Consider the following 144,179-nt stretch of genomic DNA (forward strand, 5'->3'; position numbering starts at 1 on the left):
TTACCTACACCGGAATCGTACAATACCGTAAAGCAAGAGCCATCTTGAGGAAGATGTTTTGATTGAATGATGAATGGAATATGTGACTTATAAGAAAAGGCTGACCATCGCAACGAAACCACAACAACAGCCGGATTGAATAGCGATCGTCTGTGGCTATTTCGATTCGTGTGCGCTTGAAACTCAACAGGAGGTGATGGGTAAAGGATATTTAGTGGAGAGCTTCAAGTGTGAGCAAAGAATAACAAATTTGCGGTACTATGGTACTCGCAATCGAATATAGTCAACAGATTTGACATCACTCTGCAATTTCTAGGGTATTAAGTTGAGCTACTTGGTGAAGAAGCATATGTTTTACTTATTTGGTCCCTTTATGGTACGCCCGGTTTATTTTTTAGTTTATTCAAATACGAAGTTCTGCAACCTTAATATAAACACCATAACATTGGGATTGTTTAGTGATTCTCCTTTTAATAATACTCACAAATTAACTAAAATGTAAATATTATTACTATAAAGCTGAAACTGTCTAGAATTTGTGGAAACTGATTAATCTGACCTATCCAAGTTCGAACAAATTAAAATAGGCATTTTTTCAATCCATCACATTGACCATTTGATCAATGCAATTCTTTATACGAAATTTAAAAAAACATGTTTAATTGTATGTTACATAAGATCATCTAATCTCATTATATTTCCGGAATATTGATGAGTTAAATTGAAATATTAGCTAAAATGAAGTGTGAAATGATATTAGTTATAATGGGTATTTATGATTGTTCGAACATCGCACTTCTCTCGAGTTTATTATTTATGATTGATGGAACATCACACTTACATTTGATTTCCAAATATGCTGATATCGAAACGTGGGTCCGCGACAGCCGAGCGGTAGCGCCGGTTAGAAAGTCGGCCGATGAGCGCCGGGGTTCACCACCTCGACGGCGTATGTTCGAATCCCAACCGAGACCGGACCCTCCCCTGTACGAGAGGAATGACTATCCACGTACAACAGGGAAACAAGTCTCGTAATCCCTTAACGGGCAGGCATGACCAAATAGGTCGTTACGCCAAGAAGAAGAAGAAGAGATCGATACGTAAATCTAAGATTGTTTCCTTCTATCTAATAGGGGATCATTGCCCATTCTATGTTGCAGAGCAGCAGCATGTGCTCCAAAAGGGAAAAAACACCACAGTAGTGACAATTTAATCTAACGTCCTCGGGCTCCCGAGCTGTAGATCTGTCGTGCGTTGCTTGTAAATTAGACGAGGATCATCAACGCGCCTCGGCCCTCTCGCATACTCTCATCCGGATGGTTCGGATTAGCGGGTTGGCTAGTGTCGCTGCTTCCACGTTCAGCCATGTGTGGCGTGCAACATTAATTAACAGTTTGTTCAACGGCGCGTCTCAACCATCAGCAGACAGCTAGGCAAACCCCGGGGTATGCAAAACACAAAAAAAACCCAACCCCTCGAGCGAGGGGGAAGAATAAGCCATGGGAAACACATTACACCGCGAACCATAAATATCATCTTCAAGTGTAATTTACGCACGTGCAAACAAACCGACGACGAAGATTTGTTTTTCCGTGACCCTGCCGTCGGCGACGCCAACGCAGTGGCCCACCTTTTAACACGCTCTCTTTCATTGCGTCCTTGCATCGCGAAACCGTCAGCCAAATGTGCCGCGACACGATGATCATTATCATCATCAGACTTCAGAGTCATCATCCTCATGCTCGGGGCGGGTTGTGGCGGCAAATGACACGGTGGGAATGTGTTATTGTTTTCGTTTCAAGCAGCTCAAAAACCACTCACATGGGGAAGTTAAGATTAAAGAAAAAGAAACCCACCAATCGAAGAAGCCACCGACGGCATCGTTCGCTATCGATGGATAAAATTATGATCGATATGTCGATTATCGGCCCTGCCCGGCTGGTGTCCAATTAGATAATTCTAGCAAACACATAGCTGTCGAACGGCCAAGGCAAAATCGCTAATCACATTTCATGCCCGACGTACCTTCCGGTGGAGGTCCTTTTCGGAAGGTTCGCACTTCACAAACACTCTAAAGGCAGTCCCCCCTTCCTTTCCAACGTTAGTGATCCCTTGGTGTTTCGTCATGGTGTTATAACCTTACTTAGGATATCAACACCGCACACCGCATCGGAATACGAAAGTTTAAAAACTGCATCAAAACAACTGCACTGAGTAGCATCGTGTGAAGCAACCGGGCAAAAAACACGTAAGAAGGTAAGAGATGGTGATGGTGGCAGAAGTGGCAAAAGGAGGGTTGGTTGCTGCAGTAAGTAGCCAAAGAGACGACAACCTTCGCCTCAATTGCAGCGCGCGTTGTCACCTGAAAGGCAGGCCGCTTAGTGAGAACTCCGCCCGAAGCGTCTCGGGCAGGGGTCGGGAGAACGTCCTGCGAGTGTCGCGGGTGGAGGGTGACACTATGACCATACATGGCGGACCGGTTGGGTTTAGGTCAGTCAGTCAGTCCTACTAGCCATCCAGCCAGCCAGCCAGCCAGCCCGATGATAGCCTGTTTGCGGTGACCGTAACCTCGAGCAGAGCGCGATTGGACCTGAGGCTCGATCTTGCGGCGACGGAGTAGAGAGATCGATTGCGATTGCGAATGCGACACCAGGTCAAGGGGCGCCCGATCGGTGGGGACCTTCCGCAGCTCCACCCCCCACCCTGGTGTGTGTGTATATCGACACGACGCAGTTTGCACGCACGATTGCACACGCAAGCGACGCTGCGGACAGTTTCAGTGTGATTTTGAGCTGCCTAGGTTTGATTTATGGTCGCGCACATTCCGAAAAGCTAACGATGGCTATTTGCGGGGACTGACATTGGTTTTGGTGGCCGATCGGCGATGGGGAAGCCGGCTGGCCGAAACTGAGGAGGAAGGGGATGGGACAACTGTTGCGCACGTTTGTGATTGATGCGTGCCTTATTTCGCGTCGAATGAGATCGCGAAAGCAAACCGCATTTATGGAGAAGATGTACTAAAACAACTCTCTAAAAATACGACTATCACATCCAGTGCTCCCACACAGGCTCGCCAAGTAACTCTGGTTTATTGTAACTTTAAAAGTAGGACATCGGATCAGATGGCAGTTTCACATTCATTCCGAAAGGCGATCATTACGGAAAATCCCTACTAAATGTTTATTTGTTTTTCATTCCCACAAACCAATTGCGATAAATTTAACAATGTTGTGGGTAAATCGAACCTTACGATACTATTTCACAGGAAATCTCACTATTATACACTATACACTATACACTAAAAATATTGGGGAAACACTCATGAACAATTAAAATTTTATGTATGTTGTTAAAAAGGCCAGAAAAAAGTAATTCAATACATTTGCCAATTATTCGATCACTTGCTGATCATCGCTAAGAATGTGTACTGAATTTATTTATTTATCTAATAACACTTTATTTACTTATGATTTGTTCAATTTATATTATTTTAACACTGACTATTATGGTGAAATACTAAAGAACCTGAGAAAATGAGCTACATATTGACTTACTGCCATTGTATATTATAAATCCACTTTAACGCTCGTTGTAAATGGTTATGTCTTGTCCATTGTGGCTCGTAGACTATATGCGAAAATGGAAAAAACCGAGAAATTCCAGTATTTTCTTTTTCTCCATTAAAAATAATTAATAGTAGATTTTCGAAAACTAGACAAATTTTATGTCATTCGATATTTTTTGACTTGTTGTAAAATGCTCTTTTTCTTTTATTATTAAATGCTATGTATGCTATCTAAGAAAAAACTCTTTGTGATAAAGGCATCATCTTCCAGTGATCTTATATTTTCATCATAAAAATAAAAAAGAGATAGAATGTAATAACACATTGGAAAATACTACTATGATAGAACGAATTTATAAGTTCTCGTAATTCCTGTTTTGTTAATTATTCGAAATCGTCAAAGTTAACAAGCAATAAGGGTTATTTTAATGCCGAAGTTGTATAATTTTGTAAAACTTTTTCACAGTCAAATGTCTAGAAGAACTTACTTTCAAAAGTCATTGTTTGTAAGTTTTCGACCATCGTACTTCTCAAAATGATTCTTCCAATCCAAACATAGAAAAGAAGCTGAAAAATTGGCAAACGTGCCCCCAAAAAATGTAGCAAAAATGGAAAAAAACACGCTGGTAATGATTTGTGTTTCGATTGTGCTACTCTTTAGGAAGTATGAACAACATTTCACAATCACCCGCTATTTAAGACGGTCCTGGACGGTTATTTACAGAAAAGCCTTGTCGGGTTCCGCTTTACCCATGTAGCGGAAAGTCGCTAATTAGTCTCCGAAGGTGATAAGCGATCTACGCCGTCTCGGGAAGATTCGACCGGCCCAATCGGTTGATTGGTAGAGATTTTTGTCCCTTTCTTGGTCTTCTGCTCCCCGGTCACAACACAGTTAGCACAATTTCGACCTTACCCAGACATTTCCTCGACCCACGCTCGTTCGAACCACAGACTTACCGTTGATTTCGTGCAAATCCAGGTCGTTCTCTGCCACTTCGAACTCGACCGATAACCGAACGATTCGGAAGCACTAATGCGTTGCACTTCCGCTTCACCCGCGGAGTCCTTCAACCTGCGACCACTGCGGGCAGAGGCTGGGAAGTGGTCGGCCCGAGGCGATGGTGGTGCTGCCGCTGCAGCAAGCCTTGAACGTGGACACTCCTTTCCAGCGGCTCTTGATCGCGAAGATCGAGTTCGGTAGCGGTTCGCCGGCGATCGACCGTGTGATCAATGCGTGAGGCATCCACAGTGGACACGTCGTCCCAGCAATGTGCAGCCAATGCGTCGCTGTCACACAAGTACTTCCGGGTGCGTTCTCCAGAGCGGGCAGCGAGCTTCAAACTGTTGACAAAGTGGCACGACAAACTAATCCGGCACCGTTTTGATATCGTGTTTTTCACTCGATCACTGGTAATGGTCACCGAACCGTTGAACCACCGCTCATAGTAAGAACAAACTTTAAATACCACTCACTTTGAACAACTCGTTGCGCACTGCTTTCACTTGCACACCGTTTCTAGCACCCTTTGAAGTAAGTTTCCTTGTGATTCCAGCTATATTCACCAAAAACAATCGACCCAACGTTACCGAAACGAAACCGTAGAAAAATAAACTTTTGGTAAATGTTTTTGCAACTTTCAAAGAATCCGGCCGCGGTCGTTACATGAAACCACTGGTGGCAAAACTTTATCCTTTTAATCGCACCATTCGGGCAACGACACGAATGTGAGGAAGGAAAATAAAGCAATAGAAAAACAATTCCTCTCCGTGGCGTGTGTCACAGTGCGGTGTAGAGAATGGTAAACGGAACGTCGCAAAACACTGCCGCTAAGGATTAGTGATGCTTAAAGTATGGAAATGAATTTTAAAACAAATATAATTAACACTATCTTCCTAACACATTGCGACGTACGTCACCACTGGACGGTAGGAAGGTGGAGAATCGAGAGCGGAGATCGAGTGGAAAGGGGAGCTGATGGACAGTGTAGGGCTGGTTTGGGATGGCCATTGGCCTACAGACAGGTTGTTTGAGTGTTCGTCCCTTGATTGTTGCATATGGACTCAAGGGAAGGCGGCGATGTGGCAAAAACATGGATCCAAGATAAGAGCACAATCGAATGCCATTCAGCCATTGCATTCGCGAACCAAAAAGAAACACGAACCCAACAAACAGAAACACACACACACTGAATGAGCATGACAGCAAATCAAGACACTAGCGGATCAAGATGGCTCAAGGGGCTTCCATTTCCGCTGGGAAAGTGTTGGGCCGGCGTTTAACCACGAGCTATCAGGTGACTCTTTTTACTCGGGAAAGAACACGATATCGCTGCGCCATCGTCGATGGTTTTAGATTCACGGCAAACAATAATTTAAAATCGAAAAATCAAAATACAAATATTTCAAATGCGGTCACTGCTTTCACTAAATCCAAATGATGATGTCGGTTGTCTTGAATTTTTTTTTCAATTTTCTTTTTTATACACGACACAACACACAACAGACATCATGGGGTAGTGCACACACACAACACGGTTTATTTTTATCCACCCCCATCGGATGCCCTTGTCACCTCCAGAAGTGGAACGATGGTTTGGTAGCCGGTGTGAGCATAAGCAGCGTGAAGAAACAGACGAATTTCTGCAGGACTGTTGTACACGCGATCGAATGATCTAACCAACCAACCAAACGGATTATTGTTGTTTTTGAATGAGAACCAACCACCACACACCTCAGCGCGAATCTTCCTCTGTTTTCGTCACCCCAAATCCTGGCACGGAACACACGAATTCCTTTCTCTTTAGCCTTCACGCACGCACGCTGAATGCACGTTTCAATGCGATACACTACGGTGGACGTCCACTCCGTTCGTATCGTTCGGCGTTCGTCGACCGAATAAAATACCACGCGCTCGAGCGCAAGCATCCAACCGACCAAATACCGACCGCACCGCCACCAAATACCGACAGATACCGACCGACCGACCGACCGACTAACCGATCGACCGACTGTAGCCGTTTGGCCGCCCTTTTGCTCCACTTCCGCCGTCCAATACCGAACGTCGAGAGTAGTAGGAGTGAGAAAGAGAACACAGATGCAGGGAGAATGGGAATGGGAGAGATGGTGTGAGCGAGATACAATCGGAAGGATAAATTTGGCAGAAGGTGAGCAAAGGTGTAGGAGGAAGATTTTTTTTTTTTGCAAAAATCCATACACATCCGTTTGATGATGGGTAGTAGCAGGAGCTGTTCTCTCCGCTACGCATGAACTGCGACGACCTTCCGGTGGGATCCAACAGGAAAATAAAACCGCAAAAACAGAGCTGGAAAGCCTGGTATCCGGCGGTTTGTTGGAGGAGGACGCTGTGGTACGCGGGAAGGACAGGGTACAGAGAAACAGACGCAGTTCGGAGCGTGCATCCGAAGTCCCCGAAGTCGGTAGAAGGGATTAACCCAGCGATGGAGACGCACGATTATTGACTCAACGTGTGTGCAGGGGATGCAGGAAGCGCACGCGTATGTGTTTGCGATTTTTTTCCATCACTCCCACCCCCTACTGCACAGTGGGCACATTGGAGTGCAATTGGCAGATATGATAGGCAGATATTTTACAATTGATTCGGATTGCAAACTGTATTTTACCACAAATTTGTGTGATATTTACGCTTAACATCGTAATTCCAGGAAATCCCACATTAAAGTATAATGTAATGTTACGGCTAGCTGCTAAGCACACAAAAATGAAGCTATTCCTACGTAATGTAATTATGTCTTACCAAATGATAGCGTACTTTATAACAAGTACAACAAAAACAAAAAAACTTTAATAAAGTTCAATCAAATAAATTTAAATTTTTTAAATTTAAACCCCGAATTCCTCATGCAATTTTTCTAGTATTGTTTACGTTTTACTGCTAGCCCATCTTTGAGGGAGTGTAATCCACCGATAATAATCGAATTTCACTAGTTTACCAAATGATGGTTCCAACTAAATCAAATAAGTAATCTTCGGTTCTTTGGAGTGACGTGTAGTTAAATAGTTAAAAAGTGAAGTGAAACGATAAAACTACAAAGCTACAAGTAGCCTTGTTTCATGATGGGGACGCCTAGTACCTAATCAAAACTCGAATAACTTTCTAATCCTCGCCTATGTAGATGTAATTTTTTCGTATCATAATAAAACACATATCCGGCTATAATATGACGCCAATGAACTCTTGCTGCTATGCTTGAATGGTTACTAGCTTCGTATCCAAAAGCTTATTTTTGTTTTGAAGTCAAACAAAATATCTTGCCAAAACAGTGTTGAATATAGAAAACCTCCCCTGAACCTGAAAATATAAATTTTCAGACATTTTTTCAGGTCCTGTAGTTTGAATAATAAAATGGTTTGTAAACGTAACTTGATTTTCTAACTACCATCCCGGCAATATGGTCATTGTGCAATGTGTGCGGTAGGGTTTGTCTTGTCCGTGGCGTGATTGTTTCTTTTTTCTTTGCAGGCGTCCGCTTGCTTGTATGTGTGGTTTTTTTCCGGTGAGTTTACGGAACCGAATACGCACCCACGGGATGGGAGTATGCCGGCGTTCGATAAGATTGATTGTTGGTGGAATTCAACGAGTGTAATCGAATACCTTCAGCAAGACGAATGCGCCGGACGCTCGAGCTTTCCGTTCACCCTTTCCGGAACGAACCACAGCAACCGCAAACCGCCCGTTGGCACAATAGAAACATATCCAGCTACCACCTTGCCTTCCCTCGTCCCACAAATAAAGAGAGAGAAAGAGAGAGAAAGAGACTCGACGGTGTTGTGCGCCATGGTGATGTTCCACTTTATTTCATTCCATCGGTGAGTCGAAAAATAATACTCGCCTCATATCACCGTTTGATATGGTTCCCGCTATCATCGCCGACATTGACTCATACTCGCGTACGTCAGCGAGCGCGTTTTGTTTTGTGTGCGCCTGGGAGCAGTCGTCGTTCAGGGTCGGCGTATCGTTTTTCCTTAATTTCGCCAACGTTTTTGAAGGGCACGCTGGCTCGCAAACTCTGGGCGAGGCGTACCTACGTCATGTAATTCGCGCATGTAGCACCGAGCAGCTTCGAACAGCGAGCATAACAGTGGCAGTACAGCATTGAACATCCACCCCCACCCGCCGGGCGGTGGCTCAAATCAATGTGCAATGGGAGGACACATGCCCGTCCTGATGGATGGTTGGATGGATGGAACCCGGCGTGGCGGAAGATACTCATGAATTATTAACAGGTGCTATAGCGTTTGCTCTTTGCCCAACCAAGGGCAGCAGCGGATCAGTTCAGGTGATGCCAGTCGAAGCATCACCGATTCCGAATCATGCTGATAGACGAATACATAATTTAACATTCGCATGAGCCGATCGCTTTCCACCACTTTGCCTCAGCGACACACGACTCCACGTGTTGCAATTAAAAGTGTGTCGAAGGTACGATTTGACTTCTTCACCGCGTTGTTCGTGTGTTTGGTAGGCATCATATTTTGAATACCTTATCTCGCACGGAGAACTCCACGGTGCAAGCGCAATGAGTGCTATCAACAAGCTGTCTATTTTGCCGAAATTCCTATCGGCTTTATTAAGCAATAAAATTGTGCACCTCCAAGCCAAAGCGAGTGAAGCGTGAATCCAAAATTTTCTCTCGACTTCTATACACACCGCGGTCGTTCACCAAAAACTTTTACGAATGAAGGTGTAATGCTGACCCCTGCTGCGTGGGAAGCCTTAGTCCCTTGACCGTTTCTCCACAAGAAATGGGACAATGGAAAATACTGGGCAGGTGAAATTTACGAACTCCTAGGGAGCTAAATTCTGACTTGTCACTCAGTGTGTTTAAATGAATTGCACAGATAAAAATGACTTTATCAACATAGTTTAATTTAAATAGTTTATTTGCTTATTATTCAATGGCAAATGTTTATCTTAGTGAAACCATATTCATAGTAAAATGTTTCATTTGCTTAGAGACGTTAAAACACAATTTTTTATCCCCCAGGAATGTGCTATTTTTCTCTGGAAGGATCCTTTCTAAAACATGCTTTGTTAATGAGTATATGGACAAATTAAATAAACCGGTTTTTATTTCGATCATTTAGTCCAAGGGATATTTAACTCTTATTGATCATTAACACAGGAGTATGTGAAACGTAAAACAGAGAAATCTTTCAAATAAGTACTCCGGGCCATACGCATCATGAGTTGTGTAGTAAATGTTTCTTTTTTGGCAATGAAGTTTAAAACGCAAAAATACATACATGAGATTTATTTTAACACTATTAAGAGGAAGGTTATGTACAAAATTAAACTTTTGTGTGCTTTTTTATTTATTAAAGACACTTATTTTCTGTCTGATTTCATGTGTGACTGTCGTACGATTTTATGTAAGTTGATCCGAAGGCATTCCAGGTGCAAAAAACCAACGATTCAATTTGTAGAAACGTTCCGCATCTGGCAGTTCTACAAGCTCGAGGGTAGTTGGACAACAACTACATGATCTCCTTCAACAGCATTATCAAGATCTAAACTGCGACACATATACTAGATTCAAGCTGCCGTCGTCTACAGTGAGAAGTCGCTGAAGCATTGCGTTGTACACGTTTCGAGTGTCCGAAGTAGCGTTGGACCGTAGTAGACGAATGTGTCGGTACGGACTTCATTACGTACGTACGGTGCAAGTGATACATATGCGAGTTTATTTTCTGCACCTTTTCGCTGCGGCTACAAGTCTTGTTTACGTTAGGAATTTACGCTAACGTGCGCGCCATAAATCGCGAAAGGGAAGGAGTTGATGGAGTAGCGCCCTCGAAAACGTAGCAGCAACGACGATGAGTAACCTTGCAGTTCCGGTGTGCCCCGGTGTGCAAGTGCATCGTTACGTGCGGCGGCTCAGGTCGGCCGTGATCCGATGCACACGATCACGATCACGATCGATGCAGATTGCGCACCTGGAGTGTGTACATCTCGCGCGGTGCAGTAGATCGGATCTCAATCGGAAGCTGGTACACAAATGTTCACGCACGTCGGCACGGATTTAGGATTTATGAGCATGAATCACGGCGTCGTGATGGTCACGTGATTCACGACCACACAACGAAACCTTGAGTAGGTTAGATAAATTTACGGGTCTTGAAATAGTATGTAGCCAAATAAAATATTTTCGGACCATATATTACTTCATGAGATGAGTAGTTTGTTGGCATTTTGAAAACCGACCGTTTTTATACATTTTTAGTTCACTTATTTTCTTTCGTCTGTTATATATTTTTTATTTGTTATTCAAAGTCAATAAATCTCATCAGTCTCCAGCCATAAGCTTAAACGCAAAAACCCCCTTAAAAACTGTTTACACTGCAAATATTTCTCGTGTGTCGCGAATAATAGTCAACACCAACCCATAAAGCGCCACGCCAGGAAGAAAGCTTCCAAAATTTGCTCGGCAGGTGTATTTCATCGATATGTAACAAACATATTTTGTCTGACCATGATGAGATCTAATATCGCTCGAGACAGTTCCACCCAAAAAGACGCACTCGGTCATCCAATTTGCTAGGAGACAGGGTGCGGAGTCCGGCACTATTGACACGTCCAATTGTCACGGTGCTGCAAAAGGTGTACAAACAGTGAGCGTATAACTTCGACGACGTTTACTTTAGCTGATGAGCCACGTCCTGAAATGGCGTGTGCTTGTTATTGCTAACGAAAGATATGGCACCAACGGATCGTCTATGAATGAAATGCATTGATATTAACAGAATATTGCATTCAAATTTCACATTCATTGCTCGTACCGCTTTCAAGGGAGGATTTCATTTTTCGAAGGCGAATCCTTTAAGCTAAAGCGCTTTTGGTGGCGTTAGCTTATTACGTAGATTATCTGTCAAGCTCCTGCAAGCCCCCCCAACCGAATACATAAATATGTTTCCTTCAACAGATTCAATCAGTTTATCACGTATTCCTTTTTTCTACGTGTGTAACAAATTGTTTCACACATAACTTATCCAGTGTGTGCGGATACGGGGTGTACAGGTGCTTGCGGGAACAGATTGGATCGATAGGCTCTCCACCTCACCAGCACTAGCTTAGGATACGATGTCCTTTTCACCATCAACCCGAAGGCAACGATCGCCCGAAGGCATCAGTGAAGCGGGATAAATTTATTTTTAACTTTGATTAAAATACGGTGAAAGGGCCGGACTGCTGCTTATGTATGGAAATCCGTGGTGGGTTGGCGCACACAGGGAACTAACATTGCAAAGGAAACAAGGAAGAAAAAACAAACCCCGCAAACTCCCACGTAACGCATCTTGACTGCCGAGTAGAGGGATAACACCATGATCCACAGCCAGCGACGGAATGGAGGGACACAAGCTGTAAGTGGACCGGAAAAGGGCCACGTCAGAAAAGCTCCTGTGACAACACGTACACCGTGGCCAGTGGGCGAAAAGTTTCACACGAACCATACACCGCACGATCCCACTGGAAGGCAAAATTTTCACTCTCGTTTATCAAAAGAAGACTTTGGAAAATATGACGCCCTTTGTGTACGCCGGGAAGCAGACACTGCTCGGAGTTAATTATCACCCAACCGTTTCCCGTAATCATTCAGGTAAGAAGTATCACCGCCAGCTTCACCCTTTCTCTACTTCCACACGTCAGCTTTGAGGCTATGAGGTTAGTGTGTGTGCGCGGGGTTCAATTAGTTGACAATTTCTTGGCACCTTCCCGTGCTATATACATTCTTTTTTTTTTAAACCTTGTTTCGAAAAACGCGGAAAAGTGCAAGTCGTGCTAAATCACGCGCGATTCTTTCACCATGTGTGCTTGAAGACCACCACTTCACATGGAAACGGCATCATTCACTTTCTTGCTCATTCGCTACATTCATTTTAAACTGGTATCGGGCAAGTAGTAGGTCGTACTTTTTACACTTACAACACCATCATTCACGTGTATGTTTTGTCCTCCGCATGCCACAAAATAATATAAAACCATTTTATTCAATGTACATAAAAGGTACCTGTTTTGTTCTGTTACGGAAAGTACAGGGTAGTAGACTGACTGTTCATACGTATCATATATTTCTCTTGTGTTACTATAAAATACCAAAATAATATTAAAACTTACAAATTGTTATCAAATCCAAGATGTTTAAGAGCACAGTTTACCAAATTTAATTTGAAATGTTTGGACACACTATTCTAAATAGTAGGCTCCACCTCACTACGTCAAAAGGTGTTTAATCAGAGCTTTTAATAGATTTCCTTAATTTTTGGGTATTTATCATGCCAAAACAAGGTAGAACATTTAAGAAAACATCCGTCACATTTGTTGAAATCTTTATCATATGATTTAATTTAAGTTATCAAAAACTTATCCTATGGGAGTTATGGATACACAATATGTACAAACTTGAATTGATTTAGTTTGGACCATAAAAAAATTATTGAGTTTGGAAACCCTGACTGGTTAGCCTCTCTGTGCCACTGCATTCTGACGCAAGTAAGCCGGTGCATTATTAGGTAAGAATGTAAGGATTATAAATCCAAATCTTTTAAATATTGGTTGAATAACAAATTAGGGTACATAATGAATGTCTGTTTGATTGCAATATCTCATTTCAACACTTATAGCTTAACGAATGATAGGGAAAATTCGCGGAAATCATCCTTTACCTGAAATAAATTCATTCAATCATATTTTAGTTGGTTTATGAGAAGAGTAATCCTTGATTCAAAATACTAAATTTACGAATACAAAGTTTTGCAGTGCTTATAACTTGAAATATTACATGGGAGTTCGCCTAATGTATGTAACAAACCGAGTTGTTCCTATCCGTACATTCCTGTGAGTGTTCTAAACACATAAGAAACCCGAAAAAAGTACTTCAATCATAATGGGCTTCCCCCAAGCTTCAGTGCGGTAAGTAAACATAAGACCACCAAATACTTCCTCCCCCCATTTCATCAAGGCCCTTCCTACAGGAAACAGTTACTCGCTGCGAGGCCAGCCTGTCCCCCGCAGGATGCTGCCTTTATGCTTTTCACTCACACACAAACACACCCACACACGGCCTCGCTAGCGTCCTTGGTGGTCGGCCCGGTGGACCCATTGTCGCCAACCAGTATCCTCTGGTATGGCACCATATATTGTATTGTCCCCGCCAGTCTACACTCCCGCGCCATCAGTGCTGTTCCGCTGTGCCTTATCGACAAAATGTACCACCACATCATCTTCTCAGCACCAGCAACCGAGTGGCTAGCATTGGCCACCGTCGTCACTGTGATGCGCTCTGTCTCTCCGTTTCTTTGGCAGATTCCAGAAAAATATTCCATTCATTTGCCTTCACCATCGCATGGAAGCGGTTGTTCCATCGGCATCATCATCAAAAACCAGCCTACATCGCCTACCAGCAAACATACCACTGGGTTGGTATACGAGAAGGATCCCGCCCACCCGGTATATCCCCAGCCAGCAGCGACCCTCCTCGGTGTCCTGAAAAAAGGAGAAAGTAAAGCTACTCCAATTTGCTTAGCATTTTAACACGACACTCTCCTTTCATCTTTGCATAACCCATCCTTCCGCACTTCATTGGAATCGTTCTATTTTTTTTTTTTTTTTTTACATCATCTTCTCTGCCGGCCCAGGCCATTGTCGGATCGTCCGTTCCTACCACGGAGTCCACGGAAGCTCCCGGTTGATACACAATCATTTGCATTCATCGATCGAATATGTTCCGCGCGCTCCATTTCAGTCGCCTCTGTCACTTGGCCATCACAAATGTAACCGTACGAGGGCCACGGTGTGAAAACGGAACGTACAGCATCCACTCTCTTCCGGCGCGATGGAGGAACAACTGCGAATGCATCGCCATTTTGCTAAACACACTTTTGGGCACGTGCCTTTCATACTTCGATATTTGTTTTCCCTTGATTCATTTACGCAAACACTGGAAGGGAGGATGTTGATGGCGAAGCACCTCTTAAAAAAGCACCTTCGTGTAAAAATATAATTCGTTTTTGATTAAAATTAGCGATCGCTGGCCGTTTCCAACTTAAATCTCTACAATACAACCTACGCTAGGGTAATAAACCGCTAATTTTGTTGACAATAAAGACGCAGAGAGCTACTAATAATAAGCTCATAGGATTTTATATGAAAATATTGCTTTTTAAATGTGTGGAAGAAACAATAGCTTTCATAGCAATGCAAATGATAAATGAAATAAGCAATTGGATAGAAGCTTAACACACCGGTAGAAATGAAGTAGCTTGATTTTTCTTGGCTTAGGGATACAAATAGAAAAGTTGAACAACGATTAAATACCCCTAAAAATGGGCAAAGCTACACCGAAATAAACATTGCTCAACTTTTACCCCACAACTCCGAGTTCCGAGAAGCTGCTTGTACATCTAGCATAAAGATATCCCTATGGCAGAATCCGGCAAAACACATTCCAGTAAAAACCTCAGGTAAAATCATACGGATCCATCAAAGGGGGATTTTTTTATTCGAGTCGGCCGAAGGCTCCATTTTCCGGGGAAGAATCTAGCGAACCCACTGAAAGAGCGAGAGATAAGTGGTTGAAAAAGAGGGAATAACCGGATGATAAGGTTGGTTTTGGCCAGATTTTCATCGATCGAACCGGTGAAGAGCATTAAATATTGACGAACAAATTTTGTTCTGTTATTTGCGACGGTTTGTTGGTGAGACTGTTCTGGAGAAAACGTGCCCCGCGCCCTTCCGCCTTACCATGGGCAATCGCGCACGAACCGGCACTGTGCTCCCCACGTGGTCAGTACAGGGCTGCTCCATCACACAGGCAACCAATAGCGCTGCCAGCTGTTGCTGTTTGTGTTTGTGGTTCGTTCAAGTGAGCGTGCTTATGACAGCTACGCAAGATGCCTGAGGATGTATTTCCCTTGAAATGTTGTTTTGTTCATCCTTAAAAACGATGGTCAGTTATTACCCAGGGAAGTGAAGTTGGGTTGAGGGGTTCTTTGGGGTGCGTCCGTTCCGCACTTACACATCAACGCAATATTTTTCGTAAGGACGTGGGATGCTGCAAAACTATTCATGCGCCGCACGAAGGTCACGTAATTGACTAGAATTTAAGTTTGTTATACTCATATTTGTAGCCCGCGTGCTACAAAACAACAATAAAACATAAGCTACAAAACAGAAACCATTCTGAGAATATGTATAACGGAGTGTGTACATAAATTACATAAATGGGCTATGGACGGAAACGCGTTACATTAACACAATTACTAGCCTGCAGGAAGAATCCCTTTAGGTCGGACGGGTAGGAAAAATCTAATGAGTTTTCCCTTCTGATGAAACGAGATCACCGTGGCCAATCGCGTAGAGATTTCACGTTTAGTTTTTCACTTTCACTCGTTACAGTATCTTTTCACTCTTTGGTCAGATAATTCTCTCTTTTTGTATTCCTCTCACTTTCTCTCTCTCTCCCGTTTTATACCAACCTTGTCTTGCTGATTACTTTCTACTGTAATCATATTTATATCCAACTCAATGTTAATCGACGAACATTTTTAATTAGAATGTACAACAACATTTTATTTCCTGCTGTTTTGTTTTCTTTTAAAGCATGCTGTTGTTACTCTACTGTTGAGTTTACAACATGCTCCAATTATTCGTATGGCAATGATTAAATAAAAATATTTAGAAAAAAACATAAATACACACACACATACATTGCCGCGAAGCTCGTTAAAAACAACATCAAAGAGAAACCGCGAAAATTCGTCAAGACCGCAAAATACGACGCTCCTCGGCCAGGATAACTTGGAGCACTGAACAGTCCTAGCAAACTTTGATTCAAGGGAACCAACGAAGGAGCGAGCAAAGGCACGAGCATCTCAATCGCGCATACAAACGAATCGCTGAAGACGCACCAACGAACGATGCCAATGTGCATTTGAGAATCCTTTTTGGCGCGCAAATTTTCTTATTTTTTTTTTTTTTTACTGATTGATTTTATGATTTGCTAAGGATATTTTAAAAGAAATACATGTCTAATTAATGGGACGTAAAAATGTCCGCGTTGACTAGTTTTGGCACGTAACAATTAATTATGAAGTGTATCATTTATCCACGATCGAGAACAATTTTCCTCCTATGACCCTTCAACACATGCGATTAGCCAGAACACGTATGTTATACGTGTACATAAAGGAAAGAAAAATATTCTTGAACTATGAATTGTAAACGCGCAATAACAACGCCGGTCGAAATTAAAATGTCACTATACAGTGCGATGTTTTGCTGCAAAAACATAAACAATGCGTGAAAGCAGCTGCATGTCGGCTGGTTGGTTGAATTAGAAATGAAACGAATAGTGTCCAATGCCATAGTGGCTCCAGCAAATACTTGTGACGTTTGCGGGTTAAGTGAGTTTACGCTGGAGGATGGATTTTACTACTGCAAGGAATGCGGAACGAAACTGCTCACGCATCGCGAAGTGGTACACGGTTTCGGCGATACGTTGGATGCCGGGCAATCGGTGCTGGAGAAGGCAGATGCGGACAAAAAACAGAGAACTGTAACTAAAATCACCAGCTGGGAGCAGATAAATCACATTTTGTACGGTCTCACAGAACGGCTGATTGAGCTCGGTGCCCCGCGTGAGCTAAAGTCAACGGTTCTACAGATCTGGTGTTCCTATCTTCGGCACACGGAAGTAGCTTTCTTCAGTAAGCGCAATCGATCGCGGCCACGTGTGGGGCTGTATAATCAGAGGAAGTAAGAAATGGTATCTCGTCATGTGTGGTCCGGAAATTTGACATGTCTTTTCATTTCAGTGACTTGAATCTTATATTCAATAAGACGGTTCCAAGGACGTCGTATAAAGCCAAGAAGCATGAGATAAACACTACTACTTCACGGGGGAAGCGTAAACTGAGCCAAAAACTCCTTGAAGAAGAGTACGACACCTTACAATTAAGCCAAAGTACTGATTTGGAGTCAACATTGAGTGAACTTTCTTCATCCCAGCAAAGCTCCAGCGCTACCAATGCCTCGCTCCCCTTCCATTTCAGTAGCCAAGCGAAAAAAAGGCTTAAAGAAGAGCTCCACATCGATGATGAACATATACAGTGGCACGAACAAGAAGCACCGATTGATGCTTCTTGTCATTCAATCACTGCTTTACACCCATCACACCGAGTGTCCAGTGGTAAATCAGATGATTGGTCCAGTATGTGCCGAAAGTCGGTTATTATTTCTATTTTAGCCCTCGCACTCAATCAAGTATGTAGCCAAATTCAGATTGGGGACGTGTTGCGTTGGATAGAGGAAGGGCACCTGCCTTTTAACAATTTGGAACAGTTGCTCCCAGACGGATTGGATGCCGCCTGCTTCTCAGAGACACTGCGGGACATATCGGTAAACCACAAAATTGAGCTGGTTAGGATAACATCCTTTTTAGCTAGAGATCTGGGCATTTTGCCAGTTCAACCAGATTTAACGGAACTTTGCAGACGATATTTGGGTGAATTAGCCCTGCCTTTGGATTTGGAACCTTACATAGTTAAACTGATTGCAATAAGCCCTAAAATCAAACAAGGCAGTACCGTAATCAGTTTCCCAGCATACGAGCAGCATGCCATGAAATACATACTTTTCGTAATGAAGCTGTTGTTTTGTTTGGACAACGTTATGGAATCAAAAATGGATGCTTTGTCTGCCGACGTCAACCGCTATCTCCACGACACACCTAAAACGCATCCTCAATTATTCGTATGGCACGAGTGGCAACGGTATGTGGCAATGCGGCGCGTCATTCTGGAGCAAGTACATTACCCAACATTTCAACAGCGCGCTAACGGAAGGAATGTCAGCAACGATGTAGCAAGTGATCTGCTTCTCGATCACTCGGAATCTTATTTTATACCAGATGAGGACAACACCACCGGATACCGGGCACCCCTCGTTGATGCGATAGGATCTCGCGACGAACGTCGATTCAGGAATGCGCATTTAATGATTACCTCTACAACGGATAGGTTCAGTAACAAGTCCTTGAAGAGAAACATTTGCTTCGATCACAACTTACAACCTCAGCGGTCGTATCTGGCAGCATTGCTGGAAATGCAACAACATAGCCATCTGGGCGTGTACATTCCTGATTATATGCGGACAGATCATTGCAAGCGAACAGCTGTTCCATTTGTTAGTCCAATGCCACTCAAAAAGTATTTGCTAGACCATCAACGGGTGAGACTGCAAACAAAAGCAATTAAACCTTCGATCTCGCAAATCCACATGGAAAAGTTTCGAGAACATATACCAAATTCTATGAGGTACCTGGAATGCAGAGAGTTTACCCGAGTGTTGGAGGTGGAAGATGGAGAATTGAGTAGCAATTCGGATGATCTTTTCTATGTATCCAACATTTTAGATTACATCGATGCTCGTGTCGAATCACAATCATCAACTCATGAAGAGCTGCTGCACAAAGTACTCAGTAGAAATTTGTTGGAAAATATTCAGCGTGATTTGAATGCATCTATGAATGATGCAGCAGAGTTAATTGGAGAGAATGTGCAGGAAAGCAGCACGTTTGACCCGTTCAAAAGCAACCCGCCGATCAAAGAGAAGCTTCCTGGGGAGGATCTTTGCAATGAAACGGTGAAAATTGGATTATCCAATTTTCACTACTGGATACGGAGCGTTCCTTATAACAGTTCTGCTCAAAAGTTCAGTGAACTTGACTATATGAATGCTTTTCCGACCAGTTTTCAGTTTTTGCTGAGTGAAGCAGCTTATGTGACGCGTTCCTCCCCATACGAACTTTACTGTAAGCTAAACGAGCTGGAGAAATATTTGTTCAAATGTTATGAGCAGATGAAATAAATTGTTTGTAATTGGATCAGTTTTCATCAACTGATTGGTAGGGGGAAATAGGAAGATACTTTGTAAACGTGACTTAATGAAATAATATTAAAAAAAAACTTTTTTGTGTATTTATTCTAACTGTCCAGCCCTGAAAAGATACATACTTTCTTAGATAGATACTTACTTTCATTAAAACAATTGGGAAAACACTTTCAAGAAGATTTTAAACAAAATAAATGCTACTTGTGAGCCTTGAAGTTGGATGCTGCAAACTTGCATACTACAAAATTGAACACTGCTGTCAATTTAGTAGTGATGGGTATTAGACCTCCGGGTATGCTCTCGATCTACTAAAAGAGATTCGCAGTCTCAGCCCAACGAAGGTGAGAATCCCTTCATAAGCTCCGTCTTCAAGCAAAACAGGTTTTTATTATTATAACATAAAGTTATAAAGTAGATGTGTGATAATCACGATACCGTACAATGTTAATGTTCTTCCGTAAATTCAGCTTCAACATTACATTTGCCTAACTTTTATTAGTTTTCAAATGACCATTGAAGAGCCTATTTTGATCTGAATCGATTAATTGATTAATATAAATAAAAGCAGTTGCATTCCAAAACGAAATGTTCTCATTTGATCACTTGTATGCTATCCTACTATTCCCATATGTAGAGCATGACTGTTCATCTCCACATAGCGAACTCTCCTCCGTCGAACTGTCGAACTCAGTTCCCGCAACAGCTGGGAAACTCGTAGGAAACTGGTAGGAAACTCTTGACAGCACTAGCAAAGCCCCTCGTTCTGACGTTTAATAACTGACGGATTAAGAAGAAGCGAAGAAGACTGAAACAAATGCGTGTCCACTTAGCGAACTCGGGAAACTCGAAACTCCATACAAGTTTGACAGGAGTTTCACCAGAGTTTCCTATGAGTTCGCTATGTGGAGATGAACAGTGAGGAGTTATTCTCCTAAGAGCCCCGCTACACGACCCGAAAACTCAAAAACTTTGCGGCGCGAAGAGGGGAACAACCGAAAAGTTTGCGTCAGAAACTTTTCAGCTCCGTGAGCTGAAAACTGCACCCGCGAAGTTTTTGGCAGCTAACCGCAAACTCAAATGCGTCAGAAGAAGAAGACGAAAAAGAAATAAATGTAAACATAACAAATCTCAAAAACAAAATAAACGAACATATGGTGATAAATTTACGTGTTTCTTTTGTAGTTACGGTAATATTTTGTCATTTTATAGCTAGAATATCAATTATAAATTCACTATAGATCATTGGTCGGCAAAGTCCGGCCCACCAACTGATTTTATCCAAAAGTTTCAAAAAGTTTAATGATAAGGATTACAATATTTTATACTACCACTTTTTATGTAACATGAGAACATCAAAATCTTCCTTCTTCATGCGAAGAAAGTTAATTATAGTTTCATTTGCTTGCTCTGCTACAGTATTGTCCAGCAAACGGTTGCAATCTTCTTGCCTCCGCACAATACGCCTGTTGCGTTGCCTGTTGCGTTGTTGCAAGTTTTGGGTATTCAACTCGATGACCCGCGATAGGGTAGTTAGCCACACTTCACTCATCAACAGATTATCCATCTTTTACTTTTTGTGTGAATTGAAATAAGATCTTGTTTGCTTTGAAGGAAGATTTTTGAGTTAACTGAAAAATCAAAAACACACACAGGCTCACAGAATTGGTACCACAAAACGCGGCTACACGAACCGCAAAGATTTTGACGTAAACTTATACGGTTTTTGAGTTCGCGGTTGGAGTTTGCGGTTCGTGTAGCGGCCCGGTAAAATTGAATCTGAGCGAAAAACTCCCTGGAAAGATCGGAATCAATCCAGTCGATCCAATTCTAACTTCGCAACACTAGTCTGCCGTGTGGCTAAACAGAAGTGAAGTTTCATCAGAGTGAAAGACACGGCACGGTTCGGTACCTTTTATTTTAGTTACAAAATTCGCCTCGTGCTCGGTTTTGGCGTAGGAATTGCAGTTCACAGTGGCCACCCTGCGGTGACCGATACGAAGCACAAATTGCACTTTCCCTACCTTCCCCGAACGAGCCAGTAATTAGGCGGTTTGGTTACCATCATTACCATCATAAGCGAAACCCCGATCCAAGTAACCCCGGACCGTACAAAGGTGTTCGTTGGTATCGCGCACACCGGCTGGCTAAAGCGAGCATTTGTGTGGGTACGTGTGTCTGTGTGTGTGTTTACGATGTGTGCATTAGCACAAAATAATAATAAAAACGCGAAACACTTGTTCCCACCAAGTATAGGGCCGTCCGGGTGATACCCGGTGTCGATGCGTCCTATCAGGTGGTTGATTTTTTTAAATGGCAAAAACAATCAAGAATGGAAGCAAAAGTCTGATTCTCTACTCTATTTCCTCTGTACGTCACAAACGTTCAGGGACGATCTTGATCTTTGGCCAAATAGCTAATACAATATATTCGATACGAACCATTCGATCATCAAGATGTTTCCTTGATTTCTTAAGTTGTGAAAATTGAAGAAATTGTCTTTCTGTCTTCTTTTAAACACTCATTGCAAAAGCTATAACTGGCGTCTCAAGAATAAACGTTTTTGTTTTTGCGACCAAAAACCGGAAGCCACACGCATTTATTCTATCATCCAACTGAATTGTCGGCTACATTTCGTAGCAACTAAGCTCTGGTAGCAATTGGACAAGGTGGCAATGAATTATTAAATGCAACCCAAATGTTCGCTACGAAACAGTGAGGCGTGCCGTGGTCGCTAACTTTGTTGCATCCCTCGCCTTCAAGCACGGCGCCGTTTTCGATGGCACGTGGTTGGTAGTTTTTGAATGAATTTTTCACTACCCTCAATCTTGTCGATAAAAAGCCTTAACACGTTGACTGCCACGCTTATTTTGGTCGTGTTTACCTGCAGACCAAAAATTTTTCTTCATACAATAACGCTGGCTATCATTTTTGATAGTCATGGCCTGCTGGGAAGTGCACAGGTGCTCGAAGCGCACACACACAGCTCGGCAATTGATATGTTTCTGGTGTTTTGCCTTTAACACCTTATTGTTTATTTCTATTGGCGTTATTATTAAATATATAGCGCCTCAAGATTTCTCCAATAAACGGCTTACGTATTAGCAGCGCGACTGCATCCGTCTCATTCACCCAATAGACACGCAATGACATTTAGCGAAAGAGACAAAGCGATTCACATGTGATTTAATAAACAAAAACCTTCCTCTAAAACAGCTTGTAACTTTTTTCATACCACAGTTATTTTAAAACCAACCACAAATTAAGCTAGACAGGAGATGAAACTACGTAACTACCAAAGAATTTGTAGGTAAGAGTTGTAATTTCAAAGATATAGTACTTCAAAAATCATGGTAGGTGGCTATCAAAAATGATAGCCATGGTCCCCCAGGAAACATCGCTGGCTATCAAAAATGATAGCCATGACAGTCAACGTGTTAAGGTGCCCACTGTGCCACCATCTCTCCAAGGGCCGGAATCCTCGCCAATTGTGTTTCGTTTCTTTTGTTACCCCTTACGTCAGCCTTACGTCCATAGAAATTTAAAATAAGAAGTTTTTTTTATTATAAGAAAGAAGTTTCCAAGAGATTTTTAAACTCTTTGTTTCGGTGACACTCGTAGATTCAGTTTGTTCGTAGCACCGATCATTCACATCGTAGTCGTTCCAGCTAAAGCAGACGATCATCATTACGGCCACCTTCCCTCCAAACATGGGAACTTAGCGGAAGGTCGCGACAAGGGAACTGAAACGGAGGGGCGCCGTTTTTGGCACACCTTTGGTTTCTACTGACTTCAGGGTCACGACATGTTACTGATTTTTTTCTCTGGTGAGAGAAAGAGACAAAAAGAAAGACAGAAGAACATGGAAAGATTCATACCGAGCGATGATGTGAACGTAAAATTTCAAAGGTCATTGAAACACGCTGCAGACGACCAGCAAGATTCTAGTGATAGCAAAATTTGCAAACATGAATCACCAATCGCAGACGGGCATAAGGATCGTGAAATCATACTCGAGGAATAAAGTTAACCAAATTAATACATCAATATTTGTTCGCCTGTGGTACATGGTACCTAAAAAATTACCCCAAAAACGGGCAATACTAAATACTGAACTTGCACATAACAATTTGTATTTGCTGTTAAATTTCGTAGTGAATCACTAAAAAATACTAGAACTACTTATTATGTAAATGTATGTGGGAAAAATGTGTTGTAGGAAATTGGGGTCGTTAAAATATTAGACCGAAAAGTTGGCAAATATCCGACTGAACTTGATATGTAATCAAAAAATCAAACATCCCATTTTTTATTTGTATCCCACTTTCTTGTACACGCCCAACCAACTCTTGAACTTCGAAATAAAATCACTAGACAAATTTGTTTATAGCCTCACCAATTGTATTCTAAACTATTTTTATTTATTCACTGAGTTCTTCTTGGCGTAACGACCTCTTGGTCATGCTTGCCCGGTTAAGGACTTACGAGACTTGTTTCCCTGTTGTACGTGGATAGTCAGTCCTCTCGTACAGGAGAGGTTCCGGTCTCGGTTGGGATTCGAACCCATGCCGTCGAGGCTGAGTTTCACTGAGTTATGAAACACAAAATCAAGTAAACAATATTATTACTGGTTTGAAGATGTGTCAGTGAGGACATTATTTGCTAAGTTAAACAACCAGTGGCTTTGTAGACCACTAAACTCGAAATGTTAGAAGTTTCATGAATCTTTGAGTAAATTATGTATGGAATTCCTCCTTTGGATGCTTTGATCCAAAAAGAAGCTTCAATACCAAGTTTCGATCAATCAAACATTTTGTTAGACTTTTTCCTGATGGGTATGGAGCTATCTCTTTAAGTACTTGCCGAACGATGTTGGGGCTTTTAATTTTGTTTTGATGAAATGGAAAGCAAAATTGCCCCCTATCGTGACCCGGCAAAATTATCCCACCCGTCTCTCGTCCTAGTGGCGCTAATAGCAATAATCGTCACCCGGTGTCATTCTACATTCCACCCCACCCCCACCACCGATTGGCACACTTTCCACCGGGGACAGTGATGGGACAAGCCATCGCCTCTGCACTGCACCTCGCGCGCCAGTTTTACCTATAATCGATCGGCGGGAACAACAAGAACAAGAATGAAAGGAAAACGGGGTGTTCCACCGTTGCTTGGCGTATGTTAAGCGATCATAGTAGGCAGTGTGTTGCAAAGTGTCGCGAGGACAATCGGCAACATATATGGTATAGCTTCGGTGCAAAGAGTGAAGAATGAACTTTTTCTACTGGACGTATGCTTGGACCGTTTGGGACAGGTCGGGTGAGGAAAGGTTGTAGGTGTTTGTTGGTTTTTTGTTCATCTACCGTACCGTTGGCAACACAGTTTTCAAACTTTCACCTCACACCAATTGCTAATCATGCCTACCGCTTTCTTTTCTCCAGGACAAATGTCGTCATGAACTACACAGAAATCGAGGGTAAGGTGCGCGAAGCGACAAACGACGAACCGTGGGGACCAACCGGGCCGTTGATGCAGGAGCTGGCGCACGCCACCTTCACCTACGATGCCGGGAAAATCGGTGCTGGAGAAGGCAGATGCGGACAAAAAACAGAGAACTGTAACTAAAATCACCAGCTGGGAGCAATTAAATCACATTTTGTACGATCTCACCGAACGGCTGATTGAGCTCGGTGCCCCGCGCGAGCTTAAGCCAACGGTTCTACAGATCTGGTGTTCCTATCTTCGGCACACGGAAGTAGCTTTCTTCAGTAAGCGCAATCGATCGCGGCCACGTGTGGGGCTGTATAATCAGAGGAAGTAAGAAATGGTATCTCGTCATGTGTGGTCCGGAAATTTGACATGTCTTTTCATTTCAGTGACTTGAATCTTATATTCAATAAGACGGTTCCAAGGACGTCGTATAAAGCCAAGAAGCATGGGATAAACACTACTACTGCACGAGGGAAGCGTAAACTGAGCCAAAAACTCCTTGAAGAAGAGTACGACACCTTGCAATTAAGCCAAAGTACTGATTTGGAGTCAACATTGAGTGAACTTTCTTCATCCCAGCAAAGCTCCAGCGCTACCAATGTCTCGCCCCCCTTCCAGTTCAGTAGCCAAGCGAAAAAAAGGCTTAAAGAAGAGCTCCACATCGATGATGAACATATACAGTGGCACGAACAAGAAGCACCGATTGATGCTTCTTGTCATTCAATCACTGCTTTACACCCATCACACCGAGTGTCCAGTGGTAAATCAGATGATTGGTCCAGTATGTGCCGAAAGTCGGTTATTATTTCTATTTTAGCCCTCGCACTCAATCAAGTATGTAGCCAAATTCAGATTGGGGACGTGTTGCGTTGGATAGAGGAAGGGCACCTGCCTTTTAACAATTTGGAACAGTTGCTCCCAGACGAATTGGATGCCGCCTGCCTCTCAGAGACACTGTGCCACATGTCGGCACCCAACAATATTGAGCTGGTTAGGATAACATCCTTTTTAGCTAGAGATCTGGGCATTTTGCCAGTGCAACCAGATTTAACGGAAATTTGCAGACGATATTTGGGTGAATTAGCCCTGCCTTTGGATTTGGAACCTTACATAGTTAAACTGATTGCAATAAGTCCTAAAATCAAACAAGGCAGTACCGTAATCAGTTTCCCAGCATACGAGCAGCATGCCATGAAATACATACTTTTCGTAATGAAGCTGTTGTTTTGTTTGGACAACGTTATGGAATCAAAAATGGATGCTTTGTCTGCCGACGTCAACCGCTATCTCCACGACACACCTAAAACGCATCCTCAATTATTCGTATGGCACGAGTGGCAACGGTATGTGGCAATGCGGCGCGTCATTCTGGAGCAAGTACATTACCCAACATTTCAACAGCGCGCTAACGGAAGGAATGTCAGCAACGATGTAGCAAGTGATCTGCTTCTCGATCACTCGGAATCTTATTTTATACCAGATGAGGACAACACCACCGGATACCGGGCACCACTCGTTGGTACGATAGGATCTCGCGACGAACGTGGATTCAGGAATGTGCATTTAATGATTACCTCTACAACGGATAAGTTCAGTAAAGAGTCCTTGAAGAGAAATATTTGTTTCGATCACAACTTACAACCTCAGCGGTCGTATCTGGCAGCATTGCTGGAAATGCAACAACATAGCCATCTGGGCGTGTACATTCCTGATTATATGCGGACAGATCATTGCAAGCGAACAGCTGTTCCATTTGTTAGTCCAATGCCACTCAAAAAGTATTTGCTAGACCATCAACGGGTGAGACTGCAAACAAAAGCAATTAAACCTTCGATCTCGCAAATCCACATGGAAAAGTTTCGAAAACATATACCAAATTCTATGAGGTACCTGGAATGGAGAGAGTTTACCCGAGTGTTGGAGGTAGAAGATGGAGAATTGAGTAGCAATTCGGATGATCTTTTCTATGTATCCAACATTTTAGATTACATCGATGCTCGTGACGAATCACAATCATCAACTCATGAAGAGCTGCTGCACAAAGTACTCGGTAGAAATTTGTTGGAAAATATTCAGCGTGATTTGAATGCATCTATGAATGATGCAGCAGAGTTAATTGGAGAGAATGAGCAGGAAAGCAGCACGTTTGACCCGTTCAAAAGCAACCCGCCGATCAAAGAGAAGCTTCCTGGGGAGGATCTTTGCAATGAAACGGTGAAAATTGGATTATCCAATTTTCACTACTGGATACGGAGCGTTCCTCATAACAGTTCTGCTCGAAAGTTCAGTGAACTTGGATATATGAATGCTTTTCCGACCAGTTTTCAGTTTTTGCTGAGTGAAGCAGCTTACGTGACGCGTTCCTCCCCATACGAACTTTACGGTAAGCTAAACGAGCTGGAGAAATATTTGTTCAAAAGTTATGAGCAGATGAAATAAATTGTTTATAATTGGATCAGTTTTCATCAACTGATTGGTAGGGGGAAATAGGAAGATACTTTGTAAACGTGACTTAATGAAATAATATTAAAAAAAAACTTTTTTGTGTATTTATTCTAACTGTCCAGCCCTGAAAAGATACATACTTTCTTAGATAGATACTTACTTTCATTAAAACAATTGGGAAAACACTTTCGAGAAGATTTTAAACAAAATAAATGCTACTTGTGAGCCTTGAAGTTGGATGCTGCAAACTTGCATACTACAAAATTGAACACTGCTGTCAATTTAGTAGTGATGGGTATTAGACCTCCGGGTATGCTCTCGATCTACTAAAAGAGATTCGCAGTCTCAGCCCAACAAAGGTAAGAATCCCTTCATAAGCTCCGTCTTCAAGCAAAACAGGTTTTATTGTTATAACATAAAGTTATAAAGTAGATGTGTGATAATCACGATACCGTACAATGTTAATGTTCTTCCGTAAATTCAGCTTCAACATTACATTTGCCTAACTTTTATTAGTTTTCAAATGACCATTGAAGAGCCTATTTTGATCTGAATCGATTAATTGATTAATATAAATAAAAGCAGTTGCATTCCGAAGCGAAATGTCCTCATTTGATCACTTGTATGCTATCCTACAATTCCCATATGTAGAGCATGAGGAGTTATTCTCCTAAAATTGAATCTGAGCGAAAAACTCCCTGGAAAGATCGGAATCAATCCAGACGATCCAATTCTAACTTCGCAACACTAGTCTGCCGTGTGGCTAAACAGAAGTGAAGTTTCATCAGAGTGAAAAGACACGGCACGGTTCGGTACCTTTTATTTTAGTTAAAAAATTCGCCTCGTGATCGGTTTTGGCGTAGGAATTGCAGTTCATAGTGGCCACCCTGCGGTGACCGATACGAAGCACAAATTGCACTTTCCCTACCTTCCCCGAACGGGCCAGTAATTAGGCGGTTTAGTTACCATCATTCGCCGTGTAGGATACCTGTACTACGTGGAATTGTGCGTTCTTCTGTGTGGCAAACGAAGTTACGTGTGTCGTGATTCGGAACGCTCCACTCCACCAGCACCTGAAGTGCGTGCGAGCATCAGCTTTTTAGCGTGCATCGCGACCTTCTCGGCAGCGACTGGTTCGACATTCCATCGGAGCGTGGCACGTACGGATTCCGTTCTAGGGCTGGTTTGGCTGCTCGCGGATGGGACCGTCGGATGTTGTTGTTTTGCAAATGTGAATTGCCATTAGTTAATTGTCGCCAAACCAACAGCATATTCGTTGCAGTTAATGTGGTGGTGGAGCGCGGCAAGGAAGTGGTGGTTGTGAAACACTTGCCGAAAGAATAGTTTACAGCTTTTCCAAACAGCTACTACACCTGCGGTGGTTGATTTAAAAAAGACGTGGAAATAGCAACATAAAAACGCCACAAGGTGAAACAGTGCATCATCACGGCCGTCAAAAGGCACTGTCCGATTCAGCATCTGTGACGGAATTTCGGCTCTGCAAAAGCAGTCCAAAAACAAACGAATCATGGATAAATTTATCAGCATGTGGAAAGTGCGAGAACTCGCCGATAAAGTGTAAGTATAATTGCTTCGGATTTCCTTTCATGACCGTGGTTAACCGCAGCGAATGTGTGTAGCAAAACGTCTCCATCACCAACGGCGGCGCCCTACGCGAAGACAATTCACAATTCGAAAACACGATAAGCGAAACCCCGATCCAAGTAACCGCGGACCGTATAAAGGTGTTCGTTGGTATCGCGCATACCGGCTGGCTAAAGGGAGCATTTCTGTGGATGCGTGTGTGTGTGTGTGTTTACGATGTGTGCATTAGCACAAAAATAATAATAAAAACGCGAAACACTTGTTCCCACCAAGTATAGGGCCGTCCGGGTGGTACCCGGGGTCGATGCGTCCTATCAGGTGGTTGATAATTGGTTCGAAGGATAAGCATTTCATTCTTGCGCTGCTGGCCGTAGCTGAATCCAAACCCAGCGGATGTTCGCCATGCAAGAGGAGGGTGGGAGGATGTGATGCGAGATATCTATCCATTAACTGACGGCAGGCGCGAATCCGTAATTCCCGATGCAGACTTAAAAAGATTGTTAATCGTCGCCAGCGACGGATGGTCCTAGAGTTTCTCCTAGTCTTGTGTTTATCTTTCTGTTTCAAAATCATACAAACACAATTTGCTCAGCTGGGAAGAGTTATAATCCTACTTGGGCTTAGTTGAAAACATTGTTAAATGCATGAAGCACATGTTTATCTGGAACGTGAACGATTGTGTCAAGATGCTTCATGATCTGTGTCGGTAGCAAAGTTGTCTGGTAGAATCATTACGTCTAGCAATGTCTAACCGTTATTTTTTTTAAATGGCAAAAACAATCAAGCATGGAAGCAAAAGTCTGATTCTCTACTCTATTTCCTCTGTACCTCACAAACGTTCAGGGATGATCTTGATCTTTGGCAAAATAGCTAATACAACATATTCGATACGAACCATTCGATCATCAAGATGTTTCCTTGATTTCTAAAGTTGTGAAAATTGAAGAATTTGTCTTTCTGTCTTCTTTTAAAAGCTATAACTGGCGTCTCAAGAATAAACATGGTTCCTTTGCCCCAAAGCAAACACTCCGTGTAGCCACCAACCATTAGATAAGAGCCACTGGAGTAGAAGTTCGTTTCGATCAAGATGATCATCGTCTTCTTTTTGGCGTAACGACCACTTGGTCATTGCCTACCCGTTAAGGGCTTACGAGACTTGTTTCCCTGTTGTACGTGGATAATCAGCCCTCTCGTACAGGGGAGGGTCCGGTCTCGGTTGGGATTCGAACCCACGCCGTCGAGGTGGTGAGCCCCAGCGCTCATGGGCCGATTTTCTAACCGGCGCTACCGCTCGGCTGTCGCGGACTCCCTCCAAGATGATCATACGTATGTTATTTTATGGGTCTCAAAGGAACATATGTGGTATCATTTTTGTTTTTACGACCAAAAACCGGAAGCCACACGCATTTATTCTATCATCCAACTGATTTGTCGGCTACATTTCGTAGCAACTAAGCTCTGGTAGCAATTGGACTTGGTGGCAATGAATTATTAAATGCAACCCAAATGTTCGGCACGAAACAGTGAGGCGTGCCGTGGTCGCTAACTTTGTTTCATCCCTCGCCTTCAAGCACGGCGCCGTTTTTGATGGCACGTGGTTGGTAGTTTTTGAATGAATTTTTCACTACCCTCAATCTTGTCGATAAAGAGCCTTAAGGTGCCCACTGCTCCACCATCTCTCCAAGGACCGGAATGCTAACCAATTGTGTTTCGTTTCTTTTGTTACCCCTTACGTCAGCCTTACGTCCATAGAAATTTAAAATAAGAAGTTTTCAACAGATTTTTAAACTCTTTGTTTCGGTGACACTCGTAGATTTAGTTTGTTCGTAGCACCGATCATTCACTTCGTAGTCGTTCCAGCTAAAGCAGACGATCATCATTACGGCCACCTTCCCACCAAACATGGGAACTTAGCGGAAGGTCGCGACAAGGGAACTGAAACGGAGGGGCGCCGTTTTTGGCACACCTTTGATTTCTACTGACTTAAGGGTCACGACATGTTACTGATTTTTTTTCTCTGGTGAGAGAAAGAGATAAAGAGAAAGACAGAAGAACATGGAAGGATCCATGCCAAGCGATGATGTGAACGTAAAATTTCAAAGGTCATTGAAACACGCTGCAGACGACCAGCAAGATTCTAGTGATAGCAAAATTTGCAAACATGAATCACCAATCGCAGACGGACGTAAGGATCGCGAAACCATACTCGAGGAATTAAGTTAATCAAATTAATACATCAATATTTGTTCGCCTGTGGTACATGGTACCTAAAAAGTTACCCCAAAAACGGGCAATACTAAATACTGAACTTGCACATAACAATTTGTATTTGCTGTTAAATTTCGTAGTGAATCACTAAAAAATAATACATGACAATTTGTATTTGCTGTTAAATTTCGTAGTGAATCACTAAAAAATACTAGAACTACTTATTATGTAAATGTATGTGGGAAAAATGTGTTGTAGGAAATTGGGGTCGTTAAAATATTAGACCGAAAAGTTGGCAAATATCCGACTGAACTTGATATGTAATCAAAAAATCAAACATCCCATTTTTTATTTGTATCCGTGTGATTTGTATCCCCACTTTCTTGTACACGCCCAACCAACTCTTGAACTTCGAAATAAAATCACTAGACAAATTTGTTTATAGCCTCACCAATTGTATTCTAAACTATTTTTATTTATTCACTGAGTTATGAAACACAAAATCATGTAAACAATATTATTATTGGTTTGAAGATGTGTCAGTGGGGAAATTATTTGCTAAGTTAAACAACAAACGGCTTTGTAGGCCACTAAACTCGAAATGTTAGAAGTATCATGAATCTTTGAGTAAAATATGTATGGAATTCCTCCTTTGGATGCTTTGATCCAAAAAGAAGCTTCAATATCTATGTTTTCATAAATGTTATAACTACACCAAGTTTCGATCAATCAAACATTTTGTTAGACTTTTTCCAAATGGGTATGGGGCTATCTCTTTAAGTACTTGCCGAACGATGTTCGGGCTTTAAATTTTGTTTTGATGAAATGGAAAGCAAAATTGCCCCCTATCGTGACCCGGCAAAATTATCCCACCCGTCCCTCGTCCTAGTGGCGCTAATAGCAATAATCGTCACCCGGTGTCATTCTACATTTCAACGAACGACGAATAATTGAATTCCATATTCCACCCCACCCCCACCACCGATTGGCACACTTTCCACCGGGGACAGTGATGGGACAAGCCATCGCCTCTGCACTGCACCTCGCTCGCCAGTTTGACCTATAATCGATCGGCGGGAACAACAAGAACAAGAAAGAAAGGAAAGCGGAGTGTTCCACCGTTGCTTGGCGTATGTTAAGCGATCATAGTAGGCAGTGTGTTGCAAAGTGTCGCGAGGACAATCGGCAACATATATGGTATAGCTTCGGTGCAAAGAGTGAAGAATGAACTTTTTCTACTGGACGTATGCATGGACCGTTTGGGACAGGTCGGGTGAGGAAAGGTTGTAGGTGTTTGTTTTTTTCATCTACCGTACCGTTGGCCACACAGTTTTCAAACTTTTACCTCACACCAAATGCTAATCATGCCTACCGCTTTCGTTTCTCCAGGACAAATGTCGTCATGAACTACACAGAAATCGAGGGTAAGGTGCGCGAAGCGACAAACGACGAACCGTGGGGACCAACCGGGCCGTTGATGCAGGAGCTGGCGCACGCCACCTTCACCTACGAGCACTTTCCAGAGGTGATGTCGATGTTGTGGAAGCGGATGTTGCAGGACAACAAAACGAACTGGCGCCGGACATACAAAAGCCTGCTACTGCTCAACTATCTCGTACGCAATGGCTCGGAACGGGTGGTCACGTCGTCCCGGGAGCACATCTACGATCTGCGGTCGTTAGAAAACTACACCTTTGTGGACGAGAACGGCAAGGATCAGGGCATTAACGTGCGACACAAGGTGCGCGAGCTTATCGACTTCATCCAGGACGACGATCGATTACGTGAGGAGCGCAAGAAGGCGAAGAAAAACAAGGACAAGTACATCGGCATGAGCTCGGAGGCGATGGGCATGCGGTACGGTGGTAGCAGCGGTGGTGGTGGTGGTGGTGGCGGTATGGACTATGGCGGCTACCGGGATAGCTACGATCGCAGGAGTGAAGATCGATGTAAGTCTAGAGTTTTTCGTTCGGTACGAGGAAAGCTTTATTTACTCACATTTAACTTTCCCTTGTAGATAATGAATCGTCCAGAGACCACCACGAGTACGACTACCAGTACGAAGGGGAACGGGAGGACTCGGACAACGAATCGAACGGTCCGTACGATCGCTCGAACCGCTACCAGGACCGGGAACCTTCGAAGAGTCCCGCCACCCGGCAAACGTCCACCACTCTGTCCACCGGTTCAACGACCGCTTTCGGGGGCGGTAGTGGCGGTACCGGGGGCAGCGAGCGAAAGATTAACCTCAACATCAAGCCAACCGGCTCGACCGCCGCATCCACCTTCCCGGCGCCGCGTGCCGCCGCTACGACCGGCACGGCGAAAGTGACGAAAAAAATCGATCTCGGTGCGGCCAGCGGTTTTGCCAAGACGGCCGCCTTAAGTGCAGCTTCCGGGGCACCCTCGGATCAACTCGGAATCAACTCGCCGACGCACCGCAACACTCACGCGGAAGAGATCGTTGGCAGTGGGAGCGGCAGCGGGAAGCAGCAGGAAATCTTGGAAGATCTCTTTAAAACGTGCCCCACGAAGCCGTCCGCTTCGCTCGTCGACGAGGATGATTTTAATCCGCGTGCCACGGAGGAGTTTGGTGATTTCGAGTCCGCATTCGGTGGCGCCCCGACGGTGGCGGGCAAGGTACCTTCAGTTGCCGCCACCCCAGCCAGTGCTGCCCCGGTGAAAGGGGATGATTTTGCCGACTTCGCCGCATTCGGTGCGGGACCGCAGCAGACGACGCAACAGCCCGCTACAAGTGCGGATCTTTTGTTCGGTCTGAGCGTTGGTACGGGAACTGGAATGGCAGGGCCGCAGGCTGGTGCACCGGTTGACATTCTATCGGATTTAAGTGGCCTTTCGCTGGGCACTGGTGGAGCAACGAATGGTACGTATACATTTTATTTCATCAAATTGCTCAAAAATGGGCGATTCTTTCTTTCGGTGTACATTAGTTTGCCTTGCTTGCCACGCTCACCTGTCCCCTGTGACATTCTCTCGGTCTTTCGTTGAATGCGAAGTATTTGATTGGATTTACAACATCGGGTGCCCACCCGATCCTCGGTCACAGCATGGACTGATAGTTCATTTCGGTTTAGTTTTATTGTTTCGAGCGTTCCGCTGCTTAATGGGGACGATTTGGGGCAATGAAACTTACACGACCTCTGCAGGGAAGGGAACCCTTTACTCCCAAACTGTAGTGGGATTTTGGTGCCGTTTTTGTTCCCGTTTCCGAGCGTCAAGAGTTTCCGTTCCTCGCGTACGTTCGCTTGTTTGTGCCTCCTTTGCGTAGTTTTGGCCCGGTTTCCACGCCGTCCCGGTCAGTGGCTCGGGAAGTGTGGTGTGCAGATGTTGTGTGCAACTATTTTGCCTTCTCCCCTTTCAGCATCCCGCAGCATCGAGCCTGGCAAACGGCCGTCACCGTTTTCGCTGCTCCGACATCGCTACAACGAGCTGATCGAGTGTGTGCAAAACGTCAACCCGCAACAGCCGGCCATTACCCGGGAATCGGAACGGCAAGAATTGAACGAAAAACTCACCCACCTGTTGGAGTGCTTACCGGGGCCGGTGCAACCATCGGAAGTCCTCTACGGTACAGATGCGCGAGTCCGCTGGGATCAATTTGCGATGGAGGCATATTCGGGACTCCTTGAGACTTTGGTGCCACTAAAGGCGCACCTGGACGATCGCCTCCTGCATCGTATCGTGCGCCTGGATGCGAGCGCCCACTTTCCGTTGGAAGCAATCAATATACTCACCCAAACTGCCACCCTCGACGGAAGCGCCGGATCGTCGGAGGTGGCCATCAATTTGCTGACCACCCTCCTAGAGGATAACACCGTACTACCAGCAGCATTCCTTCACCTTTCGGCCACCGAGCGAGACGATTCGAAACACAGCACCGATCATTCGCGACAGTTCATTCAGTTGATCACGTCCATCCCGAACCGGGTGGCAAATGTGCTACGGAAGCGAACTCCGTCTCGCTTTCTACCGACGCCATATAGTCGACTCCTGTGCCGGCAGCTACTCCGGGCACTCACAACCCTTGGCGAGTTGATACATTTTTACGGTCCACCAGAAGTACTGGAGCGCATTGAAGGAACATTTCTATCGTCATTTTTGAGTAAAATTATTACCGATTTCCACCAGGACCGGCAGTCACCGGTGATACGGTCAATATTGATCGTCCTGCTGCACGGTATCAGCTCTCAAAGCGAACCCCTGGGGACGTTCATTCGTAAGGTGCTTCACGGGCTCACTCCAAATGCGTTGGAAACTGTGGTTTATATTGCGCTCAACAATCGTATCAATCTATTACCCCTGTTCCGGGAACCATTGGCGGCAAACTGGTCATACGTGTTGCTCCAGAAGGTTCCCCTGTACAACTACTACTCGGACGCTGCTGGAGAGGTAATCGGTCAGGAACTGATCACGCTTCTCGCCGGTCTCGATGAAAATCTCGCCGGAAATGGGGAACGGAGACAAACCGTCGAGACTACTAGTCTTCTGGGTCGACTTGCCGAGCAGCTGCTTGTGGTTTGGTCGAGCCGTACGGCCATTCAGCGGACCAGCTTCGAGCAGCATCTGTACGTGACGAAGCTTTTGCTGCGTGCCATGAAAAAGCGGTGTGACATTTCGCGACGGGGCAATATGGCGGAAACGCAAGAAAACATCCGCCGTCTACTGTTCGATGGGCTGCGGGCCCACCTGGAGTCACCGATCAAGGAGATGCGCTGCACGGGAATGATCACGGCGGAGCTGATTATGGGCTGGGTTGATGCTGAGCGGGCGAACGATGATGAAGGGAACCGGTTGCGGTTCGACTACGCCGGGTTCGATGAAGGCACTTTAGCTTTGATCGACAGTTTGAAGAACATTGATTCAGCTGGAAAACATGATAATGATGGCCAGCAGAAGGAAACCATCAACAAGGCGGTTGAAGAACTGTTAGAGGAAAATTCCTCTGTAGAAGCTTTGGTTGTGAAAGTAATGGAATCTAATACCGTAGTGAGACAAGCAAAGCGAACAGATAAGCTGGAACAGCAGGACAGTGACGACGATGATACTGAGCGACCGGAGCCACAATCTCCCCTCGATTCCGATGACGATGACCTCCCAGTGTACGACATGTCGAACGATACCGATCTCGATGTCGAACGCTACCGGCCTAAATATTTGCTCGACCTACGAGACGCACTGATCGAAACGGACTTCAAGCAGGACCCCAAGTGCTTCGAGCTAGCCGTAGATACCGCGCCGGATTTGATCGCACAGCAACTGCCGAACAACGACCCCAAGCTGGCGCTGGACCTGCTGGATATTTTTCTTTCACTCGAAGCAAAGACACACATGCCGACATTTAATGAGCGAAAATTTGCCGCACTGGTGGAAATTTGTGTAACGTTTCCTCGGGAATCCGGCGTCTGGCTTTGCGGCCAGTTTCACGCCGAAGTGAGCCGCCATTCGGTGAACCGGCGCATCCTTATGCTGGACGTGATGACCGAGGCGGCCAAGGTGCTATCGAACAATCGAAAGGCGACAGATGCTCCGGGATCAACCCCGGCGCTAGTGATGCCCTCTGGAGATAAAAACCGACTGCTCGGTATGTTCCGAGATGAGGCGGAACGGCGTGCTCGTCGGGAGGAAGCCGAGCGTATCGTACGCGAACGGATCGAGCGCAAAACGCGGCGCTTCCGATCGGCAAATACCAGACAACAAGAGAACCCATCAGCACCCGCCATCGCCAACCGGTACGCCGATGCTGCCGGATGGTTCTTCTTTCCGCTGCTGCGTGGATTTGGTGGTGGCCGGTTTCTTTTCACCGCCGGACTTCGCTTCCCTTACGATGCAGAGAATCTGCTGCTCGTCAGCTTTATGCAGGCCCTCTCGGTCCTGATGGTGTGCGCCGAAAACTGTCCCATCGGAGTCCGGATGGCAAGCCAGTTGTTTGCCCTGGGGAAGCTGCTGCGCTTCAACGAGGAACCGAAGGTGCGCCTCTCGGTATTGCAGCTGGTGGCGGCCGTATTCCTGGCGGTACGAGCGGAAACGCTGAGAGTTCAGTTCTACCAGGAGCTGCTGGAGCTTCGGGAGTGGCTCGAGGAGTGTACGCAGCAGGATGTAGTTAAACGCGGTGAAACGAATGAGGAGTGCCGCCAGCTGGCTCGGAACGTGCTGGCCATGTGCTACGGGGTGCTAATCGAGGAGCAGGACCAACTCGACCGCAGAGAACGACTTTAGATTACAACGCCAGTAGTGGAAGTGTAAACAATAACGAAAGTGCGCAAATTTTCGTAAATATGATACAAACAATACATCCCACAGAGAGACCGCTCGTGTTCTGATATGGAAACCGAAAACCAAAACCAATGTGTGGTTGTTGACCCAATCAGCGCTATATTGCATGTTATGGCTTACCATAATGACATCCCTTGGAAGGGTTAAGTCTTCTTCTTTTTTCCTTATCCTCTTGTGCTGCGTCATTAAATCTAGCCAACTAGATTGGCGAACATATGTGCATATGCTCGCATTGAGAACGTTGTGTACCCGATAGAGTTAGCATGGTACAATCTGTCGAAGCTGATAGATCTAGTATGCCAATTATTATGTAATTGTTATTCCCATTCATTGTCAATTTCGTTTTCGCTGTTTTGGTTTTGCTGCAGAAAATTATGTAAATGGCATAACGTTTTCATTGCTTTATTATCATCGTTATTATTACTAGTTAGATGTTGTCTATCAGTACCTTAGACGTCAGACAACATCTTCCCCCCGTTCCTTCCAATTGTTGTGAGCCAATGTCTGGATGGTGTTTCTTTCTTCGGGGGATGATTGACTCCACCCTAGTCTTCAAACAGGGTGCGATCTGAAGGGCTTTTTTGCGAGTGCGTGTGAGTGTGCTATTGGTGTATGATCTTCTTACCGGTAGTCGTTAGGAAACTACGTGATGGGGCGGGTCGCACGTTAACGAACCATCTCACCACACTTGAAGCACTTGCAGTCCACTGGTTCTTTCAGCCGGATCTCCATCGTGGCCGACTCGTGGTCGGTCATACGCACGCCGTCCGGGTCATAGCAATGCGTGAGTTGGAGCTGCCGTTCGCGGAGGAACGACTCCCGGCAGCAATAGCACTCCTTCAGGAAACCGGTCGCCGTGATGACCGACGGTTGCACCTGACTGTTGCACTTGCCCTCGCATTTGTTCACCGTGACATCGCCGTTACAGGTCCGGTACAGCCGCCCCAGCTCGTCGTATTCCTCTGCGTACGGCGGAAGGCAAAGCTTTGGTTACCAACGGAAGCAGCAAGCCCGCGACGGGGCCACTCACATACACTCACCTTTGATGAGATGTATCTCCGACGGTAGCGTTTCACACGTCTCGTCAGCCTGGTTGTGCTGGGCGGACACAAAGCTGGCCGAAAGAAGTGCCACGGGCAGCACAAGCAATACCCCACACAGCACACTGGCGCTGTTCGCCGTCGTAAGCGTTGCAAGGGAACGGTGGCTCATCGTTTACTGCGATCGGGAACAACTAATCCACCGGCACGATATAAAGTCTATCCTGAACTGAACACGATCAGCCGCAATCGCACCGCTACCCGATACCGAATTGCATCGACAGCATGGAGACGCGAGCGTTTTTATACACTTCGCCCACCCACCCATTTCATCCTTCTTACGTGGCGGAAGGAAGCAAAATCCTTTTGCATGTTCCGTCTTGTGTCACCCGCTGCGCTGAGAGCGTGTACAGTCTCGCCTTGGGAAGCCAAGGCCCACAACATAGGTCAGGTTTTGCGCATAAAAGCCCGAAGCACCAGGTGGTGTGTGTGTATGTATGGTGGTCACCACATGGCAATCCCATCGAGCTCCTGTGACCTTTGCCGAGGACGAATGAAACGAAAGACAAACCCCAGAGTACAGGAAGGAAAATGTGTCCTGTTGGAATGTCGCCGTTTTACATATCATGCTTCTTGGTTCGTCACTTCACAGGAACGGTCAAGGTTCGCCTAACGTTGCAAAGATTCGAAAAAATGGCAATGCATTAATTGGGCTTGGTTTAATTCTTCAATACACCATTTGCTTACGATCACATATAGTTCTAACGCATTCAACTTGGAATTGATTTGAATATTCTTGACCATCCCGAAGAAGATAGACTGCCTAGCATTCTTACTTTTCTCGTTTTAGTCCGTTTTTCATTTAAAAATGTTTACCATTGGAACAATTCAAATAATATTCATTAACACCAGTTTCGCTGCAATTATTTAATAATTACCGGGTTGGCTTAAAAAAAAGTTTGAACTGTGGATTTCTTTATTGGTACAAATATTATATTACATTACATAAGGTCTAGGGTTGTTAAACAATAAAAAACTTGATTACACAATTAAGTATTTTTCATATTGATTTTGTTCATATTTTAATCGTTTAAGAATGCTTGAATAAAACTGAATCCAATAACAAATCCCGAATAAATGTTGCTTGCACAAATTTGTTTTTCCTCCCACTTGATGCTCAATCAAACACCTTTAAGGGTTAATACCGATTACATCATGAATGTTGTGCGACTCCATTTTCACCCCCTATTAATTGCGTTGTTAGTAAACCAATCTAACCGTTTTCCCTTTTTTCAGCGGCACTGTTCTCTCCGATGGACAACGGTGGTTTGCTGCAGCCAACACCCCTTATGGCGGCCAACGCAAACGCTAGCAACAACAATCAATCCCTGTTGCCGGGCCAGCAGCAGCAACAGCAGGCGGCTGCAAACGTCGGAACGACTTGGAAAAATGCCGGCAATATCAACATCGACCTGGACAATCTGCTCGGCAACGGTCCAAAAGGTGGCCGCCCAGGAACCGGCCCTGGCGGAGCGTCTAACGCGCCCTCGATGAACCAACTGAAGAGCATTAACTCGAGCCCGGTCCATGGGCAGCAGCCGTCGATGGGCCCGATGTCACCGCTGAGCCCGGCCACATCGCCCTTCGGTGCCGGACTGGGCCCGGGTATGGGCGCCCCCGGTTTCATGATGAGCCCGGTCGCGCAGCCACAACCGGCGGCCGGAGGTTTGCTGATGGGTGCGGGGTCCGGTGCCTTCCTGAACGGGAACAGTACCACCACCGGCCCTTCGTCCAACGGTGGCAACGCATTCGGAGCGTTCGGAGCGTTCCAATGATCGTACGCCGGCCCGGGAAGGGCTTCGGTCGCTTCCTGTTACTAACACCGAGCGCACCTCCGAGGAAACACCCACCAATATTGGGTGCGAAAGTAGAAAACTAACACAATCCATATTTCCACCAGCATCGACCAACCCCACAGCTATCCCACCTTTTCCTTCGGTGGCGAGGAGGTTCGGCGAGAGCGATGGATCGATTTCCAATTTTCCCCGATCCGGCAAACTGAACTGCATCTCCTTCACGGGTACCGTGTTTTGCCAAAACCGCCAAAATTTCCCACCAAGAAACAACCATCCCTACAACTATCCACCCACTCTCCCTCATCCAAAACCACCAATGCGGCCTACATGTTTAGTAAGAAAGATAAAGAAGAAGAAAGATATTATTGTTCGTAAAACTTTCAACAGGAGGCAAACGAAACAAGAAAAACACGGAGAAAAATATTAGTCATTTAGATAGCAAAAGGTAGAATGAATAATGGAACTGAAAACCAGCAAAACATTTACCGAGCAAACACAGAAACTATCAGTATTTTAAACTCTTTTCTGCCACACAAACAACACACCAACTACACACTCAAAAACAAACGTTACTGTGAGTGAATTTTCACCAATGGACGGGAAAAGGGGCATCATAAATAATCAGTTTCCTCATGAACTCGATCGACTGGCCCATGTGCCCCACGTCCTGTTCCTTTGAAATTGTCAACTCTCCCCGGAAACGGTGTAGTTCCTTGGCCACGGTTTGGTTTGTCATTTTTTAATCATTCCACCATTTTTCTATTTTCCTTTTCTACATCTATTTTTATACACGTGGGCCTAACCAGTTTACGCGGCGTTCTGGCGAATTTCGGTGACCGCGTAAGACAAATACAATCTTTTATACACCCTATAATTCATGCAACAAACAAACGATATAAACAGGGTATAACAAACTAAATAAAAAAAAAATGGAAATTAAGTGTTGTGTTCCTCATGCCGCTGTGAGGAATTTTTTGCAAACGCAAACGGGATATCTTGCATACCCTTTCTATGTGTGTGAAGTGATTTTGTGTGGTTGGTTTGTGCATGTGCGTGTTATTACGTAAGTGTATCTGGTTGAAGTTTTGCACAAAACATACTAAACACGAGCAAGCGAGAAAGTATACGGTCCATGTAGGCTATGGCCCGCAATTAAATGGTGGAGAAAATGAAGACAAAAAAAAAACAACGCGAATATAAAGTAAGGACATCCGGGAATGAGAAGCTGCTGTGACAGAGGGAAAAGTAAAGTAGAACAGAAAAACAATCCTTACGGAAGGATCACAGGTGCATAAAGACTTTTTACAAGCTTTGACGAAGGAAAAAGATCGAAGAGATCGCTCCAAGACCGATCCACATACGTACACACAAACCCCCCGTGTAAATACTATATAGACAGATTAGTACGGATGGTAGTAGGCAGCGCACTTTGCGGGATGAATGCAGATGAAATTGCAACCCATGGTTATTGTTTTTGATTCTCCCTCAAAATAAGAGCCAACCAACGTTGGGGAAGAAAATGCAAATACGCAAGTATGACACAAGTAACATTGAAAACATAAGAAAGTCTCACGGACGCACGGTATGGACGCGATATGAGTGCGTTTTTTTCTACTGTTCGCCTGTTATTTGTTCCATTTCCAGCTGGCAAACTTTTAGCAATACAATAGTGGGATATTATCGGTGGCGGGGACCCCCTTAGGGCTCAGTTAAACAAGTTATTAAACTATTTCTTTATCTAGTTTAACATTGTGCACTGTTGTTTCTACTCTCTTCCAGCTTGTGTAGCGTTTACACGTTTGGCGCAATAAGAGACAACATCATGAGCTGTCCAACATGTATTGCACGATCGTTACAATGATTATTATTATTTCTTTTCGTTTTTCGGTTTAACGTTTTCGGTGTTTTTATTTGTTAAATCAATTTATGGATGTTTTAATTTGCTTTAATTCTACCAATGCTTGTTTATTTTTTCTTTATACCATTTTTGTTTACCATGTTTCCCATATAAACACATTCTATCTAGAATATCGCGCGAGTTTATTAAATTGATTGTAAAGTATATTATAACAAACAAACAAAAATGCACACATACACACACACACCATACTGCTTCCAGAAGGGTGAGGTGAGACGAAACACGTGTTACACGATGTGACAAACCCTGTTAGAGATGTTTTTTGTTTTTTTTTTGTTTCACCTCTGTTAACCTCTGCACGTTAGTTAGTTACGTTTTTTGTGCGCCCAAAAGTGCTAGTTTAAGTAAGCAATACGTATGAAAGCGGTGCTATTCCCGCACGAGAAAGGGAGAGACAACCCTTCCACCCCCGTTGTGCACTCGGATTTTTTAAACGTTCGAAACCTATTTACATAGAGATCAATTACGGAAAAATGTTACGAAAAAGAAAAACAAACTCAGTTTAATTTGTCTGAACAAACGTTGGAAAAGATATCGGTCGAACAGCAAACGAACGCGCAACGACAATAAGATAAAAGAACAGAGGGGGTGCGTATGCGTAAAATAATGCACAGGATATGAAAATGCGAGAAAAATGCGGTAAGATAATAAGGGAGTACAAGAGTGTGATAGTGTCGGGGGACAAAGCCAGAAAAAATGAATGCAGCGGAACACTGAAAAGTAAAACAAGGTAAAACATTTTGCACGATAAAACTTACATATCCCGAGGCGAGTAGTAAACTAAAGTGGACAAACAAAAAGGAAAGCACGAGATCGAGAGTGTCAAAGTTGTGTAAACTGTAAGCAGCAGCGGTTGCATTGAGATGTTGTTTTAAAGATTTGTGAAAAAGTGACGACTACAGGAAAAGATAAAAGAAATCATTCTAGAAGGCTCTTCACAATCTACCAGAAAGAGGTAAAACGTGTAAAAATATACATTCTTTACAATTGTATTTAGTGATGTAGCAAGTTTAAATCAAATTGGAGTAGTTAAAGCAAAACGAACGGGACGCAGAAGAGACTTACTGATATTGGGTCAATCAACGGTTGCAATACTATATATAAATAAAAATATATGTAATAGGCAAAAGAAGGACAAGTTTGGACACATTGCCCCTTTTTTTCTTTGGTATGGTTCTGTGTCGCCTGCGTCTAGTTTTGAGTCAGTCCTGTTGGTATTGTTAGTCGTAGCTGTGTTAAAACTTTTCACCATTGCACGCATTTCGGTCGCGTAATAATAGGCTTATCTATTTCTTACCGGTTGTCAAAGGATTCTGCCTGTTACGAAGAAATTCTGATAGAAACCAGCGACCGTCGTTTCTCCGGAGTGTCGTTATATTGAATTTGCGTATGGAAAGGCGTCGTTTTTTCAGAATTTCCTCAATTTACGTATAACAAAACAAAAAAGAATATTTTTTTTCCTTTTTTCCACTAAACTAGTTCCGCGTTTGGAAACAGGATCCCCGTTGCAAACGTGAACGAAACCGAAAAACAATATTAAAACATACGTTGTTGCAGCGATAGGGATTTGGAAGAACGTGAACACAGGCCAGCATGGAATCGAAAATCAAAACATACCGAAAGCAAACTAAAACGAACTAAACTTAGTGAACGAAAAATCATACGAAACACACAAAACAGGAAAAAGTGGAACCGTTGCAGTGAGAGTAATAAACGAAAAATATAATTAACAGCAGATGTATTTTTGTTGAAATAAAAGTAACAGTGTAAAAAACGCAATATGTTTATTTTATTTACTGCTCTTAGTGCTTAGCTCATTTAGCACAAAAATATGTTTTTAAATATTTCATGCTTCTTGTGGAAGCTGACTCCGAAGAAAAATGGAAAGCAAAGAGTAACTAGTAAAATAATGTTTAACAAATTCCTGTTTTCTCACGGAGAGAAATTTGGAAAACATAATGCTTAAGTTGATCAACCATCCTAATTTTTATAATTTTTTTCATTAATTAATTCCATAAAGTCCCATTTTAAAATGAGTAAGCTTTACAGATTAAATACTAACCTTGAGTACATAAAGGATGTTAGATGACTATTAGGTTTTGTTAAAGCAATATACTTTTATAAACCTAGTTTCATCAAAATTGATGACAAATTATTCAAATTAAAAAAAAAACACTGTGTGTTCAGGATAAATATAATACAAACTAAAATAAGTGTGCACGCATTTTTTTTAATGTGGTTTTCTTTCGATGTTCGACGAAAACAAAACCCACGACTTTAATTCTGTTTTTTATCTTTATTTATTTATTTATGGTATATCTTCTACTTGCATTCCCATGCAATAGTCTGGGTCCTCAGAGCGACACACAAGCGACACAAGCACACCGGACAAAACCTTCTTCGAAATACCGCCCAGTACATCATTGCCTTTTGGGGCACATACAAGCACACACACACACGTTCAAACATACAAACTAAAAGATCTGATCGTTTTCCAGCAATTCGCATCCAGAGTGAGATTCGCTTTCCTGCGTTTTCCATTTCCTTTGCTAACGACCGTCGTTATCTCATGCCGTGTGTTTGCGCGTTTATCTTACTCCACTGACTAGTTTGTTTCAGTATTTTGTTTTTAATATTTTATTTCATTTGTCAAAATTTGGAATATGGAAATAGGAACGAGTCGAATAGAGATAATTAATACCGAGGGGTAAACGGGGGTTTTGTGATTGCCGTTTTTGTTTTTTTTTTCATTTCTTTTCTTGTTTTTTTTTAATACAAATCTTTTCCACAGAACGTTCCACTTCCAGTTGAATAATCTCGCTCTGCATTGCCCCCTTCCCTTCCTGCGATCCAAAGTGCGGAATATGCTTGTATTTTCCAATCGTTGAAATCCGTTAGCTTACGCCGAAGCCACCTTCGCTTCCCGTTGCTTAGATACGAGATACATTATTTATCGTAAAGTTTTTATGCTAGAGTATATTCGTTTTCATATGACTGTTTTATCTGTTTGTGTTATTATTATTATTATGTTGCTTTTTTTAATATTCGTTTGGCTTCTCTTCACCTAGTTCACCCTTGTTCTCGAGTGGTGACACCTTTTGGGGACACTTGGACTCCTGCTTCATTTGTAGTTAAAATATTTGGCAAAAAAGTTTCACTCGTATGCTAAACACACACTAAAAATTAGACGCGCTTTCCGCACACACGCGCTCTTCTAGCGTTTCGTCAATTGTGTTTATCGCTATCAGAAAAAAAAAGAGTACGCATGCATAGAGGTATATTTTGTATGGAATTTGTTACGGTAGCGAAATCGGTATGCGCTTTAGGTAATGTATATAACCGCGTACGTCTTGAGTGTATATTTTTATTTGTAAATGTAAATAGAGCAAATATGTATGCTTGTGTAATATAGTATAACTGTTTCTTAGTCTTCTATTCGGCCCTTTCCCCGCTGCTTCATGCTATTCTTCTCCTCATGCTTCGTAAAACACTTTCCTGAATGTAATTATCGTTGGTATGTGTAATGTTGTAGTGTGGTTTTTTTTCACGTTCGCTCTTTTCCCATTCCCCACTTTGGCGGGGGCTTGGTCACCTTAACCAGGACCACAGGGGAAAAGAGTTTAGTAGAATATTTCATCCTCATCGTCACGCCGCAGCGAAATGATGGTCGTCGTGGTGGTGGTCGTCGTAATGGAACCCATTTCCAGCACCTCACCGGACGCACCACCACCGTTCATCAGGAACCCCACACCACCACCGGCAGCAGCAGCGGCCGAGGAAGGTCCACTACGTCCGGGACTTTGATCCCTGAGCTTCGGTATCTGAGGTGGTGCCACCAATGCTACCACCGGATTGTCACCGTCGTCGCTGAACGAATCGCTAAAGTTGTCGTTGAACATCGGTGGCGGGGCCGGGCTGATGTCGTTCAGGCTCAGCTGCTCCCCATCGGACGAACTGTTGGTGCTTAGGTTTAGGGACTGATTGCGCTGGTGATGATGGTGGTGGTGCGGGGGTTGGTGCTGGTGGTGGTGCGGCGGGGGTTGGTGCTGGTAGAAATGAACGGAAGCGTTGTTATTGATGTTGTTGTTGCTGCTGCTGCTGCTGTTATTGTGATGAATCATGGCCGGAAGGGAGTGCTGGTGATGGAGTGTGGCCGATTTCGGCGGAATCGGAGGTGGTGGAGGTTTAGCCGTGGGTGACCTAGTTTGCGCCATTGGCGTAATGCATTGGTACGCCTCGGGATTGGAGTTGGTCTTCTGATGTCCCCGCAGGATCGGTGACTCCCGGGTTAGCGATGCCTGCAGCGTGTTCCCATTAGCGCTGATGTTGTAGTCGTCGTGGGGCGTCGATGTTGCCGTGGTGCTGTTGGTTTCCGGGGGTGGGGGCACGGCGACTGGGTGATGATAGTGGGCCGCAGCTTCTCCGACGTTCAGGTTGTTCAACTCCTGCGTGCTGGTGGAAATGCCCGAATCTCTGTTAAACCCCTGCCGGAACTCGGTTAGCGGTCTCGGGCTGCCGTAGTTGCCGCTATCGTTGAGTGAAATTTCATACAGCGAGTACTTTTTCTGCCGACCCTTCCCCGGTAGTGTTTGTCCCTGTTGCGGCTGCTGCTGTTGATGTTGGTTTTGTTGCTGTTGCTCGACGTACTCGGTGAATGGCATCGGATTGGAGCTACGCTTGTCGGGTGTATGGCCACGCGGTGGTAATGGAGGGGCGGTTGGTGAACATACCGCCGGCAGGCCACCGGTACTGTCACGCGGAGGAATCTGCGGAACCATGGCTGATGCATTGAGGGTACCTATCGGCACGATGCCCGACAACGAGAGGCCTTTCTTGGTCACCGACATGTACGTTCCGTCGTAGTCCTCCGGAAAGTAGACCATTTCCTGTCCACCGTTCGATGGCAGTCGTCCATTGGACGGCCCAACCGACTGATAGTGCGACGAACCGGTCGACGTGCCGGTCGATTGCTGCCCGATCGGCAGCGGGGGTAGGGGTTTCGTTGGAATGTTTATGTTTGTCTTCCACTCGGCCGTGCTCTTTTCGAGCTCGTGGAATGCCTCCGAGAGGCGATTGTGCAGCGGGAGCACCTGCTCCGAGGCGAGACTTCGATGGAGCTCGAGCGCCTGACGGAGGATCTGCATCTGCTCGTAGATCAAGCGCTTGAGACGCTGCACGTGGACGCTCTGGTCGCGCCCTTCGGTCGACTTGGCGAAACGCTCCGAAAAGAATGCGTCCTGATACTTGCTGAAGCCTCCGTTGACGTTCGCATCGACCGAACCCTGGATGCGCATGGTGAACGGGTTCAGATTGCGCTTCGGATCGAGCCGATACTGAACGATCAAATCGGACAGTTCCTTGTTCACGTTGGCGATCGTTTCGCAGGCAAACTCAACCGGTGTTAACTCGTGCTCGGAGCTGCAAGTTAGTGTGAGACAAAAAAAAACTCATTAAAATCTTATAACGACCCTTCCCAGCATATCACACTTACGTTTTGCTCACTTCCAACCACCGCAAAATACCCGGCAACGGTTGCGCCGTCTCGTAAATCGTCCGAACGATCCATAGCGACTTGAACTCGTTATCCTTATCCACCGTACCCTTGTGCACCGGACGATCGTACTGGAAGCGAGTTACGTCGTTTACTTCGTAGTACTTGGAAATCTTCTCCGGCACGGTCACCTTGGCGCTCTTCAGATGGTACGGGTCGGGAATCGGGCGCACGTTGACCGCGTGGAAGCGCTGCTCGGGCGAGTTCAAGATCGAACTGTCCGGTGGGTACTGCTTCTTGTCCAGTATCTGGGCGGTGGGAAACTCGGTCTGCAGGCGCTGTATGAACGCGCCAATGCGTTCGTACTCTAGGCCACGGTAAATGAATTGCTTGTTCTGCGGAAGATGAGTTGAATTGTACATCTTTAGACATGCAGACAACAGTTTCGTGCAGGTTGTTAAAAACAAAATTTAGTTCTACTGTTAAAGAAATTCTTCTTCTCCCTGTTTAAATTTGGATGTTTTAACGATATTACACAGTTATACAGTTTTAGCTATTAGATTTCGTTTTTCTCAGCATTTTGTGTTTTTGTTTGGTTTGAAACAATTTTTCAAATTAACTATTTCATTTTTTCAAGCATATTTTTTTTAGCTTAAGCAATTTTATCATGGGTACAAAATTTATATTTATCGAAAAAAATTTAAACACAACTTAGCTTTATCTCGAATAACAAACCCATACAAAGTCTGGAGATCAAATTTTGTTGAAATGTTTGTGTAATTGTTTTCTCTATTATTGAGCGTACTTTTCAACTGTGAAAATGTTCTTTGTTTAAAGGTGATCGATACAATTTGATTATAAATTAAAGCATTTGTGATTGGATGTATTTTAAGTAACCTAGTTTTCCTAATGAGTACATTGCAGCTAATTGATAATCATGCTTCTGCAAAAAATGATTCTTTTCTTGACACAGAATGAATTAAACTATTAGAATTGTTCCTAGCATGTCCTTCTACCTACCCGGACGAACGAAGGAAAACCGGTGCCATAGTATCCGACACGGAAATATTCCGGTTCCGGGCGCAGCTGTGTCAGAATGTTTTGGAAAAATCTGGCCTCCTCCATCAGCATTTCGCTGAGCCGATTGTAGTCGAAGCGTTTGCGTTCGTAAAACATTGCCAACTCCTTGCACAGTGGGATGCCTTTCTCCCAGCATTTTCCCTTATCGAAGTAGCATATGATCTGGAAAAAAGATGTTTCGTAGTTGAAGAAGGAAGAACCGTGGTTAAAGGTGCTTGAGGCATAATTGTGTTTTCGTTTTGGTTACATACATTTTTGTAGCTCTTCTCCTTCTGCTCCCACTCTCGCGGGCCATTGGATTCATCGGAAATGTGTTCGCTGTCCCAGGACAGCATATCGGCGTACAGCTTCAACGTTAGCCCTGCCTCGACGTAGTTCTCAGCGCCCAGGTGCAGATCGAGCAGCTTGTAGATGTACCGGACGTACATTTCCTTGCGATTAATCTCGTCGTTGTAGAAGTTGAGCAGATTGACCGTGCAGGTCATACGTTTGTCCCGGTTCTCGTCGCCCTGCATCACACTGCGGTAGTCAAGCAGCCGCTCCAGCAGCCTCGTGACGGAGGAAATGAACGCGATACCAGACTCGCGCCACGAGGGGTTCTCGGTTTGCACGCGTTCCAACAGGCTTTACGTTTTTCACGCCGCCACAGAGAATCAATGCAAGATAGGAAGGACAAGAGAGCAATAACCAATTAGCCTTTTTTCGTGGTTGCATCGACGGACAGCGAAAGCAGTACAGTATGCATCGGGAAACGTTTTAGAGCCACTAATGAAAACTTACGCTAAACACAGTTGCTCCCTACGGTTTTTTGGTGGACGAGAGTGTTCATGTGTAGTTATTATCAGTATGGACATGCACAAGACAGGAGAAGAAACACGATAGGGACGCATTTGTAGAACAATGGAGCAGCAAACGACGGCGATGATTCACAATGATGTGGATGAGCATGATGACCGGTTTATTTTTTTAAATTGTTAATGTTGCATTAAACAAAAAGAAAGCGTTATAGCGTTAGTCACAATAGATAATTTTGTAGTAAAGTTGAAGGGTATGAAAGAAACCTTTAATGAAATCATAATTGCATACGGTAAACAAATTAACTGACAGAACATAAAATTCCTACTTAACGGATGGTGATGATATGGTTAGTAAATGCATTTTTATTAACGGCCCCAGAAGACTGACATGACTTACATTGTGCTAAAAAGTTCCCGATATTCATCATCGCCTTTATTTTCGCTTATAAGCAGATCCAATTTGTCGATCAGTTCACTCTCCACCAGACGGAATGATCCTCGCGAAACCTGTAAGAATTTAGAAATATACAAATGGAAATAGTTACGAAATAATAATTTTTTTGTACTTAAAAAAAACTACACTTAAATCACATCATTCATTATTGCAGAACAGTAAACATAGCTATCATCATGTAAATTGTGCAAGGCTTTTGGGAATGAAATTATCCAGAACCAAAGCGAGCTGATGTTCCCGTATCTTTTATTGATTTTATTGCCATGATGATAAGAAGACATGTCTATGGTATGAGTCATAACATTGGCTCTTTCATCGCTCTATTTTTGGGTAAAAATGCATCATCAGCTTCGCATCACCACGCGCAAGTGTTTGGCAAACCGTCCAAAATCGATAGTTTACGAAAAGATACCGTTATCGTTTGTGGTAACCCTTTATCTACAATGAACGGTCCATTTATATGAAAGTACTGACATTCTGATTGACTCGAATGGTATTTTGTTTACTATAAACCAATAAATACATAAACATGCGTTCTAACTAATTTTAGTTTTGGTAACCACAGTTAGCAAACGAACCATGTGATTGAATCACAATTGCACATGCTGGTGTGATAAAAGATAACGAAAAACTTGAAACGCCCATTTTCACGCATGCGGGCGAAATCAACTTTTCGCCCAACATTCGCAGCAGAACAAATTCGCCTACGTTTTGAAATGCTGATCAAATCTGATTCCTATCCGTCGAATGGGATCCGATTGGATAGAGCCCGGCAAGGGATCGAGTTTTCCAATATGCGCATGCGGCAAATTTGTCATCTGTAAAATTCGTTTCAGGTTTCTGTTTCGCACGCCTGCATTCGTTAGCTCTTTTCCTCGCAGTAGGGGTTATCATGAAATCGTCGTTTCGTTTTAGCGGTCGCTAAAGGCGCTCATTCGTCGCTAAGGGTGCTCATTTGTTCATTATAATGAACTTTTAGCGACTGAAATGAACAAATGAGCACCTTTAGCGACCGCTAAAACGAAACGACGATTTCATGATAACCCCTAGTGATTTCAATTCAGAGCTGGGTGCACCGTTCCAGCGGAACCGCAACGAACCCACTAGGTGCAGAACGCTATCCTCAACACTACTGCTTGATATGGCAGCTGCTTGAGCACAGGTTGCTACCAGCAGTCGCCGTCGAAGTGAGGAGAAACAAAAAAACGACGAAGGCACAAACATGAATGACTACGAAAACGACGAGTGAAGGAGGTACGGATCAAGCCTCTGGAATCGACAAACAAATCGACGGAAGGCGCCACCCAGAACCAGCAACAAGGCAGCAGGCAGGCGGAAGGGGTAAAAGTAAAACGACCATCCCGCAAACCGCAAGTACTGTGTTTGCTGTGAAATGCTAAATGCAAACAAGTAATGGTAGCAGCAGAGGCGACGGAAATCCTGCCTGCTAGATTGGATGTGAAGTGTGTAATAAGTGTTTGTTTCCTTGCAAGTGCAAAAGGCTGCTGCGTAAAGAGTGCGTAAGGTTGCCTTCATTACCGCCGCTGCCGCCGCCGTCGCGACCTTCATGAACTTGTACGGCGAAGAAAAAAAAGAAACTATGCGTTTTTCTTTTGTATACGGAAGGTTACGCCAACACGTAGATACCGCAATCGGCATTTGGTAGTTGCAGGCGGCGGGACAGATGACAATCGAATGTCCCAGAAGGCAAATTTTTTGGTAGGCAAAAAAGAAGAGCGACAAACGAAAACAATACTGTGCCGCCCCTTTAATGCATCTGTGTCAATCGATGCATCTGAAAAGGTCCTGAGAAATGGTGCAAAAAAGTGCGTACCTCCATTCGTTATCTCAGTTATGCAGCCAGTGTCTAATTGATTTTTAACGTTAGAGGGAAGGAAGTGGTCGAAGAAGGAAGGAACATCCGCCCTAGAAGAGGGCAAAACTTCACCGTTCAGTGAATTCCCGAACAGGCTGGTTCTGATCGGTTGTAAAAGTTTATAGGCATAATGGAATTCTTTAGTGTACTACAACAACATTGAAAACATAGGCACGGTACGCCAATCCTCGCCTCTTTAATTTGCCTCGTACAGTCACACTCGACCAAGGCATCATTCTGTATGCAATCGAATTAATGGACTGGAAGGAAGGGCATCATAATAAAGGAGGAAAGTGGGGATAGTGGAAGCAAAGCGCAGGGCGTAACAATGATTCATCAGCAGCGCGATAATCAAAGCAATCGTTGCATCGATTGACAACAAGACGGAAAGGGGCGACAGTAGGAAAAAAAAATCGGAGACAAGGCATTTATATGGTCAGGAGGGCGGAAGGTCTCCTTTGCTAGAGCAGGTAAAACGGCCGCCTATTCCCCGGGGAAAGGAGCATAATGTTGTAAAAAGCCCTAAGGAACGCAGGCTAGCAGGCATAGAAATCGGCAAAATTTTCCCGTCTCGATGTGGTGTGGGAAGCAGACGTCGCGCCGACACAGACGGGGAAAGGGCAATATTGGGCGCTGGCACCAGGCGTCGTACCCGTAATAGTGTGTGTACATTGTTGAGCGTGTGTGTCGTGAACGAACAATTATCGACAAAGTGGAAGCGACGGCTGAACGCATCGAATGGATTTACATGATACGGCACAAGCAGCAGCAGCAGCAGCAGCAGGGGCATCATCATCATCAACGGAGTCCAGTTTGTTGACGGCGGCAAGGGCCCGCGAAGGCAGTAATCAAGGTTCTGGTTTTCCGACCGAAGGCGGTACCTTCGATTGTGGCGACAGCAGTAGTGCTAATCGCAGTAGGCTGGAGCAGCAGCAGCATTACGAATCGAACGAGTCCCACTATCGGCGGATTCGCAGTCCGGCACGTCATCCACAAAGGCAGCAACGGCTCGGCAGCAACGACAGCAGTGGTGGTGGGGGTGGTGGAGGTTCCGGTGGAAGCAGACGAGATAAGCACAGCAGAGAGAGGGCACGCGAGGGCAGTATAACGACGGGGTCCGGGGGACCGCTGGAAATGACTACAGCGACGATGGAAATGACGCTTACGACGGCAACAACAACAGCACCTGCGACGGGCAACACTTCCTCCTCTACTGCCAGTACGACGGTGGCCGGTGGCGGTGGTGGAAGTGGAGTTGGCTTTAGTGTAGGTAGTCTCGAGGAAATGATGCGGGGCACAATGGCGGTGGACTACGGCAATCTATCCGGTGTTGGACCATTGTTGGAGGAGGTGGACGGTAATTTGACGACTATTTCGCAGCACAGCAATGATTCGATCGAGCGCACGATGGTCCCGGGAGCGGTGGGCCAAACGTCCTCGCAAGCGCCCCATCACAAAGGACACTCGCGGGGGAGCAGTGCACCGTTGGCGTACGATCGAATCACAACCAAAATTGCATGCACCAAGGAGATGATTCGCAAGGAGCAGGAAGCGCGCGATTCGAACGTCAACGAGTATCTTAAGATGGCGGCGAACGCGGACAAGCAGCAATTGCAGCGAATGAAAGCGGTGTTCGAGAAGAAAAACCAGAAGAGCGCCAACAACATCTCACAGCTGCAGAAAAAGCTCGAGTCTTACAACAAACGGTATAAAGACATGCAGCAGACGCAGCAAAAACAGCAAGCCCAGCAGGCGCAGCAGGCACAGCAACAGCAGCAATCGCAGTTGCAGCAGGCTGCGGCTGCCGCTGGTCTATTGCTACAGCAACAGCAACAGCAACAACAGCAGCACCAGGCCGCACTATCGCAGCCCGGTGGTGGTAGCCAAACGCTGCCATCAAACATTCAGCACCTGGTAGCTGCAACCGGGCAGCAGCAGAGTTTTCTTCAGCCACGAGAGATGCTGCGCGACGTCGGCCAGGGTTTGCGGAACGTTGGGGGCAACATACGGCATGGCGTGACCGGCCTGTCGGCAACTGTGATATCGAAACCGCGCAAATTCGCCCACCTCATACGGAACAAGTTTGGCAGTGCAGACAACATTAACCAGCTCACGTCCACCTGGTACACTGGCAGTGCGGCCGAGGGAGACATTTCCGGTATAGATGTTTCCGCCAGCACCGAGATGGGCCAGCAGACAACGCCCAACTCTAGCGCTGCCGGTGGACATCACAGTCATCATCCACACAACGCCAGCACCAGCGACAGCGAAGGTCGCCGAGGGATGGCGCAAGGGCAGCAGCACCAGCACCATCACCAGCAGCTGCACGGGGTGGCATCGGGTGGACACAGGCACCATGCCCCAGGTCCCGGCGGGAAGTATAGCGAGCATGACAGTGAGTGCAGCAGTGTCACGAGCGATAGCATACCGCTCGGCTCGGACAAACACCGGCTCAGCTGCAGTCAGCGTTGCGTCAATTACAAAGCCCTCGCCGAGCTGCGCGAGGAGTACCAGAAGCAGAAGGAACGGCTCGATCGTGCCGAGCTGATCCAGAAGGACGTGACGGAGCTGTCCATGGCACTCGAGAATGAACGGTACCGTGCGGATCGACTGGAGGAGCAAATAAACGATCTATCCGAGCTTCACCAGAACGAGCGGGAAAACCTGAAGCAAGCCATCGCCGACCTGGAGGAGAAGGTGCAGTACCAGAGCGACGAGCGGTTGCGAGACGTGAACGAAATCCTGGAGAACTGCCAGACACGCATCTCCAAGATGGAGCAGCTCTCGCAGCAGCAGTACGTGACGGTGGAGGGGATCTACAACTCGAACGCTCGGGCCGTGGTCGTGAAGCTGATCAACGTCGTGCTGACCGTGTTGCAGGTGGTCCTGCTCCTGGTGGCGACGGTGGCCGGGATTATTGTGCCATTTCTCAAGACGCGCCTGCGTGTCCTCACGACCCTACTCTGCACGCTCGCATTGATCGCCATCGTACGCCAGTGGCCGGACGTGCGGGATACCGGCGTTCATCTGATTCGAATATTGCGCAGCCAGGTTATCAACGATGCGGTTTAAGGATGCCCGACCGATCCCCGACCGTCGTTAGTGTTGTAGGCAAGTGAAAAAAAACCAAGGTGGCGAGGGTGCTCAGGAGGTGCTGGATGCTCATCAGTAGTAGTGTACGATCGGTCACGGACCAGTAGGACACAATAAAGCGTATTTTGCTCAAAATTAAATAGACGAAAGCCACCAACCATAGAGCCGCGAATTAGTTGATACCCATATTGGCATTTGTTAGTTGAACGAGAATCCATCCACCATGTAAGAGTCATACACAAACGTTGTACCGAAGATAACGGGTGCAAGATACCAACCGGTATCAAATTGGTTGAGTAATCACCACAAACAAAACAACAACTAAAAAAAAATATTGGCCATTGAGCGATGCTTTAGGTAGCGCCGCGTATTCGTTGTATATGTAGTAACTGCCGAAACTTGCATATTGTTAGACCGGACACTTTTCGTAGAAAGTTAAAGTGAGGGAAAATAAGGACTAGAATCCGTTCCAACCCGACGTCTGTCCCACGTCTGTTTCAACTCTGGTTATTAAATGGCAGCTTTTATTCTCACAACAGCGTAACACGTAAGGGGAAAAGGTTAGGTAAATAGGTATTTGGTAATAGGAACCATTTCCCATCCCCAACCTTTCGGTGAGTCTAAGCAATTCACCCTATTTAATCAGAAGGTAAAAAAGAAGAAACGAAACGTAATCACGAACGCTATCTTTTCGATAAGGATCGATTGATCAGTCAGCAGCACTGTCAGAAGACCGTTTTTTTTTTGGCAATGGTGCAATAATTTATATCTTCCCCTCCCTCTTTCTCTCTCTTTCTCTCTTTGTCGTTCTGCTTTACCCTTGCAGATTAATGAAACCCTACTTCTAGTGACGAATTCGATGTGATTTGTGAGAATTTGTGCAGGGAGACATCAGAAGCAATCGTTCATTAGAAACCTCTAGTTGACGTTTTAGAGTAGTGTGCTCCGGGTGCAAGCTAATTGGAATGTTAACAAGCGCAATCACGGCAGCGATAACGCGAGAAAAAAACCAAACACAACATAAGGGCACACCGATATCTAACGTCCTCTCCTCTCCGTACCCCTAGGCCACTAGGTAGGTGTGCCTGTTTTTGCCGATTGCACAGCAGATGCTTTTTAAGCTAGATTTTGCGTAAGCCACAACAGTAGCAAAATGCGTCAACTATAAACCATTACACACTGCACCGCGTTAATCATTAGTAGGGCGAAACAATGTTGAAAACCGAGAAAAACACCGCTTATCGGTCGTTGTTATACGATAAATATTATACATAGATATATATGTTCGTCTACTATATTAGGCTTCATCTTTGATTTCTTCTATCGATGGAAGCAATACTAAGTTATTATACGAGCGAGCGCAATAAGAAATTTATAAACGTAACGAAAACAGCAACAATGTGTGAAACATAATGTGGTAAAAAGCTATGGGACAAATGGACTTGGGGAGGGTTATATAACTGTAGGCATACATAATAGCGTGATCGGGAGGGTTTTGAGGAGCAGGGAAACATTATGGGCTGATTTAAAAAAAGGTACGGTGAAAAGGTTAAGAAAACTAAAATTAGTAGGGAAATGCTGAGATCGGGTGGGCGCGCAACAGTAGCGTAGCAGCTCTAGGCATTGTTGTAGCAAAGTTAAAATCCCTGTAAAATCCAGCCTATTACACACACACTACCCGATAAAACCACAATCCTAGGACGATGGAAATCGAAAAACAAACGAATGTTTAAAACACCTATCCGAGACGAAACCGATTTACAAAAAGAAAAAGAACAGAAAACAAGCCAAGACAAAAGGATGCTGCTGGCAAACGAAACGATGGGTAAAAAGGATCGATACACAATTCTGCAGTCGAAGCAAATTTGCGAAATATAAAATAATATTTCAATTTCAATGTTCAATCTACAAGCAACCGTGTGTTAGTAATCAATCAATATGGGTGATATTTCCGATTTAAGAGAAGAAAAAAAAAACTTTGCCCGAAGTGAGGGGGCATAGGTCGGTTGATAGGACATTCGACATAAATTAGACACAACACCAGCATTACCAAATGCCTCTCTCATTCTCTCTCTATAAATATATAGATTTCTCGCTCTAGAGATTCGAGCAAATAAAGAAACGGGCGATAAAAAACGGAAACCAAAATTGTGTTTGCGTGCAATGGGACCTGCAAATGGGAACACATATCACATATTTTGTAAAGGGTTCACAATTCGAGACATCATTAGCCAAGCGTGGGCAAAACTTTCCCTGTCTGCTTCACGAAGGAGAAATTAAGTTCGAGCCCCATCAGGTGGTTACTTGTACTCGGAGCTACAATGCGATGGAGACACGCACATTTAGTGACACGAAATGTGACTTCCCACCGTTGCTTCGGGTGAAATGATGACGTCGATGGTGATTATGATAATAATAGAGAATTTGAAATTCACCGTCCACCCTGGCCCTGTCCTCGGTCCGTGTGGTCTACTACAAGATCGTTATCCCCACAAGTGGAGTTCGCCTTATCGCAGCACGCCTTCAATGAAACCATCCGAAACCGAATAAGGTGGATCCGGTTGCCCCCGGTTGCCCCTGTCAGCGATTTCTTTCCCATTCTAGCGTACTCGCCGCAATCCTGCCTCTTCAATACCATTCGACGACGATGATGATGATGATGATGAAACGAACCTAAAACCTTCCTAATCTTTCCCAATCGATGCTTTGAAGTAGCATGAGGCTGATATGACGAGGCAGGTACAATCGGCGTTTTTATAATGTGTCTAGCTTGGTCCTTCCGCTGGGGCTCAACGTGACTTAACGATCTGTAGTTCATCAAAGGCCAACTGAAAATAAACTCCAGTTTAGGAATTGACTGCGCGATGGTGGGGTCCCTCACGAAGCCAACATTGATCGGCTGCGCAAGGTCATCGGCCTAGAAACATGGGCATATGGCGAAGATTGTGTACTTAGCTTATATGGGTCAAAGGTTTATTGTGACTTCAGTAAGACCATGATAGTGAGCTATCGTTGTTCACACGTATTAAAAGCACGTGGAACAGAAACAATATGAGATTCTCATTGTGTTGAGTAAGTAAGAACGGAACACAGAACAAATGCAATCTAACTTGGATAATGCTCATCATAAAGCAGCTCTACGCATAAACGTGTTTATCCTACAAATTTGTAAGTAGGTTTGCAATGAAACACGCTTAATGCTCCGCTGGTGGTAGGAAAATTAAAAATTGGTTGGTATACTTAAAAGTTTTTGAAACATATTTCCTTTAATTTGTTTATGCCAAGCTTTACATAAACATTTCTGAAGTACTTCTTCTTGGCGTAACGACTGTGCTGGTCATGTCTGATCGGTAAGGGATTGGTAGATTTTCTTCCCTTTGTGTAACGTGGATAGCCAGTCCTCTCGTACATTTCCTTGAATTTGTGCCCGCCAAGCATACACAGCTGGGGTGAAACACGTGTAAGGTGCACGAAGTAATATTTTCGAAAAAATTCATAGTCCAACATTTAGTCCTGTGGCCTTCTATCTATTCTTTAAAAACTATAAAAAAGGATAATAATATTGGCAACTTTAAAGCAACAACACGTAGCTTCGTTTTTAACTCAATTTTGTGTACCCAATTAAAAAAATTGTGTACAATTAAAAAAGACAATAAATATAAAATATTTTTTTTTCATAGGTTTTAAAGGTAGCAGATTAGGTTACCTTTAAAAACTGTTATTATTTTTAAACTGGTCGTTTTCTATAAAATACAGAAGAGTATATTGCCCTGATTTCCCCTAACTGTTCCAGCCTCAGGACTTGCGGCAAAACCTGGGTTCAACTCGATTTCCCTCTCCAGGCACCACAGTAGAGCTCGTACGATGTTAGAAAATATTTTTTACAAAACACAAGAAGATCGCTATGGGCGTTCTAAGACAGCATTTCGGTTAAATACCAAATTACACTAGTTTGCAATTGGTTATTCCAAAAACAAATTGCCCGCCATTTTCTGAAACCACACCGTTCAAAACTCCCATGATTCGAACCTATGGGTGCGGTTCCGAATATTCATCACTAGTGTGACGGGCTAGCTAGCTGTCATATCACAAACGTAAACGAAAGCAATGCTTGCGATAGTTTTGTAGAAAATCGTGAAGTAAATTATAGAAGCACTTTCTTTACAACGCTTTAGGGCAGAATTAGTAATAGTGTTTGGAACTATTAATAGTGTTACAAAAGAATTAAGTGAAAAATCTTGTGAACCAGTCACATATACGGCTTCAACATGGCTATGTCCAAAACAACCAACACCTACAATCGGCAAAATTGGGAAGATTCAGTAAGCTTCAAAAACTTGAAAGAGACCATTCTATTCAAACGATACCAAACTATTCTTTCTACCTGGTTGTGTTTCTGATATTTCAGGAGTTTCCCATTCTCTGCCAAACGTGTCTCGGTGACAATCCTTACGTGCGTATGGTAAGTAACTCATTCTCCGTCCACACACTTCAGAGCATACAAAGTAAGACCTCTTTTTCTTTGATTTTTATAGATTAAAGAACGCTACGGAAAAGAATGCAAGATTTGTACACGCCCTTTCACGATCTTCCGATGGTGCCCCGGTGCTCGGATGCGCTTCAAGAAAACGGAAATTTGTCAAACTTGCAGCAAGCTGAAAAACGTATGCCAAACTTGTCTGCTTGACCTAGAGTACGGACTTCCGACACAAGTGCGCGATGCAGCACTGAAGATTCAGGACAAAATCCCCGAAAGTGACGTCAACAAGGAGTTCTACATCCAGAACATTGAATCGCAGCTCAAAGCGGGCGGTGATAACACGGTTGCAGCGGGCGCAGTTGGCAAATCATTGGCGGCTAGCGATATGCTTGCGAAGCTGGCACGTACCGCACCGTATTACAAACGCAACCTGCCCCACATTTGTTCGTTCTGGGTGAAGGGAGAGTGTAAGCGCGGCGAAGAATGTCCCTACCGGCACGACAAACCAGTCGAGCCCGACGATCCCCTCTCGGAGCAGAACATTCGTGACCGATACTACGGTCGCAACGATCCCGTGGCCGATAAGTTGATGAAGCGGGCCGCTTCCATTCCGACGCTTGAACCACCGGAGGACAAGACCATCACCACGTTGTACGTGGGCAACCTCGGCGAGCACATTACCGAAGTAGATATAAGGGATAATTTCTATCATTACGGAGAAATACGTTCCGTATCGTTGGTTCCCCGCCAGCAGTGCGCCTTTGTGCAGTACACCAAGCGAGCGGCGGCCGAATTGGCTGCGGAAAAAACCTTCAACAAGCTCGTGTTGGGGGGTAAGAAGCTCACGATCAAATGGGCACATTCACAAGCCAAATCGACCGCTTACGCACAAAACTCCACGCCCCGCGGACCTGGTGGTGGCGGTAACCGAATCTTTGACCCCGTACCTGGTCTTCCGGGTCAGCTACCGATGCCACCGAATCCGACGGACTATTTCAACCTACAGGCGTCTGAAATGGCCGTGCTGCCACCGGGAATGAAAATACATCAGCTTCCGCCGGGGTTGATACCGAACGCACCGAGCTACGCGTCCATGTATCCACAACAGCAGCAAGGAGGCCCGTCTGGTATGCCGCCACCGGGGGCTGGCGGACCAAGTGGCGGAGGTGGTGGCAGTGGAGGCTCTCAGGGCATGATTCCACCGGCTATGCAACAGCAGCAGCAGTTGCACTATCCTAGTCAGGATCCCGCTCGGTTAGGAGCGCTGAAGAAGTAACAAATGCCACAACATGCTGAAAATGTATTTGGTGTAAAATGTGTTTGTACTCAAAACATTTCATTTAATAAACAAAACCATAACTAGGTAACAAAGAAATAAATTTGTACAATTTTACACCCAGCTCTCATCACTCCAACAAGCATAGCATATATGATATTAAATACCACCAATTAAGACCACTGCAAAATTCTGAAAATGTAAAATAATTCACGAATAGAATCCCAACCGTACCCCCTGTACTAAATAGCCACGTACACAAAGGGAAAATGTCTAGTAAGCCCTTAACGGGCAGGTATGACCAATACGGTTGTTGCAAAAAGAAAAAGAAAAAAAGAAATTCATAGAATATTTTAGAGAAAGTGTACCTTGTTCGGCATATACCAAACCGATTGTATTTTTTTTTTACTTCCTTTCATATATATTTTTGGGAATCTGAACGATGCTATGTGTTTTAGAGATTCATGAATCCCAAAAATTCATCAACTGATGAAAAGTGATGAGCAAACAATGGGTCCCCCTTTCTTTTTAATCGCATGATCGAGGGCAATGAAAGAATCATGGAGATTCGTGAAACATCCATGAAAGATGAAGATTCATTAGGGTTTCGAAAGATTCATAAACGTTTGAAGATTCGAATCCCAAAAGATTCATGAATCCATCGGAATGAATCTTAGGTAAATGATGCATATGAATGAATCTTGCCAAAGCTGGTACACTTTCCCTGAATTGTTGTCCCTTATGAAAGGGGTTATATAAGGAATCAATATCACATAAGGACAAATATTTTGGCAGCAATGTTTGCAATCTGGAATCTGGTGGTGTTGGGAATTGTTTTTATAAATTTGATCGGAATATATCTTATCGGATTTTTAGTAAGCATGTGACAAACATGACACACAACCTGTCCAGTGTATAATATTTTCCACCTACCTGTTCACACTGCATCATGTCGTAGAACACCGTAAAAGTGGCCTTCCGCAGGGCTGGTTCGGGCACTAGTGTAACCTCCAAGAATGGGCCCACCATGGACGGGATAAAGTGAAGCTTGTGTTCACCCAGTTGCGCCCACATGCTCAGTATCTGGAAGCCCATCATAACCCGCATATCACCGTGGATACTGAGTATCTTGCGTCGCTTCGTCTCGTGATACTGTTCGATCTGCAGCGATGGTTGCGTGAGGAAAATTACGGCCACACTGAAGTACGACCACCAGAGCTGCGAGTCGAAAGACTGCGGGCCCAGAAAGCGGTACACCAGCGGTTTGGCCAGCTCTTCGAGCGTGCGGCGCAGAACATCGTTGGCAGCCATCTTCATCACCAGCCAGTCCTTGGAGAAGATCATCCAATCCTGCTCGAGCATATCCTTGAAGATGGCTAAGCACTGGTGAATGAAGTCGCGCAAATCCTTTCCAGTACCGAGCGATCCACCGGCCGCCGACGGACTGCTACCACTCTGCTGACGGTCCCACATGCGCTGGTAGTGCATTTCATCGAGCAGCTGAAGCAGCCCAAGTTTCACCGCAAACAGTGGGCAGATAAGATTTTCGTTACCACCGTTGCTCAGCACGGTGATCGTTTGTAGCAGTATCGGGAAGATATTCACAAACAGCGTGTCCAGATCGTGGTGGATAGCATTGGACGGTTTCTCGCCCGTCTTTGCCTTCGCCTCGTACAGCTTGATCAGCACTTCGGCGAGAATTTCCGAGCAGAGCAGCAGTTCGTCCCGACGTGCGAGGTGAACGCGTAGATGCTTACAGGCGATGTTGAGTATCATCGAACGTAACTCGTCATCCTGGAACAGCTGACCGGAGACCAAATCCTTGATCGTCTTCAGTTTAGCTTTTATCAACGGTGATTGTGCGTCTTTGGGAACAGCATCCAGCATCGATTTGACTAGCGCTTCCAGCTCCGGCGGAGTGATGATCGTACGCAGTTGCTCGAAAACCACCCCGGCGTTGCTGAGCAGTTTCTCCTGGGTGGCAAGGATCTGCGTCGTGCTCGGAACCGAAAGCATCCCGTTCAGTGAGGTAAACACCGAGAAGAGATCGTTCTTAAACTTATCCTCATACTGGCCGCCCGATGCGTGGGCAAACAGTTTGCGCGACTGTATGATAAGCTTGAAGATGAACTCCAGCGAACTGAAACACTGCACGATCGGTTCCAGATTGTCCGTGGTCGTTAGCCAATCGGCCAGATGCTGCACCGATGACAGCAATCCTTGGTAGACGAGCGGGGCCGCGAAATGATCGCGAATGTACGCATCCATGACCGGTTTGAAGTGCTGAAACTTGTTGCTTTGCATGAGGCTGAAAATGTTGACTAGCACGTGGAAAACAAGCCCCGAGTGAGGTGTACTGTTGCCATCGTCGGTGGAAAACAGTGCAAACAGGGCGTCCAGTACGTCCTGCAGAAACTTGATCAGCTCCTCGTTGTGCAACCGCAGGACACGCTGCAGCGAGTCTTGTATGCCCTCCGGCCGGTTGCGCCACTGCAGCAGCGACAGCAGATCCCCGTTCTGGGTTAACTTCGTCGAGCAGAGAATCGTGCGCACGTAGAAGGCTTCCTTCAAGCTACGATGGTACGGTGACGGTGAATCCCCTACCGCCTGCCGGTCTCCGGCCGAACAAGGAAGCCGTAGATAGACGCTGGCCTGCACCTTCAGAAAGTCTTCGCACTTGTACACGTACAGCTCGTGCGCACCATCGGCGATCGTTGCGCCACCCGGTTCCATCAGCCGCGCGAAACTAAATCCGAACAGTTTGGGATCGGACTTGTCCCGCGTGGAGCAGCTTCGGAACTCGAAACGCACGTGCGCCTTGCTGAACTTGTCGATCGGTACGAACATCCGGATCGTTTCATTCCATGCCGGCGAATTGTTGTGGTATAGCACCATGGATTTGTAGGATGCTTGCAGCGAACCCCCGGACGCGATCGCTATACATTCCTGGACGATTCGACCGTGCTCGTCCAATACCAGCGCCGTTATCTCGATGTTCTTCGCCGTGCTGATACCAACCCGCTCAAACTCACCCCGTTCGAGCGTGAGGAAGAGATCGTTTCGCACGTCACCCGGCATGATCACATCGGGGAAGCCTATTTTCTTCGTGATCGCCGTTCCCTGGAACAGAACCGGTTGTTCTTGCTTCACCTGGCTGATCTCGCCGTGCAGCAGCTTCATCGACACCACTAGCCCATAGTGTCCCTGGGTGCTGGCATTGATTGGCTGGAACTTTCCGCTAGCCTTCTTGATGATCAGCTCGTGCAGCTGATGGTACTCTTTTTCCTCACACTGGAAAATTTTAAAACTAAACTCCTTCTCCTCCGATTCCACGCTCGTATCAAATTGCGCGATTTCGTTCAGTGGCAGCACGCCGACCCCATACGGTCGCCGATAGGCGTGCGTTGTAGCGGTCAGCTTGTCGCCCTTCTTCACCGACTCCGAGTGGAGCATCTTGCCCACACGCATCACGTTCGCGATGAGATACAGGTCTTGATTCAGATCCGACGTGCCAAGGTCCGTGAAGATGGTGCAGTTGTGGGACATGTCCACGTACGTGGAAAACCCGTCCCGAGCGATGCGCACCAGAAACCGTTCGGAAAGTGCGCGCATACGATTCGTATTTCCATCGTACAGGTAGAAGAAGATTTCGGCATCGTCCCCGATCCGGTGACCAAAATCACGCATGCAGAAGTAGAGATGGTGCGAGTTGATGTTTTTGTCAGCCTTCTTACGTTGCGTTGCGCGGTTCTGGAAAAATGTAACAGGGAAACCATACAGTGGGAAGGCATTTAAAGAGAGATGCATTGCACGTTTGCTACTTACCGCTGCGGCTTTGGCATTTTCTGCACTGCTTACATGCACCTGGTGCAGCGATACTATACCGATTTTTTGAGGATCAACGGCCAGCGTTCCTAAGCGTGGTACGAGATCTAGGCCAAGCTTTCTGTGAATACATAAAATTGATAAGAAAACAATCAGTGCCAATTATTAAATTACTCTGAATCCCGGATAACATGAAAAGTTTGAGAAACATAGATTTCAATTTTAAATTTTTATTTTTACCTTATTTTTCTAGTATTTTCGAATCAATCATCATTTCTGAATCAAATTTCATTGATTGAGTTTCCTCCTATAGAATACCTTTCCTCAAAGTGTTAAAATGAAATTAACACCTTTGAAAGGCATTATAGGATCCATAAAGTAAAATTTACATTTGTGTTTAGCACATACGTTATGGCTAATTGAAAAACTTAGAAGTTAATCTTCGTCTTCTCTGGCCTGGTCGAAAGATAATATTTATGGTATTAGTTTTGTTAGTAAAATCCTTTATCAAATTTTTATTTAAAAAAAATAACTTGAAGAGGGTCATGATCTTTTTAGAAAATTCGTTAAAAATTTAGATGTGGAAAATAATTCGAGGACAGTTTGCCAAAAAAAATAATATCTTAAGAAAAAAAAAGGTATTCGATCACCACGATCCTAATTCTTCCGTTCAGCATACACACATTAGTAAAAAAACAGGTAGGACCTAAAAATAAAATGATTTAGAAAACGTAATCGCCCTAACATCTTGTGTCCATTGATCCGTCTAGCGTCTTCTTGCACTTGAATTTATCTCTGAGACGATGGGATTCCGTCGCCAATTGTGCGGTATGGTGTCGCTGTCGTTGCAACGGGCTTTCTTTGGGATGTACCTTTCAACATTCGCCGGAACATACTTTATGCTCTCAAAGATCGCCCGATCGAGAAGCTCAATCTCTCTCAGAAGCTCTCCTACCCTCTCCCAGACTCTCTTTTTATGTGGTATTCTCTCCTCAAGGCGTAAGCATAACGAGTGCGCAAAAGCATAAGTTCCTATGCTTACACGGTCGGGTCGGCAGCGACCGGCGCAAAGACACCCGCCGACTTGGCAACGTTGCCCGTAGGAGGCTCCAGATATTTAGCCTACAAATAAAAAGCCCACAAAGCAAAGAAAACACCTCACGGTAGGCGCATCGGGTGGACGGGCGACGGGTTGAAAACCTTCCAGCAACAAAGCCAAGTTAGGGCAGGGGCTACTTGGTGGTCCATCCGGCGAACGCACGATCATCAACTGTTCACAAGTATGAGTGGTATGTTGCACGGACGGAAGATGGCGATGGCTCTTTCGGGATTTTACAATCGTGGCCAGAAAAAGAGCAAATCGAATTGAAGTATTTTGATAAAGGTCAAATCTAGAAGATTTTGAAAACAGAAAAAATTATTAACGGAACATTGAATTGAAGTAAAGAAAAAATATAACGTTTTTGTCTGTTTATGTTTAACAAACAAATTGTTTAAAAAAATTAAAAGCCACCATTACAGTATACACTTTCGTATTCACTAACAAGTTCAACAAATGTACTTTAAGAAGCTTTCTTCAAGTTTTGAAGCAATTTGTACGCGCTTTTACTGAAGCTCCTCAATTTATTCAACGCATACATTACGCATCGTAAAGCGCTCAAAACTGATACTCAAAGGCTATCGCACTATTGCTTGCCGGAATCACAATAAACTAGCGGCTATCGTCATATATGGGGTGACGATCGCAACATAGCTTTTAATGAATCCATTTTGAAATGGACACGCTGTACTTAAAGCTGTTGCTGTTGCAGCTATGCAAGTATTCAGGAAAAGGTCGCCCATTACACCAAAAGATGCATTTGATTTTGTATTGCAAATTTGCGTTACAACTTATATAACTGTCTTTTCAGTTTAAATTTTTTTGTCTTAAATAGAACATATCAAGTTCATAATACCAAACAATAAGAGATAAGCAAAATCCATAAATTGGATGTTAAAAAATATTGTTACAAAATTATATTTGCACAAATATTCTGGTTCCAAAAATTTACATGTATTTAGTTTTCTTTCCCAAAAACTGTACTTTAGTTGTAGATTCAAATGATGGCCACTTCTATGTGTAAGCCGCATTATATGCTACTTTTGGGAGCATCATTGTAGCTATTCTGCTCTCGGTACAAAGCGTAACCTTAGGAAGCTTCCATGGAGGACATTTAAAAAGTGGAATTAACCTGTTTCAATACAGCGGCGAGCCTTCCACTCTGGGTACACCGGCCAAACGATGGCAGCTTGGCCAGCTTCCCCGGGTAGCACAGGAGCCTGGCTCACAGTCACGCACACCTTCGTCCCGTTGGAATGTGCACATACATAACCGCGAAGTCGGCTCGCATCTTCGATCGATCGCGCGAGGATCAACGTGCAGACCATGCTCCGAGGACGCAGGCGACAAGGAGAGTTTGGTTTTGGAAGTGACAGATCACCGAACGCAGCTTTCCAGTGAGAGCCATCGTCGCGGAAGATGATGAGATTGGTTCCACGGTGCCAGTAAACTCGTTTTGTGTTTATATAAAGTTTAACTCCTCGACGACGGCTCTCTGCTTAACCGCTTTCTCGTACAGGGTGCTGTGGCCTCCTCTCTGTCGTTCGTCGGTTCCTCACTTTCGAACCACGCCGGTTGCCTTTTAGAGCAAGGCATTCCCGAGCCCACGAATTTGTACCATTTTCTTCGCCTTATGTTCTCGTCTTCCCGCAGGCATCGCCCCTGCTATCGGTGGGAACATAACAGACAAATATTTATCCACATGCATCATAGCTACGCACACACAGGTAAGGTAAGTAATCGGGGCCATGAAAATACCGAGTGTGTGCAGCTCGCAGGGCACGACGTTGCTCTGGCTCGTCTTTCTTCCTTTCTTCCCTTTCGGCCACGGTTCACGAGACTCCTGGGAACAGCCGAGAAGTAAGACCTGTAATAATACCACCAGGGCAACTCCAAGAGCCCAACAAAATCAAGCCCAAAGAGCAAACGATGCAGGCGAAACCCGAACGTACCCCGGAAGGTGACGGTGGAGAGGAAGATCACACCGGTGAAGCGAAAGAAACAATGAATGAAGACGACCAAGAACGGCCGGCGAAGATCCACAACCCCTTCTGGGTGGATGATCTGTCCCGAACGCAAAAACCGGGAGGCAGGAAGAAGCAGTAAAACGAAAGAATTGCGCCGAGCATCGCGGGAAACATTTGGCTTCGAGCTCGTTAGAAACCAATTTGGTGGTTGTTCTGGCGTTTGCTTCTGATGCTTGCGGGGCTCACTGGGGACCCCAGGAAACCGTACATGTGAAACGAAACGAAAGCGAAAGAGGGCGGCGAACTCAAAACCAGAAGGCGAAACTGAGCGATCTTCCAGCGAACGAACGATTTCAACCCATCCCATCCCATCCCATCCCATCCCTACTCATCTCATCCATCCATCCGGAGAGTCGATCCGGTGTGGAGCATAAATGATGGGGAACGAAATTAAAACTTTAATCTTTAACACCGCACCGTCTGCTACTTCATTCCGGACCCGGCACACCTTGCGCCGCGGGATCATTTCCCTACGGCTTTCGGGGCATGGGCACGGCCACTCTTGTGCCATTGTGTGTTGGATGGCTACGAAGCATGTCTTGGCGTGGCGCAGACTGATGTCAAATCAGCACTGCATATCCACCAGTCCGCACCAGCGTCGGGACTGTTTTACGTTCGGATCACGGTTGGATTTGTGCCTCTCGTCGCATCACACCGTCAATGTCAACCCAAAGCAGACGGACGAAAATGTACGCCGGGAAAAAGCGACGATTGTTAGAATCGCCGAATGGGAGAGATAAACTCAAAAGTATCTCCACGTCGTCAGGCAGCATATTCTGAGGAATCTGGTAGTGCGTAAAGACAGTAGTCTCCGTCGGTGATGATCGTCTTTAGAGCATCGCTCCGAAACCGGGGATTCACGGTTGAAAGAGAGACAAAAATAAATCCCGCAGCAGAGCGCGTTGTATGTTCGTGATTCTCGGGCATTTCAGTACGATCACAGATTTGTGTGGGTTTCGACTGCAAAATGTGACTCATAATAAGCGGAATTCGCATAAAAACGAAATGAAGCCTCCTGGGGAATTCCTATAATTTTGTAAATTTGAGCCACAGCCTTCAAACAAAAGATTAAACACCTCCTTATTCAGAAATTGCGATCAAGCTGGTTATGCTCTGTGGTTAAGTTTGTGATTGTTAAAGATCATTTTCAAGATCAAAGTCTTCATCAACTAGTATTAACTCATTTCAGAGTATACTTATGAGGGATTTTGCTTTTCTTTTTGCCTCATTCGAAGTTGGGTGTGGAGTTACGAACTGAACGGAAGAGCCAACTGGAATCTCTTCCCATGAACACGACGCCCAACCGTGGGGGGATTGAATCGGACAGAAAAGGGTAAATGCACCGCCGGCGGATCGTGGAAGACGGAATGATTTACATACAATACACGCCATACGGCATCACACACATTGGCAGCCGCCGGTACACACAATCCCTTCGGTAGATAGACATAATTGCCTTCTTTGTGTTTTCAAGAGCTTGTATCGTTTGTTTCTTTGCCTCTCGGTGAAGACGATGCTGTGCTGTCTTTTACATTTATTGCCTAAATAGCATGCCATGTCTTCTTTCGCTCAGTTTTGCCAAGAGAACCCACTTACGTAGAGCTTGAACTTGTTTAGCTCCGTTGGTACATCGTTTTCCCTCGGTTTAAGCTGTCTTATTTCATTTGCTTTCAGATCTCTTCGTTTCGTCTAGTGTGCAAAACAACTTTACCCATGCGATCTCTTTGATGTACTTCGTTTACATGGTTCTCATCTATTGTTTTAACTGCTTTAAAGGAATCACATTTGAATAGGGGAAGAAAAGCTGGTGTCATCGTTTTCAATATAACTAAATAGAAAATAGGTAAAGGATGCTCAAAGAATGGGATAAGCGAGAACAGTTGCAAATTTCCAAATAATTTGAAGGTTTGCAAATATATTTGTTTAAATTAGTGGATGATTTTTGTTATATAATTAAAAGAAAAATATTCACATTTGTTGAAATATTACCGATGGTTTTCCACTCGCATTAATATGTGAAAAAAAACCAATGTTCTATTGACACGAATGCTTCGATACCCTCATAAAAGCAGGTAGATTATACTGAATATATACTATTGTAAATGAGACAACATAAAATCTTATTACTTCACTGTAAACAAACTCCACTTCCCCAGTGCTCGAGTAACTAAACAACGTGTGTTTGTCCTTTCCCTCACATTCATATTGTACACCTCAAACCGGCACATTTTCATTGCTTGTTTTGATAACAGACCGTTTGACAAATCATGTGCGGCTTGACTAAGTGACTCACGTTGTGTATTATTATGTTATCAGTTGTGGGAGGGGGAGGGGGAGATATCAGGGAGAAATACCTCCTCCAAATAGGCGTTATTACGTGGCAGCCAGCATTTAAAACAACGACCTACCTGGCGCTAGCGTTGTTGATACCGGAGCCGTCCCGTACGTCAGCCCTTCGGTGCAGGGGCACATAAAACGTCATGCTGATGAGCAGCAGCTAATTTGGTTGAAGTACGGCGGACACACCGGCTGGCACGTGGTAGTAGCACACAGGGACTCTTGCACTTGCAACTGGTGCATACATTCTTTACTCGCGGCAGGGCGTCGCCTCGTTTGGAGCAGCACCCCTCGGGTTGACAGGTCATTTAACAGCCAAACAGAACCACACGAAACGCTCGATAACAGAGCATACCCTTCGTACGATTCGGTGCATCGATGTCCCACTGCAACCGATGCAATCACTCAACGCCCTCGGCTTGTTTCGTAGCGAAAAATCAGGAGCACCCGGAAACCAAACAAAACATCACTTCCGATCGACAGCAGACAAGTCAGCAGGTGTCTGCTTAATATCAACCGAATTTCCCAGCGCAACCGAGCTACGGCGCAAAAATACGAACACTGGGAGGTTCACCTTTTTTCCTGCGGTCCTATCGAGTGGAAAGTGATAACTGATGTTGCACACACATTGACTGTGGCACGCGACCATACGCCATCCATGCGTACACTACCCTCAACCTAGTACTGACACACTCTCCAGCAGACGCAACACCGTCGATGACAATATCCCCCCGCCCCGTTTGGCCCCGGTTACCATCGTTTCGCACCCCCGGAAGCTAGCTTTTCCAGCTCAGGTCAGGCGCAGACCACTTTTCCCAGTAGTCTCAACGGCGGCGGTAAAAGAAAACCCCCGCCACACACACACACACGCACACCGGCAACACCGACAGGTGAAGGTGGTAATGAAAATTGGATTGGAAAATCCATGAAACGCGAACGTAGTAACGCGGACCTGAATGCGACTTCAAGAGAGTGTTATTTACTTATCTGTACCTTTTGTGCCCTGGAGAACACTCGTGCGAAAGTCTCTGTATGGTTTGTTTCTATCTGTTTTGTTTGCCTGTGACGTTTAGGATGCAAGATAAGAACAAGCTCTTGCTGATAAATGTGATTAACTTTGGTTTTAAACCTTAGGAAGCACTGAGTTGTCTCCTTTAGTAAAAAATTGTAAACACATATTTGGGTTGTAAATTTTCAATTTACATTTGTAGAATAAATACTATACAGATAGCTTACTTTATTCATCTATTTATTTTGTACAGGTATTGTTTCATTTACTTTTTCTGTAAAACGCTGCAAATCAACCTTTTTTATAAAAAAAAAAATAAATAACTTTACATTCGAGCAATAAAATTGAACTTTCCCGTCCGTATTGTCCATTTGAATTGCACGTACAACAGTTTACGAGGGAGTGTTGTAGTATGAGTTTGTGATGTGAAATCTCGTTACTCTCTTTCTTCGTTTCAAAACAACCGACGATATGAAATCGGACGGCCACCTTTCTCCGATTGCAATACAAACATTACGGCAACATTGGCGTCACAAGTTTGGTACACAGTGTATCAGCAAAAACCAGGGCTCTACTACGGATTAGCGTCTGGATAAAACTTTGATCAAACAAATTATAACGCTAAGATGACATTAATAGAGTTGCTGCAATGAAAACTTCTTGAATGCAGATACTACTTAACGGATTAACTTTTAATTGGCTTGATTAGATTTTGTTGAACATAAAGAAAATTTAATGTCTATTTGAATGCTCAAACTTACTCCAAATCAATTAAACGTGTTCGTTTAATGTGTTTGGAGATAAAATACCAGATGCAGCACCATATTTCATTGCGCAGCCGAGTTCAACGTCGAACTTCGTATGTATTTACTTAGCGATTCGCAGAGTCATTGCCGTGCTAGCCACGAATCGTGAGCAATGGCTCAAACCACCGAGAAGGAGGGTTCGTTGCTCATGCTAATATTGAAGTCTTTTGTTTGGCTACCGAGATTCGGGGTATCGACTTCTACTGAATTTGGTTTGCACGATCTGGGTTTACTGATTTTTCGTGCGCAATACTAACGTACCCTGAATCATGACGAATGATGGTAGATGATGGCGATGGAAATGCTAAAAATAGCGTCCAAATTTCCATTAGTTCCGAGGGAGCATAATTGTTGACGTTTCTGGCAAAACGCCGTCACGGTCACCCGATCTCTCTTTTTTGGAATCTAATGGGAAACTGCCACCACTTTATTTTACCGACGATCGATTTAGTCATTTGGAGACTAAGCTTGTGTCCAAATTGAGGTTTGGTTAGGTTTGACTGTTTTGGTTAGTATCTCAGATTGATTGATTGCTCTTTCGGATGAATGAGACACAGTTCGTGCCATTTAGAAGACAGTAGACAATTTATGGATAAATTCTCGTTAAAGATAACATAAAATTGAAAAAGCAACATAAAATCATGAATGTCGCCATGTCGTAAACATTCCCTTACTTCTACGCAACGCCGATCATCATTCGCCACATTTACTGCGTTCGCATGCAACTGATAAGTGACGTTAATTGCATAATGAATGCACCGGCATAATTATTTAGCACCACACCTATACCAACATCACATCCGGCAGTGCTTCAGCTTGTTACGGAAAAATATGGATCACGCGCCTTAACCAGCCCGCTCTGTCCGATACCAAGCGCACACATAAATGGACAACTGGCCAATTAGCGATCAACCGACGACAGATTACTAACGACGTGATTTTCTGCGCCACTTGTTGGAGGAGGAGGCAATTGAAAAATGGACTCTTGAAAATCTACAATATATATATCGAGTCGAGCGGGTCGAGTGCCTGGGAGGAGGGCACAGTTGCACTGCTAGACAAAAGTGGGCGGACAAATTAGCACCATCAACGTCGGGTTTGACTGACTGGCCAATAAAAGAAACAAGGGCACGGGCATGCACACGGCAATGAAGCATACTGAAGTCCCGACTGGCTGGACACGGTAGTTGAAAGAGGCAAGAGACGAAACATTCAGTAGCTGAAGCAGTTACGGCCAGGCTTGCAGTGGCGTGCAGGCAGCTGATAATCTTCACCAGTTGGAAATGGAAGAAATACACCCATAGGACTCCCAAAGCACACGGCCTCAAGCCACGAAAGTGTCGGAGTTGGTCAGCCCGCAAGATGAATCCCATCATAACGCGAATTACCAATGCAGACAATGATATCGGGGGAAACGGCCTTAACTGGCTTGAGAGAGACAGAGCGACTTTAAATCCTTAGCTGTAGGACTAACCCATAATCGTGAAACCGCAGCTCCTACAGATTCCGCTCGAACGGCGGCAAACTGCTGCTAAAATGCCCGAAAGCAATTATTATACCGAGATGGCCTACGTGACGTGTTGATTTATGGCAGTTAAATTAATATTTCACCAGGTCCAAAGTCCAGGACCGTGCAGCAGCGAGACACAGTAGCCCACCGTCCGACGGGCCAAACCCAGGACCACATGAAAGAAAACAGGAGGGAACAGGTCGACGAATCGAGTGTCGTAGCGCAGTAGCGTATAGGCTCCGGTCATTATGGACCACCGTTCGAGGCTGGAGAAAAAGTGACCGAAGCCTGGGACGATGTGCACGGCTTCGTGCTTCCCTTTTACAAGCTGCATTACCAACCTTCGATAGGGCCTGAAAGCAGCAGAATATCAAGGTACGCCAGCGCTCGTTCAGGCGCAACGGAAGACGCGGCGAGAGGCGGCGAGAAGAGTTTCAGCAACGGATCAGCACATGAAAACTGGTTTCCTGACGCGCCCAAGGAGGGATGAATTTCAAAGCTGCCTCAAGGAAGACGCTCAAGAGTACTGGGCCTACGTACGAGTGGTTGGCAGACGGGCTCGAAACAACCCATCTTCAGTTACTGAAGCAGATGGAAATTAGGCAGAATCAAGTTCAAGTTCTTCTTCACGATCACCGTCGTCTTCGTCGATATCGTTCGATCAAGCGTTCTAACCTCCCACCGGTTCCCTTCCCTTGCTTCCCCGATGGAGAAGAAAATCCGATCGAATCTCCCTTCACAAGTCTTAAGGCGGTGGTGGTGATCGGCGCGCTGCAATCAGCACCAGAACGTTGCTCTACCCACGCTCCTAAGACGCGTCTGTTGGATTGCAGATAAAATGCTTCCCACCTTCCTTACTGGTTTCCCGGGCGATCGGACTATCGTGCCAGGGGTGCACACCACCGACAAGAACTACCAAATACTCATACCACAAGGGGCACCCGGACCGTTCGTGCAAGTCTCTCGAGAGCTTCGGTGCCACGGATACCTTCCCAGAGTGCCGCACACATCGTCAACCCGCAAACAACTTAATCAAAGTCAATAAACCTGGCCACGTCGTAACGTGGCCCGCGCCGTCTATCGGCGACTTCGAGGAGTTCGCGTCGACACTGTTTCGCTCTTGCCGCTACGGTCTCGCTACCCACTTCACACCGCACTCTTTCGTCTTCAGGCCGCCGAAAAAAGCTCCAGCGTTTATGGCTTTCTCTATTCTCTGGCTCGTTTGTAAGAAAATAAAACCGTGCGCCATAAAACTGATCCATCGACAAGCAAACAACAACAGGAAAGTTAAATAGATGGACGAAATGGGCCCGTGTTCTGAAACGGGATGGAACATGTTTCCACTTGAACATGAGATGCCAGTGCTCTGTTGTTGAAGGTAAGTTTGCTTTAAATCGTAGTTGATCGAGAAAAAGCATTTAAAAAAAGGAATGAAACTACTTTTCTAGCCACAGATGTTGTCCCACGCCGAGAACCGAGCGGTCTTACGTTTACCTATACATTTAGCGTTCTGCAATTCAAATCAGAAATTCAAACAATACGCAAAAGATTGCATAGCGGTTATGTAAAACCGGTATGCCGAGAAAATAAATTATTTTCGCAAACAAATACAGGATAAGACCCACTTTTTTGCTGCATTCACCCATTTCATTAGACAGTATTGGTACTATATTACTGAAAGAGTCAATAAATCATGCGGTCAGATTGATGGAGAAGTAGAATAAATTTGCATACACGATACACGATCCGGACTGTTTACCCAGTATTTGTAGTGTAGTTCCAGCGCCAGCTCGTAAAATCATATATGAATGGCCGCCTCGGAAATGATGAACGAAGGACAACATTTCATATAACGTTTGCATTAAAAAAAAAAGAAATAGAGAAATTTTACCAATTTTTCATGCAAAAACGGAAAACGCTAGCAACTTTCTGTTGAACAGAAAGTAAAGAATAGCATTTCTTTTAAATTCAGAACAAGTTTGAAAAATGTATCATTAAAATTGAATCCGCCGTTGCCAACACATTAAACCATCTACGTTTGATTGTGTGTTAAAACATCCAGCTGTATCGCGGATCACGTGACTAAAGATTATTTAAAGCCAGACGGTGACAAGTGGTAAACAACTCTCATACTTTATGTTGCTTTTGAAGCTTGTTGTAAATTGTTTTAGGGTCCCTTAACTCCCATAGAACATCATATCGTGACTAAAAACCAGCGATAAGGAACTACACAAAGTCGCTTTTCAACCTGTCAAGACTTCCGGCGTATGGAGAAGTGTAGAGTGTACAGTGCCTTCCGGAATCAAGCAGATTTATCAGAAAACATCATAAAGAGTACGATTCAGTGGTTTTGACATACCTGGCCACAGTAAATCATGCGCAAAGAGCATCGGAAGAGTTGAACGGGTCAAATATAATCGATATACCCCACACTGCTAACTCTTCTTATGCCTTTCAACTACAACCAAACGAAAAAACAATTACAACACTTAAAGGTAAGACCTATTCCAACATTTTAAAGTCCAAACGGTGTAGCATTTGGTCATGAATGCTACACAACAACTGAAAAATATCGTTACACGATTGGTCAAGGACCGTAAGGCCGATTTACTGGCCGTTGGGATATTTTTTGAAAGTATTTAAAAGATGTAACTTTACAATAAAGTTTACTTCATTCAATTAGCTAGCATAACTTTTTTCTCATCACCAATGAAAATTTGTCTATTTTTTTTAATGCAAACGTTATTTGCTACGGAATCTTATGATTTCCCGGTATTTGTAGTGCAGTTCCAGCTCCGGCTCGTATAATTATATGTGAATGGCCGCCTTGGCAAAAGAGTGATGCAACATCTGATATATTTGCTACGGAATCTTATGATTTCCCAGTATTTGTAGTGTAGTTTCAGCTCCAGCTCGTATCTGTGAACTGTTGATGTGTTTTACGAAATAAATTACTCTTTCGATATCCATTAGAATAATTCAGGAATTAAAATTAAACAACTCTTTTTTGTTTTCAAGTATTAAAATCTGTGAAATTATAATATTATACCATCCTACCTTGAAATCTATTTAAATTCAACAATAGAATACGACTTTCAACATAATTCCACATGCATTTTGCAAAATTGTTACAACTCTATTCTTATTCAACTGAACGTCGATCGATGGTCGACGTGCAAAAGATCAGATGGCCAGCCCGGACGCCACACAACTACATCGGCAAAGACGGTCTCGAGTGGTAATACATCATGTGGCGGTCAAGTTTTTGCATAAACATTGTTCTCTCCGCGTTGGCGCCCTTTGCGATGCCCACCGTCGTCGAGCCTGTGGTATGCTGCGTCGATCCGATGCGAGGGACCAGCAGACGTGAGAAAATTAAGTCACGGACAACCACAATCGCCACCGAGTCGGGCCAACTGCTCCTGCCCTCCGATCCGGCTGACTCACAGCAACCCCACTTTCGGTCTCCGGTCACCGAGGTAACGATTTTTGTTTCCAACCGGAAATAGGCGGCTGCGTTTTCAACCGATGACGAACCCGATCGTAAACAAAAGCACCGGGGGTTTTCCAGAAATATGGCTGTGCTTAGAAACTTAAATTAGTACAAGCGGTTTACGTTTGTTGTAACACTAATACCCTTTTTGCCTGCACCGTGTAAAGAGGCCACGTACGGTGAAGAAACGAACCACCTTTTGCACGTAACATCATTAAATCAGGTATGAAACGATCGCCGTCCACGTGATCGACAGCGAAGTGAAGGGCGCGTCAATTAAAGGACACATCTTGCAGTGTCGCTGTATGTGCTCCATCAGCCGAGGCCGGCAGCCTCGCACGGAGACCCGATCACGAGATGCAACTCATGCCGTGCTGAAAAAGGCTTGGCTGTGCTGAAAAGGCTTGCCGGAACGGGCTTGATTTATTTGTGCGGCGCATAAAATGTTGCACCGCACCATCATTTGACCAGCCGTGGTTTGCCGCCCATTCAGGCAGCATGACAAACGATCCTCGCTGAACGGTGAAGCTAAAACGAAGCCATCAATATAAATAGTAACTATGGTGTGGTTAAAGTGAAATCGTCCCTCCAACGGAAAGTAGGTTCGCGAATATTGAAAAGCGCGAAGGAAAACCTAGTTGGAACAAATATTTTTATTTTCGCGAACCAAAATCGAACCGCCAGCTCTCGCCATTTCACGATTTGTTTGATCTTCTTCGGCGCTCGGCGAGGGGTATTTCAGTTTGCCAGCAGCATATGAAAAACAGCCTCCGCACAACTACCGTATTTAGCCCAGCGCCTCAACATACAACGCCGCGTCCGGTGCGTTTACTTTAAAAGGCTTCCACATGCCCTTCGTCGATGCTGCTCTGTGGTCTTGGCTTCTGCTTCTCGTCGTTGTTGCCTTTGCCTGTGCTGCCACGCGGTTGCTATGCAGGAGAAGCATAACAGCATTACGACGCTGCCTCCCTCCAATGCCTTACACAGCGCACCGTCGTGCTCCTCCGGGCCAAAGCCGTGCAAATAGTCGCCCCAAAAGAAGGCAAACGACAGAAAAAAAAGTGAACAACTGAGAAGGGAAGCTAAGGTGGAGAGGAGGCTGGGGAGGGGATCTATGCGTCGGCCAGCCTCTGTTCGTGAACCTCCGAATTCCGCGATCGCCATCTTCCCGGCGACTGCCATACGGTCATCCTTTGCCGAAAGACTTGACTTGTTGGTTGGCTGTTTAAATATGGTTGTATAGTTTAAATCGAAAACTCTGCCAATTCCTTCCCATCCTTTGCAGAACGCATTTGGCGCAACCGATTTCGAACGAACGATCGACAGCGATCGTCGCCAGCAAAACACAGCAGTGAGAAAAGCGAGTCAAAAGATTCGCAAACTGCGAAAGAAGAAAAAAAAACAAACGTGAAATGCATGTTCCCCACACCACGGCCGGGAAGAAACTCTTGAAAAGGATGTGCTGCATGCTGAAGGCGGTAAAGGGGGGAAACTTGTTCGCGAACTGGCTCCAACACCCTCGGAGCCTGCCCTCCCTCTCCCGGTGATTCCGTGTGTGCCTGTTTTTTCCTTATGCTTCATTCCCGTTTCATCTCGCGCTTCGTTAAGTATGCGACCATGTACAGCACACATACACGTGCACAAATACACACACACAGGAGTAGACAGCTTCGCATGCATATCAACTGAAACTTGCTCCTTTCGGTCGCTGGAACCAACGTTCGCTTGACCTCTGCTGTGCTCTGTGCAGAACACGTTATCTCGCTGGACTTTTGCACGGGGAATTCGAAATGCGAATTCACTCCCGCCCGTCCGCCCCCTGCTCCTTGGGCCACTCCATACATGGCGGGATGGGGTCGTTGAGGGGAATGCCAAACCATCAAACCACTTAACACAGCCCTACCCTCATGCACCTAAAGCGAGGGCATATTTCGAGCCCGACGGACGGATTGATCATGCCGATTTGAGCTACGCCGGTTTCTCCCGGTGTTCGCGCAGCATGGACTCTCCCCGCCGATCTTTGCAGCATTTTGCAAACAAGAGGCAGCGGCGTCGCTGCCACGGATGATTGGACGAATTTTGGCCCAAGGTGCACACACGCACACGCACACACAGCGCCATACTTTCCGTGCACTTTTGACGTGACCACAATCACTTCGAGCAGTAGTCAATCTCAGCCCCCCTCCCCCATACCCAGATGACGTTAAAGCAGACAGCTCTTGTTAAACCACGCAATACACAACTGTGCCGGTACCGTGCCGAGAGGTTAAAAGAGGTAATTAAATTTAATACCCGCAAAGTCACCCCCAAGCGGACATGAATAGCTTCCCCCCCCATGCAGTACGAGGATCATTGATCGGTGGTGGATTGAAACTGCCACGCGGATTCAGCCGAAGGGGATTCCAGGGAGAGGGGGAAGACTCGAGACGAGACGAATGCAAAAAGAGACACACATTTATGTCGCATGCTGACCAACTTACGGCCCCCATGCCCCGAGGGGGGCATGCGTGCTGTAGGTGAACATTTCTGAGAAACCGCAAAAAGTTCATGCAAATGAAGTCGCGGCGTTTTTGGAGGACGTTGAAAGTTTGTGGTTGGAGCAGACTTGCGATAAGCAAACACTGAAGGTGTTACTCTTTTTACCTTTTCAATCAGTATAAGCTCAAGGTGACAGCATTTAACTTTCAGTGATATCGTATTCAAGATTGGATTTCGAAGCATTGTAATAAGAAGACTTGCTCAAAGCTGATAAACCGATCTTGAACAATTATATGACTCAATTCACCATGCTGTATGTTGCTTACTCGTCTAAAGTCACTAACATTTGGCTCAAACCCTAATCCAAAATTCAGGCATCGAGTAATGCTGACCAGCGTAAAACTAACAAACCAAAGTATAAAAAAAAGCAACCGTATGCGACCCAACCAACAGCGTTCGAGCGGTCCCCGCATGCGCATAAAAACATAAACGGCAACGTCATCAAAATTAAATCGTTCGCTTCGGTCAATTTTGCAAACGGTACAGGGCAAAGTGTGTATTAGGAGCAGAAGGCCGCTTTTCGGAGCCGGACGGGTTACAGGCAGCATGAAAAATAGGCGATCCTCGCATAACGGTGGGAAATAATTGCTACATCGGGCTCTGGTGTGCTTCTCGTTTCATTTTGCTTCATTTTTGTTTAACTCTCATCGTGTTTTTTTCGTTCGCTGTCATGATCATAACGCTTACTTCATAACGTCTAAACGTACGTCGGAATGTTGCTGTTGTTGTGAAGTCGAAAACGCCGAAACAGTCAACTCTTCCCGGGGAGATTCCGCACGATTGCGGTTCAATCCGGCCACAGCCTTTTGACCGCGCACAAAAGACCAAGAGGTCTGATAATAACGAAAAGGATAATAATAGGGGGGGTCGCATTTTCTGCTATTCGTCGCTCGACATAACACTAATCGACGATCGTGGCTAGACTTCGGGGAGACGTCAACGATCCCGCGCGATACGATCGATGACGTGTCGCTTCTTAGAAGGGCAGCTCTTCAGCAGCGATCGCTCAAGCACCCGAAATGGGACGGTATAAGAAACATGTCGGAAGAATGCAGAACTATGTTTGGTTCGGGCGCCACTAACGATGGTGACTAATCGGAAAGGATTCACATAAATCCTAAGAACGATAACTTGGTGCGCTGTTTTGATTTACTGAGAATCATTAGTTCCCCGACGGAACTCCGGAATGACAAATTGAGGCAGTTGATATAATAATGATGTAATGGGAGCCCCATCCTAAAGGCCGTCTTGAACGATGTTCCAAATTCCCCGGGGAAAGTACTGACTAAGTACAGACTCCAAGTAGCGAAAAACTGCTGCAGCAAACGTTAAATAAACGTACCTTTCAAAAATCATAACTGCAGTACAAAATCCTATGAGTGCCGATTTTGTGGCTGATTGAGAATCAAAGACCCTAACGGGAATGGCTTTCTACCATTTTCTCCAAGCGCTCGGCACGCTTTCCCAAATTTGTCACCTTTACGACTCATTTGCATACCCGGTAGGAAATTTTCATCGTCATCGTGTAGGACACGAACTTCGTGAACCCTGCCAGCCATCACCGGCGGGATGATGAAATGTGTCGAAAATGTGTCTCGCGCGAACACCACCTTCCACGTTGTTCCGTCACGAGCAATGGGCACGCTTCGCTGCCCATGCCACGCATTTGCCTTTCCATAAAGCCAAACAACCCGTGCGTCCACAAAGACAACCGTGTCTCAAGCCTGCGTTCGCCTCACGCTGGATGTCTTGTTGTCTCTAATCAACTAATCCAAAATGATGAGAACTAAATTCTTCGGACTGCAGCTCGTTTAACGAGCGGCCCCTTCTGTAAACCGGTGGGTCACCATGCGTCGTCCCCCCATCGCAGGCAAAAACTACGCTGACGAAAAGGAAAAAAATCATGCTCGAAACGAAATTCGATTCATGCTACCGGTGTTGCGGATAACCCGCAACCCGAACAGGCCACCGAAAGGAACGCATGATAGCGCCGCCGCAATCGCCTTTATTCACGACGGCATTCTCCGCCCCATTCAAGCAGCCACCAACCCTAATTCCTAGTCTCCACCCCATGGGCAGACGATGCGCAGGCGTGAAAGGCGGAAGGACACCGAAGGGAAAGGGGGGTCGTCCTATTACCCACCTCTCGAAAACCTCCTCTCGTAAGCAACACACAGTCTAGCCGAGGAGCCCCAGTCGGCCTACTTTGCCTCCGAAACTCACAACGGGAACGAAGGGTGGAAGCTCCCCAATCGATCTACGCATCTACGCACGATCCGATGTGTCAGTCAGGATTTTCGTTCTTTCCTACGCACCGAAAACGGCGCGACACAGAAGCTTTTTTCGTCGATGGAAACCGACCCTCAAAGGGGTCGCCAGCACGGTGCTTCGCGTAGCAGTGTTGCCAGCGCGCGCGCACACACTGCCCCGAAACCGGTCCCAGAGCGGGTGGTTCGATCCTCGCGATCTCCGATCTCTCTCTGCACACCATCCGAGTGATCCGTGCTTTTGGCGGTGCGTGGGAAACGACGCTCCACGCCACGCAGACACACCGAAATCGAAATGGGAGGGACGGCAGGGGAGGAGGTTGGTCAAAACCGAAACGAACGACACACCGGAGAGTGAGAAGAAAGAGATCGAGTAGAGGGTATAAACTCATAAAAAGCTAAGGAATTTCACGAACAAACTCTCGCGTCAATCCGCGCTCGGTCGCCATGGACAACGGCGTACAGCGTCGTTCGGTGCGAGTGTGTTAGTGTATGTTAAGGGCAACCCGGCGAGTGTGTGCGTGTGCCCTTCCCCCTGCACACAACGCGCGCATCATTCCTGCCACATTCCCCCTACCTCTTCAACCAGCAATAGCAACAGCAACAGCAACAGCAGCAGCAGCAGCGACTCCGGGAGTGCTGCATTCTCTCGATGCTGTTCAGTCTTAGCGAGTCCACCGTTCGGTGCGGAGTGGATGTCCAATCTGCACTGCGCGTCGACTATGATCAAGTAGAGCCGCGACAACAACATCTCTGCAAGCAAACCCTCGCGATCGAGTGCATGTGTGTGTGTATGTGTGCGTGCATGTGTGTATGAGCGTTTGGATGCCTGCCGGGGTCCGTTAATCTATCATCTTCACAAGCAAACGCCAAGACAAGCCAGCGGAACCAACCGTGTTTGTGTCTCCAGGAGCTTCGGTTAGCGAACACCGTGTCATAAAGAGAGGCGGTCGCACGCTACTCCACAGCGCCGCAGCTTCAGTGTAGTGTCTATCGTTTCTACACCGTTCAAATCATCTCGTGTGCGTGCATCTTCTTTTCTCGATCCCGGTACGTTTTTGTTTCAAACAGTAGGTACAAAGGTTCCATTTTCCGATTCCGTCAACATACACCCGTTGTTGCTGCCGCTGCCGCCATCATCGTCGTTGTGTGTGGTGGTCTAGTACCCATTCATCACCGCCTGCTGTGGTGTCTAGAGCTCAGTTTGTTTGGCTCGCTGGAAATGGGAAAAATGTTGTGCGTTACGGGGGTCGGGTCTAAGCGTGCGACACGAAGGATGTCCTCGGAGGCTGGAGACGCAACACAGCCGAACAGAACAGCAGATAAATGTGGCCATCAGATGCGCATCTTCTGTCGTTTCCTCGAAGGGCGAAGATAGACGTCGGGAAGCATGAAAACATCCAACTGTCTAATGTGTGCCACCGTTTGCTTGCGTTGCCAGGGGCAAAGAAGATGTGGAAAAACAAGAGGCATCAAAACTGCTTCCAGTGGTGTCGAATCTGTGTGATCGGAAATCGTTGTCGAAAGTACACATGTTCCTCTTACGAAGTGTTTGCAACACCTTTGGTGAAGTCTTTCAAGTCGAATGAAATTTGTAGCGTCGTTTCGTCCTAATTATCGGCCACCGCCGCCATCCATAAGCACCCCACACGAAGATGCTACCTCTTCGGGGGAACTTCGTTTGTTTGTTGTGTTTGTGACAAAATGCCGCAACCAGTATCCTGCGAAAGGTTCTACAAACCAAAGAAGCTATCCTTTCAGGCCAGCAACGAATTGTACCTCACACCGACATGATGCGTACCATGCAGTGCGTTTTCCTTTCCAGTTTCTGTCCCGAATATTGTTTGTGAGCGTTTGATTTGATGCGCCAATGTGTATGTGTGCGTGTGAATGGTGGTGTGTTACATTCCATCTTTTACCTTCCATTGCCAATTCGTCGGACAGCTGTTGGCAAAGACACCATGGAAGACTGATCCCGACACCAGGCATGAATGAAGGAAGTGTCTACCTGATGGCAACAAAATGGCATGTGAAAAATTAAAAGGAACTCTCCAATGAAGCTCACTGAGAAAGGACTGTATGATTTCGAACTTTCTCTCCTACAAAAAAAAACCTCCAACATGGCTGATGTAATGAAAACCAAGTGGAAGTGGTATCTTAAAAAAATCCCAGTACGGAAAACCCTCTGGAAAGCAGCACGGCACATGTATTCGCCCTGGTACCTGGACCCTTGCGGGGTGAACACTCCAGTGACAAGGACATCCCAGGCCGCACACAAACACATGGACGCAATTATGAACTGTGTGCACACGGGGGTACCCCGACGACCAAAACGTCACTGAAATTTCGACCCTCTTCGTAAAGCGGTGGACGAACCCAGGACATACTGCGGAAGGACGAACACCCGTCCGGCCACCCCAAAAGGACTCGAACGAAGGGGAAAGCGATGAAATCGATGCGTCGGTTTTTCTTTTCTGTTCCCTCGCCCCAAACGGCAGCCAAATATGGCGTTGTTAGGGGCTTTTGATTTAGGGCTTCAAAGCAAGAAAACAGGTTTGGACGGTGCATTGACTCGGAAAGGGCGGAAGCAGAATTATCAAATAATTTTTGTTTGAACAATTCTACAAGAATGATGAAATATTGGACCGACGTTACGATGCCTTGTGAAATCTGAACCCAAACATTGTATGAGTCACAATGACAAACGTTTGATGCGATAGTTGTTTAGGTCTATTCGCCAGCAATTCATCAAATATGCGGGTATAAAAGAAACTTAACTCGGTTAGCAGAATACTCAATACTTCTAATCGCGGCGCATGGAAACATCTATGCAGGCCATTTATAAACTAGAGGTAATGCAACTCGACTCGGGCCCCCCCTGCCGACCGATTCAACATCGGCACAGATGCACATCTGGTAGATGCACTTACTGCTGGTACATTGATGGACATAAAAAAAGAAGATAACAAACACAGCTTCTCATGGACAGTTTACATGTACTTTACACCGTCGTTAGAGAGTCAGCCTTGCGCTCGTGTCACGTACCAGCGTCTTGTTTCTAGCCACTCGAGGTATTTAACTCCCGCGCTCTCACACCCTACAGACGACCCACATAATTCGCGTGATTTATCATCGGTTTTCATCGTGAGGAGACAAACAGTTTTCAATACTCACTTGTGGAAGATTTATCATTCCTTCACTTGCGGGTCGGGCTCCACTAATGACGGACCTTCCGACGTCCAATACCTGGACCTATACGGGGCTCATTTGCAAACCGACAGACACACGAGAAAGTTGTTTTATCGTGGCAAATTATACACCTTCCGTACACTCTATCGTAAAACCCGTCGCTTCGTTATGAACGATTTATGAATGTTGCTCCACAAGAAAGTCACTTGCGCGGGCAGAAATGAACCAGAAAAAATATGCAAATGCAATCAACATAACAACGTGTCCATCCTGTGACACTTACACGCGCCGGACGGTCGTTGACAAGGGAAAGTAGTCTCGCGTTACGTTGCAAAAAGTAAAAAGGTAAAAATTAAAAAAATCCCCAACCATTGCACAGTTTCCCCGGGGCATAAGTTGCCAGCGCAGCTGGATTGCATGTGCAGGATGACTACGGTCCGGGGGCTTTGTTTCGGTCTCCGGGTCTTTGTTATGCTTGTTGTGTTTTGCTTTCCAAAGTGCATACAACTGCGGTCGGCTGATAAACATTTGCATCCGATCCGCACTTCCTTCTTTTCAAGTAAAAACAAACCAGAGTAAGACAATCGCAAAAGGATTCTTAGGAAGACGGGGTCTTGATGATAAAAAGAGGGGCAGGGGGGAAATCGGCCACTTTCAGCGTGGTTGTTTATGGCTCGAACTGGAAAAGCTGCGCCAAATTCAACACAACAGTCTGAAGGAGTTTGAGAGATCTCGCTAGTTCTTTTTTCCCCTCGATGAGATCGTGGAGCCACGATCACACATGGTAATGTTTATTTGGCTTTGTTTGTTGAATAATGTAGCATCAAAATAGTCACCCTCTACCCTCGCTCGACTTCCCGTCTGGCTCCGTTTTTCACTCCGGATCAATCTGTGATTCTTGTACGAGTCACCGGAGACAACGACCGCTGTTCAGCCGTTGTCTGCTGGTCTTGTTCGCGTGTGCAACGCAACCGGAGAGCGTCTCGGCGTGAGGGAGGTTGAAAATACGCATAATAGCATAATGTCTCAACTGACACTAACGGTGTGTGTCATCCATTTGCATTACGGCGGATGGCGTTGCGTGCTCGATGCCATCGGCAAAACACACTGAAGCAAAAAAAAAAAAAATGCTCCAATTGCGATCGTCGACTAATGATCGTCACCGGAACTCATCTGTTATATTTACTGATCTGAAACATGCAAATTTTTGGTCACAATGGCAAAGCACTGTCATTATCTTTCGATAGAAGGGTTGTACTGGAGAGCTCTGCTATCTTGAAACATGATACTCTCATTCATAGAATAGTGATAAGAAAATAAAAGACCCTTTCACTCGATACTGCGCGTTCTGGGTTCATGAGTCTTTTTCCGGTTCATGCTTAACGATCGGATGAAGCATGCGCAGGAACGGGGCGCACGACGATCAGGTTTAGCAGCATATATATATATACATAAAGGAAAAAGGGACCCTCCGCCGCCCCATTGTACCCTTTTCCTCAATCCCTCTTGCTTTTTCTTCGCCCGAGCCGCGCTGGAGCGAACGGGAAAAAGTCCAGCGCCATAAAAGGAATGTGTGAGTATGGAAAAGCTGAACAGAAAGCATAAATGATTTATCGTGCTGCAGCAACCGACCGTACCCTCGAGTGCGCCCCAAGCTGCCGGGTTTGGAGGCTTCACGATCCCGGTTCGATATTGCGGCCACGGAACACGGAAAACACCACCAATGCATTGGAAATGGAAGAACGATCGATAAACGATATGCCCAAAGAGGAACCGGGTGGTGAACCCGATGGATGCGAAGATGTTGGTGAGGGAGAGGGAGGGTGGAGGGGGGTGAGTGAGAGAAGGGAAAGAAACATAAAGCATACATGCGGAGAAAAATGTGTTCGGCTCACGGCTCGGCGGGAACGAAGAAAACGGGCCTTGGATCGACGGTCGCCATATTGCATTGTTGAACGATTTCCATGTTGTTCTTGCCCGGGGTAGAGAGCTCAAAGAATAAGCGCACATCGTTCGCAATTATACTGCTTTTACGGCCGAGGTTAACATCTCGCGATTTGTAAGAGATGCTGCGTGTTGGAAATCAAAACAACCATAACGTTTGTGACACCTAACCCCATTCGAGAAGCGATGAACATGTTGGCACTCTGTTGATAACCTTTTCAATCAAACTTCTGAAAGGTGATTTGTTTCTTAACTCTTTGTATGCTCATTAGTCGGGCTCCGCTTTTGGCCACCGTTCGTCCAGTCAAAGTGTCCAAATGGTTACGACGAACTGTTTAACACATTCTCTCAAGTCTTTCCAGTTGCTCTCGACACCAAAAACCTGTTGACAAAACCGCCCCGGCACACTTTAAGTGCAACGCCACTCAACGTGGGCTCAAACTCATAAATATTTCATAAGTCAGACGCTTATCAGTGCGTCTAGCAGATGCTCGGGTGCCGCTTCCGGGGATGTCCGAGCGTTGTTGTGGTAAGTCTGACAAAGTTCGTCTCCCCACACGGTCACGCCCCACGGCCTCAGCCCGGCCCGAAATGTGCTTATCACCCACCAACCGATCCTCATCTGCTTTGCCTTTTGCCAAGCCGGAAATTTCCTCGTCGTGGAGCACTCGTAGACCATGTACCATCACGTTTTGAAGGAACTTACATGTGGAACGCAACTCAATAGGAGGGAAGTTAGTTTTTCAATTAACTGAAACTGAATCTTTCCCCCGGCGGGAGGAATGAGATGAACTGAAACAAATACCGTCTGTCCTTGGGCGAAAACAATTGCCAATTTTCGCTCGCTTACATGCATCAATGTTGCTCTCCTCCTCCTCTCTTCCACACAATGCACCCGCCGGTGCATCGTTCCAAACTAATTAACGATGACACCGTTGGGAAAAGCCGTTAAGCGCCATCATTACCAGGGGGTGGGGTCATTTTCCTTTTTTTTTTTTACTTTCCTCAATGCTTAATGCAAATGATAAAACTAGCGCAAATTTATTACTTCCCTCATGCCGTGGAACAAGAGCACGTGCTTCCGGCCCAGATGACACCACGAGTGTGTTTGTTCGGGAAGGTTCTATCACAAGCCCATCGAGTCGCATCTCTTTATTTCTTTTATTTTTTGCGCAGCCAATTGCTGCCATATGGCATATCAGAGGCCGGGTAACAAAGTCGATCGCGCATATTAAAAACTTCGCTAACCCGAGCGCGCGCTGGTCTGCTTCACAACTATGCAAAACAATCGTGAGTGGGTCATTATCAAAAAAAATTAAAGTTAAACACTGCGACAGGTGGAGGCAACGAGGAGAAGAAAATCCTAGGCTGGTACTAAGGTTCAAGCCAGAAAAAAATTGGAAGCTTCGTGAGGATTGTTCGTTCATCAGCACGTACCCTCTAATGGGTAGCAGAGCATTGAGCATCGAGAATCGTGACCAGCGAGGGGGGGAGTTGCGTCTCCGGGGAGCAGCATCGGAAATATGGATCATGCGCCGCCGGATTTTGGAGCACTCCGTCCGGCCAAAAAGCCTTTGGATGTTGGCCGTTTGTTATGCTATTGTTGCGCAACGTTGCGCTGTGCTGTTCAAATTTGAATGGGACTGCCACAGTAAACACAATCGGTGGCAAATATTTGTGGGTACATAGTTGGTTTATGGTGTTTTTTTTTTTTTTTGAAATGGTAACTACGTGTAGCGTTTGTGCGGAAAATGGAACCCAGAGACGTGAATAAATATTCACACATTATTGGCAATTTTGTATGCTTCGCTTTTTTACGCCCCTCGCAAGCTTTTAAGAAGACACAGGAAACGAAACAGAAGAATCGATATGGTAGATGAAAATCAACCAAGTTCAACCAAAAACGCTACATGAGATCAGCTGAATGAAGAGTGCCTGGAAACAGACTCCATTTCATCTGCGCTTTCCATTATGCCACGAATGTTCCAAGGAAGAAAGAAGGAGGAAAACATACACACATAATGGGGAACGATCATTCTGATGAACCTTCGCTCTCTGGTACGATCATCGTCCGATCCTCCGCTGCCTACCGGAAACGGATGCGAATCCTCATGTCCGTCCCTCCTCTTCCTGCATTCCAGCTGACTCGCTTCCGATTAATATTTGGATGCGTTCAACGCCGCGCGTCCACAGCTGCCGGATGGTTGTTGCCAGCTACTGGATTATTTCTTTTGGAAGCCATATGACGCGACAAACAAACCGGCTTGGTTTGGGGTTCGATCGTTCGGCATCTTAAAAGAAGAAAAAAAAAACAACGAGTCTAACCCCATCCCAGAACTAAAACAAAGACTAGTCGGTAAAACTGAAATGCACCCTTTTTTGCTGTTTCTGTTGGTTTGTTGCTCAACGCTAACCACACGCCAAGGGCCTGAGCGAGCAACGTGCGCATTTCCCTGCATTTCAACCCCAACGACGAGGGGCGAATATCAAATGAAGTTGATTATTTGCAACCCGTGCGGTTTTATTTTTGTTTTCTTTTTTAGTGTTTCAAAACAATTTTTCATCAGTTAAATTAACCTGTTGCCACCAGGCGACAGTAGTTAAAAACAATACACACACACACACTTCGTCGGTGAATTCAAGTTCAAACACTATTACCACTACTGCGCCGCCCTGCTGCGTTATCATAATCCATTCGCAATGGACCCGGGAAGATGGGGAACACGAAACAAAGTGTCACGGTGACATTTTGCAAGCAGAACTGGCGAGGTGCGAGCCCTCCTGTCAAACGTGATTACCCCCGATTCAAGCGACAACGCGGCATTGGGGGGAGGTTGGATTGATCTTGTAAAACAATGGATTTGACATTGAAGGTGCTACGCTTCGCGATGCCACAAGTGATCGAATCTCGGCGGGAACCGACCGGTGCATGATCGCACCGGAGAGCACCAAGCGCTGACTGGAGGGTAACACACCGAATGCAATGTTTAATCAACCAGACGGCGTCCTCCGGGTGGCCAATTCATCCGTCATGATGGATTACGGCAGAAGCGTAGCGACATGCGACGAGGGTGGCCCGCACGTGCAATGAGGGGGAGGGGCTGCGAAATCGGATCGGAACACTGGAGCTACTGTGCTACCACATTCTACAACGCGCCTTGTCATTGTCGATCAAATGGATGACAGCCGGTTCTAATTAGATCCGATTGTTTTTAACTTCTACTCTTGCAGGTGGTGGTGCTGGTTAGCGGTTACGTTTCAGCTTTTTGCCGCCAACGATTCAACGCGGTAAACGCCAATGGCTGTGTTTGGGCTCGTGTCGGCCGTGGCCGGGTTCGTGAAGGTGCGCTACCTGCACGATAAGGCGATCATCGATAACATCGTGTTCCGGTGCCACTATCGCATCACCAGTGCGATCCTGTTCGCCTGCTGCATCATCGTCACGGCCAACAATCTGATCGGCGATCCGATCTCCTGCATCAACGACGGTGCGGTCCCGGTTCATGTGATCAACACGTACTGCTGGATCACGTACACCTTTACGCTGCCGGGGCAGCACGGTCGCCGGCTGGGCACGGAGGTGGCCCACTCCGGGCTGGGCAACGACAATCAGGAGCGCACGTACCACAGCTACTACCAGTGGGTGCCGTTCATGCTGTTCTTCCAGGGCCTACTGTTCTACATCCCGCACTGGATCTGGAAGAACTGGGAGGAGGGACGCATGCGCATGATCACCGAGGGTATGCGTGGCGTGTCGGCGGCAAGTCCCGCGGAGCGTAAGGTACGCCACGAGCGTCTGGCCCAGTATCTGTGCGACAGTGTCAACACGCACAATACCTACTCGTTCGGGTACTTCATCTGCGAGGCACTGAATTTTGTCAACGTGGTACGTAGAACCATCGCCATATATCAACACATTATCCTGAAATCCTTGTATGATCATGTTTTTCTTTCGTTACCGAATGCAGGTTGGAAATATCTTCTTCGTGGATAAGTTCCTCGGAGGCTCTTTCCTAACGTACGGATCGGATGTGCTCAAGTTTTCCAACATGAACCAGGAGAACCGTTCCGATCCAATGATTGAAGTACGTATAGAGCAAATAAGAGTCCCGTAAAAGTCTTTGACACGCCTATTTTTACATTGTCCAATTACAGATCTTCCCTCGGGTAACCAAGTGTACATTCCACAAGTACGGTGCCTCGGGTAGCATCCAAAAGCACGACGCGCTCTGTGTGCTGGCTTTAAATATCCTAAACGAAAAGATCTACATCTTCCTTTGGTGAGTAGAAAGTGACCTCCGGGCATTTTGGGACAGCAATGTACAACATTTATCATTCCCACAGGTTCTGGTTCATCGCTCTGGCGGTTGCGTCCGGTTTGGCGATCATCTACTCTGCCGCGATCGTCATGATGCCAACGACCCGGGAGGCGGTACTGAAGCGCCGCTTCCGTAAGGCCAACCCGACCGACATCTGCAATCTGGTGCGCCGCGTGCAGATCGGCGACTTCCTTATGCTGCACCTGCTCGGGCAGAATCTGAACGTCACCTCGTACGGCGAGATGCTCCATACGTTCATTAACATGCTGGATGAAGGGCGCACGATGTCCGGCGATACACCGTCCGCACCGTCCACGCTAGAGATGGCTCCGATGTATCCGGCGATCGAGAAATACGGTAAAGAAACTAAAACCTAAACCTCCTCCACACACACACACACCCACAGCCCATGTTCAGGCTGATTGACTTCTTCAGCAGCGGCGGCTTCCCCCTGGCACTGTTAGGAAACAGCATCTTTCCCTAAAACACTATCGTATTTGTGTTGAATATTATTTTTGGTAGCTAGATTTTGCGAAATAAGTTGAGTTCAGATTTCCACAGCCGATGACATAGGACCGATAAATAAATAACTTTAGTTTGATGCATGAGTAGATGATAGATCAAGTTCGTAGGCTGCAATTCTGGTTCTATGTCGTGGTCCGTAACTTAAGTTCACACAAGTCAATCCCCTTTAGAGATCCCTCCCGAGCATGTTTCGTTTCAAAATTGTTCCATACGCTAATCATACACCTACATTTATTTTCGATTTTTGGACCTCTACAAACGCGCGCGATCACCGCCGGGAACCCACATCTAACCGATACCGATTGTCAACGACAATAACAGACAAGGAAAAGGAGGTAATGCATCAGGACTACGAAGCATAAGAATGCCAGATACAGATTCAGGGTCCGGTGATGCCCGTTGCATTCTTGCATTCATTATGCAAGTCGCAACTGCGGCCAATTGCGCAGTGGAAGTGGAGTGTATTTCGACAAGTTAACATTAGTGAAAATCTCAGCCACGAAAGGATTTATAGGATAAGTAGAGATGATAGGTAAGAAACAAACGAACTACTTCTCAGATTTTAAAATGGTAACACAATTAGCGGACAATGACTAAGCGTACGTAAAACATTCCTAAAGCTCTTCGGGCCACCAGTGGCGGGTGTGTGGTCGAGGGTGTCAGGGAACATCAAATCATTTTAAGAAATTGTATCAAAAACGGCGAAAGTCGAACGCGACGTTACGGGGCCGTATTTTAACGGTTTTGAACACAATGGTGCCAGAACCTTTTTTTCCGTTAGCGCTAGCGAAGTAGAACAAGCAACAGAAGACTGTCCAGTTTTGTACTAATTTTTAAATTTGTTCACTTCCAAGAAAATAAAATTCTACTGTATCTTTCTTGTGCGAGGACACGGTCGTAACGAGACCTAACCTCACGACACTGACAATCGCATGAAAAAATGCTAAAATTAGAAGAAAAACGAAACGAATGCAACTGCAAACAAAAATGAACCTTTTACGAAGCGGCGGAACAAATGTCCCTCCAACGTATACCCTACTGCTATCTTTTATAGATTTTAGGCAACCTTCATCTCATTTACAAACGAATACTTTTAAAACAAACTGCCTTAGGGGAAAAATTATGTAACAAATTTAGGTTGTAAACACGCCGGCAAATGGCAAGATTTTTTTTTTCTCTCACGAAACAACGAAAATCATGCACGCGAAAGATGGAAACGAGACTCCTCGCGGAAAGGATGCGTCCACCAGATTTTTGTATGTTTTTTTGAACATGTTTCAGAAGTCCGATCAGGATACTCAACAAAAAATAAATGTACAAGGGTCCCTTCGTAAACTATCTTAAATAAGTTAGGTAGAACGATTGTCAAAACACTCAAACTTGAAACAGGAGCAATAATAATACATGTGGAAGTGAGGTATATCATATTTCGAAAGGTAACAAAGTAGTGCGCCGTGGTGTAGACAAAAACGTGCTGTCGTTGTCATAAGTATTGCATTTTGAAACCCTTGCCCCTTGGCAGTCTTGGTCAAAGCCACCTCCTTGGCTTATGTTATGATAAACACATCAAATCCTGTGAAGAGAACTGGTGCGAGGAGGTGGTGGATAGAAGGAGCAAGTCGCGAAAATCGACGAGCAACAATGAGTGGAAGAATGATTGCCAACTCTAATTGTGATTACATTGATAAGATTAAGAGAAAGCTAATAAAGATGATCTAGATTTTGAATAGTGATTATTTTATTCTTCAGCGAGCAATTATTGCAATAGACTGTGCCAGGTAATATCCATATATTCTTCGGGAAGGATTAGAGAAATTCCGATTCAGATTCATGAATTCAAATGATACTTTGCATCGTCTTAGAGATTCATGAATCTTTTAGTGAGAAATTCACGAATCCCAAAGATTCATTAAATGCGAAAAGAATAGAAAAGCAAAGACCGAAAAATTTGGTAAATAGAGAGACCCCTGTGTTTGTTTGGTCGCATGATCCACGCAAATGAAAGAATCGTGAAGATTCGTGACAGATCCATGAAAGATTCAGTAAGGTTTCGTTAGATTTATCTAAGTTTGAAGATTCGAATCCTAAAAAAACCCGAATCAACCGGAATGAATCTTGCTTAAAGATTCATAAGGAACAATACTAAGAAGGATACATTGGCCGCGAAGTTTTCCTCTCCTTTTGCTAATGTATTTTACCAAAAATTTGTTTTAATTGGTACGCAGGTGTATTATTTGTTGAACCTTTAAAATGTTGCCCCAAAAATTGCCATCCCCGGAAACAACACATAAGGATTGCTCTGGGGGGAAAAAATACAATAAGGCACCCCATTTAACAAAACAAGCCGAAATAAAACATGTTGACTAGCTCTTGCTAGTTTATCGAAATGCAGAATATTTAGTTGATTATCAATAAACCAGTAAAAAACCCGTCAAATTTTTAAATGGGAAACGTTTTTTTACTTCCATGAATTGCATACTTTGAGGCGCAGACATATCTAATACCATAAACTTGATCTTTGCAAAACGCCATAAACGGTTCATGCCATTGGTAATAGCTACATTTTGAAAAATGAGTAAAAATACTCAATTTGGACCATTCCTAACCAAGTTATGTTTCGGGTTATTTAATTTTGCTATTTTAATTAATTTACTGAACTAACTAAGCAATATGCTCACGCTGTAGTGAACACAAAAGATACTTCTGTGTTTTTTTATAATTGAAAAGCAACAAAACTGGTCGACTCACCTGTTTCCCCAGTCGATTTTAGATATCACTTTCATTTGCAGATCATACGTCTGATCCTGTGTCAGGGTAGAGCTGAGCAGTTCTCGTCGGCTCTCGAGCAACGCCAGCATTACTTTGCGAAGGGACGTAAATTTGTATTCCTCCCGTTCCTGTGGTGCCGATGCATCATAAGTGAAGAAATAATAATCGATCGATAGCCCGATAGCAAAAATGGGAAGGCGTCATCCGGAGGATATTTGCGAATTTACATACAATCGACTATGTCAATACTCACCACAAACAGCCGTTTCCAGATTTCGGACCACTCGCGCAGCACCAGCGTACATTCGGCCACCACTGGGTCCACCTTCGACAGGTCCTTCAGGTGGATGTACGACTTGGGGAAGAGGCCCACTTTGCGCGGCTTTCTTGGGCAGGTGCCCCGAAACCAGTAGGTTGTTTCTTCCAGTATTTCCACGCAGTCTCCCACGTCTAACGCGAGCCCGTGCGTCACATCACCGTGCCAGTTGTGGATTGCTGAGGGACAGAAATGATCAATTAGTTTATCGTAGAATGGAGAAAAACTTGGGAAGAATAATATCAAACAACGGTAATCGAAAGATTTGAAAATAAAAAAAAATGATGAAAAACCTGTAGCCACAAGAGGCATATGGCTCGCAAACCTTTGAACAAGTGACGAAGGCAAGAACCAATGGCATAACATTTTGTGTCAGTAACAACCACATAGCACCAGAGCCAGTGGTAGTCACCCTTTTGTCGAAAATACTAAGATATAATAACAAGCATTGTTGGTACGAGTGCCATTACCATAAACAAGGAGTCGACCGCAGATAGAAAACTTACCAAACAAAAACAAAAATGCATTTTAAATGGAGACGTTGTGGCCGACGGGATCCGTATGTGCTCAACGAGTTGGAATGTAAACAACGCAAAACACATTAAGAAATACATTCCCACGCATTTTTATTCCGTTTGCCGCGTAATGAACTTCTGACGTATGGTATTCGACGCCCAACGACAATACAATGCATAATGCACAACAAATTTATCTTAAATTTAGTTTTGTAAAACCTTGTCGAGAAATTGTCAAAAAAAAATTAATTTGTAGGATAGCATAATCGTATCATTACAAGACAAAATCCGGTATAAGCTATAACCGTAATTTAACGGATCCAGTGTCGTCGAACAGGTTCAATGTGTTGTTCCTATAAGAAGGACGGAAAGTTGGGAGAAGTTCTTATCCCTAGCTCAAAGATACATATTCAACATCCAAAGGCGGTATGGGAATGAGTCAGCGGGGCAATTGCCATGCACTAGTTTATTGATGATAACGACGCGTCACAACGTCGCCTAAACGACTGGACGTGCCTTTTCTCGCCATTCGTCACAAGTTGGTGCATTTACACTCCCCACAATCCCACAGATGTAGGATTCAGATAACCATATCGCACATAGAGATTAAGACCATGATGTAATGTATTTGTGATAACAAACAATTTCGAAAAGCTATATTAAATAGAGCCATTGTGGAATAATATGTGCAGTCGTAGGGTTAGGGGGCAAAAATTTTAACTTTTGTAATTTCTGTGAACTACTTAACACATTTTTAGGCGATTTAATTCATGGTTTTCCCACTATGCAACCAATTATGTTAGCTTGACACCCTGACCTCAAGTCAAGTATCTACAAAACGGACCGAAGCTAGATCGTTTATTCATTGGTTAGTTTACTGCATTTCCCCTCTATGATTTTCACGTTGGTCATTCGTTAGCTTTCTGAGCCCCACACGTTTGTTGTTAGCCCTGTTAACTTTCGTTTTTCATTAAAAAAAAAACAGGTGTTAACAGCTTTAACTGACACGAGCACAATTGGTTCGCCACCAAACTGTCCACAATTATAGTCCCCAAACACCCATTCATTGCGTGCCATTGTAGAGCGTACACAAATACGTACGCCTTGGTAGGAAATGTTGCACATACGCACACCAAAGCATAAGTTTGATGATGTCACGCACGAAATAAAACTATGATAATTAGATCGTATCCCGCCAATTAACAAAAAGCTTTCACGCGCAAGAGCAACACAAGAATATGCAAAATGTACGCGCAAGATACCACCATGTTGGAGCTATAACGAAAGGAACACGTAACTAAGAAGTATTATTCGTCAAAAATTATATTATATAATATTTAATAAAGAATGAGAGGCACTATCGGAGCTATTCTCGCCATTTAAATTAGTTTTACTTTTATAAGGATCTCTATAGAGGGCAAACCTTCCATTTAAATTGGTGGATCTAATACCTATCCAAGTAACCGAGGGACAGCGGAACAAACATTTTATCATCAACATACTATCCATAGAGAAAAGGGGGACGAAGCACAAATTTGATCCCGGTAACCATGATTTATTGGTAATAATAATTGGCAAAAAGAGTTGCATAGGCCTGCATGAAATTACTTTAGACCTTATGAAATTTATTTTGGTTGAAACTATGGAATATGGATATGAACCAATGTTAATAAGTTTTCTTTCCAACTTTGAATTAAAAAAGAGAAACAAATGCACATGCACTTGCTCTTTCTTAAAGTGGCCGGTGGATTATTCGTATTAAATTGACCCTCCATACACATCAAGCCAATCCATCCCTGCAACATAATCCAGACGTCACGAGAATTGAGCACAAAAATAAAAACAAAGCAAAAACTTACATCGCACAACGTATAGCATCACTTAACATCTGCCACCGAAGAGCGTGAGGCAGCCAGCGCACCAAACCGGAAACGAAAGCACCATAATTCACATGGCGAACGATTCGTTCTCCCATCGGACCATCGAATCTAAGACAGTCTCGGGGCAGGAGGTGCACGAGTCTGTGTGACTTGTATGTATCAACATATGCACCAAAACGCAGGAGAAGATCGGAGAAATACGTACATCCGACCATAGTTTTTGCTTTATTATATTGTCTCAGAAGACATCGGTAGGCCCGGTAGGCCAACCCCTAATCGAGCTCCCCCCGGTGAGCCAATTGTGTCGGGTTGATGTGCTCGCCGAGCTCTCCGGCAGAGTGTAGACGGGAGGAAGAAAAACAAATGGTTCTTAAAAAAGAACCAGAGGACGCGAGAGGAAAAGGGAAGTGACTTGAGGATGGCGGTATCAAAGTGACACAACGAAAAGCGAGAATAATGATGAATCCAGCAATGATGTATTACTGCCAGACATGGATCCGCTTGCACTTCCGCTCTATGCCGTTGGCTTCAGACCTCGACCTTCCATCGTCGGCCAAGCACATGCACACTCATCGCGGCTACGAACTTGTCTGGTTGTGCATGTATACCGGGGCCAGATCACGCGGTGATCGGTTCGTCGAACACTGTTTTCACAGGATTGCTCGATTAAGTGCGATGCATATGCTCTCTGTGATGTGAGCCTAGCGAGGACATTACATCGCGATTTTCGCGTTTGCATTTGACGTACAAAACGTGCACTAGCACCATCAGCAACGGCAACAACATAAGGTTAAAAAAATGTGCTCACATGTAGGGAAAAACCTTCCTTACGAATGCATTCTCCTTTACCGCTTTCATTGCACATGTGCATTTCTGGAGTCGGCAGCCATCCCGTGAGCAGACTGCAAAGTCTTCGCCAAAATAAACAAACCAAAACACGAACGGAAACATGCGAAGAAAACATAGTTTTGCTTTTCAACGGAAAGATGTGGTGCGTGGTTTGATTTCATGATTTGTTGTTGAAATGGAATTATAATATTCCCAGGTGAATATTTCTGTCTGTCGCATTCTTGCTTTGAATGAAGCGGCTCTCAAACGTGAACTCCACTGCACTGAAGAATAGAAATATAGAGGTTCTTCTGTTGGAACATAATTCACAGCAAATACTGACATAGCAATCATTTCGTAGGGTGCTAAAATATAATCAAAGGATTTTTTGGTATAAACAAATAATATAAGAACGATACAAATGATCACTTTAATAAGAACGATACAAATGATCGTTTTAAACGTATAAAAAAATACATATAATAACTTGATCAGCACTCGGTACGAATGAAACAATACGTGTAAATTTTACAACTATGCTTTGCTTGCTGCTCAAAATTAATTTTAATTATTATGACCGTACTGCCATAACAATATTTGAAAGAATGAAACCAATTGGGTTTCCCTATTTCAAGCATAAAATGTATATTATAAAAAAAAACTAATTTCATTGCATTTGAAGTTCAGCTGCATTGATGATTCAAATATACAACACAACAATAAAAAATGCATTAGCTTGAAGGCTAATATCAATTATTCACATTTGGACTGCTGTTGCATTTTTACAACGCAAAAACGTTTACGAGATTTCGCAATTGTTGATCCATCATCAGTGTGGCATTCCCATTGCGCCAGATATTGGGGAAAAGAATAACATATTCTCGCATCACAAAATAATAGTGTTTTGTAGAAGTATTCGAAACAATTCAAAAAGCATAATTCATTTTTGATCGATGACCATTACTCTACCGACATTAAAACAATATGGTTGATGGTATTGATAACTTCAACAACCTGCTCCGAGTTGCAAAGACAGTGAAAAATGGTCAAAATAGACGCAATCCTTGAAACGTTCCAATCTGGATTACTCTCAGATACTGTCGGTTTACTCTCCGATTCGAGCAAATGTATGAATGGAAAAGATTTACGTTCTACGGAGGTACGGAGCGGAACTCCATGACGTGAGGGAGATGCATGCTTATTTTTAGCATACAGCGGTTCCTAAAAAAACCATCGGCGCAAGTGCAAAGAGTTATGGAGGAGCCGTTTGGCCGGAGCATGAATGCCTTATAGACATACTGCAGTTGGTGGAAAAGCGATGTGGCAGAGATCCAGTATCTCGATGGTAGGGATTGAAAAGGAAGTATCGGTACCAGTTACCTTGAGCAACCGCTTCTTTTCATTCCACATGCCCCCTTGCGACTCCCCTGAAACGAGTTCGAGCTAAGATTATGCCTATCATTGGAGCTGCGGCTGCCTGATCGTTACGTGCAGGTTGTTGATCTACGCATATTAAATTACATACTTCCGATAACACAAGCAAGAGCAATAAGCCATTATTACTCATTCATAAAATCGACAATGTAAATTTCGACTGCATAGTCTCCGTACATTGACGTTCCAGTAGTGAATGGTAAGAGGAAAAATTGTACATTGATAAATTGTCACCCTTGGTTAAAAAATCTTTTCCATCGTTTTCTACATGGCCTGAGGGGTCCATATATTTTTTATGTACATGAGGCTGCAGTCAAGAACGGAAGCCACCTCTTCAAGAATTAATTTTCAATCAACGGTACACGAGATATGGCCAATGTACACATGTCCAAGACGGTTCGAAGGAAAACCAAATTATCGACAATAATCCATCGCTGTCGGTCGGCTGGTTTGGTCATGGTCCAAACTGTCGCATCTCTGGTACAACAGGTTTAGGCGAGCGATGGTGAGAAGAGGTGGATGTGGAAACCACGGACCGAGCACCGATCCGCGATGCCGGAAAAGGTTGAATGACATAGAATTTCATCATGCGCTCCCCCCTCCCAGCCCAAAGGCCAGGTCGTGCTGACCTTGGTACGAATTTTTCACCAAACCGCTGCCAAGGCGGCGAAAGCGAAAGCTATTTAAAAAGAAATGAATGATGGGTCGCCGGCAGCAGCACCCAGCTGGGCTGGGAAAATTTATTCCGGTGCACCGGTTGTTAACATGCAGCGATGGAAATAGAATTTTCAGCTGATTTTCCCCCCACGTGGAGGTGGTTTCTGGGATCCGCGAAGCAAGACACGAATTATTTAAGAAAGGTTAAAGACCAAACTGCTGACTACGGTGATGCAATGATGGTTATCTTGAAAAAGGTGTAGGGGAAGGTGGGGCAAGACGCGCCGGTGGGGCAAGATGCCCCGGCCTGTTTTTCGCTGAATTAAGCCATTTAAAAATAATTTAAGTAATAGAATATGTTCATCAACGTATCTACTACAGACTATGTAAATTTCACTGCACGAAATAACCATTTCAAAAAGAAAACGAGAAAAAACCAAATTGACTCTAAATGATCTAATATTTTGTCACTTCTATGTAAGGTATGGCATGCTTTGATATAATATTTTTTAAACACCGAGGCCTTCTTTTACTACCTGATAATGGTATTTAACGAATACCGAAGAGAAACTGTTTTAAAATTCTCAAAATTTTGAACAAATTACATAAAACGGACGATCCTCAGATTGGGGCAAGATGCGCCGGCCTTGGTGGGGCAAGACGCCATAGCATTCCAAATGTAAACAATGGGGCAGGACGCACCATTAAAACAAGAGCAAGTCGCACGGTGCCTCCATTATCAACGCATTGTTGATTTAAATAAGTCTAATATTAAACATGCCATGTGAGTTTCATAAGAAACGAATAGTTTTTAGTTCTTCATATGAAATTTGTGTTAATTTTTTATGATATTCAACTGTGTTTTCAAACCACAGATCATCTGGATTACAAAACGTCAAATTTTGACTCTGTCAGAAGTGCTACCTGCAAGGTTGATGTAATTGTAAAGGTTGTACTAAGGCGGTTGTATAAAAGGCCAAAAACAGATCCGTGAAAATATTCAATAATTGTTCGGAATTCAGCAACGAATTTATACCCAAACTGTCTTTTGAATGGTACACCACAAAATTCAATCCAATGTGGGTTACAGGGGCTCGGATCGGACTGTTTACTAGTGCCTCTGCATAGACTAACCTTTCAACAAGCAACCTTGGTCCATCTCCTGTCTGTTTTAGGCCATCTTGCCCCATGTTTACGTAGTGGCGCGTCCTGCCCCACCGGCTGGGCCATCTTGCCCCACTACACTGCGTCCCAAAATGATAGCCTCACCCAGTTTTTTCACTCATATGCTATTTTAAATGATCGCAAGGTAAAATAAACGACAGAAACATATTTCTCAATCTAAAAGAAATGTGTTTCACTTCTAATTTATCAGAAAAAAGAATTTAATTATAACATTTTGGTCAAAAAATTAAAAAATGGAGTGTCCCATAATGATAGCCTCACTTCAAAAATCATTCAAATTAACAAAGCAACCCAGTTCCTAGCCACGTTATCAGTTGCCAAAAGTAATTTTTAAGTTCTCTTACTTTAATTTGTAATTTAATTTGAACATTGGAAGCAAAAAACAACTCCAGGAACGAGAAAAAAGTCAAATTGATGCTTATCGCTTTAATGGCAAGTCAAATCATGAGATTGGTGTGCTAATAAATAGATTTAAGGGGGGCTAGTTATATGGGCAGTTGATATGGGCTTTAGAAGTCTCCTGGTCGTCTTCAAAATCTTTCCTCGCGTGATAATCGGAAGATTTTTTAAGTTGCTTTCAATGCAACCAAAGGTTGCCGTAGGACAACAAACGAATTCTGGTTGAATGTGTACAAAAATGCTGTGTTGCGAGCTTTGAATTCATGTTCTGATATTGTAAGAGAGTCCATGAAGAAAGTTTCTGCCCTCAAACTTCACCAAAAAGTCGCTAGATTGGAGTTTGCTACAGAACATATGACATGGAAGAATGAGTGGAGAAACGTAAGTTGTCCGTTTGCAGTCTTGTTCAGATTTTAAATTATTAATTTATGTTAGGTGGATTATATTGATTGAAAAAAGTTAAATATTGATGGATCGGATAGTTACATCCATTACTGGCGAGATTTGAGACGATAGCACGATTTTTCTATCGTATCAATTTTGAAGGTGTTTCGGTCATGATTTGGGCTGCGTTCAGCGGTCATAGTAGAAGTGAATTGGCTCTTGTACCAACACGTATGAACAGCGATATGTTTATCGACATCCTGGCGAATCATTTGAAGCCTTATCTGAAAAATCACAACACCCAACAGCTCATTTTTAAGCAATAAAATGCTGCCGGGCACGCCCGCAAGACAACAAGAACTCACCTTGTACGGTCGGATATCAAAACAATGTCTTAGCCAGCCGTTTCCCCAGACCTTAATCCAATGGAAAATATTTGTGGAAGGCTAGTTCAAGAGATTTATGAAGATGGGAGACATTACGAGACCATATAGGAGCTTAAACTTGCTATCCGAACTGCTTGGCGTTCCTTATCAGTAAATACGTTAGAAAAATTATCGGAGAGCATACCATCAAGCATTTTCCGAGCAATAAATCGTAATGGAGAACCAACTGATAACTAAATCATGACTTTTTAATCTATTTATGCTATTTTTGTTGATAATTCGATCAAAATCCTAAGTGAGGCTATCATTTTGGGACACCACAGATTTTAGTTTTTTGTACCGAAAGGGATTGTTCATTCGTTTTTTTCAACAATATTTATGCAAAGTAGTCAGTGTATACTTACAAATATTTGTGTATTTTTTGAAAAAAAATATATGCTCGGTATTCGCCCTGCACAGAAAAAACTAGGTGAGGCTATCATTTTGGGACGCAGTGTATTGTCAGCGGAGCAAAAACTGAAAGGCCCTTCGAAAATCTTATTTAATATGAAATTGATCAGTTTGATATAGTGTTTGATATTTTTCATACATAAAAAAGATGTTTATTTATCTAACTTTAAAAATTGGAGACTTTTTAATGAAAGGAATAGAAGAAAATAATGTTTTTCGCTTAAGGGGCGCGTCCTGCCCCACCTTACCTTATGTATATTCAATACTTCCAGTATAGGAAATTGATACAATAAATTATAGACTTCTTTCTTATTCTTATACTACTTCTGATTTTCACAACCTAATTAATACATCATGGATTCTTGAGGTATTATTAAATGATACATAAGCAAAAAAAATTATTACCATGCTTAGGGCCCTATTTTTCCTCGATCGAGAGTTGCCAGAAACCTGGGCCTTTCTTTTGCATACTAAACAGATCATGACGGATATTTTTAATGCAAGGTACTCTAAAGTCCTCCATCCATTGCGGTTTACCAAAAGTAGTAAGGACCCTAACTGAGTGTATTGTGCAGAAGAGGTTATCTGCAGTTTAATTATAATATTATTCGTGCCTTGGTCCACTCGTATATCCTCCACTTCAGACCTTCTTCAACTGTCGAAATCCCTATTTTATCAGCTGCTTTAACAGCTCTGACGTACATACGCCATGAGCAACCGGAACTTACGGACACTTTATTTTACACAGTATTGCAGATGTACAAATATTTTCTTATTTAGGCACCCAAACCAATTTAGGTCAACATTTCATTGACCAACCACAATCTACAAGAAGTGCCAACGTTTTAAAAACGATATTCTAATTAATACAAAACCTAACCTACACTTAATTTTCACCGGTTATTTCCTGATGTTCAAAATCTAATTTTTAATTGATTGCCTAATTTTATTCCAGCATTGAAGGTTAAACGGGGAGCAAGAAGTTAACACTAGAAACCAAACAAAGGTCATTTTGACCGCAATTTGACCAATTTTCGATTTTAATATCTCGAAAACGGCTGAATATTTTTACAAAACAAAAATAATAAAAACTTCCCTTAAAATCAAAATCTACATTTAAAACAAAAAAAATCAGTTTTTTCCGTACGACCAGTTCCGAACCCCAACGTGACTATTCCTAGAATGCTTTAAAGCGATGCGATTTTGAGCGCTCTTCTTAAAACGCAATAACTTTGCAATTTTTGAAGTTTTCTAAAATCCCGAAACGGCTGCTGTAAGTATATTTGTTGACTATCTTTTGACGTTTTTGTCGGAACAAAGCACAGGACAAAAACAACCTATGGAAAATTCTCAAATATACATCTTCAAGATCAATTTGTGACGTCATTTGTTACCTTATAAATATGAATTTATTTCTTAAATGTGGCCTAATATAGAAGCATTCTACCGCACACGTTTTTTTCTAAATTTATATGACATTTTGAAAAAATTAAAAATGAAAATAATCAAAATTCAATTCAATACGATGCTTTTTGCTTTACACCAAACTAGCGGAATGATGAATTGGTACATCAATAACTTAAAAACGCCAAAAGATAGTCAACAAATATACTAAAAAGTAACGGATTCCGGATATGAAAAATCTTCAAAAATGATGAAGTTATAGCGAGTTAAAAAAGTGGTTAAAATGATCGCTAAAAAGCTTTCGGGAAAGATTCCAAGCTATGTATTATAGTGTAAAAGTTGTGCTTCGAATTGTGTTCTACAAGTACGGCTGATGGAATGAAGTAATCAATAAAAGTGATTTTTTTTTCAAACGGCATATTCTCTTACAATAACGCATGTGCGTTGTGCTTCACTCGACTGATAAGGAACCAACGTGCACGGTTCGCCGAAAAAGGCAACGAAGATTATGGAGTCAGAGCAACAGACGGTTGGTTCAAATGAGTACTGACCGGCCATCGATAAATCCTCCTTTCCAAAGAACAGTATTTCTCCAACCGGCGGGTCGACCGGAAGTCACGCTTCCGCCAAACGGTTTCCGTTGTCAACGGAAGCCGTGCATTGCCACCGGCACACCAATATATGACGCCAACCGGCACCTTCTTTCGTACGGAAGACGTAAATTGATAGCCTTTTGGCCAGAGGCACCAGAATTACTGGCTACTAACAATTTCAATTATGCAAAGCAATACATTCAAAGGTTCCCCGTGTCGCTGGTTCAAATTGTTTTGATTTTTCTTCTCCCTTTATTTAATAACAATTATTCGTTGCTTTTCCATTGATTCCTAAGCCTTGGCATTTGGCAGCATGGCAATGCTTTGGGTGCAACTCAAAGCATCTGCCAAAATGAAAAGGCCAAGATATACAGCATTTCGTTTACCTTTTCAGAAGGTCATGCCTTATAAAACCTGTTCTACCTAACAACATCACTCTCGAACAAAAATTGTGAACCATTTCTTACATCCTTCTACTACGGGCCATGGACAGGATGTATCAACAATGCCAACTTCTACCAAATAACTATGCTCTCGATTATTCCATACGTTATCATTCACGCATCCTTCATAACTGAGGATCTTATTCTGTGCCCTTCAACTTGTAGCTGACATTCTTCACGGTTGCACCTCCACAGCTGCGTTCATGCCATTACTACAGCCGGGGAGTATTTGAAGGCAAATTATTCAATTTCTTTCCCGGCAAACTGCACTCCACCATCAAGCTGAGAACAAGGGGAGATAAAATAACGCTACGTTTTCACCACAATCAAAAACCCCATCCATTGGCCTACGAAACATGTTCATACAGTAATGTAGAGTGGTTTTAAAAATAGTTTTTTTAAGCAATTGCGTTTTGCTTTTTAAGCAACATAGTAACAAACCACGAAAGCACATTTCGACGTTATCATTATGCGATTTTTTGCATTTAAAATATTGTCAGAAAGAACATACGCTTATTCATAGCCTGGTTGAAATTTTCAGTCAATCCAGTTGGACACACCGATTGTCTTGGAAAAGCAATTGTTGCTTATATATTGGATTAATTCATAAATGCTTGGATCCATTTTCGGACCTAGCTTACAAAAAATCACACATGGTGCACATAACCATTGTTTACAAAAAAAAACACACACACACACATACATGCTTACTCCGATAAAATATATAAACGAACTTACCAACTCCATATTTGTTGCTAGTTGGTGTCCAGATCATGTTGATGAGTTTGTATTTCCGCTTGCTGGTGTAAAATGTTTTCCTGGTTACTATTTCGGAACGGTCCACTATCTTTTCAATTTCCTATTTTCTTAATTCCGGTCTTTTCTAGAGATTTTCGGATGAGATTCATAGATAACTAGACCGCATCGGTGAACCAATGGTGAGATTCAAAACACAGATCATTTATCACTTAATGAACCATACGATAACTCGCTGTTGAACGCGGACATAATAAAAGAAAAGACAAAACATTACTATATCTTCGGCACTACCATTCATTGTACTACACACAGATAAGATGCGCTTGCGACACTGGAAACACAAATTATGCATACGGGGACCACAGTTTCCCGTTGTAGCCAAACACTTCCGGTATTCGCTCACTTTCTCCACTCTGCGTCTTGGACGCAAATTGCGAACAGCTTAACGAAAACCTTGTATATGATAAAATAGGTGCTTTCGCAGTAGTTGATACCATTTTGCTAAGCTAGGCAACAACTGATAAGAATTGGCATCTTTCGCGAAGGAAAATTCCTGCTCTTCCGGATGCTTTGCCAGTAAAGGAAGAAAAATCGATAAATCACTTGCACCGGAACACACCTACGAAATGGCACAAAACACTGGACACTGACAGCGGAATTACTAGCGTTGAATTCTTATTTACTGCATTGAATTTATTTCGTTTGCAAATGCATATCTCCTGCCCTCGGGATACCCCAGCCTCACACGTCATGCTATGGGGATTTGTTTTGGAAAAACACTTTCACGCCCACACGCCGAGCCATTTTCTGGCGTTCCCTCTTATCTGAAAAACAATGCCACCAAAAACCGTAACGTAGAGCACTTCCACGAACCTGAACTGTTTGTTTTGCTACTACTTTTCGAATGCGGCCGAAAGTGGAAGGAATATTCTTATCGGTGCAGCCGCAGGAGCAACATCCCTCGACCAACCTCGAACAGCAACTGACTAGTGTTGGCAGAATCGGGACTCGGAAGATTTAAAGATTCGATCCCTAGAGGGATTCCAAAGATTTGAATCCCATTTGACGGATTCTAAAGATTCGAATTCCATCTGACAGATTCTAAAGATTTGGATCCCATTTGACGGATTCTAAAGATTTGATTCGATTAGGATTCGAATCAGATTTGATTGGTTTGGGACTCGATTTGATTCGATTCTGACTTGATCCTAAACTGTTTGAATCGACTCACAATGATTTGAGTCGAATTAGTGACATAACGAGTCGATCTAGAGACAATATAATTGATTTAAGTTTACTCAAATCGAACGCTGGGTAGAATATCCAATGGGCATAGATTGAGTTTTTTGCGCGATTTGCAAGTTTTGCTTTAGAAAAATTCCTGGAACATATTTTTTACAAAGAAATACAGTAGAATGTCCATTATCCGAGTTGTTCTACCCAACCAAACCCATTTCATCAGGACCAGACCATTTTTACCGAATTCTGAATCGGATTCTGGGGATTCAGATTAGGATAAACAATTTCCAGACCGACATTGATTTGTTTACATGATGATGATGATGCTGATGATGATGATGACGTCCCACCGCTTTCCCCTACATAGGTTTGAGAGGGGCGAAAGTATTTTACGATATTAAATATAAATCACCAAACGAGAGGGGGCATTGGGGCATTACTCTCCAGAACAATCGTATCCAACTCTGCTCCATTCATACAACGGTCGTCATCTATTGCACATGGAGGTACATCTTAGATTTCCCAACTAGCAAAAGGAGACCACTTTCCGGAGTAGGGCAGGTATTTTCGCACAGATTTGGTTAACACCGCCAGCTATCAATGGTTGATAGTGTGGTGAAACCCACCAGTACTACTTAAGGGACCTGATCTTGTTCCTTGCATACAACGGTCCCGAACAATCACCTCGAAAGGTAAATCGCCGAGTCCCCCAAGGTTAACGAGGCACCACCTTCCGGAGTGTAAAAGGGTATTTCTGCTCTGTTTGAAGTTCACACCTCCAATTACCATTGGTTGATAATGTGGTGCCACTATCAAGAACAGAAAGGGACCCAACTACAGCAAGATGTGTAGATACTACTAGTTCTTTTCGTACAGCCATGTCCACCAATTGTCCTCATTTACGCGCGCGTGTCTCAAAACTATGTAGACTCATTCATTCTATTAAGTTAAGTTAAATAATAAAAACAAAAGTCCCTGTTCATTGTTTTTACTATCATCACCATAGTCAAAGACTACAACATTTACAAGCACAGCGTCAGACTACCTGCTTCACATATACGGCGCATAGGCGTTTGAACTCCCTAAGATTTCACGCTTGTTTAATCTCTCTTGGCATCCTGTTGTACCACGCTTTCCAGACTGCACCGTCGCGTAACGCGACGTCGTCTGACAGGCGCTGAACTCCATGCAAAAAAAACCTAGCGCGATTCGCGCGACATCGCGCAAGGTTTTTTTATATGGAGTTCAGCTCCTGTCAGGCGACGTCGCGCTGTAGTGTGGACCCCGGGTACCATTATCCTCCTAAAAACAACGAATTTCGGGCGTTTCCATACAGATAGCCGGGAAGTCTTGGCTCACCTCCATTACGATTTACGCTCACCTAATTACTATCCTTTCCCCCAAATACGTTGGTACCAGGCCTTTCAAAATTTTGTTCACAAAGACCACAGTTACAAAGGAACACTATCCACTGCTTGGACTGTTCCGACTGTTTCTTGGATTGGGATTCGGATTTGGAGATCCGGATCTCAGAATGGATTTGAATCGAAAGATTCGAATCCCTGTAGGGATTCAGTTTTCCCATCACTACAACTGACATTTTCATCGCATTCTTAGAATGACAGCGGCGCAAATATTTACCTTTCGACCGAGGTTACTTAAGCAATGCTTCAAACAACGAAAGAAATGCAGCTAAATAGCGATTTATTTACAACTTTTTCGTTTATTTATCGGTTGGAACAATTGATCCCTCAAATGGGAGGTTTTTTAAAAACTAATAGCTTTGGCGAAAGTAAAATTAGACACATTCTAACACTTTAACTAACCAAGGGAGCGGTATTTTTTAAAAAAAACCTAGTTATTTTTGCTAGGTACGCGATTTATAAATGTTATTTCATTTGGTAAACTATTACGATTGTCCAGTTAAAATAAAATATCAATAATTGAGAAAAAAATAGTGAAGTTTTTGCAATGTAAGTGAAATATGAGACCCATATTAGCTGCTAATAACAATTTGTTTTCGCACATTGAACGGCACACACTTTTAATGTACAGAAGAAAGAATCATATCCGACTGATGATGCTGTGATATGGCAATGAAGTCTTTTAGCACATTATATAAATTGTACGCCTTAGCTTTATATTTAACCTTTTTAAAACGATGCAAATGAAGGTACACAGAGGAAGCAGAGCCGTAGTGTTTAAACAGCAATATTTCTTGTCCCAGTTACGGTAGCACTTAATTGGCTGCTACTGGCGGAAGTGCTGTTCAGCAATGTTTTCGCTTTATCTTCACTATTCTTTTTGTACAATGTACCGAGCACGATGCCAAGAAAAAGAATAAGTCCCACCTGATGGTTCGAAATGAATTTTGAAGCACAATCGGTTGGATTGTGGATATTTAGAGAGTGAATCTGTAAGAAAGTAGAGACGGAAAATTGACTATAATTATGAGAAGGCTTGTTTTTGCGTCGAATCATCGTACCTGGTGGGCTAGGTGGGCTGCTATCAGCCCAATCGAGGTATAGTATGGCCACGTTTGATCACACACCAATCCAGCAGTTACCAGGCTTCCTAGCATCGTTGTCGTAAATCCGGTGAGCCACAGTTTGGTGTTGTCTCCGAATCTCAGGGCGGTTGATTTAATTCCAATCAGCATATCGTCCACCTTGTCTTGATGGGCGTATATCGTATCGTAAACAATCGTCCAGCATACACCGGCAGCGTACAGAGGTAAACAGGCGGCCCACTCGACGTGGCCTTGCGTTGCACCCCAACCCAGCAGTGCACCCCAGTTGAAGGTGGCACCGAGCATTAGTTGCGGCCAATAGGTGATTCGTTTCATTAGTGGGTAAACGATGACTAGACCCAACGAGCTGGCCCCCAGCAATATCGAGTACCAGTTCAATTGCAGCAAAACTAAGAGTCCAAGTCCCAGCTGACCGCCAAGGAACACGAGTGCGTCGAAGGGGGCGATTTCCCCGGACACGAGAGGTCGATTTCGCGTGCGTTCCACTTTGGCATCTATGTCGCGATCCCATAGATCGTTGATAGTACAACCAGCTCCCCGCATGACGAACGCTCCAACGCCGAATAACCCCAACATCAGCGGATCCGGCCAGCAACCCGCGGGTGCACTGAGTGCGATACTCCATCCGCACGGCCAAAACAGAAGCCATGAACCGATGGGCCGATCGATACGCATTAGCCTTGCGTACGGCGAAATCCGATGCAACCAGTTGCCGGTTGTTTCGCGCTCCGATCGAACATTTTTCTTATCGCTATTATCACTTGCAACACCCCGGCCAGGGAGTATGCCAATAGTTTTTGGTATCGTTTGCAATTTGTCGGCATGGAAGAGTGGTTTCCTTCCGTTATCGTTTCCTCTGCCGGAGGTATGCCTTCGCGATGTTGCAAGTGTTGGCAATGCCGGTGTTAGCACCGGCGGAACTACCTTCGTCGTCCGGCCCACTGGTACATGTATGGTTCGCTTTGGGTGATACACTGTTAACGTTATGCTTGCTGGCTGTATCCATGTCCATCCTTGGCGAGGGACGACGATGGTGACCCCTTTGGAAACTATCCTTCGTATCATCGCTGTGTGGCGGATCGGTGGTACGTCGAATTGTTGTCTGCTGCAAACGATGGGATGCAAGTATGGCGATTTTTGCTATGGTGCCTCACATCGTTCGGAACATTGCGCTCGACGTACATTCAGAACAATTGGTTTTCTGTAAATACGATAAAAATTACTATCTTCACTGCACCACGAGAACCGCGCAATGGTTATTCAACATATAATTGCGATATAAACCGCAATGTGCACTGTTGACAGTTCTGACGGAAAGGCAGGGCTGTGACAAACGAACTGCCAGCATTGAGAAATAAAAAAAACTTAAATCAAACATCTTGTGAATTCACAGCTGTGAATCTAACTAGTCTCCTAAGCAGGTAGAGATTTCATAAAGTAGAAAATATCAGAAACTGTGAATAACACATATTAAATTAGTAAAATAATTTTTAAGCTTGCTGTCAGCTTTGATCTGGTGTGGAACATAGTTTATCTAAACTGTGGTTATTCCATCCAATACATTTTGACAAATAGTGATATTTTTGACAGTTCAGTTTCTATTGTTTACTTTGTAAACGACCGTTGTGTTGTTGTGTTGTAATTGATTGTAACATAGATAAACAGCTGTTCGGCTGACATAAGATGTAATCAAATCTAGTTTACTTGCTGGATAATGGATTGGAAATTCAAAGATTCTAAAAAAAGATAAAATAAATCAGCATAGTTGTGAAGCCTACCCTTGCGAGCGCATCCCTTTGGTTAATCTGGCTCTAGATAATCATGGTTATATCGTATGATAAAAACAATTATGATTATGTTTATCTGCACAATCTAATTATTTATAACGATTTTAAATACATTGAACAGGCAGGATAATACCAACCCTGCATATGTGCCTCTGATGTTCGAATGTTTTCCGTACTTTAGTAAAATGGAACTTCTTCTTCTTCTTGGCGCAACGACCTTGTTGGTCATGCCTGCCCGGAAGGGCTTACGAGACTTGTTTCCCTTTTGTACGTGGATAGTCAGTCCTCTCGTACAGGGGGAGGTCCTCGTCTCGGTTGGGATTCGAACCCACGCCATCGAGGTGGTGAGCCCCGGCGCTCATGGGAAAAACAAGTAAAATGGAACATATGCTGTATTTGATGTAGATTCGATTCTCAGACGGGACTCGCTCCGAAAGATTCAAACCTTCATAGAGATACCCATCACTAATTATTAAAGCGCCGTATTTTGGCTGCCCAAGGTTTGGCAATTAAAAGTCAGAGACAAGGTTACTTGAGCAAAGATGAACGTAGTTCAAAAAGGGATATTTTTTACCGTTGACCAAGTATCATAATATCCTTATTGATTTTTCTATTAATCCCATACTGAAGTTAATTATGCACTTTTATTATATAAAGAAAGAGAGATATTTACTGAAAACTTTGTTGCACAAAATTGAAAAGTTATCGACCGTAGAAGTTAGTGAAGTATGAAAAATAGTTTCGTGATAAACATTAGAGCGAGGAAAAAAGAAAAAATATGATATGATCGGGGCGACAAAAAGCAATCAATTAAAATTCCAAATTTATCCTATTCCTAGATTGATTATATTTGACTAATATTTCAAAATCATTGTGATTCCCATGCAATTTTTTTCATGGCACCGTAATTCCATTTCAAACTGAAACTTTCTATTGGTTTTAAAATAAAATGTTGACAAATAAGTTTCAGTCATATATCCACTTGAGAGAGTCATATATTCACTTGAGAGAGTCTCCTACGGGATAAAAGTTTAATTTGAAAATAAGTTTTATTGGTGCTGCTGCTGACATCAATGATGAATGTGTTTGAGCAACAGCTTCAAGGATTGGTGGACACGGCAAAACTGATCCAATAATTCACAAACTAGACCACTGTAAATGTAAACTGATTAACGGAATTTTTTTGCGTCTGTTGCATTTGTTGTAGATAATCATTCATAACTATGTTATGTACAAAGCTGAAATATCATTTCCGCAAGCAATTAAAAATACATTATTTTACCATTGTTTGTGTGCCTAACATTGAAGTACATAAACGTTAATGAGAAAAAAAATTCTTAATCCTATATACAGATTAAACAGCTTCTTTGCTACGATACGATGTATGTATGTTACGATTAACTAGGGTCATTGTCCTCTGATGGCCAGCATGCCTACAGCAGCAAGGGAACATTGTTCGATTGAATGACATCGTAATTTGCTGCTACCATTCATAGCACTTGACTGAAGTCTTCCTACTCCACTTTGCATTCGCTGTGTGAATAAATTAGTGGCAAACTTCGTGGAATATCGACCAGTAACATAGACAGTCCAAAGGATCAAAGGCATGAAAATCAAACCTTGTTTGAGGCTCAGAGTCACAAGTACCTTATCTCGTTCCACTTTCGCTAGGCAGGTCAAGTGTTTAGGAGAGCTTGTTTTTCGGAAACACAATAAGACGTTGATGACGAGTACCGTAGAAATGTCGAATGATTTAAAATGACCCAGCATTCTTTGGACCACAAAAGGCAAGCCAGTAGACGCTAACTTGTTGAAATACGACTAATTCTTCATCCCGATCTTTCATCGAGTCGTTGTAACCTGTCACGTTTGTTACATTCTCATCTGATGGGCGACGATGCATACGTACAAAATCTGCTCGATTCATTAGTGATTCGGAGGCGTTGGTGAATGGTCCCCCGAGAAGGGCTGGGCAACAAATGTAGTTGTACCATGATAAACGAGCGACTTAAGACGTGCATCGGGAAATCGAACTGATGTTTGCCCTCGAGTAATTGCTATTTAATTGATACTAATCCTGAGAGCGTCTGGCGAGCAGGCTGTTTGGAAGGGAGAAGGGGAACGAACGAAAATGTAGTCCAATAACTTCCTTGCCGACATCCGGCCTGTGCCAATTGTTACGCAACAACGACGCCCTGCATCTTGAGGATTTTCGGACGGATTTAGAAATGAGCGAACCACAACTCCCAGCGCTCGAGGTGTCCTCCTGATGTGTTCTCCACACATACAAAAGCCACCAGATGTAATTAATTATGTTCATCACACGCTTGTCAACCCGTCTTGGGTGGGTCTGGTTGAAGTGGTTAGTTTGGGTGGTAGCGGAAAATCAGCACGCTTTGACATGCTCGGTTGCATGGTGAAAGTGACTTGACATTCACTCTCGCAGGGTTTGGGGATGACTTCGGGGAGTATGGGTACCAGGTGGAATCGGAAGTTAGGTAAGAAATGAGTCGTCATCGGCCATCGCTTCTTCCCGATGCCAACACACATCCACACACGATCTCATATACTTCAACAGGCACGTTTTCCTCATATGCCACAGAAGACAACAAACCTTCATTTATGAAATGGAAAAGGGATGATGTGGGCGAACACTGCGAAGAGGGTTGCAAAAACATCTCCAAGGACTTTTGACAACACCTGTTGCTTGTGATGTTTGTGTTTCATTAAATGACGAGCGCTCAAGCAAACGTTCCCTAGTGATGCTATGAATAGCAGTGCGATCTCTTCCCTTATTGTGCTTTTTGTTGTGGGTGGGATTTTTGCTTTTTTCTCTCCCCGGAAATGTGTTGACAGGCATATCATACGTTATTTTAATCAGCGAAAATTCTTCTTTCATTTTCCGCATTCCATACCCTCGGTTATAATGAGTGCTTGGCGAAGGGGATTTAGCTTGCCACGTGCCACTTAATTTTCATAAGATGATCCGACGCAAATTTGTTGGAATGCGAGCTCGACACCCTCTGAGGCTGATGTCCCACGGCATGCTTTTTTTTAAGTTCATTCAAAAAATCATTATGTAGCCCGATTTCCTCCCGGCATATTTTGAGATACGCAATCCGGTCAACATTGTCAATCGTTTTCAATTAAACTCAATTATCCACCTCAGTAGACAGAGATTGGGCCGTATCGCCATCGCGCAAAACCTCTAGATTGATCCAGGCCATACCGCTCCTAGCCTCTGCCTGTGCCATAGGAGGCATCCGTAAGCTTCACGGAAATAATTTCGGCGTCCAATTTTCCATCTGAGCTTCATTCACCGTAATCGTTCCGTGGCAAATTGGGTAACCTCATCGTTAAAGCTTGCGATCGTAAAAACATGAATGAGATGAATAAATGGTATTGCTCGCTAGACAGTATTGTGTCTCCATGCAACGAAACCTATTGGGATTTTCAGTAATTTCTTATTTGTATAGGAAAAGTCAATCGTATTTAGTTTTGAAATTGCAGTGACCTTTTTCTAGTTATTGTCAACATAGCCTCGATTCGTCAACATCCCATGAAACGCGTGAGTATTTTTATTGATTTTGTAGATTTCATACAATTCACCAGACGTTTACCGGGGAAATACGCTTAACTATCCTGAAATTTGTCTTTTAAAAGTAAATAACGACACAACTCGATTGCTCCCTTCTGGTATGTGAATTGTATTTCGTCCCTACTTAAGCCTCTTAGTCTAATGCATTCACGGCCCGTCGTGCAGAGAGGCGCGTCGAATAATAATTTCCCATATTTATCGTCTAAAGGTCTCCCCGATTACGTATTCCGTGCGTGAGATGATGGAGTCAATTAACTGCACAGCCATTTGCTACGCTTCGCGAATATGTTGTCCCGAACGCCATCCAGTGTCAAACGAAACCACCAGCATACATGCGTTGCCACCTGTGGAGGAAGAGGTGGAGACAAAAACATGGATGGAAAATCAATTCACCCACACAACGTTGTGTGGGGTGAACGCCATATGGATGTGTGGTTTTGGGGGAAAATGTTTGTCATTCATTGAGTAGATTTCGTACTTATACGGACACGGTTGAATATGAGCTTTAAATTTTGGAGAGTTTTTTAAATTGATGTTATATAAAAATGTACTTTAAACATAACACTTCCACAATCAAGTCATTGGATTAAATTTAAAAAAGTCTTTAGCATTCCTAAGTTGTTTCATTAGAGTTTGGATTAAATAGTTGACCTCCATGAAATCGAACACCATCATATAGTAATACAACTTTTTGTTTTCTTGAAATCCGACGAGAAAATGAAGTTCTTTATTACAAACAATTCTATTAGACAATTTTGTACCCGCAGCTTGTACGTAGCCCATTACAAATGTTGAGCCTGTTTATGGTAACACAATGTTTTTCAATATAAGCTTTTTTTATTCTTCTTTTTTGAGATGGTAAAATAAGAATCTTCATCTTAATTGATTTGCGAAAATACGTACCAGGTTTTGTAGAGACCGACGATTCGATGTTGGTGGATGAATCATTTTCTTTAGCAGAAATGACATTAATTGTTGAGTATACAATTACAATTACTTGAATGTTCTGCATATTTTGTCAAAATATGTTTGCGTCCAAACAATAGTCTAAGCATTTCGAAAAAATGTGCGCAGGTATCGGAATACATCACTTTTAGAACAAGGACCATCCCAAGGCAACTCACTTTCGGTGCTGATTGCAATTTCAACCTCGACACAAAATGTCAACAAACCACTCCAGTAACAACGTTTCGACAATTTGTCCTGCTGTCGTCTAAAGGCTTGCGATGGATATCACTCTCCTCTGAAGCCATACCTGAAGCTTTAGTTCGTATGTCCGGATGTAACCGAAACTCGCTTGATGTTGTATATCATCTCTTTGTTAGCTGAAACAAGATTTGCCTTCGATCTGGGCTCATTGAGTCCAAATGGAAACGGACCGGTTCGAACTTCGTTCAGACAGACTTGTGCAACATGTCGTTGATATTGCATGCTGCCAGCAAAATGGCCTCCACAAACCAGGTACCAACGCACCGGTACCGATGGTCTGGGTGAAGCCTTTTCGGTGTTTGGTGTATGATTTGAGCAGTACCATCGCGTTCTGGAGGCCGTTTTTCCCAAAAGAACATCCTAATTTGTCGAGCGAAGCCCATGTTGTCTTGTCCATGGTCTATGTTTTACTGTCCAGCTTCCTATGAAAGGTAATCCTGCAAACGGTATACCAATTGGGTAATTAGTACCAGGTGACTTCCTTGCAAACGTTGTGCCTTTGGAGGAATGCAATCAGTTGAACACGACTGGATTTCAGAAAGGATATTGAAGTTTGCTAATCGAGGGTGTTGAAACACCTGCTGTTTAGTTTCAGCTAAACCTTGAAAGCTTCTATTACAGTTCACTTTTCAATGTACAACTCGACATAAAGTAAATTAATTTACTCATGTACGCAAAAGAATACCAATTTAATTTACTGCTCACCATGTTTGCCTTCTCGCTGAACCAAATTCCGATTGAATCACATATAATTCCTGTCAACGCTGAAAAGTTTGTAATGAGCTACATATGTGAACACGCTGTCAAAAATCAAACGACGCTTTCAAGTTGTCGTGAATCGACTTTTGATGTTTAAGCGATTGATCGTATGAAATTGGAATCCTTTCGTTACACATTTGTGTGTTTTTGAGTGTGTGCATGCGTTTCTGTGTCGGATGTCGGTTATCGGCCCCCTGGTGAAACGCAATATCGTCCGATATCGTTTCACATTACTATCGTCGCTAGAGCCGGGCAACGATCGGAAAACTTTCCTCCACTGGGACGAACCAAACTTTTCCCGTCCCCGAGTCAAAAAGTGATGCGGAGTAAAGTTAGCTGAAATCCAGTTTATACCAAAAACAGGATAGAATGAGGGGCAAAAATTGGCTACTGATGTATTTTATTTCCTTTCATCTTTGTGTCCCACAGAGATATCGAATGACTCCGTCGAATAAACCACCATCGACGTGTCATCAATACGATTGATGTGGTGTTTTTGTGCAAGTCGTAAGCAGTTCGCAACACGTAACAAATCACAGATGGTGGATTGAGTCGCTATAGAAAATTTATGTGACCAAAATTGCGGTAACTTTTGATTGAATGTTAGAGATTTTACGTTTAATTTTGCCTACGTTTTTACTAGCCGGAGGTAAGAAGATCCTTCAAACTATCACCAATGTTGCCTGCTTTAAAAAATAAGGAGATTGTTGAAAAATGTGTGTCCCGTGTAGAATAAAACCTTTTTTATTGTCGGATACAAACCACCACAAAAAGGAATGTCTCCGCAATCCGGGAAGCTGGATTCTTCCTCCTTTGAGTAACGATCGTCTCATTTAATCTGAATTGCAAATGCTCAGCACAACAAGCGAGACAACGTTTCCTCAATCGCAAACGGAAGATATTTGCCTGGATGAGAATACGCCGTGATACTTCTTTGAAAGGTAATTAAAAAGGGATTAATCAGGCTACCGGGATTGACAACGGCCGGCTGCAAAAACGGGTTTGCCATGCGAAGCAAGAAAAACCCGGTCCCAAAACCCGTAACAACCAATGACTTCCAGATTAGCCGCATTAAGGCAAATGTTTCTGCTAATGTGCCGAGGAATCGTGTACCGGCCCAGGCTTTCTAAGGGCAACTCTTTCTTTTCTGCGAGTTTAGCTTCGTTCTTTTTCGTGAGCAAATTTAAAAAGATAATCGGGAAGAATCATTGTGCTACCTTGGTTATTTTCACGAGGCGATGCGGTATAAATTAGGAGAAACGGTTGATTGCGTTTTATTTAGGGTTGATAATAGATTTTTTACCTTTATTCATTTAGTGTCTTTTTTGGTTCATCAATTTGTTCTCGTCAATTGGGATTTGAGAAACTTAAGTGCAAATATAATAATGGCATGGATAATGGCAAAAAATTGTCACTGAAATGGTGAATGAAATTATTTAAAATTAAATGAAATTAAATTAAATCCTGCTTTTGTGTCTAAAGTTTTGGTTTTAAAAAGAACACTAAAAATTGATTTATTAACTGTGCGTTGTTTGTTTCTTTATTTCAACTGCAGGATTCTGAACGAAAAAATGAGGCAGTTTTGCTGGATTGTGAATGAAAAAAAAAAAAAAATTAACGTGGGTTGCAAATTTCTTTCAGAGCATAGACGTATGTAGAAGTTCCACAAATTAATTAACTGGTGAACTTTTTTTTATATGCTATTGACCCTCGGTTCAACAGAAATGAAAAGTTTTTGAGCGCCAGTGAAACACTTTCTGTATGAAATTATATTTATCTATTCCTCTTCTTTACAGAACATCTATTTAACGACGTAATTATTACATACATCATAACTCAAAGATGCCCTTTGCTATCAAATTTTATCAAACAATGGGGAAATCCTCCAAGCAAACTCCTCTCTCATATTCCTCTCTATGTCCCTTTTCATAACCTTCGGAAAAGGCCACCGTTCCTTCTTCCTACCCTTCGCACGTCTTTTCTTCAAAATGATCCACTTATCCGCGCTATGTCTTCCTTCAACACCTCGAGCCACCTGTTTGACTACAACATCTTCATCCTTTCCTTTAGTTCACGTCTAACCAAGACCCACATGTACTCGATCTCACTGTCCCTCACATTGCCTGTTAATTTTGTTTTAACATTAAACTCAAGGAACTTTGTACAGCCCACGTGACGAACATAGTAAAATATATATGAAATGAAATAAAATAAAATTAATAAACAACGACCATGTTCAAAAGAAGAACATAGCCGAAGGTACAGTCGTCCTGAAAAATGAATCGATTACTTGAAAGCTTACGAATGGAAGAAAAATTATGCCCATAATCCCTGTCAAGTCGTGAGAAAACCCTCACACCTGGCTCGAAGTATAAGCTTTTCCCACTGAAGTAAAGGAGAGAAACTAGCATCGTCCAATCACTGCCTTTTACTGAGCGCAAGGTGATGGAAAGTGCTGCAAAAGAATTGCATCTCGACCACCGGTGGTGGTCCAGCTGATCGATCTCCGGATCCGATTCCGATCGAAAGAAGATTGCTGTTAGCGGCTCTTTGCTGATAAGTTGCAGTCGATTTCGGTGCTGTAAAGCGGATTAGAATACGGTAATCGGGCAAGTCAATCGAACTGGTAGATGCATCGGATCATACCGACGCCCTCTAGCAGAAGCAAACCTTCCAGGAAAGGGAATTTTCCAGCAGGCTGGGAAAATACCCTTTTCCGGGAAGGGATGATTTGAAGCAGCGCACCGGAAGCGATGTGAATGCCAGAGTCAAATTGCTTTTTAAAACCGCACACGTTTTCGTCCAACCGAGCTTCCGAAAGGTGGTCGAGCGAGGCAAATAAATAAATAAATTAAATTTGACCACCTACTGAGTGGTGGTTGTGGAGCGGTAGGTGTTGGAGAATGATGAGGGAGTGGGTGGGGAGAGAGCCATTTCATTGTACAGAAGTGAATGAACTGGTGCGATGGCTATAAGGTGCACAACAAGTCGAGGTGAAATTGAATGCAAATCTGCAATCTGCGGTTGAGTTGGATTTATATTGTATGATACTACAACATCCTGGACGTTCAGGCATTAGAGTTTACAGTTTTCTCATAAATAAAAACACACAGACACACATGCACACAGATTTACTCAAAGAAGTGAACATCTTTTCGGTCTTTTTAAGTAGAAAACTTGAAATGGAATTCAACTGAGGGGAAATCACCAAGCTTTCACGTTTGTAGACAAATTTGGCTAATAGAAATTTCCTGAAACTCATGTGAGGAGAAGAAAACCATGTTCTTCTTGGTTGGCACTCATCGCTCAGTATCGAACTGATTGGCAGCCAGTTCCAGGAATGCTGATGAATACATCATCCTCGGTTGGCAATTTTCCACCTTGACAAGTGCGAGTGCCATCGACAAAACCCTAACGAATTCGAAACTAGACGTAATCCGCTGCTGGATGGGATGGGTTTGTTGTATCTGAAACGGACGAAACGACTGTTACGTGACAACTTTCCCGCAAACGCAAAATATTTCCCTCCCACCGAGGACGGAGGATAAGTGAAGCACGCGGTTTGTCACGTACGATGCGCTAGTTTTCGGTTTGGGACGGAATGTGGTTTTGGGTCGGTTCAAAAGAACAAAAATGATTCTTAAATAAAATAAACCAGTGATTTCTGCGGAACAAGAAGAAGTTGCACAAGAAAATGCCACCTCCAACAACCAGTCAGAATAGAGAAGACGTGTATATGTGTGAGAGTATGTTTTCGTCCTGCGTCGTCGTTTGGATGTAATGGATTGAAAAATGTGCTAAACCTGTTTTCCGAGCACCTCGTTCTCGGTGAACGAGGACATTATAAATAAATGGAATTTTCTTTTTCGGCATGTTTCCAATTGCAGCTGCATTTGCTGTGGGAAGGAAAACCTCAACTGTCTGATGTTTCGATTTCTTCGTGCTTGCTTTTTGGCAGAAGCAATTTGTTATAACCATCGTACACCTCGGTTTCTATTACATAAGATAGGAAAACTTATCTGTGTATAACTTTCACAAACATTGTTCCAGCATGTTTAGAGCATAAAGCTCTGACTCATGCTTTGTTTTCCTGACAAAGCTTTTCACTTCACCTGCATTACAAGCAACAGATTACCAATCCGAATCAAAACATGAAAGAAAAAGGTTTGTCGAAACCTTCCGATACAGACGTGATTGAAGGGTATGTGTAAACTTTTCCACATAATAATCATCATCGCCAGACCGGTTTGAGCCATCAAACGGTTCCAGCGATTCTTCTCTTCTTCCTTCTTCCGAATGTGTCAACCCATGGCGTACACCTTTTCACATTCGAGCCTCAAGGAAAACGACAGCTCCAGATTGCAAAAGGCTACCGTCTCCGGAAGTGGGTGACATTTTTGGGACACATTGCGGTTGGTGCAGTAGGAGTGACAAAAAAAGGAAATAAACTCCAGACCCAGGACGGCCATTCTTTTCGATTTGAAACCGGGGAGCGAACGTTCAACTTCCCCCAAAACCCATGTCATGAAAGTTTACCATGGTTTGCTAGGTAGAGTAAGCTTGCTGCAGTTGCTGTTGCTGATTGACTCACGGAAAGTTTGGCCTACCGCCACTAACCACCACAACTACCCCGCAATATTAACTCCCAAGCGGGTCCTCCGATCAGGTCCCGGCGGGAGGCTTTCAACCTTAGCTCAACCAACAGTTCTGGGAGCTCTAATTGGCAGAGTGGTCGAGGAAATTTCGACAGTCTCGCCCGGGGAAGGTGTTGGAGCTGGCGACACTGAAAAGTAATTACATAAACTCCGGTATCGCTCTGCCGGAAGATTGCCATGTGCAACGGCCACAAAGGTTGCTCGTCGGCCCGAGTAATGCCGCACAACTAATTAGATGGCTGTAAAGTGCGCATGTGTTTGTAGGTGGATGTTGGTGTGAAGGCTTGCAAGGCCGCAGCTTGGGAAGACTCGGAGTCGCTGGAGGAATTTACGTACGATGGGCGCACTGGGAGACTGTGAAAAGTGTGTGAAAATTCACATCGTGCGGAAATGGCTCATTGTTTTTGACAACCCATTGGGTTTCCTAGCAGCAATCAACACATTCATTCATAGAAGGATCTTCAAGCAGGCAGGACCGACAGTGTTGGGCAACATTTTCGCACCAAGAGTATTTTAAGGGACTCTAACTATTTTAAATTATGTTTTCATCGATGTAGTTTTGCACAGTTTTTGAAATGTTCATGGATAAGCCAAAAACATTCTTGAATGAAAAAAGGGATTTTATTAAAACAGGTATTTTAGTACTAGCTAATGCTTGTTGTTGAGATGATGGTAAATTTTTAGTCATTACGATTTGTTTAGCAAATAAGCCCTTGAATGTTAAACGAATATTGAAACATGGATATTGGAGGAGGTATTGAGGACAGAATATTATCATTTTTAAATTTATTTTTCAAACAAAGCCATATGCGTTAGCCATACAATTATAGTACAGTTCAGTGTTCCATCTCCTGGGCACAATATTGTCAACGATGCAAACCGTTTGTTGCATGCTGTAAACTTCGCGTGGTGACTTTTCCACAAGCATTGTCGTAATGTCAGCCGTGTTTTACAGGGTTTGACAGGCCAACATACAACTGGGGCAACGTTCCTTCTAAATCGCACCTTCTTTCAAAACAATAACAAAATTGAAGTTCTAACGTCAACTGGGTTATCGATCAGCATCACGCTGTAACTTGACACGGAGGGCGTAACCGATCAGTGTCAAAAAGGAACTTGTCAATGAAATGAGCGTTCTAGACACGGCAGAAAATCATCACGCTTCTGATGTTTCATATTGTTGTACTTTTTTCATTGGAGTTTACCGCTATATATATTTTAAAAATCGCGCGCTTTTTTGTACGTCTGGTTTCACATACCTGGTGAATTACAAAGTGTAGCAAAAGTGTCTTGTGAAGATTCAAGTGAGAAATTACATTGTGTATTGAACAATGGAGGGTGAGAACGAATTCAACGAGTTCCTTGAGATATAAAATTCACCAGGTATGTGAAACCAGACGTACAAAAAAGCGCGCGATTTTTAAAATATTTACAGCGGTAAACTCCAATGAAAAAAGTAAAACAATATGAAACATCAGAAGCGTGATGATTTTCTGCCGTGTCTAGAACGCTCATTTCATTGACAAGTTCCTTTTTGACACTGATCGGTTACGCCCTCCGTGTCAAGTTACAGCGTGATGCTGATCGATAACCCAGTTGACGTTAGAACTTCAATTTTGTTATTGTTTTGAAAGAAGGTGCGATTTAGAAGGAATGTTGCCCCAGTTGTATGTTGGCCTGTCAAACCCTGTATTGCACCTTAACATAAAATAATCCTTTCACACCTCGTGCAGTTTTATGGCATTAGCTTAAGCGTGCTGATATGTTTGTGTGCGAGCATGCAAATGAAAATAGTAGTTTGTTTTAACAGCCTACTTTCCCTCTCGCACTCTCACCCTGTTGGTGGGGTGGAAAATCAAACAATGTTATTGTTTTAGCTCGGCGGTAAATGAGCCACCCAGCGTTCGATCCGCACTAAACCAGAGCTAATCTTCATCTCCCTCCGATTCTACTGTGCCGTCCGGTTCCGGTTCGTGGCAAAGGTTTTATGTGTTGGTCAATATCTCCACGTTGGTTAGCGGTTGATTAATGTTAGCTCAACGGGCGCACTTTTCCCTCCTGGTACGCAAAACGCAATCGGTCGAGCGTGCAACCGGTTTGTAATTGGAGAAATTTCAATTAATATTTCTCCACAACAGCATCAAGGGTGTACACATACACACAGACCGATGTATCGCACACGTATGTCCGTGGGTTGAAATCGTGCCGGGGAAAGCATATCGCTAGCTTCGCGCTAGGACTAGTGTGTTGATAGGAAGGGACGCAAATAGCGTTGCCGTCTAATACGGCTTGTCGCTCTGAATTAAAAGATAACAAACGAGGTATATTAATTTATGAAATGCCTACACGGAATAAATCATATGCGGGTGCAGCGTTTCCTTCCACCAATAAGAGGTGGTTCTTTTTCCAGTGCTATTTTCACCGGATGTGGTTGACACAGGCAGGAACGGATGAGCTTGCTGCCATTGGAGTGTTCACGAAAGTCTGTGTGTGTATGCGTTTTGTATGGCTCGGTGGATGTCAATGAGCTTGGCACGAGCTGTGATAAATGAACGACGGAAATCCTGAATATAACAATGTTTGCAAACGTCACAGTAATTCGTTTCGTCTATTCTGGAGCAACATCATGTGGGAGTGATTGTGGTCATTGTTTGTTGTTTCAGTGAAATTCTTTTTACATCATTTAAAAAAGCAATTTAATGAGAAGGCATCAAACATTTGAATGGTTAACTGAATTCCTTATTCAAGCATTTAATTTTATTATTATATCTTACAAACACTTAAACAATTTAATAACTCAATATTGAGTAAGGCATAAAACAAAGATCGAGCCTTAGATATAATTTTTGTCTCGTCTTTATCGTCACAACAATTGATAAATATGTTGCACATAGTTTAAAATCAAAATTAAAAAAAAAACTTCGAAATCATCGCTATTTTATACATTCTTTACACCATGCAACAGGCGACGATCGTCAGTTTTGTACTAGTGCCACATACGATTAAAAAATTTCTCCAATATGCCGAAAAACATTTGTTTTTAATTTAGCGCCTACATAAAATCGAGAGAAAAATTAATTTACTTAGCACAATGTTTATCAAGAAAACCTATGTAAACTATATAAATAAAAAAATAATTTCGTGTCGAATTTTCAGTAAATTTGTGTCATCAGTCTTAGGCATTTATTTTTATCTCACTCATCTACAAAATTGTTTAAAAAAACTAATCAAATGTAAAATTTACATTCGTTCATATTTTGTTTTGGAATACCAATTCCAAACCATTTTTGTAAGTAAAACATTAATATCGTCGCGCTACTTTCAAGCTACATGTTGCTCTTTGTGAAGGAAATGTATGGTAACTAAAGAGATTTCCTCGTTTATTAAGTGTTAGTAAGGGGTTTCAGTATCTAAAATGAATGTCAATTTTTACTATTGGGACTTAATTTTTCCATTGCTAGAGGATGTCTATGACATAAATCAAATGTATTAAACGAAGTGAAATATATGAACTTTCACTTCGGGCTTGATCGCCGCATGAAATAGAACCAGGCTGTAAAAAATTGAACTGGACGCCAGAGCTTATGCTTTTCACAAATAAAACATGAAGCTGCACTCGTAACGTATTAACTAGAGATTCATAAATTACATTCCATCCCCTCATCAGATAACCCCCAGGCCGAGCCCAACTCTGGACCGTTTTTAAACAATTCATTTTCCAAATCACAACTACTCAGTGATCAGGCCCACGTTGACTCTCTTCAAACTGCACACGCAACCTGGCCCCCGTTGGTTGCTTGACCGGGAAAATCAGTCACTCGAGTTGATGGTGTACATGCCATTTTTCGTGCGTTATAATTTTCATGCAGTGTTTCCTTCTTCCGCTGTTCGGTGCTGCCCTTTTTTCGAGACAGCAAGGAAAAAAGGTCCATCAGGGGCTCCCGGTTGAAACGCAGTTACTCCACAATCGGTTGGATATTGTTTTCCGAGAAAACATGCATCGTGCCATGTCCATTCCCGTCGCCTTTTACTTGGTACCCGTTCTCGTGCTGCTGTATGTGTCGATGTGAAAATTCTGCTCGCTGCCAGCTTCAACGGGTTCGGTCCTCTTCAACCTCCGGTTCTGCCTCTTGCATTCTACATCCAGACCGGAATGTTTTGATACATCGTGATGCAACTAAATCATTCGGAAAAGAGTAACTGCACGCTTTCGTTTCGAGACTCGGCTCGTTAAAACCCAACGGTCAGTCACAAGGTCGTGTGCCATGTTGGGAGTCGTCGACTGTCGGCTGCGTTCCAGTGGTTCCGAACCTCTCTGCTCCGTTACCCATTCCCTCCCAACCTCATCCTTCCAAAGGGGCTGAAGACAGAATCAAACAAAAATTTCACAGCTTTCGGGCCGCAAACGAGACGTGGATGGCGGTTATATTTTGCCAAATGTTCAGTGTACATTCCACCTTCCCCAGTGTCCCCACGATCGTCCGACTCCATGAGTGAGTGTTAGTTCGGTGTTGGTGATGCCGTATGAGCAGTCGAATGTGTTACCCGGTTGTTCATATGCATTTCGGAGCGTACTGCCTCTTTTATGTTATGGTTTCGAGCGCACCATCCAGCACCCAATGTTGCGTCCCAAACGCCCTTCCTCACTCTTCCCTTTGTCTCCCAACGGTCGTTACATACATTGGCACACATCACAGCTGCCAAAGTCGCATCGTCCACGAGCAAAGCAAAAAGGAACGGGAATCGGACCTGATCCCGTGCTATCATCATCCCGGGGTTATCTCTCCTCCCTCTTTTCACATGACGTTCATTTTTAGTATACCTCAAACAGCACGACCACTGGAGCGCATATAAACATGCATACACAATTTTGTCGGCCACCAACTTATGCCGAGCAACTGGGCTGGGAAAAGTCAACTGCACCGGGAGAAGGAAGAAAACGGGTAAAACAGGACCGAGAGAGTGCACTGTCCATACCGTGTGGAAAATTGGGCCATGTGGAAAAGGCTGGCCCACTCCAGATGGCGCACGGGCCGTTCGAGACCTTCCTCGAGTTCCCACATCGTACCTAATCAAACGACCAATCTGGCTTCTGAGGCCAATGGACTGTAATTAATGGTGGATAAAGCACTCCACTCTGCCACCGCTCGCGAGCTCGCACACAACTCGGCCTTCTACGAACGAAGCGAATTCGTTAGTTTTCCCGAGCTGCTAGAGTTGAAATGGCAGTAATGAGAAGATTCAACAAAGAATTCACAAAACCCGACGACCCGGTTCCGGACCGTTACGCTGGTCGTCCTCATTTGCATAAAATTGTATGTCAGGGCGAGCTTCCGAGGGAGGATGGTATGTTTTAGTATGTTGTGCAATGTTTGGTGACTCCGATGGGTTAAATAAGTAATCCTGGATTCAAAACCAATTTTCGATTTAAGTTGCACATGGAACTAGTTGAACGAGCGGGGTCTAAATTTATATTTGAGATTATTCATTCAAATTTAGCATGGGATCGTGGAAACCAGGAACAAAAATGCAAACAATCGGGTATTACAGAAAAAAAAGTCTCAGTAATGACTAAAGTTGGTAAAAGATGTGTTACGCAATCTTTGAAATCCAACAAGCATTTATCGGAATTGCTTTTATGCGCAAATTAAAAGCAATCCGCATCTATTAAATTTTCTTTCCACGTTTTACAGGCAGGAGCAAAAGTTAATGAACTAGCGTTTGTTAGTTTCACAAGCGCAGCAAATAAAAGAAGATGGTTTTAAATTTTTGTCTTTTGTTTTTGATATCTTTTATTGATCTTTTTTCAAGCGTTCCTTTTTTTTAGCTTTGGTTTTGCCAAGCAATTTCCATTCCAAGTGTTTTCCGTAAGACAACGTTTCGCAAAGTAAGTGGCTTCATGATGCCGGAATCATGGCTGCGGTCCGTCTGATCTGCAGGGCTACCGTGTTCTTGGCTGGGCACAATACTTCAGGAAACTCGGGATGACGGTAAGGTTCAACGGGTTTTCAGTTTGCACGATACTAGGAAATTGAGAAAAAATCCCTAATGAATAACAGTTAGCGCTCGCTGGCTTCAGAATCAAGGATGAAAGGAAACTTCCCGGTGAAGTTAAACTGTGTGATTTTCGCGAGATAGATTGCACCAAACAGTTCACAGTCCAGCTAGTGTGCCGTTTCATTTCAGCACGAGCCACCTTTGAAACTTCGTAATCTTGTTAGAATGAACGATATGGAAAACAAGAAATTATGGCTCGGTGCATTTGGTGTTTCGAGCCATTGTAGGCCTCGCGGCGAAACCAATCGAACATAGCGGGCTAGTCATCGAAACGATTGACTCTATCCAACTTTGCACATGAGCTGCAACCTGAATTCTACGTAGATTAAAAATAGGTAATCCTAGAGTATGACACTGAAGAGAAAACTAGTAGAACATTGACTGGGTTCAATATGTTATTTCCGGCATAAAAACAACTCTTCCATCAGGATTGAAGCTGGAAAATACCTAAAGGATATTACAGATTGTTCTACGAACAGCGATGGTTCGCACAAGATTGGCACATCATGTTCTGCAAAAACATCAAATAAACCTATCTTGATAAGGCGAAATGTGGGTTCATGCTCGTAATGGTGTGTTGATATCTGTTAACATCTCACATGGAAGCTACAGTTGAGTGAATCGTGGTTTTCGTGATGGTTTTATAATCCCCAAATTCACACGGACTGCACGCTGAGTGGCTCCGGTCCGAGTTTGGTGAAAAGGAATTAAAAAGGATGATCTCAGATTGCAAATTGGGTCTATCTGAGTGCAGCAAAGGGTGAAAAGGAGGGAGTAAAAACAGGACCGAGCAAGGTTATTCGGATGAAAACATCTCTGTAAATATACAAACAACAAATAGAAAAATATATTAAGGTTTGCCTATGAATAATGGCTGGGTGAAGGAAAGAAAAAAAATAGTAACGAAGATTAACCCCTTTCATTTTTCGAAGCATTGCGTGTAGAATATATGTATACTGAAGGTGCTATTAGAAGGATCCAATACGCCCGGGATGATGATTTAAAACATTCTGAATAGTTCACGCGTGAACAAAACCGCTTTTGGACAACTTAAGAAAAGGGACGAAAAGCGAAAACTTCTCTACCACGATGGACAGATCACGTCAAGATTTAAAAAAATCCGAAGCCTTATTTTTATCATTCACCGTATTTTTCGTCTTCCAAATCTCGGACGAATCTTTGTCAGTGGATTCCTTTATCATGTTCTGTAAGCTTCTTTTTTTCTGTCAGCGAGTTTCTTGTTCGCTTCGCCACGATGACGACGCATATAATGGGAATGTACATTTTCTTCTCACTCCGCACCGTATCTTAAACCTCCTTCAACTGTTTTTTTCTGTAGGGCGTTAGCTAGGACGTGTTGGTAATCTGTCCACCAGAAAACTCATCTATGGGAGCAGATTTGAAATGTTTTGAAAGGCAACCAGGCGCGTACGCTTCGTCGCCGTCCAGATTCGGACGAAAAACAACACAAAAAGGGACCAGTCGTCCCTTGAGCCTCGGGGATAACACATCGACCAGGCGAATCCCTTCGTTTATCGGAAGCATAAATCTAAACAACGATTCTAGCTTGGCGCTGTTTTCATACCACGCTGGATTCGAAGGGGGTTTGCAAAAACTGTTCTCACGAAACCCAAAAAAAAGAGATATAAGTCGTGCATGCACACACACCCACACCCGCATGCACACACAAAAGGTCATAAAAGTAGAAAGAGGAAGGAAAGAAACAAGCAACGAGAAGTAAATTCAGCGGAATGTTAGTCTGCAAGCCATTGGGTAAAATCAAGCTGAATGCAAATGATTGCAAATAATGCCATCAAAAAGGCGTAAACCAAGGTTGAGTCGCGATAAAATGGAGCTTTACCGCACAAACTAATCCCTTCATCTCGGCACTTTATCGGGAACGGGTTTGTTAGAGTGCATTCGGTTTGACAGATTGTTGGCATTTGCCTTATTGTTGTTTCACAATGTGTCAGATAAGTATGATCTGCTTTGTTAGTGGATAAAACCACGGAAGCACATGCATGGAATTTCGCACTAGACTGAGAAGTATGTTGCCAGAGTGAATATCAATCGGAGCACAAAATAATCCGCTTTTGAAGTGTGCAACGACAAATCAGCAAACAGTAGTAGTACCAGTAGTTTCAGAGCGGCTTTTATTGCCATCGTAGGCTCAGCCAAGCAGTGCCGTTGTTTGTACTCATCAATTAAACATCAAAGTGCTAGTCAGTCGTTTGTTAAATAAAACGTTCAGTTCTGTAATTATTATTGTTCAGCGGAGTATCATTGAGGTGGTAATTAAATCGAATGAAATTAATTATTGAAGCCTATGTTGTATCTAACACTGAAATAGTGCGTAGTTAAAGATCAAATGGAATCATCTTCCTCGTCTTATGCAATAACTCCTCGGCGAAGCATATCAATGTTCCTACGAGCACTACTAGGAAATCCCATGTTTGGGATAGTGCTGTCGAAAGTTTTAATGGAATCATGTTAACCGAGAAGAAGGTTTCGTACCGCTCGCAGGCAACCATGGCGAAAGTTTCGTTCCCTTTTACGGATGACGGATGATATTATCATCCTTATTAGCCGCCGTTGGTGGCGCAACGGATGCGAAAATGGTGCAAAACTTTTCCTCCTATAATATAATGTTGATAAAGGTGTGTCACAATTGTAGAAACATTGTACGACGCTGCACGCATGTTAACTCTTCTGACGTGGGATTGGAAAAAGGGGTTTCTTCCAGCTACGGAAGGCAAAGAGTTCCCGGGCAGAAGATTTGATACAAAATGGGAGGGATGGGTAAGTAATTTGAAAGTTCGAAGATTCCCAGAACTTAACATTGAGCTGTTCAATTTGCATTTGCCTGCTTTGGATATGTGACTGCATCTTTATGCATTCGAATGGAGGCAATTGTCAATGGAGGCGCCTGGTGTTTTACTTTATGGCGTGCCGTTAAACTAGAAACTCCACCTTGGGTGACCTCGGGTGTAACACTTCCATCAGCAAATTATCACCATGGCAGTCAATGATAATTGCCTGTTCATATAACCAACACAAAACAATGCAACGCCCTTTGCGAATAAAGGAACAATTAAATAATATCAACGGTGGAAACCGGTTCGTCACGAAATGTCCGTTTAAAGCGGAAGCGGTTATGATTTGATAGAATAATCAGTTGATTTCCATTTCGAAAATTATTCCCTGCTTAGTGTGGCGGCTGGCGTTCGTGTGTGGACGTAAAATGTAATTTGATTTGATTATTACCGCTCGTCAAACGGGCACTTTGTTTGTGCGCTTGAACCCAGTTGCCGGCCGTTACCTGGACTTCATTTCCGAGACCCCTTCTCTACCCTGGAGAACTACTACCGGCTTTTTGCATTCGTATGCCGCCCATGCACCGATGCCAAGCGAATTGACGAGAGTTGAAACGCAGAACTTACCGAACGATACGCCCATTCAGCTTAATGCAGTATTCATGAGCATGAAATGCATTTAGTAGTAGCAGCAATTGACGCAAATTACTTCATCGAAAACAATAGTATTCGGAGGTGTCACTCTTGGTTGGTGGGGTGGGGTTACTCGCTGGAGTTGGCCGGCATCCGGTTTCCGGGGAGACGCGCGGTCGTTTTGTGATTGTTCTGCTGGAACCGAGTCAGCCGGAAGTCAGCAGTCGCCGGTCGGGAGTGTCGGAAACGGTTGCAAATCATTCATTTTCGCATAGATCTATGTTTGCGAGTATGTGTGTATGTGGGAGCCCTACACGGCTTGGATGTAAATTTAACGTAGCCTTAAAATTTTAATTTAATTTATAACGTGTGCCCTTTTGCAAATTGTCCTTAATTCTATAAAGCACCATTTATCTTTGCAAGGTTTCAGCTATCTCGGATAAGGCACAAGAATATATGAATTATATTTGACAGGATCAAATTTCACATACATATTACATCTATATACTATACTAGTTCAAAACAAAAGTTAACGACATTTCAGATGATACTACTGAGGTGAGATACGAATAACAATTCGGACAATTTGACGCTATTAATTATGAATGAAATAATTAAAGTATATTTGATTGTTGTAATTTACAAAAAATGCAATAACATCGCATTATTGATTACAATCTAATTGTTTAACATATTTCTACATTCCACCAAAGCCTTCACTAAAAATCCTTGAAAGAAATGTACAAAGATATGTGAATCTAATTAGTATCCTTCATACATTTTTATTCATTGTTTTACTCATAATCAAGTACTTCGGCGAAGGGTTGATCGAAAGCTGGATGAAAACAGAAGAGTACTGTCCTCTTAATTACTCAGAAATAAAGGCGTAAACATTTAATTAGATTAAAGGTTCCGCTGTTTCAATGTGAAAGTATGTGCCTCGTGCACGAATAGGGTAGGGATGGTACTAACACAAGGGTCAGGTGCTCCATGCACGGAACCGATTCCACCTGAGCGCTGTGGCTACACTTTTACTTCCGGTTCAGTGAAGAACGGAAAAGAGTTCAAGCAAGTGCTCGGTACTTAGGAGATTAATGAGGACAAATTACTTTGAAGTGCACCGATACGTGCAGGGTTAGAAAAGGGATCGGTATCGGTTCACGGATGAACGCAGTTTGCGGACGTAATACCAACGAACTCGACATGCGCAGAGTCTCTTGTGAATAATCGAGTTTGTGGTGAAATATGAAAATAAAAACCGAAAGTCCTCATACCGGAAGCCTAAAACACATAATGAGCTGCAAGCGATAAGCACATAAACGCAGACAACACATCCTAACGGAAATGTATAAAAATAATGTTACCAGAAAGTGACAGCATCGTCATCGTCATCGGGTAGATTCGGTTTCACATGAGCCTATTTTAATTTTTTGATTGTCATTTAATAAAATTACAAACTTATCACCAGACATAATTATTCGGAGGGATGCGTGACTTTTCAGCCAATTTTAGCGCTGTTTGCGAATATTGAAGGCCGTATCCTTATCCCCATACTGCGTGTTTGGCTGTCTCTTGCTCGGAAGTCCTATTCCTGGTGCCATGCAGCCATAATCGAAGGCGGAAAGGAAAGTGATTATCAGGACCAATTAACGAAGCGTGGAAGTCACAGTAATTAAAAACTTTGCTCAGCACAACTTTTTAAAGTATGGATTTTTCTCACCATTGTTTTTTGTGCTGCCAAATTGGTGGCGCACACGGTGTGAAGTGAAACAAAGTTGTCAACATCTGGGTAGCGAGTGAGTTGTTTGAAGGATATTTAAACACCGACGTTGTGTTTGTGTAAACCATAATTTACGGTTATATTGTATCATTTTGTATTAAACATCCCAAAGCGAAGGTTCACCGGCGGATTTGTAAGCTATGAACATAATTGTATCATAAGTTCAACTTACTTACCTTCTTCATAACGAAAATTAAATAATATATTTGAAAAGAATATTGTTCACACATATGAAATATTTTCTTAAATTGATCAACTGCTCGTTAAAGTGACAAACTCAACAGTCACAGTCCCGTTTACTTTATTTTGGTTCAATCAACACAATTGAAATGAGAAAAGGAGCGCGAAAGATGGCAAAAACCCACATAGAAAAAGGCATAGCCTAGCCAATCTTTCAAATACAACGGACACTTTCACCCAAGCTGTCACTGTGCAGGGCTCGAATAAATAGAAAACAGAATAGAAGAAAAAAAGTCAAACTATTCCATTCCTAGCATTCCCCGGTGCTGGAACGAGACAAACCACGGCCGTTATTCGAACCACATCAATGTTAGTGAAAGATGCCTCGTTCGACGGTACATGGCCGTTCCAATGAATGCCTTACACATCAGACGGCAGCATTTCCATCCATTTGCGTTTCGTTATAGCCTAAGGACAGTTCGGTACACATGTTTCGTCTGTGATGTACCCTGGAGTTCGCTATTAGTTAGAGGAACATAAAAAAAATCTACCATAACATGAGTTGTTTGCTTTGAAGTGTTGACCGTGTTGATCAGTCAAAAAGAACAAATGCATATGATTGAAACATAAGTCGACCAACAACATTGACAAAAATTTACAACCACTGTCGATGGATTCATTGATTCGTCCAACTAAAATCTTTTCCGTGTCGGAAAGCAAATGCATTGCAAAAACCTTTGACCTCCGAGCATTCGAGACATTTCATAGTCATTCCGGGGCAAAGTCATGTCGCGTGAAGCCGGAAAACTGCAATGTCGAAAGCACTTATCTGCAATAAACGGCTGAATTGTGCCAGGCAATGGCAAAGTGTTGCTTGTTGCTCGAATTGCGAGCAAAGCGAAGCTTTCTTGCATCTTTTGAAGTGGTCGTTTGTTTGGCTCCACTTTGTTATCCTGTGTACGGGTTCGGGCATTCTACATTCATTCATTTCTTTGAACGTGGCAAGTTTTCTGGTTTTTCTTTGGTTATCCGTCTCTTCCGGTTCCTTTCTTCTGTGTTTTGTGTTGCTTCTTTTGTGTCGGTGTGGGCTTCGCTTTGCGGGAATCGTTCGTGCGCAAAATGGCTTCAGACAATGGTAGAACCTCTCCTTAGCCTAACGCTCTCCGATGTGTGCAATTGTTGTGTAAATCATATTGTAGCACATTGGGCCTGTCGTTTTGTGTGTTTGTGCGTATATATATGTATGATATATCATGGGACGGATGTTTTACTGCAGAATGTTCCGGTAATTGAATACTGATAATTTAATGACTCGTATACGTGCTAAGAACTTTTCAGGGATTTTTTTTAACGAATTAGCATCCAGGAAAATATTTACAAAAATATCTACGTTAACAAAAAGAAAATTACAAGAACTTGATTTCACTGCATGTTTGCACGACCACATGCAGGTATGCAGACATTCTGGATCGTACACATTTTAATTTATTCTCAAAGTATTATGGTTTTCTGAGAAATTTGACTGAGGAATGTTTTATGAGGAATTGATACACCTATGCAGCGTATTTCACAGTTCCTACCAAATGGATTTATTTAAATTTCAATCGCTGATAAACGAATTGTTAGCTGTATTCATGTAAAAGGCAAAGATGAAGGTATTTTTAAATTTTTTAAGGTCAGTTTTGGTTTCTACAAGAACAATAGCAATAGCAATGATTATCGTTAGCTTTTGTATGGATGTGCATTGTTGTTCGTTACACCTTTTGCAGCACTGAACAACAATTTCTCTTTAATATAAGATTATTGGAATAGGACGAAATTATGGAGAAAAGAAATGCTCTTGACAGAAATGTTACACCAAAATATGGCATTTCACTTTGTAAGCTTCTCACTACAAGTACTTGCGCGATGCTCTCACAAGAAATGTCTGTGTTTAGGGATACATAGATAGCTGGTTTCCTGGCTTTTTGTTGGTTAGGTTAACGTCCATTGTGGTATTATTTGCTACATCTGGTACTTTGTCACCTTTTTTAACCTCGATTCCACCCCATGTTCAGTACGTGGTCAGTAAGGTTTAATTGTAGCTCTACACCTCGACCACACAATAAAAATGACAGTACAACAACCTCCAGCAACTACAAGGGCTTTTTGTTGACAGATCAAAGGCGGACCTGGGCACATATTGTGTCAAAGATTGCCACAAAACTCTGACAACGAAGGAAGGGGGAGTGCGAACGGTAATCGATAATATCGCTGCTGGAAGTAATCATACGAGAAACATAAGTCTACTGACCAATCTTTCGGAAGAACCTTTTGGTGTCCGAGGTTGAACTAAAGGTTCCGTTAGTGACCTTTCGGTTTCATGGGTAGACAAATATATTGGTTTTGTTTGGCCAACAAGTTGAACAGTGGCGTATCGATTTTCCGTATACCGACATATTGTGATAGCAAGAAAAAAGTTCATTTAATTCAGTATTTCAACTATGAATATTATCGTATGTCTTCATGGCAGATTGTTTGAGTTGATTCGAAATGATTTTTTGGTCTTAAAAATGAAACAACGAAATAACGAATTATTTCGTATAGTTTCTGGTTACACAGATGAAACACGACCCGACATATATATTCATATCAGTTAAATATTATTTTACACAGTTAAAAGTACATCATGAAAGAGTAAATGAACAAGAAAATCAAGAACAAGAAATCCCACTCAAAAAGTCTATTGTTTAATGAATACGGAAAGCACTTAGAACAAGCACTATTCTAAACAAACAATTTTGAACACTCTTGGGAAAATATTTTGTTTTGCGTCTCGCTGGGACGGACTTCCGAAATTCATTTCCTGCACATACTCCTAAGAAATTGCCCTGCATTCCGTAAATAGTGCCCTGGTGGAGCTTAATTATGAACAGCGCGAGCATTTTCGGTCGAGAGCAACTTCGTGGGCGCAATGTTCAGAAGTAATAGCACCACGAATAATACGAATTGCATTTTCAGTTCGTGCAATCCGTGTTCTGCTCCCCGCCAGTGGAACAGGCAGCAGCGGGAAACAGTAGTAGCTATTAAGCGGTGTTGCTGGTGGTGATGACTACGAAGCTGTTTCGCGGCGAAATTCCACTCGTAAGTGAAATTCCTTGCTGGTCGGATTTTATTCGTCTTCCGAGGAGTTGAAATATGGAACGCCAGTTCAGCAACTTTCGTTGAGTTTCAGCGTAGTCGGAATATTCATACAGCTATTCGGCCTTATTTGACGTGTCGCACGGTAATAGTAATCCTGTTTGACAGGAGCCGAGTAACGTCGTCCACGGCTGGCCGGATGCAGACGTTTGATAGAAAACCCGTCAAGCAAAGGGACATGCCGTCCGTGGATAAGAGAAACAAATGTTGTTCGGTTTGGTGAATCTCATTTGGGACAAGTATTATTCGCCAACGAAGAAAAAATCCGATCACACGTCACCAGCATTATCACTTTGGGCTTTCCAGGTCCACCGTGACCGTCGATGCTGTTGCTTTCGTTCCTTCTGGTGCGTCTGTTCTACGCGACAGATAAAGGACATCTTTTCACTTCTTTATGGCTGTACACATGCACGGTTCGCATCGTGTAACGGATCGGTGTTTATGCTAATGGTGGGAAATACTTCGGATCACGCTGTCTATGCACAATGTTTGCCGCACTTTTCGGGTAAGATGACACCGAATCCAATAAGGAACTGTCAAGATTTGAGATATTTATATCCCTGGCATTGCAGAGAGTTCCGAGCCGGTGCAACTGTTGCTGGTGAAAAGAGTGGATCTGGATTTAACCTGCTCAATGTGTTGGAGAAGAATAAACAAGGGTTTTTTTACCTCCGCATTCATTTTCAAACAGAATCTTTTGTCGAACGTTGTTGATTTTTTTAATTTGGACAAAATTAATAATTTTCAAAACTGATAATAAATCAAAAAATCTTGTGAAAGAAATGTGTGGCTATTTATTTGAATAAAAAGTAAAGGGGTACTGTTTAGTTAATTATTAAATCAATTTTTATTTCTAATTTACGATGCTCGTCTGATACAAAATTGAATCAATGTCACTTGTTAGCTAGAAGAAGCGTTTTCACACAAAGAACGACAAAGCTGCTTGGTTGCATAGGAACATGCATGAACTTATATGTGCGTCTACATACATTCCTTTCGAGTGAAATTATGCATGCCACACACGTCGTTCGTCTGATGTGAAACGTTGATATCGTGCCAAGAACGAGGACTCGCTTTCCGGCTTCATAGGCTCATTGTTGGCAACAATTAAACAACAAAAGCTTTTATTTACTCCCGTGTACGTGCCAGGGTTTGGAAGGAATTTTCCATGGGGAGCACTGGAGACCCCAGATCGACAGATATTTCCGTCGGTGCCTAGCAAAGCAATAGTGTTTGTGTAAAGGGTTCAACAAAAAGACAGCACCATCCGTTTGGCCGGTTGTTCGGTGTACCAAGCAGGTAACTTGAAGTTGTTTCACAATACCGATAACCTAGGCGAAAGAAGTGAAACCACTGGCTAGTAGAAGGCAATTCCAGTATGCATGCTATGGAAATCGTTCACTCCCTGGTGAAACAGTTGCTACCAGAACTCCCTCGGAACAAATATCGAACGTTACCGGAACATTGGGAAGCTTATTTAAATTATTCATGCACTTGCGCTCCTTAAAGTGGTACTGAAAAGATTTGGCCAATGAAAATAAATTGCTTTCTGTGTTGAATGGCGCAATCGTACTGTAGGAAAATTTGCTGCACTATGGATCACCGTTTGCTGAGTACCGTTTTGCCCATGCAGAAGTACTTGTTGCTGTTTATCGTTCCTCCAGGGAGTAGCTGGAGTTCATTTCAGGCCAGTTAAAGATATTGAACATTACAATTTTCTCTTGCCTTTTGACTTAGTTAAAATATAAATACAAAAAATGCTAAACGCTTGTAAAGCTTCAATGAAAACTTCAATTTAACTTAAGATTAAGATTGCTGCATTGACTTAAAAAACAAACTTTAATACGAGATGTAGTATGGGATCGTTATAAAGGGCAGTATAAAAATTCCTTGAATTCGTAAGAATCGGCCACAATGGAAAGCTGTTGGTCAGCTACAAATAGGGTGCATTATATTATTTCACTTAATATCATAAATGAATAAATCAGGTTTTACACAGACGGTTCTCTCATGAAGGCACGAGTTTTGGAGTGTTTAACCACATCTCCGAGATCTATCATAAACTGCGCCAGCCATGCTCTGTTGACATAGCAGAACTGGTAGCAATCTATCAGGCACTGATAACCATCAGGCGGAGATCACCTGTCACGTATTACATCTTCACAGACAGTCTGAGTACTGTGGAAGCGCTTAGCTCAAGTAAATTTCTTAAGAGCAAAGACCATATTATACATAACATTCACGACGTCTTGTGCTCAATCTTTTTATATATCTAAATATGGGTTTCAGTTCACAGCGGCATTGAGGGCAACGAAATGGCCGATATTCTGGCCTCGAGGCCTGGTTCAAAGGTTTTGGAGTGGGTCGTGCCCCACCACTAGACCCAAAAGAACAACAGCACAACTCGCCAATCCCACAGTCACACATCGCCAACAAAAGCCAAGCTATCTCGCGATGAGGTTACAGCAATGCAATGGTTAGCTTGGAGGAAATGCCACGCTGTTATTAGTTTTTAAGCATTAGGTTAAGGAAAACGTTTTTTATTGGCACATCAAGTATACTACAATGGCCGTTCAAACGTATAAAAAATGTTGGATAGTCGATAAAACCATGTGTTTTAAACCACCGGTGTTTCACTTTCAGCCAGTGAATTCTGATTTTTAAATTTTAACTTTCACTGCTTTAAATCATCCCTCATACTCGTTTCTTCGCGCCCCCTAAGTATAATGTTTGTTCTTGTGATAAATACTGAAACATTTCCCCAGAAGCTTCCCCGGTGGGGAGGTTGTTGTGTGAATTTTATTTCTCCCATAAAAGGTACACATTCAAGCGTGAAAATGATTCAGAAAAGTTCCTCGTTGGTACCGAAAAAATAATCATACGTATGCCCAACTTAAGAAGATGATAAATTTGAACGGTTATAACGGTTGACATAACAACAAATGGTTATTAAATCCGCTTGCAGCGGTTTTATTAGGAAGCAACATTTTCTCCCATGAACCAAAAAGACTTCAGTTGTTGGGTTTTAGAAAAAAAGCGGGGCGTTCTCTTGGAAATTTTGAGGGTGATAATAATAATTCATTCTGTAACGTCTTATTAGAATGTGTACCGCTGAAGTGTCATGGAGAAATCCTTTTAAGTATTACAATGTTTACGAACCTGTGAGCGATCCGTTAGAACGTTTAGGATTATTTTATATATCATGCAAATTAAGCATCAACCGCATGCCAAAGAAAGAAAGAAAATCGAAATCTAATTAAATTTCTTGTGGCAGATTTACTTCATTCCTCAAAGAAATTTAATCGACCAGAATCTACTTACGAGCATGTGCCACAGTCTGGCTTTTTCTTGTGCATCTGCTTTGGTTCGCTTGCAAATATGTAGAAAACATGTGCAAAAAGATGATTGTCGAAAGTTTTCGTGTTCTTAAAAATGAGAAGGGTTGCCAATTCTTTTCCAGCGTATGGCATGTGCCATATGCCTTAACAGATATTTTAAATAGCAAAAAGAAATTTAAAGACTGCAGCTGCAGTTTGGGTATTTATTTCCATAAATACCCAATATTTGTTATGCATGTGCGAATAAAGAAACTAATTTAAGAAACTATTGCATAAGATATATGTAAAAGCCTAGAATTGCTTTCACTTTTGAATAAGAAGTTATGATGAATGATGTAGCGAAGGTTTTGCAGATAGCATGAAGAGTCGGTGAAGTAATCAAATAAAATTTATAAAACTTCTACTAACGAAGCCTTTCAACGTTCACAAATATTTACCGAGTTCGTACTTTAACCGGGTTTCTCATGCTTGACCAGCTATCCACCTCACCTTCAACAGCAACATGAGCAAAAATGATCTTAACGGTTACACAGTCCATTACATGCTATGCATATTTTAATGGTATCAGTTGGCAATCATGGCAAGGGATTATCCGTAACGTCGCTCACCATTTTAAGGCTCCGGAAGGGATCTACCGGATTCCACAGAAAGGAACAACAGAAACTGTACACACCGTGAAGAAGCATTGGTTGTGAGTTCAAGCAGTGCCAGTTTTTGTTTCTGTTAAACTGTTTTGTTTGACCTCATATGAGTTGGCTTGTACAGTTGTTATAAAAGTGTTGAAAGTGATCGTTTGTTCGCTATACGGTTTTCATATTGCAACTTTAATGTGAATTACAAACAGTGTAAGCATAAAAATGGACCAAACATTTATCATCATTCAACATGTGCATCACAGCCGGGGCCGAATGTATGGTTAATTCTTTGTGCAATTCACACGGCCTTACAGTTAATTTAGTGGCAAATAATGACCATAAATTAGAGGTAACGTTTTATATTGCGCCACATTAATGCAAGTTGGCGCAACGATCAAATCACAGGTGCAATGTTGGTAGCCCGCGACATTAAGTGCGTCTCCCGAAGGTGGCCAAAGCTCGTAGAACAGCGGTAAAGCCCCCGGCGTTAGGTCCACAGTTTATGTCTGCTGGTGACACCACGGGGTATCATCACGCTGCGTCTAGTTTGCACAAAATCCGACCCCGAACCGTACTCATGCTAATGTGTCCTGTGATAGTTCAGCCGGACGTTTGTTTGTCAATTTATCAATTATGCCAAAGATAAACAACAACCAGCGCCCAAACAAAGCGCTATTTTCCGCGATTACTCATCGAAACGGTGGACATTTAGCTTGGACACTGATGCAGTGTGCGTGTGGCCCTAGCCCTAGCTTTTCGTACAACGTGGGGACGTATGGGTTGCGCGTGGTGGGGGTGCACACGTACACCATGTTTGAGTGCATAATTTAATGAGGCTTGTATTGCGAGTTCACCCGTAAAAATATGTCATCTGTAGCCGTTTCCAGGTAGATCAAGATAGGGAAACCATTTGTGGAATGCTTGCAAAATGGACCTTTTTTTTGCAACCCTCGTTTAAATTGTCGTTTGCCGAAGGGATGACGGTTTCTAGCTGTGGCACTAAAGGTAGGGGGAAAAGAATAGAAACAGCGGCTCCCATGCCCGAACGGGACTCTAATTGATAAATTGAAAGGTAAACATGGGACAATGGATTTGTTTAACAATTGGTTCTAATGTTGGTCAAAAAATTGATGCATTTCAAATAGTGCTAAAACAAAGCAAGCCAGTTTTTCAGTCCCGTTTGAATTCCTTCGAGGATTACTGGATTCGATAAACACGTGATTTCAGAGCGTTCACAGCTTTTTTGTCGTAGTAAAGCCATCAAATGGTTGTTTTTCAATGGATAAAGGTTTTACGGTTATTACTGACAGTAAATCTTTTTTTACAGCGGGGTAGGAAATAGCTGCTCCATTGTCAGTTTTACAACGGCAGAGGGACTAAGTCGAGCCTCCGGTGAGAACTTTTTTAATGACCAGATCTTAATTCACTTTACCCAATCATCAGCAATTAACGTAATTTCATGGTTTGCTTATCGACGTCCGTGATCGTCATCCTCGATTGTTAGGGAACAATCGAAGGCTGTTTTACGACAACGTGATTGTGTTCTCTCTTTTCGATGTGTTTGAGTTGTCTATGAAGATGGCGTGGTACATTTTGTGGTCAGGTCGATCTGGCCCTGGGGAAGAAAAGGCCCGAACGGACCAACGGGACCATGAAAAGGGAAAGTTTCGGTTCAACAACCAGTCGCATGAATAAAGTTCGGCGGTGCTGTGGCATTAAACAACCTCACTCTTTTTGCCTGAGATTGTTTAGAATTACCCGGCCAACCCCTTTAGTAATGTTCTTCGTTTTTTGTTCCACTTACATTTTCTAATCCAGTGCACTTTGGAAGGAATCCGATATGGAGCTTTTGTTGGCGTAAAAGTCTTGACGAGGTGGAAAAAAGGTCCAAACATGCTAGACGTGTAGCATAAATAAAAACCCAAGACGTGGGTTCGTTGTTTCTTGAGGTGACGCCTTTTCTCTCCCCCTCCTCCAACCCCACGCCGCAAGCTACTTTGTAACATTATCGCAGCCATTTGTTTGCAAACCGGTAGCCCCCGTTGCATGAGTGGTGGTGTTGGTTGCCTTTGTACTTTGAACATTTCTTTTCTTTTCTACATTTTCCTGTTTTTTTTCTATTTCCAGAAGCGCTGCGGGCGAAATTTCATATTTCATGGACTTTCCACGTATTGTGTCGGTTTTTTTCGGCTGTCGTTGCTCGGTAATGCACATAAAAAAGATTAACATGAACCAATATTTATAGCCAATCATTTTTCCCCCTTTTCCCTGCCAGCGTGGAAAGCGAACACTCACGCACATCGAATAGAGTAACCAACGGTTTGGGGTGCGCAGTGGACTCCCCGGGCAAGATCCGGGTTTTGGTCGTGGGCATTGAGTCGTTTCGTTTTTACTCGCGCGAATTACCATCATTACCGGAGGACACAGATCAATTGAGAATTTTGTGGGTAAATTATGACAATTTTTTGCGCAACAGACGTTACGGGCGTTTGCTTTATCGCCATCGATACTGCTAAGATGGGGCGTTTTAAATTAAAACGGTCGTAATGTGTTTCTCAGGTTGATCAATGCAGCGGTCTTGTCTTTTGAAGGCACGCCTGGTTGAATTGAATTACCATAGATGAATAAATAAATAAATGATATGATAAATTTTAATTATATGATAAAGGGCAAACTTTGTTGGCTCTTACAAAAGATGTTGACAATCAATGAATCAGCAAAACAATATCAGTGTATTTCTTAATTTTCATTTTCATTGTTTGATGCATACAGATCCATCATTTGTTTCGTTGTTTGAATGTATCGTATAAGCACCCGTACCGCTTGCAGCGACTCATTCGATGAAGTTTGTAGGATTATCAACATTCTCCACAACCTCTTCACTCGGATCGTCTGCGAAAGCGTTCGTGGTATTTTTTTCGATTTTCGTTTTAAGCCTCAAACCATTTTCAGCCTGATCCGACTGACAAATAGCGCTGTGTTAACTTGAGGATTGCTTGGAACTCATTTCGTTAATCCACACGAAGTGTCAATAAAACGCTCGAACGGCTTCCGAAATCCGATCCGAAAGCTAACGATTTTGATTCGGAACCACCCGCCTTGATGTAACCGAACTCGCAACGAAAGCCCACGCTGGGAATTGTGAGAATAGGTGGAAAAGGGACTGCGAGTGAGCCGAAAATGTTTATGAAGCATGTGTAACGAGCTTAGCTGCTGTTGACAAATCGAGAACGGACCCATTCGCAGGCAGGGCTGATAACCGACCATCATCGTACAGGTAGCATAACCATCGACCCCTTCGGAGGCGCTTTAGGTGGAGATAAAAACACCTTGAGGAGGTTATAACTTGCTTATAGCTCCGGTAGAAGAGGAAATAGATCTACCTGACCAGGAAGGACCGGTAATCGGTCACGTTCGACCGGTGTTTTCCGCCCCGGAAAATCGGATCACCGAAGGGCTAGCCAGGTCATGATGGTGAAGTGTGAGATTCCTGGCAGGGCTTTGTGATACTTGTCGGACGCAAATGTCTTGAAAGTGGAGAATGGACGAGCAATTTTACCCCCTCTCCCTCTCGCGATTGTAAGCATCGGTGGATGGGAGGTAGTT

General features: G+C 43.6%; 9 protein-coding genes across 9 annotated transcripts; 6 read left to right on the top strand and 3 right to left on the bottom strand.

Moving 5' to 3' along the window:
* The first annotated feature begins 16,941 nt into the window (after positions 1-16,941).
* Positions 16,942-19,469, top strand: LOC131284753 (TATA box-binding protein-associated factor RNA polymerase I subunit B-like). Its single transcript, XM_058313614.1, has 2 exons — positions 16,942-17,357; positions 17,417-19,469. The coding sequence occupies exons 1-2, from the start codon at positions 16,942-16,944 to the stop codon at positions 19,467-19,469; spliced, it is 2,469 nt and encodes an 822-aa protein (XP_058169597.1).
* Positions 19,470-25,050: 5,581 nt separating this feature from the next.
* Positions 25,051-27,416, top strand: LOC131284754 (TATA box-binding protein-associated factor RNA polymerase I subunit B-like). The gene is made up of 2 exons (XM_058313615.1): positions 25,051-25,304; positions 25,364-27,416. The coding sequence occupies exons 1-2, from the start codon at positions 25,051-25,053 to the stop codon at positions 27,414-27,416; spliced, it is 2,307 nt and encodes a 768-aa protein (XP_058169598.1).
* An 801-nt stretch (positions 27,417-28,217) lies between these two features.
* On the top strand, positions 28,218-37,472 carry LOC131284755 (uncharacterized). Its single transcript, XM_058313616.1, has 4 exons — positions 28,218-29,000; positions 32,625-33,184; positions 33,253-34,119; positions 34,618-37,472. Exons 1-4 carry the CDS (start codon positions 28,951-28,953, stop codon positions 37,470-37,472), a joined length of 4,332 nt encoding a protein of 1,443 aa, XP_058169599.1. The 5' UTR covers positions 28,218-28,950.
* Positions 37,473-38,195: 723 nt separating this feature from the next.
* On the bottom strand, positions 38,196-38,741 carry LOC131284756 (partner of bursicon). The gene is made up of 2 exons (XM_058313617.1): positions 38,570-38,741; positions 38,196-38,491 (listed from the first exon to the last, which is right to left on the bottom strand). The coding sequence occupies exons 1-2, from the start codon at positions 38,739-38,741 to the stop codon at positions 38,196-38,198; spliced, it is 468 nt and encodes a 155-aa protein (XP_058169600.1).
* A 7,176-nt stretch (positions 38,742-45,917) lies between these two features.
* Positions 45,918-106,196, bottom strand: LOC131287535 (dedicator of cytokinesis protein 3). The gene is made up of 11 exons (XM_058316593.1): positions 106,160-106,196; positions 94,801-95,042; positions 94,527-94,675; positions 64,716-64,836; positions 61,824-64,640; positions 50,109-50,218; positions 49,695-49,712; positions 49,166-49,538; positions 48,855-49,076; positions 47,835-48,229; positions 45,918-47,761 (listed from the first exon to the last, which is right to left on the bottom strand). Exons 1-11 carry the CDS (start codon positions 106,194-106,196, stop codon positions 45,964-45,966), a joined length of 6,282 nt encoding a protein of 2,093 aa, XP_058172576.1. The 3' UTR covers positions 45,918-45,963.
* LOC131288776 (transmembrane and coiled-coil domains protein 2) lies at positions 51,392-55,113 on the top strand. Its single transcript, XM_058317952.1, has 5 exons — positions 51,392-51,419; positions 52,916-53,793; positions 53,992-54,207; positions 54,303-54,329; positions 54,361-55,113. The coding sequence occupies exons 1-5, from the start codon at positions 51,392-51,394 to the stop codon at positions 55,111-55,113; spliced, it is 1,902 nt and encodes a 633-aa protein (XP_058173935.1).
* LOC131287536 (pre-mRNA-splicing factor RBM22) lies at positions 59,322-60,987 on the top strand. Its single transcript, XM_058316594.1, has 3 exons — positions 59,322-59,456; positions 59,543-59,596; positions 59,670-60,987. The coding sequence occupies exons 1-3, from the start codon at positions 59,403-59,405 to the stop codon at positions 60,888-60,890; spliced, it is 1,329 nt and encodes a 442-aa protein (XP_058172577.1). The 5' UTR covers positions 59,322-59,402; the 3' UTR covers positions 60,891-60,987.
* LOC131287538 (innexin inx3) lies at positions 90,204-91,630 on the top strand. Its single transcript, XM_058316595.1, has 4 exons — positions 90,204-90,820; positions 90,903-91,019; positions 91,090-91,214; positions 91,279-91,630. The coding sequence occupies exons 1-4, from the start codon at positions 90,233-90,235 to the stop codon at positions 91,628-91,630; spliced, it is 1,182 nt and encodes a 393-aa protein (XP_058172578.1). The 5' UTR covers positions 90,204-90,232.
* A 3,337-nt stretch (positions 106,197-109,533) lies between the features above and the next one.
* Positions 109,534-111,213, bottom strand: LOC131287071 (4-hydroxybenzoate polyprenyltransferase, mitochondrial). The gene is made up of 2 exons (XM_058316088.1): positions 109,905-111,213; positions 109,534-109,833 (listed from the first exon to the last, which is right to left on the bottom strand). The coding sequence occupies exons 1-2, from the start codon at positions 111,012-111,014 to the stop codon at positions 109,621-109,623; spliced, it is 1,323 nt and encodes a 440-aa protein (XP_058172071.1). The 5' UTR covers positions 111,015-111,213; the 3' UTR covers positions 109,534-109,620.
* Positions 111,214-144,179: the final 32,966 nt, after the last annotated feature.

Source organism: Anopheles ziemanni, chromosome 3, assembly GCF_943734765.1.
Source record: "Anopheles ziemanni chromosome 3, idAnoZiCoDA_A2_x.2, whole genome shotgun sequence".
NCBI lineage: Eukaryota > Metazoa > Arthropoda > Insecta > Diptera > Culicidae > Anopheles > Anopheles ziemanni.

Bases quoted from the DNA above. Each gene is read 5' to 3' on its own strand.
- LOC131284756 (XM_058313617.1), bottom strand. From the start codon at position 38,741: ATGAGCCACCGTTCCCTTGCAACGCTTACGACGGCGAACAGCGCCAGT. The intron at 38,492-38,569 runs GTGAGTGTATGT...CGCCGTACGCAG, and splicing joins GGAGATACATCTCATCAAAG to AGGAATACGACGAGCTGGGG.
- LOC131287535 (XM_058316593.1), bottom strand. From the start codon at position 106,196: ATGATCTGGACACCAACTAGCAACAAATATGGAGTTG. The intron at 95,043-106,159 runs GTAAGTTCGTTT...TCTGTCCCTCAG, and splicing joins TAGCAACAAATATGGAGTTG to CAATCCACAACTGGCACGGT. The intron at 64,837-94,526 runs GTGAGTCGACCA...ATGTATTCACAG, and splicing joins AAAATCGACTGGGGAAACAG to AAAGCTTGGCCTAGATCTCG.
- LOC131287536 (XM_058316594.1), top strand. From the start codon at position 59,403: ATGGCTATGTCCAAAACAACCAACACCTACAATCGGCAAAATTGGGAA. The intron at 59,457-59,542 runs GTAAGCTTCAAA...CTGATATTTCAG, and splicing joins GGCAAAATTGGGAAGATTCA to GAGTTTCCCATTCTCTGCCA. The intron at 59,597-59,669 runs GTAAGTAACTCA...TGATTTTTATAG, and splicing joins ACAATCCTTACGTGCGTATG to ATTAAAGAACGCTACGGAAA.
- LOC131284755 (XM_058313616.1), top strand. From the start codon at position 28,951: ATGGATAAATTTATCAGCATGTGGAAAGTGCGAGAACTCGCCGATAAA. The intron at 33,185-33,252 runs GTAAGTCTAGAG...TTTCCCTTGTAG, and splicing joins TCGCAGGAGTGAAGATCGAT to ATAATGAATCGTCCAGAGAC. The intron at 34,120-34,617 runs GTACGTATACAT...CTCCCCTTTCAG, and splicing joins CACTGGTGGAGCAACGAATG to CATCCCGCAGCATCGAGCCT.
- LOC131284753 (XM_058313614.1), top strand. From the start codon at position 16,942: ATGAAACGAATAGTGTCCAATGCCATAGTGGCTCCAGCAAATACTTGT. The intron at 17,358-17,416 runs GTAAGAAATGGT...TTTTCATTTCAG, and splicing joins GGGCTGTATAATCAGAGGAA to TGACTTGAATCTTATATTCA.
- LOC131288776 (XM_058317952.1), top strand. From the start codon at position 51,392: ATGACTACGAAAACGACGAGTGAAGGAG. The intron at 51,420-52,915 runs GTACGGATCAAG...TTCCGACCGAAG, and splicing joins GAAAACGACGAGTGAAGGAG to GCGGTACCTTCGATTGTGGC. The intron at 53,794-53,991 runs GCGCAGCAGGCA...AGTTTTCTTCAG, and splicing joins AAAAACAGCAAGCCCAGCAG to CCACGAGAGATGCTGCGCGA.
- LOC131287071 (XM_058316088.1), bottom strand. From the start codon at position 111,014: ATGATACGAAGGATAGTTTCCAAAGGGGTCACCATCGTCGTCCCTCGC. The intron at 109,834-109,904 runs GTACGATGATTC...ACTTTCTTACAG, and splicing joins CAGCCCACCTAGCCCACCAG to ATTCACTCTCTAAATATCCA.
- LOC131287538 (XM_058316595.1), top strand. From the start codon at position 90,233: ATGGCTGTGTTTGGGCTCGTGTCGGCCGTGGCCGGGTTCGTGAAGGTG. The intron at 91,020-91,089 runs GTACGTATAGAG...GTCCAATTACAG, and splicing joins GTTCCGATCCAATGATTGAA to ATCTTCCCTCGGGTAACCAA. The intron at 91,215-91,278 runs GTGAGTAGAAAG...TCATTCCCACAG, and splicing joins AAGATCTACATCTTCCTTTG to GTTCTGGTTCATCGCTCTGG.
- LOC131284754 (XM_058313615.1), top strand. From the start codon at position 25,051: ATGCCGGGAAAATCGGTGCTGGAGAAGGCAGATGCGGACAAAAAACAG. The intron at 25,305-25,363 runs GTAAGAAATGGT...TTTTCATTTCAG, and splicing joins GGGCTGTATAATCAGAGGAA to TGACTTGAATCTTATATTCA.